Here is a 144,179-nt window from a genome sequence, read left to right as displayed (position 1 = left end):
ATACCTATAGTAACTTAGGTGTTTAATTATGATGACATACACTCACAATAACTTACATGTTTAGTCAGATGACATATACCTATAGTAACTTAGGTATTTAGTATGATGACATACACTCACAATAACTTACATATATTTAGTCAGATGACATAGTAACTTGGGAATTATTTGAGTATGTTGACATATATTCGCTATAACTTCCATATTTGGATGACATATACCTATAGTAACTTAGGTATTTATGATGACATACACTCACAATAACTTACATATTTGGTCAGATGACATATACCTATATAGCACTTAGGTTATTTAGTATGATGACATACCTAATAACATATTTATCAGATACATATACCTATAGTAACTTAGGTTATTTGGTATGATGACATACACTCACAATAACATATAGTCAGAGATGACTTACTATAGTAACTTAGGTATTTGGTATGATGGCATACATCACAATAACTTTATATTTAGTCAGATGACCATATTTATAGTAACTTAGGTATTTAGTATGATGACATACACTCACATAACTTACATATTAGGTCGGATGATATATATACCTATCGTAACAGATTATTGGTATGATGACATACACTCATAACTTACATACAGATGATATATACCTATCGTAACTTAGATATTTGGTATGATGACATACATCACAATAACTTACATATTTGGTAACATATACCTAGGTATTTAGTATGATGACATACATGGTCAGATGTGTATACCTATAATTAACACATATACTCGCTATAACTTACATATTTAGTCAGGATGACATATACCTATAGTAGCTTGGGTATTTTATGATGACATACCTCACTATAACACATATTTAGGTCAGATGGATGTTATTTAGTATGTTGACATATACTCACTATAACATATTTAGTCAGATGACATTACACACTCACAATAACACATGTTTAGTCGGATGACATACCTATAGTAACTTAGGTATTTAGTATGATGACATACACTCACAATAACTTACATATTTAGTCAGATGACATATACCTATAGTAACTTAGGTATTTAGTATGATGAATCGGATGACACCAGCAGGTATTTAATTATATGACATACACTCCAATAACACGTATTTAGTCAGATGACATATACCTATCGTAACTTAGGTATTTAGTATGATGACATACACTACCTGTAACTTACATATTTAGTCAGATGTTAACCATATAGGCTTAAGGTGTTTGGTATGATGACATACTCACAATAACACATATTTAGTCAGATGACATATACCTATAGTAACTTAGGTTTTGGTATGATGACACTCCAATAAACTTCCATATTTGGTCAGATACATACCTACTAGGTGTTTAGGTATGTTGACATGTTTGTATGAAACACATATTTAGTCGAACATACATAGCAGTAACTTAGGTATTTAGTTATGGTATGATGACATACACTGACCCATATCAATAACTTACATATTTAGTCAGATGACATATACCTATAGTAACTTAGGTATTTAGTATGATGACATAACCCAGGTTATTTGGTATGTTGACTCATGCAATAACTTACATATTTAGTCAGATGACATATACCATATATAGTAACTTAGGTATTTAGTATGATGACATACACTCACAATAACTTACATATTTAGTCAGATGACATATACCTATAAGTAACTTAGGTTATTTAGGTATGATGACATACACTCACATATTTGGTCAGAACTTATATTTAGGTCAGATGACACATATTTATAGTAACTTAGGTATTTAGTATGATGACATACACTCACAATAACTTACATATTTAGTCAGATGATATATACCTATCGTAACTTAGGTATTTAGTATTGATGACATACACTCACAATAACTTACATATTTAGTCAGATGACATATACCTATAGTAACTTAGGTATTTAGTATGATGACATACACTCACAATAACTTACATATTTAGTCAGATGACATATACCTATAGTAACTTAGGTATTTAGTATGTTGACATATATTCACATATAACGTATACATATTTAGTCAGATGACATATACCTATAGTAACTTAGGTATTTAGTATGATGACATACACTCACAATAACTTACATATTTAGTCAGATGACATATACCTATAGTAACTTAGGTATTTAGTATGATGACATATACTCACTATAACATATTTAGTCAGATGACATTAGTATGATGATTTAGTATGATACATACTCACAATAACTTACATATTTAGTCAGATGACATATACCTATAGTAACTTAGGTATTTAGTATGATGACATACACTCACTATAACTTACATATTTAGTCAGATGACATATACCTATAGTAACTTGGGTTATTTAGTATGATGACATACACTCACAATAACTTACATATTTGGTCAGATGACATATACCTATAGTAACTTAGGTATTTGGTATGATGACATACACTCACAATAACTTACATATTTAGTCAGATGACATATACCTATCGTAACAGGTATTTAGTATGATGACATACACTCACAATAACTTACATATTTGGTCAGATGACATATACCTATATGATATAACTTATCGTAGCAGGTATTTAGTATGATGACATACACTCACAATAACTTACATATTTAGTCAGATGACATATACCTATAGTAACTTAGGTATTTAGTATGATGACATATACTCACTATAACTTACATATTTAGTCAGATGACATATACCTATAGTAACTTAGGTATTTAGTATGATGACATACACTCACAATAACTTACATATTTAGTCAGATGACATATACCTATAGTAACTTAGGTATTTTAGTATGTTGACATACACTCACTACTTACATATTTAGTCACATATTTAGTAACTTGGGTGTTTGGTAGATGACATACACTCACAATAACTTACATATTTAGTCAGATGACATATACCTATAGTAACTTAGGTATTTAGTATGATGACATACACTCACAATAACTTACATATTTAGTCAGATGACATATACCTATAGTAACTTGGGTATTTAGTATGATGACATACACTCACAATAACTTACATATTTAGTCAGATGACATATACCTATAGTAACTTAGGTATTTAGTATGATGACATACACTCACAATAACTTACATATTTAGTCAGATGACATATACCTATAGTAACTTAGGTATTTAGTATGATGACATACACTCACAATAACTTACATATTTAGTCAGATGACATATACCTATAGTAACTTAGGTATTTAGTATGATGACATACACTCACAATAACTTACATATTTAGTCAGATGACATATACCTATAGTAACTTAGGTATTTAGTATGATGACATACACTCACAATAACTTACATATTTAGTCAGATGACATATACCTATAGTAACTTAGGTATTTAGTATGATGACATACACTCACAATAACTTACATATTTAGTCAGATGACATATACCTATAGTAACTTAGGTATTTAGTATGATGACATACACTCACAATAACTTACATATTTAGTCAGATGACATATACCTATAGTAACTTAGGTATTTAGTATGATGACATACACTCACAATAACTTACATATTTAGTCAGATGACATATACCTATAGTAACTTAGGTATTTAGTATGATGACATACACTCACAATAACTTACATATTTAGTCAGATGACATATATTTATAGTGACTTAGGTATTTAGTATGATGACATACACTCACAATAACATATTTAGTCAGATGATATATACCTATCGTAACTTAGGTATTTAGTATGATGACATACACTCACAATAACTTACATATTTAGTCAGATGATATATACCTATCGTAACTTAGGTATTTAGTATGATGACATACACTCACAATAACTTACATATTTGGTCAGATGACATATACCTATAGTAACTTAGGTATTTAGGTATGATGACATACACTCACAATAACTTACATATTTAGTCAGATGACATATACCTATAGTAACTTAGGTATTTAGGTATGATGACATACACTCACATAACTTACATATTTAGTCAGATGACATATACCTATAGTAACTTAGGTATTTAGTATGATGACATACACTCACAATAACTTACATATTTAGTCAGATGACATATACCTATAGTAACTTAGGTATTTAGTATGATGACATACACTCACAATAACTTACATATTTAGTCAGATGACATATACCTATAGTGGGACTTAGGTTATTTAGTATGATGACATACACTCACAATAACTTACATATTTAGTCAGATGACATATACCTATAGTAACTTAGGTATTTAGTATGATGACATACACTCACAATAACTAACATATTTAGTCAGATGATATATACCTATAGTAACTTAGGTATTTAGTATGATGACATACACTCACAATAACTTACATATTTAGTCAGATGACATATACCTATAGTAACTTAGGTATTTGAGTATGATGACATACACTCACAATAACTTCCATATTTGGTCAGATGACATATACCTATAGTAACTTAGGTATTTAGTATGTTGACATATATTCACTATAACTTACATATTTAGTCAGATGACATATACCTATAGTAACTTAGGTATTTAGTATGATGACATATACTCACAATAACTTACATATTTAGTCAGATGACATATACCTATAGTAACTTAGGTATTTGGTATGATGACATATACTCAGATATAACTTACATATTTGGTCAGATGACATATACCTATAGTAACTTAGATAGGTATTGGTATGATGACATATACTATAATACATATTTAGTCAGATGACATATACCTATAGTAACTTAGGTATTTAGTATGATGACATACACTCACAATAACTTACATATTTAGTCAGATGACATATACCTATAGTAACTTAGGTATTTAGTATGATGACATACACTCACAATAACTTACATATTTAGTCAGATGACATATACCTATAGTAACTTAGGTATTTAGTATGATGACATACACTCACAATAACTTATATTTAGTCAGATGACATATACCTATAGTAACTTAGGTATTTAGTATGTTGACATATACTCACAATAACTTACATATTAGTCAGATGACATATACCTATAGTAACTTAGGTATTTAGTATGATGACATACACTCACAATAACTTACATATTTAGTCAGATGACATATACCTACTCTAGTAACTTAGGTATTTAGTATGATGACTATATACTCACACATAACTTACATATTTAGTCAGATGACATATACCTATAGTAACTTAGGTATTTAGTATGATGACATACACTCACAATAACTTACATATTTAGTCAGATGACATATACCTATAGTAACTTAGTGAGGTATTTAGTATGATGACATACACTCACAATAACTTAGGTATTTAGTATGATGACATACATATTTAGTCAGATGACATATACCTATAGTAACTTAGGTATTTGGTTGATGATGACATACACTCACAATAACTTACATATTTAGTCAGATGACATATACCTATAGTAACTTAGGTATTTAGTATGATGACATACACTCACAATAACTTACATATTTAGTCAGATGACATATACCTATAGTAACTTAGGTATTTAGTATGATGACATACACTCACAATAACTTACATATTTAGTCAGATGACATATACCTATAGTAACTTAGGTATTTAGTATGATGACATACACTCACAATAACTTACATATTTAGTCAGATGACATATACCTATAGTAACTTAGGTATTTAGTATGATGACATACACTCACAATAACTTACATATTTAGTCAGATGACATATACCTATCGTAACTTAGGTATTTAGTATGATGACATACACTCACAATAACTTACATATTTGGTCAGATGACATATACCTATAGTAACTTAGGTATTTAGTATGATGACATACACTCACAATAACTTACATATTTGGTCAGATGACATATACCTATAGTTAATAGTGACATACTTATTTGGTTATTTAGTATGATGGCATATGACATACACTCACAATAACTTACATATTTAGTCAGATGACATATACCTATAGTAACTTAGGGTATTTAGTATGTTGACATATACTCACTTGCATAACTTACATATTTAGTCAGATGACATATACCTATAGTAACTTAGGTATTTAGTATGATGACATCACAATAACTTACATATTTAGTCGGATGACACCTATAGTAATATACACTATACTTACATATTTGGTATGATGACATACACTCACAATAACTTACATATTTGGTCAGATGACATATACCTATAGTAACTTAGGTATTTAGTATGATGACATACACTCAGATGATAACTTACATATTTAGTCAGATGACATATACCTATAGTAACTTAGGTATTTAGTATGATGACATACACTCACAATAACTTACATATTTAGTCAGATGACATATACCTATGTAACTTAGGTATTTAGTATGATGACATACACTCACAATAACTTACATATTTAGTCAGATGACATATACCTATAGTAACTTAGGTATTTGGTATGATGACATACACTCACTATAACTTACATATTTAGTCAGATGACATATACCTATAGTAACTTGGGTATTTAGTATGATGACATACACTCACAATAACTTACATATTTAGTCAGATGACATATACCTATAGTAACTTAGGTATTTAGTATGATGACATACACTCACAATAACTTACATATTTAGTCAGATGACATATACCTATAGTAACTTAGGTATTTAGTATGATGACATACACTCACAATAACTTACATATTTAGTCAGATGACATATACCTATAGTAACTTAGGTATTTAGTATGATGACATACACTCACAATAACTTACATATTTAGTCAGATGACATATACCTATAGTAACTTAGGTATTTAGTATGATGACATACACTCACAATAACTTACATATTTAGTCAGATGACATATACCTATAGTAACTTAGGTATTTAGTATGATGACATACACTCACAATAACATATTTACATATTTAGTCAGATGACATATACCTATAGTAACTTAGGTATTTAGGTATGATGACATACACTCACAATAACTTACATATTTAGTCAGATGACATATACCTATAGTAACTTAGGTATTTAGTATGATGACATACACTCACAATAACTTACATATTTAGTCAGATGACATACCTATAGTAACAGTATGACATATACACTATACTTATATTTAGTCAGATGATATTTATAGTAACTTAGGTATGATGACATACACTCACAATAACTTACATATTTAGTCAGATGACATATACCTATAGTAACTTAGGTATTTAGTATGATGACATACACTCACAATAACTTACATATTTAGTCAGATGACATATACCTATAGTAACTTAGGTATTTAGTATGATGACATACACTCACAATAACTTACATATTTAGTCAGATGACATATACCTATAGTAACTTAGGTATTTAGTATGATGACATACACTCACAATAACTTACATATTTAGTCAGATGACATATACCTATAGTAACTTAGGTATTTAGTATGATGACATACACTCACAATAACTTACATATTTAGTCAGATGACATATACCTATAGTAACTTAGGTATTTAGTATGATGACATACACTCACAATAACTTACATATTTAGTCAGATGACATATACCTATAGTAACTTAGGTATTTAGTATGATGACATACACTCACAATAACTTACATATTTAGTCAGATGACATATACCTATAGTAACTTAGGTATTTAGTATGATGACATACACTCACAATAACTTACATATTTAGTCAGATGACATATACCTATAGTAACTTAGGTATTTAGTATGATGACATACACTCACAATAACTTACATATTTAGTCAGATGACATATACCTATAGTAACTTAGGTATTTAGTATGATGACATACACTCACAATAACTTACATATTTAGTCAGATGACATATACCTATAGTAACTTAGGTATTTAGTATGATGACATACACTCACAATAACTTACATATTTAGTCAGATGACATATACCTATAGTAACTTAGGTATTTAGTATGTTGACATATACTCACATATATAACTTACATATTTAGTCAGATGACATATACCTATAGTAACTTAGGTATTTAGTATGATGACATACACTCACAATAACTTACATATTTAGTCAGATGACATATACCTATAGTAACTTAGGTATTTAGTATGATGACATACACTCACAATAACTTACATATTTAGTCAGATGACATATACCTATAGTAACTTAGGTATTTAGTATGATGACATACACTCACAATAACTTACATATTTAGTCAGATGACATATACCTATAGTAACTTAGGTATTTAGTATGATGACATACACTCACAATAACTTACATATTTAGTCAGATGACATATACCTATAGTAACTTAGGTATTTAGTATGATGACATACACTCACAATAACTTACATATTTAGTCAGATGACATATACCTATAGTAACTTAGGTATTTAGTATGATGACATACACTCACAATAACTTACATATTTAGTCAGATGACATATACCTATAGTAACTTAGGTATTTAGTATGATGACATACACTCACAATAACTTACATATTTAGTCAGATGACATATACCTATAGTAACTTAGGTATTTAGTATGATGACATACACTCACAATAACTTACATATTTGGTCAGATGACATATACCTATAGTAACTTAGGTATTTAGTATGATGACATACACTCACAATAACTTACATATTTAGTCAGATGACATATACCTATAGTAACTTAGGTATTTAGTATGATGACATACACTCACAATAACTTACATATTTAGTCAGATGACATATACCTATAGTAACTTAGGTATTTAGTATGATGACATACACTCACAATAACTTACATATTTAGTCAGATGACATATACCTATAGTAACTTAGGTATTTAGTATGATGACATACACTCAATAACTTACATATTTTAGTCAGAACATATACCTATATTTAGGTCAGATGACATACATATACCTATCAGATGTAACTTAGGTATTTAGTATGATGACATACACTCACAATAACTTACATATTTAGTCAGATGACATATACCTATAGTAACTTAGGTATTTAGTATGATGACATACACTCACAATAACTTACATATTTGGTCAGATGACATATACCTATAGTAACTTAGGTATTTAGTATGATGACATACACTCACTATAACTTACATATTTAGTCAGATGACATATACCTATAGTAACTTAGGTATTTAGTATGATGACATACACTCACAATAACTTACATATTTAGTCAGATGACATATACCTATAGTAACTTAGGTATTTAGTATGATGACATACACTCACAATAACTTACATATTTAGTCAGATGACATATACCTATAGTAACTTAGGTATTTAGTATGATGACATACACTCACAATAACTTACATATTTAGTCAGATGACATATACCTATAGTAACTTAGGTATTTAGTATGATGACATACACTCACAATAACTTACATATTTAGTCAGATGACATATACCTATAGTAACTTAGGTATTTAGTATGATGACATACACTCACAATAACTTACATATTTAGTCAGATGACATATACCTATAGTAACTTAGGTATTTAGTATGATGACATACACTCACAATAACTTACATATTTAGTCAGATGACATATACCTATAGTAACTTAGGTATTTAGTATGATGACATACACTCACAATAACTTACATATTTAGTCAGATGACATATACCTATAGTAACTTAGGTATTTAGTATGATGACATACACTCACAATAACTTACATATTTAGTCAGATGACATATACCTATAGTAACTTAGGTATTTAGTATGATGACATACACTCACAATAACTTACATATTTAGTCAGATGACATATACCTATAGTAACTTAGGTATTTAGTATGATGACATACACTCACAATAACTTACATATTTAGTCAGATGACATATACCTATAGTAACTTAGGTATTTAGTATGATGACATACACTCACTATAACTTACATATTTAGTCAGATGACATATACCTATAGTAACTTAGGTATTTAGTATGATGACATACACTCACAATAACTTACATATTTAGTCAGATGACATATACCTATAGTAACTTAGGTATTTAGTATGATGACATACACTCACAATAACTTACATATTTAGTCAGATGACATATACCTATAGTAACTTAGGTATTTAGTATGATGACATACACTCACAATAACTTACATATTTAGTCAGATGACATATACCTATAGTAACTTAGGTATTTAGTATGATGACATACACTCACAATAACTTACATATTTAGTCAGATGACATATACCTATAGTAACTTAGGTATTTAGTATGATGACATACACTCACAATAACTTACATATTTAGTCAGATGACATATACCTATAGTAACTTAGGTATTTAGTATGATGACATACACTCACAATAACTTACATATTTGGTCAGATGACATATACCTATAGTAACTTAGGTATTTAGTATGATGACATACACTCACAATAACTTACATATTTAGTCAGATGACATATACCTATAGTAACTTAGGTATTTAGTATGATGACATACACTCACAATAACTTACATATTTAGTCAGATGACATATACCTATAGTAACTTAGGTATTTAGTATGATGACATACACTCACAATAACTTACATATTTAGTCAGATGACATATACCTATAGTAACTTAGGTATTTAGTATGATGACATACACTCACAATAACTTACATATTTAGTCAGATGACATATACCTATAGTAACTTAGGTATTTAGTATGATGACATACACTCACAATAACTTACATATTTAGTCAGATGACATATACCTATAGTAACTTAGGTATTTAGTATGATGACATACACTCACAATAACTTACATATTTAGTCAGATGACATATACCTATAGTAACTTAGGTATTTAGTATGATGACATACACTCACAATAACTTACATATTTAGTCAGATGACATATACCTATAGTAACTTAGGTATTTAGTATGATGACATACACTCACAATAACTTACATATTTAGTCAGATGACATATACCTATAGTAACTTAGGTATTTAGTATGATGACATACACTCACAATAACTTACATATTTAGTCAGATGACATATACCTATAGTAACTTAGGTATTTAGTATGATGACATACACTCACAATAACTTACATATTTAGTCAGATGACATATACCTATAGTAACTTAGGTATTTAGTATGATGACATACACTCACAATAACTTACATATTTAGTCAGATGACATATACCTATAGTAACTTAGGTATTTAGTATGATGACATACACTCACAATAACTTACATATTTAGTCAGATGACATATACCTATAGTAACTTAGGTATTTAGTATGATGACATACACTCACAATAACTTACATATTTAGTCAGATGACATATACCTATAGTAACTTAGGTATTTAGTATGATGACATACACTCACAATAACTTACATATTTAGTCAGATGACATATACCTATAGTAACTTAGGTATTTAGTATGATGACATACACTCACAATAACTTACATATTTGGTCAGATGACATATACCTATAGTAACTTAGGTATTTAGTATGATGACATACACTCACAATAACTTACATATTTAGTCAGATGACATATACCTATAGTAACTTAGGTATTTAGTATGATGACATACACTCACAATAACTTACATATTTAGTCAGATGACATATACCTATAGTAACTTAGGTATTTAGTATGATGACATACACTCACAATAACTTACATATTTAGTCAGATGACATATACCTATAGTAACTTAGGTATTTAGTATGATGACATACACTCACAATAACTTACATATTTAGTCAGATGACATATACCTATAGTAACTTAGGTATTTAGTATGATGACATACACTCACAATAACTTACATATTTGGTCAGATGACATATACCTATAGTAACTTAGGTATTTAGTATGATGACATACACTCACAATAACTTACATATTTAGTCAGATGACATATACCTATAGTAACTTAGGTATTTAGTATGATGACATACACTCACTATAACTTACATATTTAGTCAGATGACCTATAGTAACTTAGGTATTTAGTATGATACACTCACAATAACTTACATATTTGGTCAGATGACATATACCTATAGTAACTTAGGTATTTAGTATGATGACATACACTCACAATAACTTACATATTTAGTCAGATGACATATACCTATAGTAACTTAGGTATTTAGTATGATGACATATACTCACTATAACTTACATATTTGGTCAGATGACATATACCTATAGTAACTTAGGTATTTAGTATGATGACATACACTCACAATAACTTACATATTTAGTCAGATGACATATACCTATAGTAACTTAGGTATTTAGTATGATGACATACACTCACAATAACTTACATATTTAGTCAGATGACATATACCTATAGTAACTTAGGTATTTAGTATGATGACATACACTCACAATAACTTACATATTTAGTCAGATGACATATACCTATAGTAACTTAGGTATTTAGTATGATGACATACACTCACAATAACTTACATATTTAGTCAGATGACATATACCTATAGTAACTTAGGTATTTAGTATGATGACATACACTCACAATAACTTACATATTTAGTCAGATGACATATACCTATAGTAACTTAGGTATTTAGTATGATGACATACACTCACAATAACTTACATATTTAGTCAGATGACATATACCTATAGTAACTTAGGTATTTAGTATGATGACATACACTCACAATAACTTACATATTTAGTCAGATGACATATACCTATAGTAACTTAGGTATTTAGTATGATGACATACACTCACAATAACTTACATATTTAGTCAGATGACATATACCTATAGTAACTTAGGTATTTAGTATGATGACATACACTCACAATAACTTACATATTTAGTCAGATGACATATACCTATAGTAACTTAGGTATTTGGTATGATGACATACACTCACAATAACTTACATATTTAGTCAGATGACATATACCTATAGTAACTTAGGTATTTGGTATGATGACATACACTCACAATAACTTACATATTTAGTCAGATGACATATACCTATAGTAACTTAGGTATTTAGTATGATGACATACACTCACAATAACTTACATATTTAGTCAGATGACATATACCTATAGTAACTTAGGTATTTAGTATGATGACATACACTCACAATAACTTACATATTTAGTCAGATGACATATACCTATAGTAACTTAGGTATTTAGTATGATGACATACACTCACAATAACTTACATATTTAGTCAGATGACATATACCTATAGTAACTTAGGTATTTAGTATGATGACATACACTCACAATAACTTACATATTTAGTCAGATGACATATACCTATAGTAACTTAGGTATTTAGTATGATGACATACACTCACAATAACTTACATATTTAGTCAGATGACATATACCTATAGTAACTTAGGTATTTAGTATGATGACATACACTCACAATAACTTACATATTTAGTCAGATGACATATACCTATAGTAACTTAGGTATTTAGTATGATGACATACACTCACAATAACTTACATATTTAGTCAGATGACATATACCTATAGTAACTTAGGTATTTAGTATGATGACATACACTCACAATAACTTACATATTTAGTCAGATGACATATACCTATAGTAACTTAGGTAGTATTTAGTATGTTGACATATACTCACTAATATTTAGTATGATACATATATTTAGTCAGATGACATACACTCACAATAACTTACATATTTAGTCAGATGACATATACCTATAGTAACTTAGGTATTTAGTATGATGACATACACTCACTATAACTTACATATTTAGTCAGATGACATATACCTATAGTAACTTGGGTATTTAGTATGATGACATACACTCACAATAACTTACATATTTAGTCAGATGACATATACCTATAGTAACTTAGGTATTTAGTATGATGACATACACTCACAATAACTTACATATTTAGTCAGATGACATATACCTATAGTAACTTAGGTATTTAGTATGATGACATACACTCACTATAACTTACATATTTAGTCAGATGACATATACCTATAGTAACTTAGGTATTTAGTATGATGACATACACTCACAATAACTTACATATTTAGTCAGATGACATATACCTATAGTAACTTAGGTATTTAGTATGATGACATACACTCACAATAACTTACATATTTAGTCAGATGACATATACCTATAGTAACTTAGGTATTTAGTATGATGACATACACTCACAATAACTTACATATTTAGTCAGATGACATATACCTATAGTAACTTAGGTATTTAGTATGATGACATACACTCACAATAACTTACATATTTAGTCAGATGACATATACCTATAGTAACTTAGGTATTTAGTATGATGACATACACTCACAATAACTTACATATTTAGTCAGATGACATATACCTATAGTAACTTAGGTATTTAGTATGATGACATACACTCACAATAACTTACATATTTAGTCAGATGACATATACCTATAGTAACTTAGGTATTTAGTATGATGACATACACTCACAATAACTTACATATTTAGTCAGATGATATATACCTATAGTAACTTAGGTATTTAGTATGATGACATACACTCACAATAACTTACATATTTAGTCAGATGATATATACCTATAGTAACTTAGGTATTTAGTATGATGACATACACTCACAATAACTTACATATTTAGTCAGATGACATATACCTATAGTAACTTAGGTATTTAGTATGATGACATACACTCACAATAACTTACATATTTAGTCAGATGACATATACCTATAGTAACTTAGGTATTTAGTATGATGACATATACTCACTATAACTTACATATTTAGTCAGATGACATATACCTATAGTAACTTAGGTATTTAGTATGATGACATACACTCACAATAACTTACATATTTAGTCAGATGACATATACCTATAGTAACTTAGGTATTTAGTATGATGACATACACTCACAATAACTTACATATTTAGTCAGATGACATATACCTATAGTAACTTAGGTATTTAGTATGATGACATACACTCACAATAACTTACATATTTAGTCAGATGACATATACCTATAGTAACTTAGGTATTTAGTATGATGACATACACTCACAATAACTTACATATTTAGTCAGATGACATATACCTATAGTAACTTAGGTATTTAGTATGATGACATACACTCACAATAACTTACATATTTAGTCAGATGACATATACCTATAGTAACTTAGGTATTTAGTATGATGACATACACTCACTATAACTTACATATTTAGTCAGATGACATATACCTATAGTAACTTAGGTATTTAGTATGTTGACATACACTCACTATAACTTACATATTTAGTCAGATGACATATACCTATAGTAACTTAGGTATTTAGTATGATGACATACACTCACAATAACTTACATATTTAGTCAGATGACATATACCTATAGTAACTTAGGTATTTAGTATGATGACATACACTCACAATAACTTACATATTTAGTCAGATGACATATACCTATAGTAACTTGGGTATTTAGTATGATGACATACACTCACAATAACTTACATATTTAGTCAGATGACATATACCTATAGTAACTTAGGTATTTAGTATGATGACATACACTCACAATAACTTACATATTTAGTCAGATGACATATACCTATAGTAACTTAGGTATTTAGTATGATGACATACACTCACAATAACTTACATATTTAGTCAGATGACATATATATATAGTAACTTAGGTATTTAGTATGATGACATACACTCACAATAACTTACATATTTAGTCAGATGACATATACCTATAGTAACTTAGGTATTTAGTATGATGACATACACTCACAATAACTTACATATTTAGTCAGATGACATATACCTATAGTAACTTAGGTATTTAGTATGATGACATACACTCACAATAACTTACATATTTAGTCAGATGACATATACCTATAGTAACTTAGGTATTTAGTATGATGACATATACTCACAATAACTTACATATTTAGTCAGATGACATATACCTATAGTAACTTAGGTATTTAGTATGATGACATACACTCACAATAACTTACATATTTAGTCAGATGACATATACCTATAGTAACTTAGGTATTTAGTATGATGACATACACTCACAATAACTTACATATTTAGTCAGATGACATATACCTATAGTAACTTAGGTATTTAGTATGATGACATACACTCACAATAACTTACATATTTAGTCAGATGACATATACCTATAGTAACTTAGGTATTTAGTATGATGACATACACTCACAATAACTTACATATTTAGTCAGATGATATATACCTATCGTAACTTAGGTATTTAGTATGATGACATACACTCACAATAACTTACATATTTAGTCAGATGACATATACCTATAGTAACTTAGGTATTTAGTATGATGACATACACTCACAATAACTTACATATTTAGTCAGATGACATATACCTATAGTAACTTAGGTATTTAGTATGTTGACATATATTCGCTATAACTTACATATTTAGTCAGATGACATATACCTATAGTAACTTAGGTATTTAGTATGATGACATACACTCACAATAACTTACATATTTAGTCAGATGACATATACCTATAGTAACTTAGGTATTTAGTATGATGACATACACTCACAATAACTTACATATTTAGTCAGATGACATATACCTATAGTAACTTAGGTATTTAGTATGATGACATACACTCACAATAACTTACATATTTAGTCAGATGACATATACCTATAGTAACTTAGGTATTTAGTATGATGACATACACTCACAATAACTTACATATTTAGTCAGATGACACATATTTATAGTGACTTAGGTATTTAGTATGATGACATACACTCACAATAACTTACATATTTAGTCAGATGACATATACCTATAGTAACTTAGGTATTTAGTATGATGACATACACTCACAATAACTTCCATATTTAGTCAGATGACATATACCTATAGTAACTTAGGTATTTAGTATGTTGACATATACTCGCTATAACTTACATATTTAGTCAGATGACATATACCTATAGTAACTTAGGTATTTAGTATGATGACATACACTCACAATAACTTACATATTTAGTCAGATGACATATACCTATAGTAACTTAGGTATTTAGTATGTTGACATATACTCACTATAACTTACATATTTAGTCAGATGACATATACCTATAGTAACTTAGGTATTTAGTATGATGACATACACTCACAATAACTTACATATTTAGTCAGATGACATATACCTATAGTAACTTAGGTATTTAGTATGATGACATACACTCACAATAACTTACATATTTAGTCAGATGACATATACCTATAGTAACTTAGGTATTTAGTATGATGACATATACTCGCTATAACTTACATATTTAGTCAGATGACACATATTTATAGTGACTTAGGTATTTAGTATGATGACATACACTCACAATAACTTACATATTTAGTCAGATGATATATACCTATCGTAACTTAGGTATTTAGTATGATGACATACACTCACAATAACTTACATATTTAGTCAGATGATATATACCTATAGTAACTTAGGTATTTAGTATGATGACATACACTCACAATAACTTACATATTTAGTCAGATGACATATACCTATAGTAACTTAGGTATTTAGTATGTTGACATATACTCACTATAACTTACATATTTAGTCAGATGACATATACCTATAGTAACTTAGGTATTTAGTATGATGACATACACTCACAATAACTTACATATTTAGTCAGATGACATATACCTATAGTAACTTAGGTATTTAGTATGATGACATACACTCACAATAACTTACATATTTAGTCAGATGACATATACCTATAGTAACTTAGGTATTTAGTATGATGACATACACTCACAATAACTTACATATTTAGTCAGATGACATATACCTATAGTAACTTAGGTATTTAGTATGATGACATACACTCACAATAACTTACATATTTAGTCAGATGACATATACCTATAGTAACTTAGGTATTTAGTATGATGACATACACTCACAATAACTTACATATTTAGTCAGATGACATATACCTATAGTAACTTAGGTATTTAGTATGATGACATACACTCACAATAACTTACATATTTAGTCAGATGACATATACCTATAGTAACTTGGGTATTTAGTATGATGACATACACTCACAATAACTTACATATTTAGTCAGATGACATATACCTATAGTAACTTAGGTATTTAGTATGATGACATACACTCACAATAACTTACATATTTAGTCAGATGACATATACCTATAGTAACTTAGGTATTTAGTATGATGACATACACTCACAATAACTTACATATTTAGTCAGATGACATATACCTATAGTAACTTAGGTATTTAGTATGATGACATACACTCACAATAACTTACATATTTAGTCAGATGACATATACCTATAGTAACTTAGGTATTTAGTATGATGACATACACTCACAATAACTTACATATTTAGTCAGATGGCATATACCTATAGTAACTTAGGTATTTAGTATGTTGACATATACTCGCTATAACTTACATATTTAGTCAGATGACACATATATATAGTGACTTAGGTATTTAGTATGATGACATACACTCACAATAACTTACATATTTAGTCAGATGACATATACCTATAGTAACTTAGGTATTTAGTATGATGACATACACTCACAATAACTTACATATTTAGTCAGATGACATATACCTATAGTAACTTAGGTATTTAGTATGATGACATACACTCACAATAACTTACATATTTGGTCAGATGACATATACCTATAGTAACTTAGGTATTTAGTATGATGACATACACTCACAATAACTTACATATTTAGTCAGATGACATATACCTATAGTAACTTAGGTATTTAGTATGATGACATACACTCACAATAACTTACATATTTAGTCAGATGACATATACCTATAGTAACTTAGGTATTTAGTATGATGACATACTCTCACAATAACTTACATATTTAGTCAGATGACATATACCTATAGTAACTTAGGTATTTAGTATGATGACATACACTCACAATAACTTACATATTTAGTCAGATGATATATACCTATCGTAACTTAGGTATTTAGTATGATGACATACACTCACAATAACTTACATATTTAGTCAGATGATATATACTTATCGTAACTTAGGTATTTAGTATGATGACATACACTCACAATAACTTACATATTTAGTCAGATGACATATACCTATAGTAACTTAGGTATTTAGTATGATGACATACACTCACAATAACTTACATATTTAGTCAGATGACATATACCTATAGTAACTTAGGTATTTAGTATGTTGACATATACTCACTATAACTTACATATTTAGTCAGATGACATATACCTATAGTAACTTAGGTATTTAGTATGATGACATACACTCACAATAACTTACATATTTAGTCAGATGACATATACCTATAGTAACTTAGGTATTTAGTATGATGACATACACTCACAATAACTTACATATTTAGTCAGATGACATATACCTATAGTAACTTAGGTATTTAGTATGATGACATACACTCACAATAACTTACATATTTAGTCAGATGACATATACCTATAGTAACTTAGGTATTTAGTATGATGACATACACTCACAATAACTTACATATTTAGTCAGATGACACATATTTATAGTGACTTAGGTATTTAGTATGATGACATACACTCACAATAACTTACATATTTAGTCAGATGACATATACCTATAGTAACTTAGGTATTTAGTATGATGACATACACTCACAATAACTTCCATATTTAGTCAGATGACATATACCTATAGTAACTTAGGTTTTAGTATGTTGACATATACTCACTATAACTTACATATTTAGTCAGATGACATATACCTATAGTAACTTAGGTATTTAGTATGATGACATACACTCACAATAACTTACATATTTAGTCAGATGACATATACCTATAGTAACTTAGGTATTTAGTATGTTGACATATACTCACTATAACTTACATATTTAGTCAGATGACATATACCTATAGTAACTTGGGTATTTAGTATGATGACATACACTCACAATAACTTACATATTTAGTCAGATGACATATACTTATAGTAACTTCGGTATTTAGTATGATGACATACACTCACAATAACTTACATATTTAGTCAGATGACATATACCTATAGTAACTTAGGTATTTAGTATGTTGACATATACTCGCTATAACTTACATATTTAGTCAGATGACACATATTTATAGTGACTTAGGTATTTAGTATGATGACATACACTCACAATAACTTACATATTTAGTCAGATGATATATACCTATCGTAACTTAGGTATTTAGTATGATGACATACACTCACAATAACTTACATATTTAGTCAGATGATATATACCTATCGTAACTTAGGTATTTAGTATGATGACATACACTCACAATAACTTACATATTTAGTCAGATGACATATACCTATATTAACTTAGGTATTTAGTATGTTGACATATACTCACTATAACTTACATATTTAGTCAGATGACATATACCTATAGTAACTTAGGTATTTAGTATGATGACATACACTCACAATAACTTACATATTTAGTCAGATGACATATACCTATAGTAACTTAGGTATTTAGTATGATGACATACACTCACAATAACTTACATATTTAGTCAGATGACATATACCTATAGTAACTTAGGTATTTAGTATGATGACATACACTCACAATAACTTACATATTTAGTCAGATGACATATACCTATAGTAACTTAGGTATTTAGTATGATGACATACACTCACAATAACTTACATATTTAGTCAGATGACATATACCTATAGTAACTTAGGTATTTAGTATGATGACATACACTCACAATAACTTACATATTTAGTCAGATGACATATACCTATAGTAACTTAGGTATTTAGTATGATGACATACACTCACAATAATTTACATATTTAGTCAGATGAGATATACCTATAGTAACTTGGGTATTTAGTATGTTGACATACACTCACAATAACTTACATATTTAGTCAGATGACATATACCTATAGTAACTTAGGTATTTAGTATGATGACATACACTCACAATAACTTATATATTTAGTCAGATGACATATACCTATAGTAACTTAGGTATTTAGTATGATGACATACACTCACAATAACTTACATATTTAGTCAGATGACATATACCTATAGTAACTTAGGTATTTAGTATGATGACATACTCTCACAATAACTTACATATTTAGTCAGATGAGATATACCTATAGTAACTTAGGTATTTAGTATGATGACATACACTCACAATAACTTACATATTTAGTCAGATGTTATATACCTATCGTAACTTAGGTATTTAGTATGATGACATACACTCACAATAACTTACATATTTAGTCAGATGATATATACTTATCGTAACTTAGGTATTTAGTATGATGACATACACTCACAATAACTTACATATTTAGTCAGATGACATATACCTATAGTAACTTAGGTATTTAGTATGATGACATACACTCACAATAACTTGCATATTTAGTCAGATGACATATACCTATAGTAACTTAGGTATTTAGTATGTTGACATATATTCGCTATAACTTACATATTTAGTCAGATGACATATACCTATAGTAACTTAGGTATTTAGTATGATGACATACACTCACAATAACTTACATATTTAGTCAGATGACATATACCTATAGTAACTTAGGTATTTGGTATGATGACATACACTCACAATAACTTACATATTTAGTCAGATGACATATACCTATAGTAACTTAGGTATTTAGTATGATGACATACACTCACAATAACTTACATATTTAGTCAGATGACATATACCTATGGTAACTTAGGTATTTAGTATGATGACATACACTCACAATAACTTACATATTTAGTCAGATGACACATATTTATAGTGACTTAGGTATTTAGTATGATGACATACACTCACAATAACTTACATATTTAGTCAGATGACATATACCTATAGTAACTTAGGTATTTAGTATGATGACATACACTCACAATAACTTCCATATTTAGTCAGATGACATATACCTATAGTAACTTAGGTGTTTAGTATGTTGACATATATTCGCTATAACTTACATATTTAGTCAGATGACATGTACCTATAGTAACTTAGGTATTTAGTATGATGGCATACACTCACAATAACTTACATATTTAGTCAGATGTCATATACCTATAGTAACTTAGGTATTTAGTATGTTGACATATACTCACTATAACTTACATATTTAGTCAGATGACATATACCTATAGTAACTTGGGTATTTAGTATGATGACATACACTCACAATAACTTACATATTTAGTCAGATGACATATACTTATAGTAACTTCGGTATTTAGTATGATGACATACACTCACAATAACTTACATATTTAGTCAGATGACATATACCTATAGTAACTTAGGTATTTAGTATGTTGACATATACTCGCTATAACTTACATATTTAGTCAGATGACACATATTTATAGTGACTTAGGTATTTAGTATGATGACATACACTCACAATAACTTACATATTTAGTCAGATGATATATACCTATCGTAACTTAGGTATTTAGTATGATGACATACACTCACTATAACTTACATATTTAGTCAGATGACATATACCTATAGTAACTTAGGTATTTAGTATGATGACATACACTCACAATAACTTACATATTTAGTCAGATGACATATACCTATAGTAACTTAGGTATTTAGTATGATGACATACACTCACAATAACTTACATATTTAGTCAGATGACATATACCTATAGTAACTTAGGTATTTAGTATGATGACATACACTCACAATAACTTACATATTTAGTCAGATGACATATACCTATAGTAACTTAGGTATTTAGTATGATGACATACACTCACAATAACTTACATATTTAGTCAGATGACATATACCTATAGTAACTTAGGTATTTAGTATGATGACATACACTCACAATAACTTACATATTTAGTCAGATGACATATACCTATAGTAACTTAGGTATTTAGTATGATGACATACACTCACAATAACTTACATATTTAGTCAGATGACACATATTTATAGTGACTTAGGTATTTAGTATGATGACATACACTCACAATAACTTACATATTTAGTCAGATGATATATACCTATCGTAACTTAGGATTTAGTATGATGACATACACTCACAATAACTTACATATTTAGTCAGATGACATATACCTATAGTAACTTAGGTATTTAGTATGTTGACATATACTCGCTATAACTTACATATTTAGTCAGATGACACATATTTATAGTGACTTAGGTATTTAGTATGATGACATACACTCACAATAACTTACATATTTAGTCAGATGATATATACCTATCGTAACTTAGGTATTTAGTATGATGACATACACTCACAATAACTTACATATTTAGTCAGATGACATATACCTATATTAACTTAGGTATTTAGTATGTTGACATATACTCACTATAACTTACATATTTAGTCAGATGACATATACATATACCTAAATACTTAGGTATTTAGTATGATGACATACACTCACAATAACTTACATATTTAGTCAGATGACATATACCTATAGTAACTTAGGTATTTAGTATGATGACATACACTCACAATAACTTACATATTTAGTCAGATGACATATACCTATAGTAACTTAGGTATTTAGTGTGATGACATACACTCACAATAACTTACATATTTAATCAGATGACATACACTCACAATAACTTACATATTTTGTCAGATGACATATACCTATAGTAACTTAGGTATTTAGTATGTTGACATATACCTATAGTAACTTAGGTATTTAGTATGTTGACATATACTCACTATAACTTACATATTTAGTCAGATGACATATACCTATAGTAACTTAGGTATTTAGTATGATGACATACACTCACAATAACTTACATATTTAGTCAGATGACATACACTCACAATAACTTACATATTTTGTCAGATGACATATACCTATAGTAACTTAGGTATTTAGTATGTTGACATATACTCACTATAACTTACATATTTAGTCAGATGACATATACCTATAGTAACTTGGGTATTTAGTATGATGACATACACTCACAATAACTTACATATTTAGTCAGATGACATATACTTATAGTAACTTAGGTATTTAGTAAGATGACATACACTCACAATAACTTACATATTTAGTCAGATGACATACACTCACAATATCTTACATATTTTGTCAGATGACATATACCTATAGTAACTTAGGTATTTAGTATGATGACATACACTCACAATAACTTACATATTTAGTCAGATGACATATACCTATAGTAACTTAGGTATTTAGTATGATGACATACACTCACAATAACTTACATATTTAGTCAGATGACATACACTCACAATAACTTACATATTTAGTCAGATGACATATACTTATAGTAACTTAGGTATTTAGTAAGATGACATACACTCACAATAACTTACATATTAAGTCAGATGACATATACCTATAATAACTGAGGTATTTAGTATGTTGACATACACTCACTATAACTTACATATTTAGCTAGATGACATATTCTTATAGTAACTTAGGTACTTAGTATGATGACATACACTCACAATAACTTATATATTTAAATATGTAAATTTTTAATAAATACTTAACTTATTGTGAGTATATGTCATACGACAAGATATCTATCTTATCGTGAGAGTATGTCATCTGACTACAAAGCAAATGTGTTGTGACTGTATGTCATATGACATATACTCACGATAAGTTAAATATTTCGTATATAGACATAAACTCACGATAAGTTAGATGGTTAGTTAGAAGTAGTATGGTAACAATAAGTTAAATACTTAGGCAGAAGATGTGCACTCATAATAAGTTAGATTACACTATGTAACAAAATTTTTACTTTTATTTTTCCTGTGTAGAAAGTGTTATTTTCTAATTGCTTATGCTTAAAGTAAATGGAAGAGACATATTTTTCTCTTCAAACTTTGCTTTTGTGACCTGGGTAATGAAATTTTCAAATTTACCCATTTTCCAAAATATTCCAGGTAGATTCAGTGCTGAGTAGCTGATAGAGAATTTTCTTGAACTTACAAGAATTTTCTAGAATGCTGTAGAACTTACGATAATTTTCAAGAACCTTTTAGAATTTTCTAGAACTTCCCATAGTAATATATATTTTTAGAGGCTCACCACTTCAGTTTAGTTCTAGCTGACTAAGTGAACACATAGACCTATCTGATTTGATCAGAGATGGCATCAAGAAGCTGCAAGCATTCTCCAGACGCATTTTGCTATGCATGTGGCCAGTTTATCAAGACAAGAGCGAAAAAGTACTCTGTGACAGCATCTGCTAAAATGTGTGAAGCGTACAAGGAATATTTCGGCATGCATTTTGGAGATCTAGACAAACTCTGGGCACCTCATTTTACCTGCGAGCAATGTAAAAAAACTGTAGAAGGTAAGATGGACAAATTTTGCTTGCTTGAATAGTAATATTTTGTATTATACAAACTTTAGACCTTTCAAAATTTAAATATCTTTTTTTTTCCCAATAGTATAGAAAAATATCACATATAAAATATTTTGCATGAACTTTTTACACATTAGTTATGGATGAAATAAATTTATTCTTCATAATAACAATTTTATTTTGCTCTTTTGCAGGATGGTACAGAGAGAAAAAGAGAGTCATGAAGTTCACTATTTCAAGAATTTGATGTGAACCCACTGACTACTCAAGCAATTGTTACTTCTGCATGGTGGACCCTTCCAAATGTTGAGCTGGCAAGAATGCATCTGCTATCATGTATCAGGGCCTTCCATCGTCCATCGCCTCAGTGCCACACTGCTCTGAGCTCCCTGTATCTACTCTGTCAGAGAGAAAGCAGCTATCCTCAGAAGAGAGCAGCAAATCAGAAGAGCAGGTGACGTTGAAGATCCAGATTACAATTTCAGAGATGCAGCTGATAAGAGAAACCCATACTACCCCAACCAAAGAGACTTCAGTGACTTGATCAGAGATCTTGGTCTAACAAAGTCGAATGTCGAGATCATATTTGGGGGCTGATACGTGAAAGTGATTTACATTGCAGTCGCAAATCTCGAAAAACTACTCACTTCTAAACATTGTTGTATAACTTTAGTAGAAATGCATGTAAATCTTGATTCATATGTTGTTTTATTTAGACCTTACGTAAATGCAAATGTGCAAATTTGCCCGTTTTTACACAGAAAATAGGTTAATTTCTAAACTTCATTATCCAGGTCACAAAAGCAAAGTTTGAAGGGAATAGTGGCCGTTTTCTGTACTTTTACAACATAAGCAATTAAGATATAACACATACTATCCAGGAACAAAATCTGTGTTACATAGTGTTATTAGAAAACATACGTGACTGTAGGATAGTTTTTAGTCATAAAACACACACTCACAAGAAGTTACATATTTAATCAGATAACATACATTCACGGTAAGTTAGATATTTAGTAAAAAAAACAGTGACTACACGTTATATATGTAGTCAAAAACTCGTCTGTGTGTTTTATAGAGCAAAACCACAGAGAGGTATCTACTGAGGGGAAGTGAACCTCTGATTTGAGCGTTGTAAATCCGTAGCCTCACCGTTCTACTAAGGAGGGACAGTCAGAAACTGCCCTTGTTTACAAGTTAGATATTTAGCCATAAAACCTACATTCACGACAAGTTACATATGTAGACAAATGACATAAAGTCATGAAAGGTAGATACAGTAAAACCTGTCTAAGCAGGAAACTGTATGGGGCGGTAACCTGTACAAGCCGGAAGTATCAACGTTTTGCAGCATTATTTTAAGATTTCTCTTATGGCGGAACCTGCGTAACGCGGACGGAAAACTATCTTTCACTTACCTCATCTATGAACAAGTAGGATTAGAACCTGAGTAAGGCGGAAAAATGATTTTGATTAAATATTAATTTCTTATTTTATTAATAATTTTCTTTAAATATTAATAAATTCTTGTTTAACTAGTAATTTGTTTAAACTTTCAAATGTTCATTTAGTCTCTCCACCTCCATGTACAACATCAGTTCTACAGCCACTAGATAACTGAATTATACAGTGTATAATATTAAAATACAGACAATTGATGTTTCAGAATATTACTGTAAACATGGACGACTGTGAGAGAACATCTGAAATGACCATGAAAATTGATGTTACAAGTAATTGCATTTTTAAGTCATGCAGTCAAATGGGTAAAATATGAATATGTAATAAAGTGCTTTCTAAACTGTGGATTTATTTTTGATAATGGTGGAGATTGTGGAGAAGTTGTTTGTTGTGACGATTCTAGTGAAATCCAAACTCTGATTGAGAAGATTGATGTAGATGATTCTGTGAACGTAGAAAGCTTTATGATTGTTGACAAGAATGTTTTAACAGAAACTGATTTAAAATATATAACAGAATCGCAAAATGGTAACAGTGTGAGAGATGCAGAACATGAATAAAATAGAAAAGATAGTGAGGAAATCGAAATTCCTACTTCATCACAAGTGTTAAGTTATAATAACCCTATCAAATTGTGTGCAAAAATGAAGGGTAAAAATGACCTTCATGAAAAGGCTGTATAATTGTTCTCTTTTAACCGCATGAGAAAACACATTAAAAAAACGAAACAGTTGAAATTAGACACTTTCTTTAAATAAATTTGATTAAGATTTTGTGTACTTATGTATATTTTTTGTTCTTATTCTAATAAATATAGCATAAACAATATAGCAACTTTATTCACAAACGTCTTACTTCTCTTGATTCAAGCAAGTATAACGTTCCACTCAAAAATGATATATAATTAAGGAAATGCATGTTCACTGTCTAAGTCGGAATGTACCCCGCTATTACAGCGATACGTCCATGGATTTACAACGCTAAACTCAGGGGTTCGATTCCCCTCGGTGGGCTCAGCATGTTATTGGCCCGGCATGGCCAAACGTGTTAAGGCGTTTGACTCGTAATCCGAGGGTCGCGGGTTCGAATCCCGGTCGCACCAAACATGCTCGCCCTCCCCTCCGTGGTGGCAATATAATTTGACGGTCAATCCCACTATTCGTTGGTAAAAGAGTAGCCCAAGAGATGGTGGTGGGTGGTGATGACTACCTGCCTTCTCTCTAGTCTTACACTGCTAAATTAGGGACGGCTAGCGCAGATAGCCCTTGAGTGCTTTGCGCGAAAATAAAACAAACAAACAATCTGAGTCGGAAATTTTACTCGGTCCTGTGCGATTCCGCCTTAGACAGGTTTTACTGTATTTACTTAGCAGACATACATTGATGGTAAGACAGATATTTAGTTATATGACATACACTGATAAGTTAAAAATGTAGTCAGATGACATACACTCACTAAAGGTAGGTATTTGGTTAGAAGATATACACTCACGAAATGTAGATATTTAATTAGAATACATAAGGTAACGATAAGTTAGATATTCAGTGAAAAGAGATACTCCCGCTATAAGTTAAATTTTTATTTAGTGAGATTACATGCACTCTCGATAAGTTACATATATAGTCAGAAGATAAACTTACGATAAGTTAGATATTTAATAAGAAGACGTACACTAAGTATAAGTTAGATCTTTAATCAGATAACATATATTCACAATAAGTTAGATATTTAATAAGAAGACATACCCTCACTATAAGCTAAATATTTATGAGAAGACGTGTTCACGATAAGGTAGATATTTAGTCAGATGATAAAAACTTATAATGTCTTAAATATTTATTCAGATGACATACACTCACGATAAGTTAGATATTTAGTCAGATGACATACATTCATCATAAGTTCGATATTTAGTAACAAAACAGACAGTGACTATAGGCTAGATATTTAGTCAGAAAACATGCATTGACTTTAAGTTAGAAATTTAGTCATAAAACCTACACTCACGACATGTTACATATTTAGACAAATGACAAACGTCATGAAAGACACACATTTACGGTAAGATAGATATTTAGTCATATAACATACACTCATAATACGTTGAAAATGTAATCAGATGACACACACTCACCAAAGGTAGGTATTTGGTTAAAAGACGTCCACGAAATGTAGATATTTAGTTAGAATACATACAGTAACGATAAATTAGATATTTAGTGAGTAGAGATACTCTCACTTTAAGCCAAATTTCTATTTAGTGAGATCACATACACTCTCCGTAAGTTAGATATTTAGTCAGATGACATACTTACGATAAGTTAGATATTTAGTCAAAGACAAACTTACCATTGGATAGATATATTGTCAGATGACATACATTCATAATAAGGGAGATATTTAGCTATAAGACATACCCTTACGAGAAGTTATATATTTCGGCAGAAGACATACAATAACGAGAAGATAGATATTTAGTCAGATCACATACACTCATGATAAGTTAAATATGTAGTCAAAAGACATAGACTTGCGATAAGTTAGGCATTTAATGATAAACATACACTCACGATAAGTTAAATATTTAGTTAGATGATGTATTCAGGATAAGTTAGACATTTACTCAGATGATTTAAACTCACAATATATTAGATATTTAGTCAGATGACATGCGCTTACGATAAGTTAAATGCTTAGTCAGAAGAGATACACTCACAATAAGTTACACAGTTAGTGACAAAAATACACTCACGATAGGTTAGATATTTAGTCAGATGACGTACACTAAATTTAAGTTAGATATTTAGTCAGATGACATAAACATTCAATAAGTTTCATATTTAGTCACATTATTTACATTCAAGATGAGTTAGATATTTTGTTGTAAGACTTACACTTACGAAAAATAGATATTTAGTTAGAAGTGAGAAAATACACATTCACTATAAGCTAGATATTTTGTCATAAACATATTCTCACAATAACTTACATATTTAGTTTGATGACATAAACTCACGACATGTACATTATTAGCTAGAAGACATATACATTTTTGAGTTATATGTTTATATAGAACACTTACACTCAGAAGAAGTTAGATATTTACTCAGAAAACATACATTCACAATAAGTTAGATATTTAAAAAGACGACATGCACTTACTACAAATTAGATTTTTCGTCAAAAAGACATATACTCAGGAGAAGTTAGATATTTAGTTAGAAGAAAAACTCACGTTAACTTAGGTATTTCGTCAAAAGACATACATTCACGATAAGGTAGACTTTTAGGCGGAAGACATATACTCACTATAAGTTAGACATTTAGTAAGGAGACATACACTCATGATAAAATACATATTTCGAGAAAACACATACTTTCATAATAAATTAGATACTTAGCCAAATGACAGACACTAATGTTAAGCTAGATATTTAGCCAATTGACGTATTTTACGATAAATAAAATATTTATTTAGATGATATAAACTCACAATATATATGAGATATCTAGTCAGATGACATACACTCACGATAAGTTAGATATTTATTCAGATTACGTACATTCACGATAAATTAGATATTTATTCATATGACGTACACTCATGATAAGTTTGATATTTATTCAGATGACGTACATTCATGGTAAGTTAGATATTTATTCATATGACGTACATTCATGATAAGTTAGATATTTATTCAGATGACGTACATTCATGATAAGTTAGATATTTATTCAGATGACGTACATTCATGATAAGTTAGATATTTATTCATATGACGTACATTCATGATAAGTTAGATATTTATTCATATGACGTACATTCATGATAAGTTAGATATTTATTCAGATGACGTACATTCATGATAAGTTAGATATTTAATCAGATGACGTACATTCATGATAAGTTAGATATTTATTCATATGACGTACATTCATGATAAGTTAGATATTTATTCATATGACGTACATTCATGATAAGTGAGATATTTAATCAGATGACGTACATTCATGATAAGTTAGATATTTATTCAGATGGTGTACATTCATGATAAGTTAGATATTTATTCAGATGACGTACATTCATGATAAGTTAGATATTTATTCAGATGACGCACATTCATGATAAGTTTAATATTTATTCAGATGACGTACATTCATGATAAGTTTAATATTTATTCAGATGACGTACATTCATGATAAATTAGATATTTTTTCAGATGACGTACATTCATGATAAATTAGATATTTACTCAGAAAACACACAGTGACTAGAAGTTGGATATGTAGTCATAAAACTTTCAGTGACAATAAGGTAGATATTGAGTCAGAAAACAGACGCTCCAGATAAGTTAGACATTTATTGATATAACATGCATTCACGATAAGTTAGGTATTTTGTCAGAAGACATACACTGACGCTAAGTTAGTCAGATGATATAAACTCACAAAATGTTGGATATTTAGTCCGATGACAAATACGATACGTTAAATATTTAGTCAGAAGACTCACTCATGATAAGGTAGATATTTAGTCAGATGACATACACTCATGTTAAGTTTGATATTGAGTCAGAAAAGATACACTCTCGATAACTTAGACATTCAGTGCAAAATATACACTCACGATAAGTTAGATAGGCAAAAGAACAGATACACTCACGATAAGTTTTATATTTCGTCATAAAACTTCTACTGACGATAAGTTATATATTTAATCATTAAACATACACTCACGATAAGTTAGGTATGTTCTTAGATGATATGTGGGTAGTCTGGTAGAGATCCAGATGAGTAATAAAATATATTTGGGTACATGCGTGCTTCCCACTAGGGTTTGGGAGTGCACAAAAGTACAGCTAACACAAAAGGGGAGAAAACGTTGTCATAAAATCATTTATTCTAGCCCTACCTAAAATAATATCTTGTGACGTGACTTTTGAAAATTTCCTCTTGTTTTAATTTCAATTAAGTCAGTTTCTGTGGTGTTTATTGTTTCAATACTTTTTGTTGCATTAACACTTTTTACATTATTACATCTATTATATCTACATTATTATATCTAGGTAGGTTACGTCCATATCGATCGCTACTGGTCTTTATAAAATCTTAATTTTTTATTATAGTCTATTGTGTAATGTGTGTTGTTTTCTGACGTCGATAGATTGACGTTAACTGTCAATACATACTTATGTAGTTGTACGCATAGAAGGAGCAATGTTTTAGGAATGTAAATGCAGTTTGGTATTTAATGAATAATATTTTATTGTAGAATGTAAAAATATACGTTTTACAAATCTGTGAACAACTCCATATTTACTAGGAAAGTTTATCTCTGATTTGACTTCTGGGAGTTCATTCTTTTTACATCATTATATGTGTTTTTACTTGCAGGAGATAAAGACAGGCGTCTCGTGTTTCTCTTGGAGAGTCTCCCTGCTGTTGTCCATCCTGTTATCCTGTTACGTCTCTGCCAACATCGAGTCTTGGGCAGCATTCTTTACTCCTCGTGGAGGAGAGCTTCTTCTCGGTCCAGTGTGGGCTCCAGAGAGAATCGAAGTCGGGCCAGTTCAGCAGGAACAGAGGAAGGGTTGCGCGCTAGACGGAAAGTCAACTTGACTATTGACTGTTCCTCGACTTCCCTTTCCCCTTCTAGACTGGACGTCGCAAGAAGGGAGTCAGTCCAAAGTAATCTGACTGGCCCCAGGCTACTGAAGAGAGAGCCGATTTGTATGATGCTGACAAATCACGGAGACACCGACAGAGATAATCCAATTCCGTCTCCAGCTCAACGTAAGCGTAGTTTTCACTTTTCAAGTCTGAAGAGAAAGAGGTCCAAGGTTCAAGCTCAGTCAGCGAGCTGTTCTGCTTCCCAGTCGGACACTCATGACACGAGCGAGGCCGATATTATGGCTTTTCAGCGGGAACTACAAAATCTTCCGAACTTTGATCTTGAGGTACGATTGATAAAAGGGTCCATTCTAACACTGACAACCTGCTAAAATGTGTATCTCGATTTCTCCAGTACTAGTAATTTACTTCAACACAAAAATAATATTTTGTTGTCTTCAGTTATTTATAATATATAATGATGAAAATTATTGAATCTTACCGTAGTTAAACAAATGCTTAAAACATGCAGTAGAATAAATCCAATAAAGCCCACAAATTATGAAGCTAGCTCTGTAAGGACACTGTCAGTTAAAAAATTCGTCATTTTGGTTTTAAGAAAACAACAACAGTACAAAACTATGTCACTTAATTTTAATAACATGATATATTAATCATATATGCGCAACAATGGGAATACCGATGAAACTATTCAAAACTAACTTTTTTCTTTGAATTAATCTTTAAAGAACTGAAAAATTAACGTCAAACATTTTGTGTCCATATTTTAAGCAGCTGTCTCCACCTACTTCCCGTGAAAAACTAACGTCTGAAGTTATCAGTCCGCGACCTAGGTCGTGCTCTGTACCACGTGTGACACTCCACCTCCCAAGTTATGATGCTCATGGCCCATTAATCCGAAGTGCAACAATGGAGGGCACGTACTCCTCAGGATATGATAACGTATCTGGTAATTTTCTAACTCTCAAACAATGTGAAACACAAAACCGTAACCATAGCTTATTTTTAGCAACAGATTGTAGCTCTCAGCCTCTCAATGAGTTTCAGAAGTAAACAGCTAACCATTATTTATATTGTTAACAGAGAACAACTTTGTAACTTTCATTCAATGTGAAAAGTAAAACTAGGATAGAGGTCAGTATTGTTTGAAGTACGTACTAGGTTAGATATCATTTTTGTTTGAAGTACGAACTAGGTCAAAGATCATTGTTGTTTGAAGTACGTACTAGGATAGATATCGTTGTTGTTTGAAATACGTAGTATATCAGAGATCATTATTGTTTGAGTACATACTAGATTAGACATCACTGTTGTTTTAAGTAGTATTAGGTTAGAGATCATTATTGTTTGAAGTACGTACTAGGTTAGATATCATTGTTGTTTAAAGTTGCACTAGATTAGATATAATTATTGTCTGAAGTACGTACTCGGTTAGATATCATTGTTGTTTAATGTAGTACTAGATTTGATACCATTATTGTCTGAAATACATACTCGGTTAGGTATCATTATTGTTTAAAGTAGTACTAGGTTATATATCGTTGTTGCTTGAAGTACGAACTAAATTAGATATTGTTGTTGTTTGAAATACGTATTAGGTAAGAGATCATTATTTTTTGAAGTACGTACTAGATTAAAGATCATTGTTGTTTGAAGAAATACTAGGTTAGATGTCGTTGTTGTTTGAAATACGTAGTACGTTAGAGATCATTCTTGTTTGGAGTACATACAAGATTAGATATCATTGTTGTTTGAAGTAGTACTAGTTTAGAGATCATTATTGTTTGAGGTACGTACCAGATTCGAGACAAGTGTTGTTTGAATTACGTACTAGGTTAGAGATAATTATTGTTTGAAGTACGTACCAGGTTCGAGATCAGTGTTGTTTAGGTATGTATTCGGTTAGATATAATTGAGGTTTAAAGTAGTACAAGATAAGATATCGATGTTATTTGTAGTACGTACTAGGTTAGACATTGTTGTTGTTTGAAATACGTACTAAGTTAGAGATCATTGTTGTTTGAATAATACCAGGTTAGATGTTATTGTTGTTTGAAGTAGTACTACGTTAGATATCATTGTTGTATAAAGTACGTACTAGGTTAGATATCATTTTTGTTTTAAGTAGTATTAGGTTAGAGATCATTGTTGTTTGAAGTACGTACTAGGTTAGAGATCATTCGTGTTTGAAGTACGTACTACGTTAGATATCATTGTTGTTTCAAGCAGTATTAGCTTAGATACCGTTGTTGTTTGAAATATGTAGTTGGTTTGAGATCATTATTGTTTGAAGTACGTACTCTGTTAGATATCATTGGTGTTTAAAGTTATACTAGACTAGATAACATTATTGTCTGAAGTACGTACTCGGTGAGATGTCATTGTTTTTTAATGTCGTACTAGACTAGATATTGTTGTTCTTTGAAGTACGTACTAGATTAGATAATGTTGTTGTCTGAAATACGAACTAGGTTGTAGATCATTATTGTTTGAACTGCGTACTAGGTTAGAGATCATTATTGTTTAAAGTGCGTACAAGGTTCGCGTCAGTGTTGTTTGAAGTGCGTACTGGGTTAGAAATTATTATTGTTTAAAGTTTGTACTAGGTTAGATATCATTATTGTTTGAATTACGTACTCAGTTAGATATCATTGATGATTAAAGTAGTGCCAGGTTAGATATCATAATTGTTTGAAGTACGAACTCGGATACATATCATTGTAGTTTAAAATAGTACTAGATTAGATATCGATGTTGTTTCTAGTACGTACTAGGTTAGACATTGTTGTTATTTGAAATACGTACAAGGTTAGAGATCATTATTGTTTAAAGTACGTACTAGGTTAGAGATCATGGTTGTTTGAAGTAGGTACTAGATTAGAGATCATTGTTGTTTGAGTAGTACTAGGTTAGATATCATTGTTGTTTTGAAGTACGTACTAGGTTAGAGATCATTATTGTTTGAAGTAGTACTCAGAATCATTGTTATATGCAAGAGTACTAGGTTAGAAATCGTTGTTGTTTGAAGTATGTACAGGGTTAGAGATCCTTACTGTTTGAGGTACGTACTAAGTTAGATATCATTTTTGTTTAAATTAGTACTAAGGTAGAGATGATTATTGTTTGAAGTACTACTCGGTTAGATATGATTGTTGTTTGAAGTAGTTTTAGGTTAGATATCATTGTTGTTTGAAGTACGTATTAGGTTAAATATTTTTGTTTTTTGAAATACGTAGTAAGTTAGAGATCATTATTGTTTGGAGTACATACTAGATTAGATATCATTGTTGTTCGAAGTAGTAGTAGGTTAGATATCGTTGTTGTTTGAAATAGGTAGTAGGTTAGAGATCATTATTGTTTGAAGTACGTACTAGGTTAAATATTTTTGTTTTTTGAAATACGTAGTAGGTTAGAGATCATTATTGTTTGGAGTACATCTTGGTTCGAGATCATTATTGTTTGAAGTACGTACCAGATTTGAGATCATTGTTGTTTGAGTAGTACTAGGTTAGATATCATTATTGTTTGAACTTCGTATTCATATATCATTGTTATTTGAAGTAGTACTAAGTTAGAAATCGTTGTTGTTTGAAGTATGTATAGGGATAGAAATCCTTATTCTTTGAAGTACGTACTAGGTTAGATATCATTGTTGTTTGAAGTAGTACTAGGATAGAGATGATTATTCTTTGAAGTACGTACTAGGTTAGAAATCATTATTGTTTTATGTACGTACTCCTTTAGATATATTTGTCGTTTAAAGCAGTACTAGGTTAGATATCATTGTTGTTCAAAGTACGTACTAAGTTTGATATTGTTGTTGTTTGATATACGTACTAGGTTATAGATCATTATTGTTTGAAGTACGTACTCAGATATCATTGTTATTTGAAGTAGTACTAAGTTATAAGTCGTTGTTGTTTGAAGTACGTACCAGATTCAATATAAGTGTGTTTTGAAGTACCTACTAAGCTAGAGATGATTATTGTTTGAAGTACTACTCGGTTAGATATCATTGTTGTTTAAAGTAGTTTTAGGTTAGATATCGTTGTTGCTTGAAGTACGTATTAGGTTAGACATTGTTGTTGTTTGAAATACGTTTTAGGATAGAGATGATTATTGTTTAAAGTACGTACTAGGTTAGATATCGTTTTTGCTTGAAATAGTAGTAGGTTAGAGATCATTATTGTTTGGAATACATACTTGGTTCGAGATCATTATTGTTTGAAGTACTTACTAGGTTAGAGATCACTATTGCCCTAAGTACGTACTCGGTTAGATATTGTTGTTGTTTGAAATACGTATTAGGTTAGAGATTATTGTTGTTTAAAGTTGTACTAGATTAGAGATCATTATTGTCTGAAGTACGTACTCGGTTAGATATCATTGTTGTTTAAAGAAGTACTAGATTAGATATCGTTGTTGTTTGAAGTACGTATTAGAGACGTTTTCGTGTAAATATCCGACTACAGTGATTTATCAGTTAGGTTTTAAGTTGATATTACAGGTACATGTGTCGAAGATTAATATTCCTTTATAAGTAACATTATTGAAAATTTATGTGCTAAAACATAGTTAGAGAACTAATTTTTGGTATTTTTCCAGGATCTGGTTCTCATGTGCAGTATGAGAACACCAGCTCCTCCGGAAGTATTCCTTTGACCCATTCTGCAGTTTTTCGCCTTTTACAAATGTGGGCTACACTCACAAAGCTAGACTTTTCTCATAATCCTGTGATGAGCAGAGAGCTACGAGATTTTTTAGCACGGTTATCGTATCTAGGAGAGTATTATAGGTGGTGGGCTGAAGAATTTCGTAAACTCGTTGATCTAAAGGTAAAACATACTGCTGGTTCTCAAAAATAATTTCTAGTGAATCTTTAAGGTAAACTTTGATTGGGTGACCATTTCACATTGTGCACGTGATGGGTTGAACATTCTACTTGAAGAAACAAGATTGGAAGAAGGTTAAAGGACTATTTTACAGCTTACTTTTTTGTTAAGTTCGATATGAGAAAAGTTTCATAACATATGTTTCATCTACTCTTGTAGATCTACGATACTAGTACAGATTATTATAGTATCATTTAACTTTTAGTTAGAAAATAATAAATATAGTAATTATTAGTGTTACTCCACCTTCATAATACAAATAAACTGTAATCTGTATTATCCAAGCCTTAAAGTACAGAAAAATTCATGAACATTTGCTTACAATTTCAGTACAGTTATTTAGTTCTGAAAATCGAGATACGTGCAACAATAAAGACAATTTCAGTACAATTATTTAGTTGTGAAAACCGAGATACGTGCAACAATAAAGACGATTTCAGTACAATAATTTAGTTGTGAAAACCGTGATAGGTGCAACAATAAAGACGGTTTCAGTACAATAATTTAGTTGTGGAAACCGTGATACGTGCAACAATAAAGACGATTTCAGTACAATAATTTAGTTGTGAAAACCGAGATACGTGCAAGAATAAAGACGATTTCAGTGCAATAATTTAGTTGTGAAAACCGTGATACGTGCAACAATAAAGACGATTTCAGTACAATAATTTAGTTGTGAAAACCGAGATACGTGCAAGAATAAAGACGATTTCAGTACAATAATTTAGTTCTGAAAAACGAGATACGTGCAACAATAAAGACGATTTCAGTATAATAATTTAGTTGTGAAAACCGAGATATGTGCAACAATAAAGACGATTTCAGTACAATAATTTAGTTCTGAAAAACGAGATACGTGCAACAATAAAGACGATTTCAGTATAATAATTTAGTTGCGAAAACCGAGATATGTGCAACAATAAAGACGATTTCAGTACAATAATTTAGTTGTGAAAACCGAGATACGTGCAACAATAAAGACGATTTCAGTACAATAATTTAGTTGTGAAAACCGAGATACGTGCAACAATAAAGACGATTTCAGTACAATAATTTAGTTGTGAAAACCCTGATACGTGCAAGAATAAAGACGATTTCAGTACAATAATTTAGTTCTGAAAAACGAGATACGTGCAACAATAAAGACGATTTCAGTATAATAATTTAGTTGTGAAAACCGAGATATGTGCAACAATAAAGACGATTTCAGTATAATAATTTAGTTGTGAAAACCGAGATATGTGCAACAATAAAGACGATTTCAGTACAATAATTTAGTTGTGAAAACCGAGATACGTGCAATAATAAAGACGATTTCAGTTCAATAATTTAGTTGTGAAAACCGAGATACGTGCAAGAATAAAGACGATTTCAGTACAATAATTTAGTTCTGAAAAACGAGATACGTGCAACAATAAAGACGATTTCAGTACAATAATTTAGTTGTGAAAACCGAGATACGTGCAAGAATAAAGACGATTTCAGTACAATAATTTAGTTGTAAAAACCCTGATACGTGCAACAATAAAGACGATTTCAGTATAATAATTTAGTTGTGAAAACCGAGATATGTGCAACAATAAAGACGATTTCAGTACAATAATTTAGTTGTGAAAACCGACATACGTGCAATAATAAAGACGATTTCAGTTCAATAATTTAGTTGTGAAAACCGAGATACGTGCAACAATAAAGACGATTTCAGTACAATAATTTAGTTCTGAAAAACGAGATACGTGCAACAATAAAGACGATTTCAGTACAATAATTTAGTTCTGAAAAACGAGATACGTGCAACAATAAAGACGATTTCAGTATAATAATTTAGTTGTGAAAACCGAGATATGTGCAACAATAAAGACGGTTTCAGTACAATAATTTAGTTGTGGAAACCGTGATAGGTGCAACAATAAAGACGGTTTCAGTACAATAATTTAGTTGTGGAAACCGTGATACGTGCAACAATAAAGACGATTTCAGTACAATAATTTAGTTGTGAAAACCGAGATACGAGCAATAATAAAGACAATTTCAGTACAATAATTTAGTTCTGAAAACCGAGATACGTGGAACAATAAAGACGATTTCAGTACAATAATTTAGTTGTGAAAACCGAGATACGTGCAACAATAAAGACGATTTCAGTGCAATAATTTAGTTGTGAAAACCGTGATACGTGCACCAATAAAGACGATTTCAGTACAATAATTTAGTTGTGAAAACCGAGATACGTGCAAGAATAAAGACGATTTCAGTACAATAATTTAGTTCTGAAAAACGAGATACGTGCAACAATAAAGACGATTTCAGTACAATAATTTAGTTGTGAAAACCGACATACGTGCAATAATAAAGACGATTTCAGTTCAATAATTTAGTTGTGAAAACCGAGATACGTGCAAGAATAAAGACGATTTCAGTACAATAATTTAGTTGTGAAAACCGTGATAGGTGCAACAATAAAGACGGTTTCAGTACAATAATTTAGTTGTGAAAACCGAGATACGTGCAACAATAAAGACGATTTCAGTACAATAATTTAGTTGTGAAAACCGAGATACGTGCAAGAATAAAGACGATTTCAGTACAATAATTTAGTTCTGAAAAACGAGATACGTGCAACAATAAAGACGATTTCAGTATAATAATTTAGTTGCGAAAACCGAGATATGTGCAACAATAAAGACGATTTCAGTACAATAATTTAGTTGTGAAAACCGAGATACATGCAATAATAAAGTCGATTTCAGTTCAATAATTTAGTTGTGAAAACCGAGATACGTGCAACAATAAAGACGATTTCAGTACAATAATTTAGTTGTGAAAACCGAGATACGTGCAACATTAAAGACGATTTCAGTACAATAATTTAGTTGTGAAAACCGAGATGCGTGCAAGAATAAAGACTATTTCAGTACAATAATTTAGTTCTGAAAAACGAGATACGTGCAACAATAAAGACGATTTCAGTACAATAATTTAGTTGTGAAAACCGAGATACGTGTAAGAATAAAGACGATTCCAGTACAATAATTTAGATTTGAAAACCCTGATACGTGCAAGAATAAAGACGATTTCAGTACAATAATTTAGTTCTGAAAAACGAGATACGTGCAACAATAAAGACGATTTCAGTACAATAATTTAGTTGTGAAAACCGAGATACGTGCAAGAATAAAGACGATTTCAGTACAATAATTTAGTTCTGAAAAACGAGATACGTGCAACAATAAAGACGATTTCAGTATAATAATTTAGTTGTGAAAACCGAGATATGTGCAACAATAAAGACGATTTCAGTACAATAATTTAGTTGTGAAAACCGACATACGTGCAATAATAAAGACGATTTCAGTTTAATAATTTAGTTGTGAAAACCGAGATACGTGCAACAATAAAGACGATTTCAGTACAATAATATAGTTGTGAAAACCGAGATACGTGCAAGAATAAAGACGATTTCAGTACAATAATTTAGTTGTGAAAACCGAGATACGTGCAATAATAAAGACGATTTCAGTTCAATAATTTAGTTGTGAAAACCGAGATACGTGTAAGAATAAAGACGATTCCAGTACAATAATTTAGATTTGAAAACCCTGATACGTGCAAGAATAAAGACGATTTCAGTACAATAATTTAGTTCTGAAAAACGAGATACGTGCAACAATAAAGACGATTTCAGTACAATAATTTAGTTCTGAAAAACGAGATACGTGCAACAATAAAGACGATTTCAGTATAATAATTTAGTTGTGAAAACCGAGATATGTGCAACAATAAAGACGATTTCAGTACAATAATTTAGTTGTGAAAACCGACATACGTGCAATAATAAAGACGATTTCAGTTTAATAATTTAGTTGTGAAAACCGAGATACGTGCAACAATAAAGACGATTTCAGTACAATAATATAGTTGTGAAAACCGAGATACGTGCAACAATAAAGACGATTTCAGTACAATAATTTAGTTGTGAAAACCGACATACGTGCAATAATAAAGACGATTTCAGTTTAATAATTTAGTTGTGAAAACCGAGATACGTGCAACAATAAAGACGATTTCAGTACAATAATATAGTTGTGAAAACCGAGATACGTGCAAGAATAAAGACGATTTCAGTACAATAATTTAGTTGTGAAAACCGAGATACGTGCAATAATAAAGACGATTTCAGTTCAATAATTTAGTTGTGAAAACCGAGATACGTGTAAGAATAAAGACGATTCCAGTACAATAATTTAGATTTGAAAACCCTGATACGTGCAAGAATAAAGACGATTTCAGTACAATAATTTAGTTCTGAAAAACGAGATACGTGCAACAATAAAGACGATTTCAGTACAATAATTTAGTTCTGAAAAACGAGATACGTGCAACAATAAAGACGATTTCAGTATAATAATTTAGTTGTGAAAACCGAGATATGTGCAACAATAAAGACGATTTCAGTACAATAATTTAGTTGTGAAAACCGACATACGTGCAATAATAAAGACGATTTCAGTTTAATAATTTAGTTGTGAAAACCGAGATACGTGCAACAATAAAGACGATTTCAGTACAATAATATAGTTGTGAAAACCGAGATACGTGCAAGAATAAAGACGATTTCAGTACAATAATTTAGTTGTGAAAACCGAGATACGTGCAATAATAAAGACGATTTCAGTTCAATAATTTAGTTGTGAAAACCGAGATACGAGCAATAATAAAGACAGTTTCAGTACAATTGTTTAATTCTGAAATCTGAGATACATGCAAATACAAATAAAGACATTTTCTTCGTTCTTCCAGTCATCTTGATAAACATTTGAAATTAGTGATTTGCGAGAAGCTATAAAATAAGTACTAGAGTTGTTCTTATAAACTTATAAAATGTTTTCTTTAAAAATATTTATATAAGGAAGACTGGGAGCTCCGTATAATAAAGCGAACTTAATACAGAGATTGGAGAACCTGTTAAGAAATATGCCCGCCAAGCTGAAGCCTCAATATTTGGAAGACTCATTACATTTTATAACATTGTTAAGAATATCCTACTTATATTATTTTGAAAATAACTACATGAAAAAAATATGAATAATGCAGTGTTGTATCTTCTGAAAATAAAACGTACATTCTGAAAACTCGGAGAAAAATTATGTTAACAATTATATCTGATGGTGACCTGTAATTTTACACTCCGTGTCAAAAATTACGAATATTAAAACTGAAACTTATTTTCAAAAATCAAAATTAGAAATGATTTTTATTAAAGATTATTAAAAACAATGCGGGTAATGAGATATTGGACATTGAAAGGTTTATCTTCTTATCTGGATTATATGTAGCAAAAATAACTTGCAGCCATTTGTTCATATTCTCATCCTTTTTGTATTAACAGTAATAAATTTAATATTTATTTAAAGTATTTTAAAAATCTAGTTTAAGAAAAAATATTTTCATTTATTTTATTTTTAAACTTCCAGAATATGATTGGTGAAGTGCAACGCGTTAATATCTTTGGAAATTAATTTCAACTCTTAATGAAAAAAAAAAAGAATGCTTGGAACGTTTGAAGGAACTTCAGTTTGATTGGTGTGACAATAACGACAGAATTACGTCATTTTAAACGTAGATTTTTAAAATTTATGTCCACTTTAATGTTCATAATTTTTTGACATAGGAGTCCTATTACCTGGTACCATATCTAATAATGACTTGTTTTTGTTTTTTGTTTTTACAATAAAACATGTGATTTCACTAAATAACAACAAACGAGAAATGTGGTAAACAGAAATAATTAATTCCAATCAAACTGTTCATATTATTTAAATGGTATATTAAATAACTGATAAATAACTAATTTAACTTAACACTGTCGCAGACTCGAGTTATGAAAGATTCTAATGAGTTTTAACCGTTTTGATTGAAATGATTTCGATTCTGTAGTGTAACGTAGTTCCATCTGAAGGATGTTGAAATGATGATATTATATATTCGTTACAGGATGGTGATGATGAAAATGAAGAGGAAGATGACACATCGGTTATCAATGTTGAGTACCACAAGGTACCTATATTTATTTTGTTTAATATGTAAAAATTAGAGTAGCAAAAACCAAGTGTAGCTGAAGAATTGTTTTTAAGGCTTAGCTCGTGCGTCTCTAAGCAGGTTATATAACTTTTTGAATTTTCCACGCGACATCACACATATATCCGAGCGCATTGTTACTTAATGTAATATTATGATATCATATTTGTACATTCACTGAGCGATAGGAGCGGTTAATATTTAAGAACTATCAGTCAAAGCAGGTAGAAACGCTCGTCGCCGCGAGCGGGATACCGTCAAGTAGCAACCGACTGCCTTTGCGAGCAAGACGGAAGAGAATGGTTTTGAACAACTGTACTTTTGTGAAGCCATATCTCGGCGTTCGATACCCGTGCTGAGCAGAGCACAGATAGTTCATCGTGTAGGTTTGTGCTTGACTACAAACAGAATAAAGTCTTTTTGTAAGAAAAGTAAATCAACTTACGTATAATATAATATTCAATCCTGAAAGTCTGTGAAGGGGACTTGTGTCTCTCACCGCGTAATTATCAAAAATACTATTACTTTTTCAAACATATAAAGGTTTATTTAAATTTTAGAATTTCTAAAAATTACTTCAGGGGTTTATTTCCCTGATTATTTTTTTAAAAGAAAAGTACACTATCATAATTTTTCAATAAACGTTTAGAGGTTTATTTAACTTTCAGGCTTACTTCATACGTCATAGTTCATAATATACAGAGTCTCATTTCAGTGAAGGAATTATCGGAGGGACCTATTTTGAAATTTATTACAGTAAAACCTGTCAAAGGCGGAAAACATATTTTTGATTAAATATTAATTTCTTGTTTAATTAATAATTTTTTTAAAATATTACTAAATTCTCGGACATTTTGTCACAGTAAGTATTGGTTAAATATGTTCTGTTCTGTTTTCTGCCGTCGTTATTTTTGCAGTTAAATTAGATTCATGACTTGTAGAAATATATTTGTCTTTTAAGTGCAAAATTCCACTTTTTAAATAATTCTGACGAAAAAACAAATTCCTATCTTCCCTTATTTTAAAATTTAGGGAAAATTTACTTAATATCCTCATTTTTAAAAAAAGCTACTAAATACCCTCATTTTTTTAAAGTTGTTTGTTGTGACGATTCTAGTGAAATCCAAACTCTGATTGAGAAGACTGATGCAGATGATTCTGTGAACGCGGAAGGTTTTGTGAACGTTGACAAGTATGTTTCAACAGAAACTGATAAATTTGATAACGATTTTGTATATTTATGTGTGTCTTGAATGTCTATTTTTGTTCTTATTCTAATAAATATAGCGTAAACAGTATAATAACTTTATTCACAAAGGTCTTACTTCCCTTGAGTCAGGTAAGTATAACGTTCCTCTCAAAAATTATGTATAATTAAGGAAATACATGTTCACTGTCTAAGCCAGAAAACCTGCTTAAGCTGGAATTTTTACTACATTCCGTGCAATTTCGCCTTAGACAGGTTTTACTGTAGTAATTTCTAACTAACAAAAACACAACATAAGATGCTTATTTTATTACTGAAACAAAACTGTAAGTTGTTTTTTTATCTCATGGAGAGCTCCAGAACAACATTAGGTAATTACGTTTTAGTAAAAACCTTTCAGTAAAACATTAGGGCTTTAATTTTGTTTATGTAAGGACATATCTGATACTGTACTCATTAGGTAATCAATCTGACTACCTGCATAATGTTTGTACGTATCTCATACTGTACTCATTAGGTAATCAATCTGACTACCTGCGTAATGTTTGTACGTATCTGATACTGTACTCACATGGTAATCAATCTGACTACCTGCGTAATGTTTGTACGTATCTGATACTGTACTCACTAGGTAATCAATTTGACTACCTGTATAATGTTTGTACGTATCTGATACTGTACTCACTTGGTAATCAATCTGACTACCTGAGTAATGTTTGTACGTATCTGATATTGTACTCACTAGGTAATCAACCTCACTACCTGCATAATGTTTGTACGTATCTGATACTGTACTCACTAGGTAATCAATTTGACTACCTGTATAATGTTTGTACGTATCTGATACTGTACTCACTTGGTAATCAATCTGACTACCTGAGTAATGTTTGTACGTATCTGATATTGTACTCACTAGGTAATCAACCTCACTACCTGCATAATGTTTGTACGTATCTGATACTGTACTCACTAGGTAATCAATCTGACTACCTTCATAATGTTTGTTTTTCTGTTCATTCAAACTATGTAAATCACACGTAAAAATGACAAATGTATTAATTTGATTTGTAAACATTTTATGATATATTTATATATTTGGCCACTAGATGGAAGCACAGTTCTATTAATGACTATATAATGGTGTTGTTAACCCTTAAACGGCGGCTATCATCGATTTAATCTGCTACCTACAACATTCTCACTGTTTAGGGGTTAAAAAGTACACGTTCTTAAGGACTTGACCTCACAATGAAGGTTTGTTTATTTTCAATTTTGCGTAAAGCTACTCAAGGACTATCTGCGCTAACTGTCTCTAATTTAACAGTGATAAACTAGAGGGAAGGCAACTACTCATCACCTCCCACTGCCAACTCTTGGGCTGATATTTTACTAATTTATAATAGTAGATTTACATTCACTTTATAACACCTCCACGGCTGAAAGGGCGAGCATGTTTGGTGTGACAGGGATTCTAACCCGCAACTCTCATATTGCAAGTCGAAAGTTCTAACAACCTGGCCATGCTGGGACCAACAGAGGAAGAGTGTAGGTTTTCTGCATTGGAAAAACCAACACTTTTATAGACACACTTTTGCATTCTGTTACTACAAGTCAATATCTGATTTGTGTAAACGTATGAAGAAAAAACAAAGCTAGAATTAAAAAAGGTGGGAGGTAAATGCCCCAGTAGTTCCCCAATTATTACACTGGCTAGTTTTATATACCTCTGTCAAAATCAAATAAATCACGTCGATATAATTGAAGGCTTTAGACACTGTCCTTAATCACATACATGTAATTACATCATTATAGCCACTATCAAAGTCTATATTTGAACATTGAAAACAGAACTAACGTTAGAGAAAAAAAAACAAAAAAAACAACATGTGTGTGTGTGTAGTATTATCCAAGAAAACCATTTTTAGCCGCGGCATAACGGCTCAGAGTTTTTCATTTACAAATTTTCAGTTCAGCTCCGTTATTTATTGACCCATTTGACATTTGTTTACAGTTTTGGACTAAGAAGGTCAAACCTTTCGATTGATGTGTTTGACCTTGCCCAAGGTCTCACAGATTAGCCTTACTCTAAAGTAATATCAACATGAGGGTAGGCTGGTGGATGTTCTGATGACTAATAAAACCAAATCCGGTATATGCGCGTCCCACGCTTGGTATTGCTGGCGTAGAAAAATATAACTAATTAAAAGTAAAAAAAGATCTAATAGATTACCCTAACCTTGCCTAAAAGAATTTCAAGAGCTGCAGCTATTGAGGATTTTTTTTTTGTTTTATATGTTTGTAAACAAAGCTGTTTATATTATTGTTCGTTGTGTATTAGCCAGATAAATATTAATAATAATTGTTTTGAGCTGTATATTATTTATATTACGTTTCGGTTATTTGGTACAAAATTTAAAACTGAAATTTCGTAAAAGAACAGATTTGTAGGGTTAAGAAATCAGATGTGTAGATCTTTTGATAGTCCAGTTCTCTAGAGTAGTTTTTGTTTTGTGTAAACACACGTAGATTTTTTGATAGTCCAGATCTCTAGAGTAGTTTCTATTGCTGTGTAAACACGTATAGATCATTTAATAGTCCAGAACTCTCGAGTAGCTTCTGTAGTCAAGTAAACACATGCGTAGACCTTTTGATAGTCCAGATCTCTAGAGTAGTTTCTGTTCTGTGTAAACACACGTAGATCTTTTGACAGTCTAGATCTCTAAAGTAGCTGTTGTTGCTGTGTAAACACGTGTACAGATATTTTGATAGTCCAGATCTCTAGAGTAGTTTCTGTTCTGTGTAAACACACGTCGATCTTTTGATAGTCTAGATCTCTAAAGTAGCTGTTGTTGCTGTGTAAACACATGTACAGATCTTTTGATAGTCTAGATCTCTAAAGTAGCTGTTGTTGCTGTGTAAACTCACGTAGATCTTTTGATAGTCCAGATCTCTAGAGTAGTTTCTGTTGCTAGGTAAACACTTTTACATTTTTCGATAGTCCAAATAACTAGAGTAACTTCTATTGCTGTGTAAACACATGTGTAAATCTTCTAACAGTCCTGATCGCTGGTATATTAGATAAAGACTCTATAGAACATGATCCAACCTTTCTAAGCCTGTTGAGCAACGAAATCTTTGGTTCGTCATTCAATACAAGAAAGAAATGTTTTCATATAAGTTCGCTTCCATTGGTAGAAGTGTTTTTGCTTCATAATTTCTGTTTCCTGAAATATGATCTACGTAACTATAGAAACAAACTGAGGAAAATATTTAATAGTCTAGAAAATTGTGTGGACTTAGATCTCTGCAGTTCGTCACGTTTTGTTTTAGTAAAAGTGAGATTTACTGTGACGTCATTTGTATCCAAAAGACGAAACACCAATATTGTCTGCTAACAATATTTGGAAGATTGCCAGAAAGTATATGTGTGTTCCTGTTGGCCGAATGAGTAATCATACACGTTAGTTCAGGAATTTATTCATTATTTGTAACTCGTCCCAGCACTTGTTACCAAGGTGCATGTTTGTTAAATGTATCGTGAAACTCAACTTTTTAATCAAAAATTAAAAAGAAAAATCTGAGTGTTAAAATATTATGGATGTGTAAATTTTGGGCTTAAAGGTATTAACTTCAGTCATCTAGCAGTTTTTATAAAAGTATTTTATGACTACGGTGACCGATTTGGTTTTGATTGCTCAAGAACCAATCATTCACTGGATGGAACGAAACCGGAGGCTAAAATGTAACAAAGAAGAAAAAAAAATCTATTAGAGCCGTAATATCTGTAGTTTTGATATAAAACACCCGTGCATTAATATCAAGATGGAAATGTACGGTATTCGTTGTTGTATTCACTAGGGGAAGGAAAATTATTATTAACAACATGTTGTGTCAGTACATTAAATTTTACTGGATTAAAGTTATACATTCGATAATTGAATAGCATATTTTGGCATGATTTTAGAACAAATTCTACTACGTTATACATGTGGAAATTGTAAGGTATTGTTTGCAGGGCGTTATAGGAGAAGATGAAGTTGTACATTTGGAAACTGAGTAGCATTTTGTAAGTTTACAAGATCATCTACTGGGTTATAGTAGGTTATTCATCAAGAGCATGTCAAGTAGTTTTGACTATGTATGGTGTCAATTGAAAACGTATGCTAGATTATACATTCAGTAATTGAAAGACATTGTTGGCGTTGTGCTGTGTAAGTAGAGGAAATTCTACGAGATTATATATTCGAAAATTGAGGAATATTACTGGCAGTATGTTGTGTTGCTACAATAATATCTACTGGGCTATACATTCCGTAATTGATAAGTATTGTTGGTAGTGTGTTGTGTCAGTGCAAGAAAGTCTGCTGATTTAAAGTTATGCATTCGGTAATTAAAGAGCATTTTTACAGGGTCATCAGTACAAGAATGTCTACTGTGTTATCTTTTCGGTAATTTTATGTACTGTTGGAAGTATACCCTAAGAATACAAGAAAGTCAATATGTTATACTACGTTATATATTCAGGATTTATAAGGTATTGTTGGAAGTGTATCCTATTGTTGAATGGGTGTTGTCACTGTATAAGAAAGTCTAGTGGGTTGTACATTTTGAAATTGAAGTGCATGGTGTTGTGTTAGTAAAGTAATACGTCTTGGTTATACAGTCGTGAGTTAGTGAACACCAACACTCAGTTATGTCTGGATTGATCAGTAGACAACACGCAAGAGTAAGTGTTTAGTTGTTTCTGGTAAGGAATGTTATCATAGCAACATAACATCACACATTTTATTTTTACCGTTTTGTTTATGTTAATGTTTTTGATAAATAATTTATTTATTCTCCTGTCTTTAACGTTTTTCTTCAAATAAAGATGTTTTATCGATTGACCAATTTTACTTGTATATTGTGGTTTTAACTTCATATAGTTTCTGGGTTATTGACACTTGCATTTTCTTACGTTGATGTTTTTATTGTTGTACTTGTTTGAATAAATGTTTTTAATTTATTGACACTACTAGGTTTTCTTACGTTGTTCTTTTTATTGTTGTACTTGTTCGAATACATGTTTTTAATTTATTGACACTACTAGGTTTTCTTACGTTGATGTTTTTATTGTTGTACTTGTTTGAATAAATGTTTTAAATTTATTGATATTACTAGGTTTTCTTACGTTGATGTTTTTATTGTTGTACTTTGAATAAATGTTTTTAATTTATTGACACAACTAGGTTTTTTTTTACGTTGTTCTTTTTATTGTTGTAACTGTTGGAATAAATGTTTTAAATTTATTGATATTACTAGGTTTTCTTACGTTGATGTTTTTATTGTTGTACTTGTTTGAATAAATGTTTTTTTAATTTATTGACACCACTAGGTTTCCATACATTGTTTATATTGTTAGGTAGCTGTACCCGCAGCAAACCTTGCGACAACTCTTTGTCGTTATTTCCAATGCTAAATAGTTTTTATCGATACATTTCTTGCTCCTTTGCCTGTTAAAGGCTTTATTATCATCACCAGAGTTCCTAAGCACTCGTTTGTCTGGCTGTGCTGTGGTTTGCTCTTTCATAATTGACATTTATTGGTTGATGGATGATCGCTGAAGAAATCCCCTTGCGTGCAGGTATATCACCCTCCTGAACCTTGGGAGACGTAGAACTAACAGCAGGCTATTCCTTAGGATTCATCGATCATGTTTTACAGACTGAAGTAAAATTTATGTCTAATATTAATGTCTCCTACGTATTGAACAACAAACGAGACGTAAAACTAGAATTAATTCTTTCAAACATTTCTTGTTTTGAAAAGAAAACAACAATAAATGATCTGCAGACAAGTCCGTCTTTCACTTGCTTCAACTGTCTAGAAAAGCGAGTAATTTGTTAAATATAACTTCTAATGTCAACATGTGCATCTTTCAGGAACACTGAATATATTTTGATAATAGTTTTACAACAAAAAACACCAAATTTAAATGACCAATAAATTTTCAAGTAAATGTTTCAAAAATTCTTTGTTTGTATTTTTAAAAACAACTATAGCAGTTTTATTCCATCTCTAAAGTGTCTCAGGTGCTTATTAACAAATAGTTATTATAAAACAAAAAACGCTCTGGCAACAATACAATACTATTTATTTTAGAATTTTGTACAAATTGACAGAATAGAGAGATGGTAATTAGTCAACAGTACCAACTTTTGTCTGATTCAGATAGCTAGTAAACAGTACCCACTTTTGTCTGATTCAGACAGCTAGTAAACAGTATCAACTTTTGTCTGATTCAGATACCTAGTCAACAGTACCAACTTTTGTCTGATTCAGATAGCTAGTAAACAGTACAAACTTTTGTCTGATTCAGATACCTAGTCAACAGTACCAGTTTTTGATTAATTCAGATAGTTAGTAAAAATTATCAACTGTTATCTTATTCAGATAACTCATAAACAATACCAACTTCAGTGTGATTCGGACAGCTAGTAAACAGTACCAACTTTTGTCAGATTTACATACCTAGTGAACAGTACCAACTTTTATCTGATTCCGATAGTTAGTCGAAAATACTAACTTTTGTCTGATTTGGATAGTTAGTAAACAGTACCAACTTTTGTCTGATTCAGATAAATAGTAAACAGTACCAACTCTTGTCTTATTCAGATAGCTAGTAAACAGTACCACCTTTTGTCTGATTCAGATATCTGGTCAACAGTATTAACTTTTGTCTGATTCAGATAACTAGTAAACAGTACTAACTCTTGTCTTATTCAGATAGCTAGTAAACAGTACCACCTTTTGTCTGATTCAGATACCTAGTAAACAGTACCAAGTTTTGTCTGATTCACATAGTTAGTAAACAGTAAACCAACTTTTGTCTGATTCAGATAACTAGTAAACAGTACCAACTCTTGTCTTATTCAGATAGCTAGTAAACAGTACCAACGTTTGTCTGATCCATCTAACGAGTAAACAGTACTAACTCTTGTCTTATTCAGATAGCTAGAAAACAGTACCACCTTTTGTCTGATTCAGATACCTAGTCAACAGTACCAACTTTTGTCTGATTCATATACCTAGTAAACGGTACCCACTTTTGTCTGATTCAGATACCTGGTCAACAGTACCAAGTTTTGTCTGATTCAGATACCTAGTAAACAGTACCAAGTTTTGTCTGATTCAGATAGCTGGTAAACAGTATCAACTCTTGTCTTATTCAGATAGCTAGTCAACAGTACCAACTCTTGTCTTATTCAGATAGCTAGTCAACAGTACCAACTCTTGTCTTATTCAGATAGCTAGTCAACAGTACCAACGTTTGTCTGATCCATCTAACTAGTAAACAGTACTAACTCTTGTCTTATTCAGATAGCTAGTAAACAGTACCACCACCTTTTGTCTGATTCAGATACCAAGTCAACAGTACCAACTTTTGTTTGATTCAGATAACTAGTAAACAGAACCAACTTTTGTCTTGAACATGTGAGAAAACATTTAATACAAATTAAAAATTGTCAAATATGACAGAAAATCAATTAAAAGCTTCAGGTAGAATTGACTAATTGACTAATGTTATTAAAAGTTTTTTCTTTTTTTAATAATGATTTCTGTTTCGACATAAGAAACATTTTAAACTTGAAGAAGAGAACCTCACATAAATATCGTTTTAAACTTGAAGAAGTAAACATTACATAAATATGGCTTTTGTCTTCGAGATGTGAACGCTACATTAAAATTACAGAAGAGGCATTTTAAGGTTGGAGAAGTCACGATCGAATAACACTTCGCCAGTTTATGTAAGTGTTAAAGACAAGTTATGGTGGAATTGTGACATGCCAGAATTATTGTATGTTATTTATGTTGAGACGCTGGATTCTGTTTTCTAACAGATACCACAGTGTTGTGATAACAATCCGGTATTTTCTTGGTCAATAACATAGTTTTCTCATTTCTTTTAAAACTTTGCTGTTCTTTAAAATTTTCTTGTGATATTTGTCTCTCGTACTTGAAACGATTTCTCTTTTTTATCTGATTGTTGTGCAAGAAAACTAAACTTTTTAAAACTCCTTTTTGTTTTCTTAAAACTGTAGTTTTTTTTACAGTTCTACTTTGTCTTAATAGCTTCATAATAATAGTTTGTGTTTTTCTCTGAATTATATGATCTCATAATTTGTTGTATTTCAATTAATTTATTTTGATGCTTTGACTTGCCCCAGAAATATAGGAGAACATCTTGTTATTGATTTTAATGGGGGTCTTATAATGGTACTTACTATACATGTTTCTAGTACTATGACTTTCTTTTCTCCGCAACTGGTTGGTATTTTGAGGCTAGGTGGTCTGACTCCACCGACAGACGCTAGAAATTCCTGAACTGTCAGTTATATTTCTCGTTTCGAAAACCTTGGTAATACCCTTGCTTCCAGCTCACGGTTTATATTCGTCCCTACCTCACGTTCATAGTGAATCGGTCCACTTCAGTTTCAGCCCGCTGAACGCTCCGACGTTACTATCTGAATACGGGACAACTGAGAAATAAGAAAAACGTGTAGGTACGGTGTTTCTAGTAAGGTACAGGCATACATTGATTTAGCTAAACAAACGTCTTGAAGTGTAAAAAAAAAAAAGTGTGATTTAAAGAATTTGTTTGATACTGAAGCTGGGCCGTACGACATCAGTTTATTTGGATGTTCTCTTTGTAAACAGAACCGGAAGACTGCATGGTGAGACACACGCATTGAAATAATGCTTTTTTTTCTCGCTAATGATAGTGATAAATATATTTCTTTATTACCTAGCCGAGATTAACCTTATCTTACCATTGGAGCTAGAAGCTCTATCGTATTGTTTCTTTGTATAGTTTTTGTATGAAAATACCGAATCTCGTATGATTGTGTATTTTGTAACTTGTTCGTTGTTACACTGATTATTTGTTTATCTGTCCGTGTTTAATAACGCATGGTTATGTATTTTGAAACTTGTCCGTTTGCTACACTGTTTACCAACTGATTACCTGTTTATGTGTCAGCGTTTAGTAACTTATGATTGTTTATTTTATAACTTGTTCGTTTGTTACACTGTTTATCTGAGAGTGTATACTCAATTATTTGTTTATCAGTCAGCATTTAATAACAATGTTGTTTATTTTGTAACTTGTTCGTTTGTTACACTGTTTATCTATTTACCAACTGATTATCTGTTTATCTGTCCGTGTTTAATAACGCATGGTTGTGTATTTTGAAACTTGTCCGTTTGCTACACTGTTTACCAACTGATTACCTGTTTATGTGTCAGCGTTTATTGTTTATTTTGTAACTTGTTCGTTTGTTACACTGTTTATCTATTTACCAACTGATTATCTGTTTATCTGAGAGTGTATAATCAATTATTTGTTTATCTGTTTGTTTGTTTTGAATTTTGCGCAAAGCTACTCGAGGGCTATCTGCGCTAGCCGTCTTTTATTTAGCAGCGTAAGACTAGAGGAAAGGCAGCTAGTCATCACTACCTACCGCCAACTCTTGGGCTACTCTTTTACCAACGAAGAGTGCGATTGACCGTCACATTATAACGCTCTCACGGCTGAAAAGGGCAAGCATGTTTGGTGCGACCGGGGTTCGAACCCGCGATCCTCAGATTACGCGTCGAACGCCTTAACCCACCTGGCCATGCCTAGCCTATCTTGTTTATCTGTCAACGTTTAATAAATTATTGTTGTGGATTTTGTAACTTGTTCGTTTGTTACATTGTTTATCTGTTTACCAACTGATTATCTGTTTATCTGTCAGCGTTTAATAACTTATTGTTGTGTATTTTGTAACTTGTTCGTTTCTTACTTTGTTTATCTGTTTATCTGTCAGCGTTTAATAACTTATGGTTGTGTACATGTGTATTTTGTAACTTGTTCGTTTGTTACACTGTATATCTGTTTATCTGTCAGTGTATAATCAATTATCTGTTTATTTGTCAGCGTTTAATAACTTGTGTATTTTGTAACTTGTTCGTTTCTTACTTTGTTTATCTGTTTATCTGTCAGCGTTTAATAACTTATGATTGTGTACATGTGTATTTTGTAACTTGTTCGTTTGTTACACTGTATATCTGTTTATCTGTCAGTGTATAATCAATTATCTGTTTATCTGTCAGCGTTTAATAACTTATGGTTGTGTATTTTTGTATTTTGTAACTTGTCTCTTTGTTACTAACTGTTTGTCAACCCAGCGCTTACAAATTTAAACACATAGTGTGTATCTTTCCTACTGTCTGTTTGTCAACCCATCAACATTTTATGTGTATTCATCCTGTTTCCAGTTTTATTTAAACAAATGGTAAAAAATTAAAGTCTGTTTTCCATATCGTGTATTGTATTATTCTCACGAAAAGTGGTTATTTTCACAACGAAAGAGGAGGGATTCACCTTATGTCCTGTCCTATAATAATATGAATTTCGTAACAAACTGTGCAGCTGTAAAACTTGGTTCATGCCCCAACATTAGGGCTTAGTCTGGAAACCGAATTTACAAGGATATTATATTGTTAGGATTGAATATTTTCAAATCCGTGTCTTTGTATAAAATTCTCAATTTTTCTCGTAGCCGTTGACAAGTATTTTTTAAAAATGTTAATATTCCTGTGAGATAAAATGTTATAACAAAGTCCACAACCTGTTCCTCAATTTGAGGGTAGACTTTCTGCTTAAATAAGTTAAAACATGTTTCTTCAGGTTGAAATAAGTCGTTTTTTTTAATGTGACAAAATATGAATTTAACTGATTGTGTTATTGACATGTGTATATATAACAGTCAGCGATGTGAACGCCCACTGTTCGGGAAACTGGCGGGTTAAAACGTACTTTCACTGGAATTAATATATTCCGTGGAAGGAAAGAAGTCTACTACGAGGTGCGTGTTTTGTTCTGACGTTAGCGATTTAGTGGAATCCATGTCATTAGAGATAGTTTGATTGATTGGCGCTAATAACTTTCAGGCCCGCTCGTCCTCAGTAAACGTTTGGAAGAGGAGTTTCTCTGGGTTTTCCGTTTTCAAAACAAAATGTGGGTGTCTTTTCTTTGGAATGCTTTAGTTCCTTGGAGAAACTACACCAAATTACCTGATGGGAGGGTTCGTGAAATAAAATTTTGTGTTTTTTATCACTGTGATTGGCCAACAAAGTATAGAAGAATATATGGTATATTACGTCATTAGAATAACCTGTACATCGTGGTATATTACATCAATAGAATAACCTGTACATCGTGGTATATTACATCAGTAAAATAACCTATACATCGTGGTATATTACATCTTTAGAATAACCTGTACATCGTGGTATATTACGTCATTAGAATAACCTGTACATCGTGGTATATTACATCAATAGAATAACCTGTACATCGTGGTATATTACATCAATAGAATAACCTGTACATCGTGGTATATTACATCAGTAAAATAACCTATACATCGTGGTATATTACATCTTTAGAATAACCTGTACATCGTGGTATATTACATCAATAGAATAACCTGTACATCGTGGTATATTACATCAGTAAAATAACTTATACATCGTGGTATATTACATCTTTAGAATAACCTGTACATCGTGGTATATTACGTCATTAGAATAATCTATGCATCGTGGTATATTATGTCATTAGAATAACCTATACATCGTGGTATATTACATCATTAGAATAACCTATACATTGTGGTATATTTCATCATTATACAGTAATAATGTTTGTAATAAGACACATTATACAGTAATAATGTTTGTAATAAGACACATTATACCGTAATGTTTATAGTAAGACAGTATACTGTAATGTTTGTAGTTAGATACACTATGTCGTAAAGTTTGTAGTTAGATAAACTATACTGTAATGGTTATAGTTAGAAACACTATACTGAAATGTTTGTAGAAACAACATGATACGGCAACATTTGTAGTCGAGCTATACCACCATATTTTTATATCATTCTATTTTATTTTACTATCTTATATAAAAAATACCAGATTTTAACATGAAAATCAACAGCAAGTTTGAACTCAGATCAACACTAATGCCGTGTAAGACATGAACTTCTTGAACCATGATCGACACTAATGCTGTGCAAGACATGAACTTCTTGAACCAAGGTCAGTACTAATCCCGTGTAAGACATGAATTTCTTGAAACCTGATCAACACTAATCCTGTGTAAGACATATTTACAGTAACCCACGTTGGTGTAGCTGCTAACTTTTACACTGCTAATAACGTTATAATTATAAGGACATCAAAAATAAAATTTAGAATATACACTGTAACTGAAAACACACAGAAACATATACACACCACCCAGGAACAAACAATATCGCTCTTATTACCCACACCACTAACACACAAAACACCCGTACAAACACATGGGCGACACGATCACAACCACGACATCAATAAACGTTTCTGTCAACAAAACAAATCTTGACACAACCAAATATCAAAACGAAAATAAAATCACAGAAAGTCATCCAATAGTTGAAACCGAAACAAAACTCCTTTTCAAAGCAGTTAAAAATACATTTTTAGATTTCATACAACAGTATAGGTCTTCAGAGCAACCAAAAATACATTCTTAAATTTTATACAACAGTACAGAAACTCCCAATACAGTATAGACGGTTTCAATAGATATAGCTAGCCAACACCCTATATTTGCCATTCAACACACCATACACGTTCTTCAACCCAAACACCACACAATCAACAAAACATCTAAAACCAATATAAAATAGAAGCCACCCGTTCAGAACTTTACTTATATAAATCGGTCGTAGGAAAAGATTCGTGGACATGACCCTGAAAAGGAAAGGGTGACTAGAGAATAAAGATTACAAGCTTCAATTGGAATAACAGTCAAGGAGGGAAGAAGCGGTCAATATATATTTGACCCCCCGATGATGACTGGACGACGACTTATTTTGGAAGTGGCATCCTCCTTTATTGGATTGTTCAAGTTTTGGACAAACACCTTCAAATTCTCTACGAAACTTAATCGAATGCTGTTCCAGTTCCTCACAAGAACGTGTAACAGACGGACAGCTACTTTGTATATCAGATGAAAAACTCACAAGTGAATATCGGGTGTCACGATTGGTCGAGACGAACCTACTTTAAAAAGCCAAGTTTTTGGTTGGTCGTTAATCTGAGAACTAGCCTGCTTACTAAGTTTATTATAAGAAAACATATTAGCAGTGACTTGTTCACATTAAGACACTTATTTAATATTCACTTCTGAGGTTTTTCATGATAATCAACAATTCGCATGATGTGAACAACTTTTTCAAGCTGACGTAATATTCAGTCCCTCAGCGATTGAAAAAATTATATAAAAGTAAAAGCCAAAAAATCGGGTTTCGATAGCTTTGGCAAGCATAGCACAGTTAGCCCATTTTGTAGCTTCGTGTTTAACAACAAAAAACAAATACACAAATGAAATATAATTCTAATTAATTATATTTATTATAAGACATTAGAATGAGGTCTATTAAATATTCAACCGTAATTTTCTTTTATAGTCCCTTAGGTGTTTACAAGAATTTAAAAAGGGTATAATAAACAGCAATCCAACCACAAACATTTGCCATATCCATTATCGTCGACGCGTTTCGCTCAATCCAGAGCTTGTTAGAGCGGCTGTGAATACAACAAACATGGCGCTCGTCGTAACACTAATCACGTAATCTGTTTGATACAACAAATGATGTTTCGGTGTTGACGTTGCTTTCAGACTTAGTATGGTTGAAATAATGTTATTACACAATTGTCTAGAGGACTGGACGAAAAGATGTAATATTTAAAATTATAATAGGCATAATACTAATGTCTTATGACATGCATAATTAACTCTTATCAGAACATATTTTATATATACATATCTTAGGTTATCTGTACAAATACTGATAAAATACGGGTGAATAATATTTAGGTGTTAACATGACGTAAAGCGGCCCGGCATGGGCAGGTGGGTTAAGGCATTCGACTCATAATCTGAGGATCGCGGGTTCGAATCCCCGTCACACCAAACATGCTCGCCCTTTCAGCCGTGGAGGCGTTATAATGTGACGCCATTATTCGTTGATAAAAGAGTAGCCCAAGAGTTAGCGGTGGGTGGCGATGACTAGCTGCCTTCCCTCTAGTCTTACACTGCTAAATTAGGGACGGCTAGCGCAGATAGCCCTCGAGTAGCTTTGCGCAAAATTCAAAACAAACAATCAGACGTAAAGCGTGTATATTTTATTGATTATGTAGTGAATATTATTCGTGACGTCATATTCATTCTTATATAAAACATTACTTTCTAGTATTCATCTGGGACGTAAAGGAAACATTTAATTTCAGTACTTTTACCAAGTTTGTTTATTCATGATTGTGTCATTTTATTTATTAAACCATTATTGAATTTCAGAATTTTCTGTCAATATTTTTAGTAGTATAACTAATAAATATTCCGCTATTTCACTGTCACTCATCTATATTGTCGATAAAAAAAATCATCGAACTTGTTATGCAATTCTTAGCAAAGTTCTATTAATCTAATTAGCTTTCGCGCGTGCTTTTCTTCTTTTTTGGCATGCGTTATCATTACGTAATAAAACTTAACATTGATTGGTAATTTTATATTTGACAAACCAGCTTAGAACCTGTTTCGCCCACGAGTCAAAAATGTTTTTTCTATAGTTCATTATTTTCTTTTTTGACTTCCGGTTTTAGGCTCTATAATATTTTACAATGATTCAACCAATGTCACGTGATTCTTTATATAATATTTCCAAGAAATAATGACTCTACGGAGGGGGTGGTGGATGAAGTAACAAAAATCTCTGTCCTCCAGAGGTCGCTGCATACTGTTAATCAAGGTCGTCAAAGTGAGAGGTTTAGTCATCTGTGATGTAACGTGGGTACTATGAATTTAGTGTTAGCTGGTTTTTATGGACACTTGTCTTGAAGTTTAACAACCAACCTAAATGTTCAGCTTCATAGCGTGAATATGGCCCGGCATGGCCTAGCGCGTAAGGCGTGCGACTCGTAATCCGAGGGTCGCGGGTTCGCGCCCGCGTCGCGCTAAACATGCTCGCCCTCCCAGCCGTGGGGGCGTATAATGTGACGGTCAATCCCACTATTCGTTGGTAAAAGAGTAGCCCAAGAGTTGGCGGTGGGTGGTGATGACTAGCTGCCTTCCCTCTAGTCTTACACTGCTAAATTAGGGACGGCTAGCACAGATAGCCCTCGAGTAGCTTTGTGCGAAATTTCCAAACAAACAAACAAACAATCATAGCGTGAAAACTTTGTTAAAGATACATCCATAGATTTAATTACGGTTGTAACGTGTGTATTTAGTGTTAAATGTATCCACGTATTTAAGATTCTAACGTGTGTATTTAGTATTAAATGCATTCACGTATGTAAGGTTCTAACGTGTGTATTTAGTGTTAAATGTATTCACGTATGTGAGATTCTAACGTGTGTATTTAGTGTTAAATGTATCCATGTATGTAAGGTTATAACGTGTGTATTTAGTGTTAAATATGTTCACGTATGTAAGGTTCTAACGTGTGTATTTAGTGTTAACTGCATTCACGTATATAAGGTTCTAACGTGTGTATTTATTCTTAAATGTATTCACTATGTAAGGTTCTAATGTGTGTATTTAGTGAGATGAGTATCATTCTCCAGTAGTTCAGCAGTATGTATGTGGACTTGTACCGCTAAAATCAGGGTTTCGGTACCCGTGGTGGGCAGAGCACAGATAGCCCACTGTGTAGTTTTGCCCTTAACAACAAACAAATAGACAGGAGTATCTATGTATGTAATGCTGTAATGTGTGCATTTAGTGTCATGAGTATTCACATATGCAAGGCTCTACATTTATATAGAACAAAGATCTCACTGGACACAGGGAAGAATACATAACATTGATGTACACCAATATCCGACCCAAGAACAACAAACCTATGCTGCTAACTAAAGAACATACAATGTTAGATATATTTATAACAGAAACATATATTCTTTGTAATTTCCAGTATTTAGGTTTTCTAACGTTGTTCAAAAAATATATATTGTTAATCGATTTGGCACCAAGTCAGAAGAAGACAAACCAATGTTATTTTGATATCTGTAGAATCTTCTATAAAACAAAACCACTTCATTATGCTTACAAATCGCTGCTCGTTAATCTACTGCTATGTTTCGATAACTCACCGAGAGTGGTCTAGTGGTTAACTTACCGGACTACGTACCTGAGGGCCCGAAGTTCCTGTCTCTTAGTAAACAATAAAATAAAAGATTACAGACTGCATCTTGAGGCCGTAGATGTACTTGTTATAAGTTTGGAGTTCAAATCTCGCTATAAGTAACCGAAGAGATGGCGTTAGATGCTGCCTGTCAGATACCTTCATCCTAGTCTGTTAGTTCAAGGAGAATTTCAATAGGTAACCTTCGAGTATTATAGACAAATGACTATCTGAAAACTTTATATGTAATTTGTTCCAGTTAAAAGTAACTGCTCGTTAATGGATTCAGTCTGGAAGTTCTACAACATAGATTTCACTAAACCTACTATTCTCGACGAAGAGGTAAACAACAACGTTATTAATTAAACTGACAGGTTCACGGACTTGGACTCCTCAGTTTCTATGGTTCTTCCATACAATTTTGTTTGTAAATTAAGACACACTAATTATCACAAATATGCAGCGTACTAGATCACCCTGGTACTGTCGTCTTCTTTATTTACTCTAAGGATGAAATATTTTGCACTTTTTCATCTTTGCCATCATGACGTCAACAGGATATCGGACTAATTTCATTATGACTACTAATACAACACGTCAGTCCTACTTCTTACTCTTACAAACGTTATGTTACCTGTCGGCCCTACCTTGCAGTTTACTAATGCAAGAAAGGCAAGTCATCGTTGACAGTCAACAAAATCAGGAGAGAGTGAAAATTTTCAGAAAACCAGTGTTAAAAGTAAGAAATTTACTAAAATCGGAATTATTAAAAACAAAAGTAGAACTGAGTTGTTCTGTATGCGTTCACTCTGAGCTTTTCACACCTGTACTCTCAGATTAGCGTGAGGAACCACAAGTTATACTATGCTATTTTCGTTCAGGAATTTAATACCATTTGACATTTAGCGAGTACTGTCTGTGGGTTTTGATATTATTCATTACTAGTCCAATAGTGTCTGTGTGTTTTATATTAGTGGTCACTAGTGTTGTAGGGTCTGTGTGTTTTTATATAAATGTATTTGTGAAGCCAGTTCATATGTGGTTGTTCATTACCACAGTAGTGTTATTGTGTTTTATGTGGTTGTTCATTACCGCATTAGTGTTATCGTGTTTTGATTTGATTGTTTTAAAACAGGATAATTCGTTTATCTTGAAAGCATATGCTCTTTCTGAAGTCAATGAGCCTGGTTCTGTATTAGTTCAAAAGTTAAATATCTTTAACTTATGACATAATTTTTAAACGTTTTTGGTTTGTATTCTGTGTGGGTTTGGTCCACTGAATCACAGATTACGTATAGTAAGTAAATCTACGCAAGTAATATCATCATGGTTTTCTGACATAAACAAGTAAGGTAGGGAAGGAGGATATCACTACCAAGAAGTTTAGGATTACGTTAGTGCATTTTGTGAAAGTTGAGTAGGGCACGTTGAATGGTCCTTTATGTATGTTTGTCTCTGTAGTTCTGAGTCAGGAATTCGCAGGTGCTTTAATCTGTTATTATTTCTTATTTAAGTCTTCAGCTCGAGATATTTTCACAACGTGACTTGTGTATCTGTTATTCTGGCCATCCAACACATACATTTATGGTTAGAGATAATTGGGCCAATACTGAAGATTTTAGTGGACATGATGACCTGAGGAGTAGGAAAGGCTTACGTTTATTTATTGGCTATTTATTTGATACCTGATAAAACAGACTATCTCTGCTTGTGCTCCATGGAAAGATTCACTCTACTTGTCCATAACTTTGCACTTTGTCAGTTAGCAATAAACATGTAGAAAAGTATTGGAAGCCAAAATACCTGTTTGTATTTCATAAACTTTATTCTCATTGGATCTGATTCTATCATTCACTCTCACCTTATTTACTGAGCATTTACAACATACCTATTCAATAGCGTAGTTCTAGACCTTTACAATGTAACTATTTACATATTTATGGCTATCCAGCTTTATCCTAGTAAATGACCGTTCAGTTTGTTTGAAGTATATTGCGGTGCCTACAATTCAGGGCTTCTGCGTCTCTTTAGCTTTAGGAAGGTTTCCAGTTTCCTTTCATCATTGAGTCAGTCATGGAACGACCAAGTATCGTATTTCACACTTTCCAGTTTGTAAGTGAATTTCACTCTCGCTGTTAGTCTATATTTATCTTGTTGTTAAAAAATAAGTAAAGGAATTAAAACGTAATTTTGTTCTGACTTGTAAAACAACAAATAAGGAAACTTTCTCAACAAATTAAAGCAATACTTTAATGCTTGTGTAAGTAATGTGATTTAATAGTTGGTTTTAATAAGTCACACAGTAATTTTAGATAATTGTTTGTTTGTTTGTTTTGAATTTCGCGCAAAGCTGCATGAGGGCTATCTGCGCTAGCCGTTCCACCAACCGCTAATTCTTGGGCTACTCTTTTACCAACAAATAGTGAGATTGACCGTCACATTATAACACCCCCACGGGTGAAAGGGCGAGCATGTGTTGTATACGGGGATTCGAACCCGCGACTTTCATATTAGGAGTCGAACGTCTTAGCCCACCTGGCCATGCCGGGCCTCAGTTGAGATAATTGGTAAGTATTTCAACTTACGACAAGGTTACTTGTTGCGATGTGAAAGCAGGGATAAGGACAATGTCTCATCTAGATATTTTCTATATGTAGTCTACCTTTTTATTTATTTAGTATTACTTTTTTGGAAGACATCTTGCAAGTTTGTTTATTTCAAAGTAAGAATATAATTAGGTAGGTAATATGATAATTAAAGTTTGCATTTTTTAAGATGAGAAATTACACAGTATTGCAAAAAATTCGGCATTTTGTTGCATAAAATTGGTGTTTAATTAGAAAGAAATGGTTTTATTTCAATAAAACAATTGTTAAACACATTTTTCAGACGACTACAAGAGACTAAAGTTTTTTAAAAAATGATTGGAAAATATAAAGACATGCTAAAAAACAAACAGTTTTGTCTAAACACAAAACAAAAATATGACGATTAAATTTCTGCAAAGAAAAGTTAGAACAATTATCTATAATTGATACATTGTTTAAAAAAAAATCTTTAATATTTATAAAAATTAGAGAAATTTTGGTGGTCGACGTAATTTGATTATGGCCCGGCATGGCCAGGTGGGTCAAGGCGTTCGACTCCCCGTCGAACTAAACATGTTCGCCCTTTCAGCTGTGGGGGCGTTATAATGTCACGATAAATCCCACTATTCGTTGGTAAAAGAGTAGCTCAAGAGTTGGCGGTGGGTGGTAATAACTAGCTGCCTTCCCTGTAGTCTTACACTGCTAAATTAGGAACAGATAGCCCTTGTGCAGCTTTGTGCGAAATTCAAAACAAACAAAAATATTATAATTATAATTTTTCACAAAGTATACATCTTATACTTTATCAAAGTAACACAAAAGTCTTGCAAAAATCTGTATTTATGAATAGACATGCAACATCAAAAGTTAGTTTGTTTTAAAGCGAGAGTCAGTGATCATGGAGGTGGGACGTTGTCTTGGATGCAGAGTGTGGTTGAAATAGTGTTATTATACACTCTGCTAAGTATGTAAAATCCTTAAAGACTAGATTAATAATGTAGTGTTTAAACATGTGATAGGACAGATATCAATATGTTATGAAGGTTGTTTAAACATGTGATAGGACAGATATCAATATGTTATGAAGGTTGTTTAAACATGTGATAGGACAGATATCGATATGTTATGAAGGTTGTTTAAACATGTGATAGGACAGATATCGATATGTTATGAAGGTTGTTTAAACATGTGATAGGACAGATATCAATATGTTATGAAGGTTGTTTAAACATGTGATAGGACAGATATCAATATGTTATGAAGGTTGTTTAAACATGTGATAGGACAGATATCGATATGTTATGAAGGTTGTTTAAACATGTGATAGGACAGATATCGATATGTTATGAAGGTTGTTTAAACATGTGATAGGACAGATATCCATATGTTATGAAGGTTGTTTAAACATGTCATAGGACAGATATCAATATGTTATGAAGGTTGTTTAAACATGTGATAGGACAGATATCAATATGTTATGAAGGTTGTTTAAACATGTGATAGGACAGATATCCATATGTTATGAAGGTTGTTTTAACATGCTTTAGGACAGATATCAATATGTTATGAAGGTTGTTTAAACATGTTTTAGGACAGATATCAATATGTTATGAAGGTTGTTTAAACATGTGATAGGACAGATATCAATATGTTATGAAGGTTGTTTAAACATGTGATAGGACAGATATCAATATGTTATGACGGTTGTTCAAATATGTGATAGGACAGATATTAATATGTTATGACGGTTGTTCAAATATGTGATAGGACAGATATCAATATGTTATGACGGTTGTTCAAATATGTGATAGGACAGATATTAATATGTTATGACGGTTGTTCAAATATGTGATAGGACAGATATTAATATGTTATGACGGTTGTTCAAATATGTGATAGGACAGATATTAATATGTTATGTTGGTTGTTTAAACATGTGATAGGACTGATATCAATATGTTGGTTGTTTAAACAAGTGATAGGACTGATATCAGTATGTTGGTTGTATAAATATGTGATGAGACTGATATCAGTATGTTTAAATAATACATAATTTAGTTAGCCACAAGTGCTTTTATTAATTGTTTCTTTACAGCCTATCCTAGGTTTTCTTCTTTATAAACACGGTGTTTTCATGTGACTTGTTTTTAGTTTTGCTTTTCCGCTTCCCTCTGTTAGCCTGTAGAATTTCTCAATAGACGTTTTCAAGTGACTTTCTGGAAGAAACCTGTCCAACTTTGAACTGGCTGCCACCTCCACGCGAAGTGCACTGTTTTTAGTAGTGTTTACTTAAGACAGTCGCCCTTTTCAGTAGTGTTGTAATCACATGGCTTATCTCAAGTTACTTGAATGCTGATCTACTTGCTGCTAGCTATCTCCAAAAATGCCATTACTTGGTTCTCTTTTTGGTTCTCTAGGTGTGACGAACAAATTAAACGAATATTTCTTGAACACTGATATTATAACACACAAATATCGTTAAAATCATATCTTACCATAGTAGTTATATCTGGATACAGACGTCTTGTTACAAAGTTTGACAGTTTCGTGTGTAATTTATTATCTATGCCACGAACATATTTTTATTCAACTACTTCACACTGTGCTATATGCCAGTTAGCAAGAAAAGTAAAATAAAAATTAATATCTGTATTTATCTTGCTACTGTTAATTTGTAATGTTACTTTCACGTAATGGTTTTGATAAAATAAATAAAGACAGCAAGTAGATTCAATATTCATCCTCCTTTAATGAATCATTAATTTTTCGAAAAAATACTTCATGAGAAATTCTGATTCTTTCTGTACAAAAGAATTAGAATGTTTACTTAAATCTTGCCAAATTTCGTGAAGATACATAAATCGTGTCTTGTCGTATACGATTTATAGACACAAAGGTATCAGGGCTTCACGATGCCTGTATCGTATCGCTGTTTCACTATACCTTTAGTTAACACATACGTAATTGGAGGGGCTTAACCAGCAAGTTTTATTTATCACATACAGAAATAAACTTGGTACAATGTATATATTTTTGGTCTCATCCATCGGACTAAAATAATAAATACAATTTTTTTTTCACATTGAGTATTAATTGTTTCATGTTTATTACCTGTTACAGTAATACTGAGATATTAAAATCAGTGTTAATATTACGGACTTATAGCACTAAAATCAGGGGTTCGATTTCCCTCTGTGGACAGAGCGCATATAGCCCATTGTGTGGCTTTGCGATAAAACAACTAGTGTAAAGTCAGTGAACTTGAATAAACCTGGGATACATTTAGGTCATTGATAGGCTATGTTCGATCTCTGAGACCGGACAATATAGGTGATCTGGCACAAGCAGAAGCCCCCTGATGGAGGTACACGAAGTTACTGTAACCCATGTAGAGGGAAAGTTGAAGATTATCAAGGATACGTTGATAATAACACTACTTAAGTTTTTACGTTCCTATATTACTGTCATTATCTTGGACTTCAATGAAATGTAGCGTTTGTCAATAAAGGTCTGAAACTGCCGTCCGAGGATTCGAGAGAAATGTTCTCGTATCATGTTAATTAAATAACCTTCATGTAGTAAGGAACCTACGAAGAGGCCACTAACAACTCTTAAGCCTAAAATCTATTATATAATTCATGGATCAAGAGAGAAACAGTGTTACATACAATTATCAAAATATTTGGTATAGAATATGTCTTAAGGAAGTCGTAGATATTTATCTTTATTGGAGACAAGTGTGGCATGGTCGTTTGTGTGTCGAGATGCGGGTCAAAGGATCATGGCTTTAAGACGTCATGCTGATCAATAGACCCTTCATATTTAACTGTTTAAGGCGTGTTATAAAAGTGAAAGTCAATCCCGTTATTCATAGTAAAGATTTAGGCAGCACCGTTATTTGTTTAATGGATGGCTATATCTGAACCCTTGGGATTTTGTCCGTTTGTTCACTGAGAAAAATGCTTTTCAGATTCCAAATTTTCGATTAATTTTGTAAGGAATTCGAACTGCGCTCTCTGCATTTGTAAATCACTAGTTCTTGCAACGCTTGGTATGAAGAAGAAACTTGTTTTTAGTATTATATAAAGAGAAAAAAGATTGATGGAATGGTTTATGAATATTAGGACTAATGAAGTGCTTTGTAAGTGTCCGCTGAATCTTTAGACTAATATTTAATACTAAGGAATGAAATATACTGTATTTAAAATGAGATAACAACAGAAACATTAAACTTCACACTAACGACAATTATCGTAGTAATACAAATTTTAAGCGCCTGAGTGTCTCGGCTATCGAAAAGTATGCTGTTGTAGTAACACCAAACGAAGAGAATGACGTTACAGACCGAAATATAAGTAGTAGTATAAACTAATAATTGCTATAATAATACTAATTGTTGAGACTAGATTATAAATTAGTATTGTAGATAGATAACAGGTTATTATTGAACTTAATTATCACAATAATTGTAATGTTTTTAAATATGTTGACTTTGATATAATTAACCAACTGGAAATGTATTTTTAAGAATATTTAGTATTTTAAGTTAAATATTTAATTATTTTTGCTAGGATAGGTTGAATTGGAGTTTTCAACCTGAATGACACCTATACGTGTTGGTGGACTTGGTTAAGTAGTTCAAGGGCGTAAGCACACTCCACCACAAGCGCTCTGCTCAAGTCTTTAAGTTGAATAATGGTTTTAACTGTCATTTTAATAACACAGTCATGGTAAAAACTGCCGAGCATGTTCAGCAAAGGTCCGGCATAGTCAGGTGCTTGAGGCACTCGACTCGTAATCTGAGGGTCGTGGGTTCGAATCTCCGTCACACCAAACATGCTCCCCCTTTCAACCGTGAGGACGTTATAATGTAATGGTCAATCCCACTATTCGTTGGTAAAAAGAGCAGCCCAAGAGTTGACGGTCTTCCCTCTAGTCTTACACTAAAAAAGTAGGGACAGCTAGCGCAGATAGTCCTTGTGTAGCTTTGCGGAAAATTCCAAATAAACCACAATGTTCAGAGGAACCTTGTCTCGAACTCTGGACCCTTGATACACAGCCTGATACGCTAACCACCGGGTGAAGAGAATTTGATGCTTTAATGCATTACAGTCCCGTTCTTTAAATATCTGTTACAATCGGATCTGTCTGAGAGACCGAGCTCTAAAACTACAGGGTTTAATTCCTGCCATAATTTCAAACGTGCTTGACTTCTGTTATGCGTTCTTGTTTAGTGCACCGAACAAAGCTAAGCCTTGAATGTAAGCAAATTATTCAATATATTTTAAAAACAGAGCTAACTCAATGTCTTCAGGCCTGTTAATGGTTATGATTGCAATATTGAGTTAGAGTTAAAATCTTTTGGCCTGGTGAGGACTGTGATCCACGAAGCTGGGTTAAGCAGAATTAACTAAATATCAACAGGTTACGAACTGTAGCTTATAGAGCCACCCATGCTTATTCAATTAAATCTTGATACGTTCCTTGTACCCTCTATTTTTAACAGGAACGTAATTAATATCAGAACTGAACTACCTAACAGATTTTGTCTCTGGTTTGCTTGTTTGTGTGAAATTCAGCTATACTATGGGCTAGCTGCGCTCTGCCCACCCCTGGTAGTGAAATTTGGTTTTAGCGTTATAATCCTCCCAGTGTCGCAATGGTATGTCCGTAGACTAACACTGCTCGAAATCGTGTTTCGATACTTCTAATTAGCAGAACACAGGTAGCTCATTGCTCAGCTTTGTGCTCAGTTTCACACAAGCAAACACTTCTAGCGTTATATGTCCGCAGACACACCACTGTGCAACTTGAGGTTTGTCTCAATGGACACAAACAGTACTAATTTTAAGATATCAAAAATAAGAGTAAAAGAAATGTTTGGTTTGAATTTTGCGCAAAACTACATAAGGGCTATCTGACGTACTTAGAGGAAAGCAGCTAGTCATCACTACCCACTGCCAACTCTTGGGCTACTCTTTTTATCAACGAATAGTGGGATTGACCATCATATTATAACGCCCCCATGGCATGTTTGGCGTGACGGAATTCGAACCTGCGACCTTCAGCTTACAAATTGAGCGCTATAATCACCTGATTATGCTGGGCCCCAAAGAAAAGTCATTATCCAACAACTAATGTTATATTATGACTGTATTTAGAGCTCTGAATTTATAATGCGCTGTTCATAATATTCTCCCTGAATTACATAACTAAGATTTTAAAATGACTTATTAACGCGAGTAATGTAACTGAAACACGTGGGGTGGTGGATATAGTTTGTTAGTAATTTTCGCACAGCTACACGAGGACTATCTGCACTAGCCATCCCTAATTTAGCAGTGAAAAATACTACAGGGAAGGCAGCTAGTCATCTCCACCCACAACCAACCCCAGGGTCACTCTTTTTCCAACGAATAACAGTATTGACCGTCAAATTATTACGCCCCAAAGGCTGAAAGGGCGAGCATGTTTCGTGGGGCAGGAATTCTAACCCGCAATTCTCAGATTGCGAGTCGAGGGTACTAACTACATGGCACCCTCAAATCGGGTTTTGATACCTGCATTGAGCAGAGCACTGAAGTTCCATTGTGTATCTTTGTGTTTAACAACAAACACAAACAAACAAATATTTGTTATGGTAACATTGGTTATATTCCGATAAACTGAGCGAAACGTTTTTCATTTTAACTCCGCATCAGTATTCCTGATATAAATGTGTATTTGGATAATTGTGTTTCGACTTAAAATATATAAAAAAACGTCTTTCAGGCCCGTGTTCACTCAATGCTTTCTTGGATAATTATGTTTCGACTTAAAATATACAAAAACTTCTTTTAGGCCCGTGTTCACTCAATGTTTTCTTGGTGGGAGTAACTGGTTCATTGAAAATATTGAATTACAGACTGAGTTCTGTAATCAGTATGTGATAGTTAGATGTAAAAACGCCAGTGTGTGCGTAGAAACAAAAGACGTTGCATTCTAACATAAAAAACAAACATTATACAAGAACCTTACATCTACGTTTGAATTTGTTTTTCAGCTTCAACAAGTGGTTCTAAATGGCGACTTGCCATGCTCAAAAGAAGAAGCAGCAGTATTGGCAGGAATCCAGCTTCGAATAGAAGAAACGTGGCCGTCTGAAGAGAGTGCAAAGATACTGAAACCACTGAATGAAGATGGTAAGGTATGTATTTCAACCGATTGGCCAATATTCTGGTTGTAGGTTTTACTGTGGTTCTAATACTTGTGTGTTAAGTAAAAGCCAGACCAATATTCTGCATTACTTATGTTCTTAATTAACTTTTGTTGTAGGTATGAACTGCTTTAACTTCTGGAGTAAGTGGTTGAAACATTATGTGATGAACTATAAAGAACTGTTATGCATGTAGCTCATTAGTTTACATATGTGACTTGTAATGTCTCATGACCTGAATATATTATTTTCTAGGTTCCTGTCTACTCCTGTCAAAGCCTACCCTTAAATTACGCGTATCAATGAAAGCCATCAATACTTCAGTCACGAGTCAAATATAAACAAATTAAAATTGACATTACAGTGTCGATTATTTTTTCACCATTATTTTCTATTTAATTAATTATAGAACGGGAGATAGGAATCAAATAATCGTCTTTTCATTTCTCATATACCTTTATTTGACTTTTTAAAGTTTCTTAGAAAACCTATAGATAGTAATTGTGACAATTAAAAGTAAGAACTGAATGACTAATTAAAGTTTTATTAAAGTGTAGACACGGTTGTATGTTGTTTGTTTATGTTTCATTATTATAATGTTGTGGAATGTAAATTGAGGAGTGGTCTGTTTCAACTTAACATTTGATTCAAGCGTAGAAGTTCACTGTACTGACATATCTTACTGCAGTGTTATTTGTCCCCTTCTTCAAGGTTGCATTACTCTGCTGGTACTAGTGTTCAGTTGCCATCATATATTACCTTACATCTTTACTCTTATGTTTAAAGAAACGTGTATACTACGACTTCCTATCATAGACTTATGTCTAGAAAGTTTTATGTATCAAATAATATTATTTGATTTAGCTCAAATAACAAGTGTACTTTGTATATCGTATATATATGGTAATCCAGGATGATTTGTTTTTTTTTGGAAAGAATTACATTTCGTGATGTATTTTGTAATATAGATTTTTTTTTGGAACGGATTACATTTCTTTCGTAGTGTATTTTGTAATTTAGGATTTTTGTGTGGAAATAATTCCACTTCTTGGTGTATTTTGTAATCTAGGATATTTTCTTTTTTTTTTTTTTTGGAAAGGATTACATTTCGTGGTGTATTTTGTAATCTAGGATGGTTTTCCGAAATCTCTAACCCAAATGTCTACAAGACGAATGTGTGCTGTAACAAGAATGGAGTCAGAGGATCAAGGAGACCAACATAATAACAGGGGACGACTTGTCTTTCACCCTCAAACTAGTCTTACTCTCCTTAAGATTCCCAAGAACAGCTCCATCTTGAGGCAACTTCTAAGTATAAATGGCAATAAAACAATGACTACGAGCGCCATCAACCTCCACGACTGTGTTCCTCCACTGTATTACTCCACAAAAAATATGGTAAAATCAATAAAGGTACGGATCAGTTTCTTTTGTATTTAGATATTGATGTATGTTCACTTTGCTGATGATTGTACGCCATTTCTTTTCAAGAATGGGTTAGTAGCAATAGATATTAGGCTTAATTCGCCTCATAGTTTCCACAGCTAATATTTTATCACAGATGGCTTTACGAAAAGGACCAGCATGGTCAAGTGGTTAGGGCGCTTGATTCGTAATCTGAGGTTTTCACCAAACATGCTCGCCCTTTCAACAGTGGGGGAATTATTATGTGACTGTCAATCCCACCATTCGTTGTTAAAAAAGTACCCCAAGAGTTGGCGATGGTTGGTGATGACTAGCTGCTTACCCTCTAGTCTTACAATGCTAAATTAGGGACACCTAGCGCAGATAGCCCTCGTGTAGCTTTGTGAACTTCAAATTAAGCCAAACCAGTGCTCCGAACCCTCAGATTGTCTGCTAGGCCACCAGGTTCATGATAAAGCAATAATGTTGTGTTGTTATTTTGTTCACTTTTGTTGTCTTACTCACAGGCGTGAGTCCTACCTGACTGGTCACACCAAATTCATAGGCCCCAAAACTAATTTTCATCCACGTGTTTGGTTTGGCCTGGTGGTAAGGGAGCTTGATTCGCAATTTAAGGTTCGCGGTCTAAAATTCCCATACCTCCAAACATGCCCTTTAAAGGTCAAGTCTCACTAATTGATTAGATTAGCCAAAGGCTGGTGGTGAGTGCAATTGACAAGCTGTATTTCCTTTAATATATTAATTCAAAATTAGGACGGTCAACACAGATAGCCTTTGCGTAGCTTTATAAGAATATCAGAAGCATGTTTTACCAATTGACAGTTACACATTTTAATTAGCACATCTTAGTTTCATATTCTAAAAAAAAAGAGTAAGTTTTGACCAGTAGATAAATATTCGGTGGAAGATATATATTTTTTTAATTTTCTCTTAACTTGTGCATCATTATGTCCAATATGTCACATCGCTAGAGACTTTTTTTTTAGCACAAACACAACACAATATTCGACCACAGGATAGGTGTTCAGACTTTTTATGTGTAATTTTCATAATAATTCTAACGTAGTTGACAACGTATACAGTTATGTTTAAATGAAATATAACATTTTAATTAAACTTTTCACATCGGTTGTACTGTGTAGTGAGTTGTATTTTCCCGTTCTCGGAGTTTTTCATATCGTAATTTACTAATTATTTAGGTTTTTTGCTAGTGACTTAGCTGTCAGTTACAGAATGTTAAATCAAAACGTCAACGTATGCATATTTCTGTTTACCAGGAACAGAAAAGACGACTATTTCATTCTCCTCTCTACGAAAGTGAATTACAGTTAAAGAAGCTGTACATTCAGACATGTAAGCGTTTACCATGTTATGGATGTCAGATGTTTCATGTGAAAGAACTACTGCGGGGGAAAACCAAGAAAAAGGTAATAAGTTGGCTAAACACATTCAGTTCCTTTAGTAATGCAGGACTAACTAGTCAAGCATTCATTCAGCTCACGTGTAAATAGACTGTACGGTTCCTTCTGTAATGTAGGACTAACTAGTCAAACATGCACTCAATTCACATTGTAAATAGCGTGTACAGTTCCTTCTGTAATGTAGGACTAACTAGTCAAACATGTACTCAGTTCACATTATAAATAGCGTGTACAGTTCCTCTTGTAACCTAGGAGTAGCTAGTCAAGTACGTACTCAGTTCACATAATAAGTAGAGTCTACAGCTCCTTCTGTAAGGTAGGAGTAACTACTCAAGTATGTACACAGTTCAAGTTATAAATAGTGTGTACAGTTCCTTCTGTAACCTAGGACTAACTAATTCAGCATGTACTCATTTCACCTTATAAAAAGTGTAGAGTTTCTTCTGGAACTTTATAGATAGAGTTTACGGTTCTTTCTGAAACGTAGGACTAACTAGTCAAGTATGTACTCAGTTCCCGTTATAAATAGTGTGTACAGTTCCTTCTGTAACCTAGGACTAACTAATTCAGCATGTACTCATTTCACCTTATAAAAAATGTAGTTTCTTCTGTAATGTGTATAAACATTATACTTACTGAGTAATCTTTGCAGTAACAATGAATTGTGATAATGTTTGTTTGTTTTTTATATTACATTCACTATGACAAACAGTAATATGAATTAATTAAGTTCATATTTTGATCTTATATCATATTAACAATAAAACAAACAAACTAGTCCATTATTATAATAATCACTGGCGCACATGGATTCTGGGTTCTAACCTGCTAAAATTGTGTAAAAGAACATAACTTGAGTGTATAAGACACTTGATTAACATGTTTTGAGTAAACTAAAACAGTGTCCTATCTTTCCACTTCCTAGGCTACTAGACTGTTGGGGATAGGATTCGAACGTATAGTGTTGCTTGACAGCAAAACACTTCTACCTGCCAAGTCTCAGCTGACATCGGAACTTCAGCAGTGGAGAACAGGGGGAGGGCGATCACATGACAGATTAGTGCTCGAATTCCGTGCAACCAAATGGTCATTTATCACTCCATCCCAGGGTTCCTTACGGTCAATTAGTGCCACACTGTGGGAGATCATGCAAGATATAGACTCGTACTTCTTGGACGAGACTCTAATCACAACTAGAGAAGAATTAGAATTGGGTAAGTTGTCTTATCTGACGTGTTACTATCTTAGACTAAGGTAAGTACTCTCAGATGATGTGTTACTATCTTAGACTTGGGTAAGTAGTCTTATATGATGTGTTACTATCTTAGATATGGGTAAGTAGTCTCATCTCATCTCATCTGATGTGTTCCTTGGTGTGGATTCCTGTACGTGATGAGGAGACCTCCCTGGGAAGGTTTTGTTCTTTCAGTTTACCTCTTCTTGGATCTAAACATTCACCCACGTGTTTGTCTTGTGTGGCGACCCATGAAGGGGAAGAGAGGATCCTGATGGTTGAAGGATCTAACCATTTTGGCCTTAATTTCATGTAGATGGGCGGCCTTGGGGTGACCTCTAGGGTTAATCGCCTGGTCTACTTGGGCAAGGGTCAAGCAAGTACCAGTGTTGAATATTCTCAACAGATATTGTGGACGTTGCATCTGATGTTGGTGTTTGGGTATAGTGCTCACGAAACCCTGGCGTTGCTGCAGTATCCTTGTTTGGCATTGTAGTGCTTACCCTTGTAGGGCTCCATGGTGGGTGGGGTTAATGGGTACTGAAATATTTTTTTTATTATGGATCCTCCAAATAAAAACTTAAATAAAATATTGGAAAACAGTCTATAGGTAAACGAACATGTCTTGAAGATTCTGAGCAGCAATCTACAACATCTGTAACACCTGTTGTACCTCATTTTTTTATCCTACATTATCTTTCAGACAAACATTTAGGGCAAATGTCTCCCTTCTTCATTCAAAAGGGACTAGAGGGACTTGCTGGGTCTCCAAAGTCAGTAAAGAACCTTTGATCTGGTAATATATTGTTGGAAACATCCACATCTCAACACAGTGAACTCCTTTTGCATTCAAAGGCAATTGGGGATATACCTATTGAGGTTACACCTCATGTTACTTTCAATTCATCACGATGTGTTATTGTTGAGAGGGGTTTGAAGAACATCCCAGAGCCGGAGATTCTCGCTGGTTTCTCCACCTAAGGAGTTTTTGCAGTGAGGCGTATCTCCACTCGCAAAGATGAAATTATGGTGCCGACCAATATCCTCATTCTGACATTTACATTACCATGTCCACCTGCCAACATCAAGGCAAGTTATCTTAACTGCGGGGTATGGTTGTACATTCCAAACTCTCTCCGATGTATCCAGTGTCAGCGGTTTGGTCACTCAAAGACGTCATGTCGTGGTTCCTTGACGTGTGCTTGTTGCAGTGGCAAGGACCATGATGCCTATGAGTGTAAAACGGACCCTCATTGTGTCAAATGCAATGACTCTCACCTGTCCTACTTTCATTCTTGCCCTAAATGGTTGGAAGAAAAAGAGGTGAAGCGTTTGAAGATGATTCAAAACGTTACTTATCCTGAGGCTCGCAAGTTGCTGTCTACCACTTCATCTTGGACGTAAGCTGCTGCACTTCGTTCCACCACTACAGTGTGAGTGGTAGAAAGAACAAACAGTGATGGTACAACCCAAAGAAATACGGATGGCTACGGCCTCCAAGGGTGTGTCAAGTGGCAAAGACAGGGTGGGTACATGCTGATCAACCAGCAGGCTACCTCTCCATGCACTCGTCCATCACACAGCCTGTCATTTCTGTACAAAAAAAAACTGTTGAAAGGTGACTGTATCAGCAGGTTTCAGAAATGTTTCCTGTAAGAAAAGACATACAGGATGGAAGGAAGCAATCAGTGCTTTGATGTCATCCAGATTAGAATGTAAACCACGATAGTTCCTTTATATCAAGGTGGCCATTTTTATTTATGTGTAGGCAAATTGAGTGGAGAGCCCTTCTGTTTTATGACCACATCTTTTTTTCTTTATTGTCTAGATAGTCTAGTTGTTTTGCGTTATAAAACACCAAACCAACCAACAAACCAATCATCTGATGTGTGTTACAGACTTAGATCTGTTAAAGTGGTCTCAAGTGATGTGTTACTATCTTATACTGGGGAACGTTATCTCACTTGATGTGTGTTACTATTTTTGACTTGAATAACTAGTTTCAAACGATATGTTACTATCTTTGACTTGGATAAGTCTCAAATGATATGTTATTATCTTAAAGTTAGGTAAGTAGTGTCATATAATGTATTACAATTTAGATTTGGGTAAGGAGTTTGAAATGATGTGTTTCTATCTTAGACTTGGATAAGTAGTTTGAAATGATGTGTTTCTATCTTAGACTTGGATAAGTAGTTTGAAATGATGTGTTTCTATCTTAGACTTGGATAAGTAGTCTCAAATGATATATTACTATTTTTAACCTTGATAGGTAGTCTCAAATGATATCTTATTATCTTGGACTTGGATAACTAGCCTCAAACGATATGTTACTATCTTATATCTAGCCTCAACGATGTGAGGCTATCCCTTAAGTAATGTCCAATTTTAGGTTCAGAAAAAGAGAAAGGATTCAAACGCTTTTAATGTCATTTAGTCAATAATATCTGTTCCATTTTTATTAATTACTTCCTGACAACGATTCACAAGTTTCTGAATGCCACTTCCATAAAATTCTTGGTGTTTAGAGGAAAAGAATGTAGAGAGGGTAGTTTTGACACCTTTACGTGTTCCAAGCTCTTTTCCATCACGATAATTCTGCAAGCTTCAGAATAGATGATAATCAGATGGGGCAAGGTCTGGAGAATAAGGAGAATGTGGAAGTTTTTCCCAGTCTAGTTCTTCAGTCTTTGCAGATGTGATTATTGCTGTATTGGGCTGTGCATTATCCTGGTGCAACACAACACCTTTATGATTGATCAAAGCAGGCCTCTTTTCTTTCAGTGCAACATTCAAGTGCTCTAACTGTTGACAATAGAGAAGTCTGATGTAATCGTTACATTGAGTGGCAGAAATTCAAAGTGGATCACATCAACAATATCCCACTAAATGCTTAACAAGACTTTCCTTGGGTGGAAGTCCATTTTGGGCTGTGCTTTAGCCAGTTTACCTGTACTGAGCCATTGTCTGTGACATTTAACATTTTTATAATATACTCTTCAAAAAAAGAAACGCAAAAGGCAAAATTTGAGACAAATTGTTAACAAGTTTATTCCGGGTAGTTCTGTATGACATGTGTGAAACTTTGCACATTCACTGCTGAACATCCAAAGTCTGCAAAGGCGAAGTCTACGCTCACTAGGTGAAGTTTAACGTCACTCAACGTCAATAACGAGTATGCCTCCTGGAGCATCAATAACTGCTTGGCATCTCCTGCCCATGGAAGCGATGAGATGACGAATCACATCCTGTGGAATGGCTGTCCACTCAGCCTGCAAAGCTGCTTCAAGCTGAGGTAGAGTCTGCAGTTGAGGTTGTCGCCGCCGCAGACGTCGGTCCAACTCGTCCCAAAGATGTTCGATGGGGTTTAAATCTGGTGATCTGGAGGGCCAGGGAAGAACGTTGATGTTGTGGTGTCTCGTCTCAAGAAGACAGTGGTGAGTCGGGCTGTGTGAGGACGGGCGTTGTCATGTTGAAAAACGTCATTGACGTTCACCATGATGGGTTGCACATGGGGCCTAAGAATCTCGCCGACGTATCATTGAGCCGTAAGATTCCCTCGAATGTGCAAAAGGTCTGTTCTGGCACTGTAGGCGATGGCAGCCCACATCATGACGCTGCCACCACCAAATCTGTCAACATCCTGCACACAGTTTGCTGCAAAACTTTCATCTCGGAGACGGTAAACACGGGTCCTTCCATCCTGCCTACGAAGCATAAAACGTGATTCATCGCTGAACCAAACATGCCTCCATCGTCGATGAGACCATACCCGATGTGCCCGAGTCCACTGCAGCCGTGCTTGACGATGTTGCTGGGTGAGGATGACGCCTCTGACTAGACGTAGAGGTCGGATTCCTGCATCTCGTAGACGGTTGCGTACGGTCTGATCGGAAATCCTACGCAGCCCTGGTATGGTTGAGGCAGTATACGTTGCAGTGGAGGTCCTATTTCGAAGGTGACCTAACCGGATATAGCGATCTTGTGCGGGTGTGGCCACACGAGGTCTGCCAGATCGTGGACGGTCACTAGTTGATCCATGTTGTTGGTGACGATTCCATAGCCTTGTGATGGTGCTTGGGTGGACATTCACAGCTTTGGCAACATCTGATCGAGATTCGTCTGCTTCCAAGCGACCAATGGCGTTGTTGCGTTGTGCTTCAGTCAGTCTTGGCGTAACTGTATTGCGTGTCGGTGGCTTAACACTGAGCTATGGAAACCGAGAACCCGTCACTTTTATAGGGATTTTGCACATGTTGCACTTGCAGAACATGCAGATCTCTCAAACAACTTTATTGGACACGAATGCGTTTTGGCGAAAAATCCGATGTTTTCCTCCGTTTTCAAAGTGCACAACTTTCATTGTCATTTTGGTCTGACAATCAGTGCCTTAACACGTGTAACATCACATACTCTGAGCTTGTAACGTTATTATATATATTTCTCTTTAAAATGAAAAAAATCCCTTTTGCGTTTCTTGTTTTGAAGAGTATATATCCATTTTTTCATCTCCAGTCGCCCGGCATGGCCAAGCGCGTTAAGGCGTGCGACTCGTAATCTGAGGGTCTCGGGTTAGCATCCGCATCGCGCCAAAGATGCTCGCCCTCCCAGCCGTGGGGGCGTTATAATGTGATGGTCAATCCCACTATTCGTTGGTAAAAGATTAGCCCAAGAGTTGGCGGTGGGTGGTGATGACTAGCTGCCTTCCCTCTAGTCTTACACTGCTAAATTAGGGACGGCTAGCACAGATAGCCCTCGAGTAGCTTTGTGCGAAATTCCAAAAACAAACAAACAAACATCTCCAGTCACTAATCTGTCCAAAAAAGATTACGTTCACGAGAGTGCAGGGAAGTGCAAATGTCCACTCTTGTTCTAAGGTTGGCTTCTGTCAATTTATGGGGACCTATTTTCCAAATTATGACACCTTTCCAAGCTGTTGCAGATGACGGTGAACTGTTGAATTAAGCTTATATGCTAGTTCTTCAAATGCTACAGCACAATCTTCATCAAGGGCAGCCAGGAGCAAGTCATCATTAAACTCAACAGGACGACCTGAACGTGGTCCATCACTTAAGCTGTAGTCACCTGATCTGAACTTCTGAAACCACCTTTGACATTTTCTTTCATCGAGAGACTCTGCATCATAAACACCTTGAATGTTTTGTGTAGTTTCTGCTGCACTATTGCCTTTTTTAAATCTTAAAGCATTATATGCCTGATGTACTTCTCAGACACATCCATCTTCATAAGGGTTTATTTGATTAATGACATGAAAAAGTGGAGTTGGGTTAGTTTCTTTTATTTGTCTGAACATTTCTATACGCGTCCTACTACGAATTTTAGTCTTTAAAGCCTTCTACAAAGACAGAAATGATGATGCACTTTCTGTATTAAATTTTCAGACATTACTTATTGGATGACCTGATACTTCAGTGACCAATCTCATCTGATGTGTGTTACTATGTTCCACTTGGATAAGTAGTCTCGAATGACATGTTAATATCTTAGGCTCAGCTACGTAGTCTTAAATGATGTGTTACTAAATTCGACTTGGAAAAGTAGTCTCAGATGATGTGTCACTATCTCTCTCTTGAGTAAGTAGTCTCAAATAATGTATTATTATTTGATACTGGAAAGTAGTCTTATCTAATGTGTGTTACTATCATAGACTTGAATGAGCAGTCTTAAATGATATGTTACAATCTTAAGCTTGGGTAAGTAGTCTCACCTGATGTTTGATTACTATCTTAGACTTGGGTAAGTAGTCTCGAATGATGTGTTGCTTTATTAGGCTAAGGTAAGTAAATGATGTATTATTGTATTATTATTATTATATGCAATGATCTATTACTATTTTACACTTTGGTAAGTAATCTCATCTGATGTGTTTCTATTTTATCCTTGTGGAAGTGGTTTCTGATGATGTGTTACTATTTCTGATTTGGATAAGTAGTCTTAAATGATGAGTTATTATCTTAGCTTGGGTAAGTTTTCTGAGATAATTTGTTGCTATTTTAGACTTGGGTAAGTAGTCTCCTCTGATGTTTTACTTGTTTCGACTTGGGAAAGTAGTATCAGATGATTTGTTACTATCTTACACTTCTCTAAGTTGTCACAGATGGTATGTTACTATCTTGGACTTGGGTAGCTACCCTCAAACGATGTGTTACTATCTTCGACTTGGATAAGTAGTCTCAAATGTTGTGTTACTATCTTAGACTTTGGTAAGTGGTTTCAAATGGCATGTTACTATCTTAGACCTTGGTAAATAGATTCATCTCATGTGTTGCTATATTAGACTAGGGTAAGTAGTCTCAGATGACGTGTTACTATCTTACACTTGAATAAGTTGTCTCAAATTATGCATTATTATTTTAGACTGGTAAGTTGTTTCTTCTGATGTGTGTTGCTATCTTTGACTTGGATAAATAGTCTCAAATGATATGTTATTATCTTAAACTTGGGTAAGTAATCTCATATGATAAGTTACTTCCTTAGACTTTGGTAACTGGTCTCAAATTATGTGTTGCTATTTTAGACCTTTGTAAATAGTGTCATGTAATATGTTGCTATATTAGACAAGGGTAAATAATCTCAGATTATGTGTTACTAGTGAGACTTTGGTAAGTAGTCTCAAATGATGTTTTACTATCTTACACTTGAGTAAGTAGTTTCAGATGATGATGTATTATTGTCTTAGACTTGGCTAAGTAATGTCAAATGATGTGTTAATATATTCATCTTGAGAAAGTAGTCCAAGATGATGTGTTACCATGTTACACTTGGGTTAGTATCCTTAAATTATGTATTATTATTTTAGACTGGTAAGAAGTGTCATCTGATGTGTGTTCCTATTTTTGAGTTGAATAACTAGTTTCAGATGACGTGTTATTATCTTAGATTTGGGTAAGTAGTCTCAGATGATGTGTTACTATCTTCAACTTGGATGAGTAGTTTCAAGTGATGTGTTGCTCTCTCAAACTGCTGAGTAGTCTTATATAATGTGTTACATCTTCAGACTTGGGTAAATAGTTTGAAATGATATGTTACTATCTTCAACTTGGATGAGTTGTCTCAAATGATGTGCTACTAACTTTAACATGAGAAAGTAATCTCAAATGATTTTTTACTACCATACATTTTGGTAAATAGTCTGAAATGATGCATTATTATTTTAGGTTTATGTAAGTAGTATCATATGATGTGTTACTATCTTTGACTTGTGTAAGTAGTCTCAAATGATGTGTTAATCTCTCAGAGTTTGGTAAGTAGTCTCGAACGAGGTGTTACTATATTAGACTTGGCTAAGTAGTTTCAAATGATGCATTACTATCTTAGACTTGGGTAACTAGCCACAAGTGATGTTACTATGGTACATTTGTTGAGTAGTTTTCATCTGATGTTTGTTACTATATTAGTTTTGTGTAAGTAGTTTCATCTGTTGTATGTTACTATCTTAGACTTGGATTAGTAGTCTCAAATGACCTGTCTTACTATCTTTGACTTGGGTAAATAGTCTCCAACTGAAGTGTTTGTTTTTTACATTTTGATAAGTAAAACCAGCAGATGTGTTGCTGTTTTAAACTTGAATGAATAGGCTTTGACTAATATGTTAGTTTTTTAGACTTGGGGAAGTAGTATCCAACAGATGTGTTAATGGTTTAGACTTTGAGAAGTAAACTCACTGATCTATTACTATTTTAGTCTTATGGGAATACTCTCCCATAAATGTGTTACTGCTTTGAAAATAGTCTCCAACTGATGTATTGCTGTTTAAGACCTGGGTGAATACACTCCAAGTGATATATTATTATTTTAGACTTGAGTGAATAATTTAAAACTTATATGCCACTATTGTAGACATGGGTGAATAACTTTCTTTTGATGTGTTACCATTTTAGAATTTGTGGAATAATCTCAAACTAATGTGTTACTGTGTCAGACATAGAGAAGTAAACTCAACTGATGTGCTACTACTTTAGACTTAAATAAACAGTCTTCAATTGAGTGTTACTATTTTAGACTTGAGTAAATAGTCCCCAACTGATATATTACTGTTTGAGATTCATGACGATTATCTGCAACTGATATGTCACTGTTTTAGGCTTTGGAAAATAATCTCCAACTGATGTATCACTTTGTTCCTAAGTGTTGACTAGTATGTTACAGTTTTTAAAAAAAATTCTCAGATATATGTGCTAAAATATAATTGTAAAGACAAGACAGTTTCTTGAGGCTAACATCAAAACACAGTGATTGCATTAGTTAATATACAGGGTAGACTTCTAATGCAAGAGAAACTTTGTATCTCAGAATGGCTGGTATGGATATTAACACTTTTATTTATATGAAGAGAACAACATTTCGACCTTCCTAAGTCATCTTTTTCGTAACCTGAAGATGACCTAGGAAGGTTGAAAAGTTGTTCTCTCCTTATCAATAAAAGTGTTAGTACCCAAACCAACCATTCTGAGACACATTTCTATTTTAAGTGGGTTTCTTCTCATCAAGAGAAACTTTACATATTATTGCAATCCTTCCTAAATTGTCTCTCCTAACACTGCTAATTAATAAGATTAAATAAGAAATGATGAACTAAATGCATGGTGTGGTGATGATAGTTTACCAATAAGTTACTAATTCCTCTTTCAGCTAATCGGAGAAGTTTAATGTTGCATCATGGTCCACAAAGTAGCACCGTTTATAAAGAGGAACTTGACAGACTTCAGAATTTGCTACATTTTCCTGAAGAAGTGGCATTACGGTTGACAGAGGTTGAATACAATCTCTTCTACCAAGTACGTCCAGTTCATTACATTAGACACGTTACTGTTGATCTTAGGCATCGTCCACCTTCATCATCTGTACAGGAATGCACAGTACAGACTCTCACAAAACGATATAATGAGGTGGGTTATCACAACAATTGTTTGTGAAGAAAATAGATCAGTGTTAGAAGTGTCAAAGTTAAAAGAGTCATTAATTTAATTGCTGATAATCATATTACCAAATCAACAAATATCAGATTTGAGTTAATGGATGTTAAAGTGTGGATGTTAAAGTAGGTAGTATTAGGATATCAAGAATGTGCAAATAGCATGTAAACAAGAGGAAAACCCTCAATAGCCTTGGCTCTTAAAACTCTTTTAGACAGGATTTGAGTAAATTGATATGAGACTATTTTCCTTTTAATTAGTATATTTTTGTGCACAAGCAATACCAAGCATAGGGCATATGTATACCCAATTTAATTGTATTACTTATCAGGATCCCTATTAATATACTCTCAAATTGAAATCCTTCAAGGGAAGATTACAGTGAATTGAACTACAAGGTCTTAGATGTGATTTGATAGATTATTTGAAAGGTTTTTGACCTCTGGAGTCCAAAACTTGAAATAGAACTCAAATTGGTAAAAAAATGACACAACTGTGAGGTAGAGGTTTTTACTTGAAAAAGTCAGAGTGACTCTTTGAGCTGATATGCCACAGCTAAACATGTAGCTTACTTAGTTCATGTTAAAAATACATGCACTTAACTAAAACAGTATTAAAATATTTTGTTTGTTTCAAGTTAAGTACAAAGCAGCACAATGGAGTATTCATACAATAATTCTTGGTATTTATCAGTATTATTCATACTTTAATTGATGGTGTTTATTGGTATTATTCATACTTTAACTGATGGTGTTTATTAGTATTATTCATCATTTAATTGATGGTGTTTATCAGTATTATTCATACTGTAATTGATAGTGTTTATAACTATTATTCTTACTGTAATAAATAGTGTTTATCAGTGTTATTCATTCTTTAATTGACAGTATTTACTGTTATTATATATACATTAATTGAGGTTGTTTATCTGTAATATTCATACTTTATCATTATTATGCTACAACAACAGTTTGTGTAATATAAATTGATGCTGTTTTTAAAAGGGATGTTACTAAACAATAACATGCATAACACTAACTAATGTTTTGTTTTAAAAGGAACACTTCTGGGCAACAAGTTCCATAACTTCTGTTGATTTCTTTAAGTGAATTACACCTAGACAAGAGTTTGTATGGCATTAAGTAATTAATATTTTCTAGACAATAATTTTCATAACATTAATTAATGTTCCTTCTAAAGGTTAGCTCCTGGGTGACACACATCATTGTTTCACAACCAACACATGAGGACAGAAAGGCTGTTTTATCTTGCATTTTTCGGGTAGCTGTGTGCTGTTGGAATTTTGGAAACTTTAATACAGCAGTGGAGATTTTGTCAGGTTTAAAGTAATTATTTCTAAAATATTTAATTTATAATACAAAATGTATTAACTTATAAATCATGTAGACTTTATAAGATAATCTTTTATGTTTGCTCTTTTTAGAGAACGTGTAAAGTTTAACAAAACAAACTTGAAATGAAGTTGAGTTTCATTCTTTTAAAACTTATAAGTATTTATTAAATAAAAAAAATTAAAAACACTCTAAAATGAACTTAGTTCCAAACTGTGTTTTGATCTGTTGAAACTGTTAAGTAATTGCTAAACAAAATGAAGTCATTTCTACCTTAGGCTTTCCTCTGGAAAAACTTGTTGTTAAGTTTCTGCTAGGACTATTGTATTTAGTTAAGTCTTTCATGAACTTAGTATAGCCTAATGTTACGAATCTTTGTGTTATCTTTTGCTGTTTTTGTTTTTACAATCATTGTATAAGTTACACCATTTAGTATGCTTGATTGTAACCTGTTAAAAGCCTATAGTATATATATGGTGTAATTATCTGGATGTATAGATCCTATTTGATATAATTCTTCTCTAAGTGTATAGATCTAGTATAGTGTAGTTCTTTCGTGTGACTGTTTATGTCTTATATGTTTTAATTACACAATATTATATATATGTATGTATCCAGAAAATGTTAAGTGTGCAAAAATTAAGTTAAACCAAAATCATTTAGAAAACAGCTGATAATTATCATTATGCTTACTGAATTGTTTTTTCAATTTTGAGAAAAGCAGCAGTATTTCTGAATTTGGTAAATTAAAAAGTATCTATTTTCATGACAGGTCTGATAAGTTAAAACCTTTTTGGTTATCACTCTCTGGAAAGGAAAGACTACCCTTTCTGGATTTCCTCAGCTCGGCCCTTCTAACACCTGGACCCACCAAGGAATACAAAGAAGCTATTGAACGAGCACTGGATATTCCACATTCCAAGGTGATACCTTTCTTTGGAACATTCTTGAGAGATCTGAAAACCATTTTAAATGGCATGCCGAGTTTGTTGGTTCTACCTAACAATGATACTCAGGAACCGGAGGTAAATTTATGTTAATCATATTTTTTTCATTGATTAGATATCAGTTTGAAGAGAATATGAACTTGTTACTGATACTCTTACAAAAGTTTTAGTGTATTAGGCAAGCTGTGCTACTGTTGCAAGTGTATTAAATATTGGGATATTTTTATGAATTACCCAAGCTGTGGCTACCTTTGGACGTGCATTTAGTATTGTTATATTTGTCATGAATTACACAAGCTGTGAATAAACATTGCATGTGTACTCAGCATTGTTATATTTGTGATGGATTACCCAAGCTGAGGGTGTCATTGCATATATATTAAGTACTGTTATATTTATGTTGAATACATAAAATGTGGCTACTGTAGCATGTTTATTAAGTATTGCTATACTTTAGAATTATGATTGATATTGAAGAAATAAGAATTAATGTTTGTAATATGAATATAAATGTATTATTTGTTTTAGTTAATGTTATCATTTCTTAGTTTCTTTTTCAATCCTTTTATTTTTTAATAGCTTTTGTATTTCAAGAGTAAAGTTAGTTGAGAAGATAAATTTATTGTTTCTTGATGTTACTATAAAACAAAAACATTTTGTTGATTTTTTTTTAGTTGGTGGCACAGTTCCAGGGTGAGGACCACTTTATGAGCCGTGTAGGTGTTGGTGGAATAATAAATATGAAAAAAATAGAGCAAGTTCGCCAAGTGTTAGATGACATTCGAGCTTTCCACCAGCATGCTGAACGCAGACACAAGGAATTACTGCCTACTTCAACATCAGAGCCTAGGTAATTAAAATACTATTAAAACCTGTAAACATTGTTTATTGGCTAATTTATATTTGTAATTAAAAAATAATAATTTGATAACTGTAATGCACAAATGAATAGGGTGTAATATGTTTTCCACCTGTTATTATTTAAAAGAAAACTTTAACTACCTATTTCTTATCCAGTATTTTGCCCTGATCATAAATAATTCATCCACAACATTCAGTCTTTTTGTTATGATAATTGAGTAAGCAAGTACAACTATCTAAATTATTTATGAAATAAAGACTTCTTCACCATGTGATTGAGCCAGTGACAAGTGTATAACAGAATCAGCAAGGTAAATTCAAAGCTAAAATATTTTCTAAACAAAATGTGGTTGCTTCAGATGATTATGTGTATTTTTGTGGTATCTTATTGTTATTCTGTCAGTTACACAGGGTGTCCGAAAAGTGTGTAATCATAACCACTTCCATGAATTTTACAGACTGTGTTCCACATGCTGTTCTGGTAATTTGAAACAAGTTTGATTAAGATGTTTCAGTGTTGGGTAATAATAGTTTAAAATAGGTAAACCCATTTAATTGTTTGGTAATAATAGTTAAAGACAAATTAACCTGCCTCAATGTTGAGTAATAATGTCTTAACTCTTAAAGAGTGGGAATTTTGTAGGTAGCCACACTGATTGATGATATCTGTTGTTTAAGGGTTAAGACAGACAGCATGCTTCAGTGTTGTGTAAAGAGGTATTAAAAGAGCTAGATTTGTTTCAGTGTTGTGTTATAACAGCTAAAGGTGGCTAGATCTATTTCAATGTTGGGTAATAATAACTAAGAGCAGTTAGACCTGCTTCCATATTGTGTAATAATAGCTAAAAGAAGCTAGACCCAGTTCAATATCAGGTAATTATAACTAAGAGTGGTTGGATCTGTTTCCATGTTGTGTAATAATAAATAAAAGCAGCTATACCTGTCTTGGTGTTGTGTAATAATAGCTAAAAGCAGCTATACCTTAATCAGTGTTTTGTGATGATAGTTTTAGGCAGCTAGACTTGTCTTGGTGTTGTATGATAATGTGTCACATAACAATATCCATGAGCAGAACTACTTTCTTGATCAGTTCTAGCTCTTGTCATTCATGCTAGGTGTGAATGATAACTACAATACATAGCGTTTTGTGTGAAAGACGGTTGCAATATGCATGCAGATACTTTTCTGGTTGATAGAGTAAACTTGAATTTCCTATGCTTCTCAGATGAAGAGTTTCTACATGAAATATATAAACTTCTTTGTGGTTTAACTTGAAATTGTTATATTTCTTGTTATAATAATTGTTATATATATAAACTTGTGTGAGCCATAACATAAAGCAATTCAAATCCCCTGTGGTGTAATGTGAACACTATCAACTCCAGTGAGGTGTAGAGTGATGCCATGGGAAATATATAAACTCACATGAGACATAACTTAAGATATGTAAACTCAAACCATTAATCTATTAGACTATATTACATAGTTTTTAGTGAAATGCATAGGCAGTATTAAACCATACAGTTTAAGAGGTGTAAGTTGAGTTTATTCCAAAACATACAATTTCACAATACAGAAATAGCACAGGCAGTGAATTATGGGATTGACAAAGAGGATAATCTGCCAGTTCAGTGAAGATCACCTATATGTTCTGGTTTTACAAGTCAGAAAGAACCATGTTAACTAATCTATGAATGTTATCACACCCAGTAGTTTCATTTGTCCCTGGTCAGCTACTTTTTTGCTCAGAGTTACACAATAAATTCAGAATTCAGTTGTCCCTGGTCACCTACTTGTGTCAGCCAGAGGTACATAATGAACTCTGAATTCAGTTCTCTCTGGTCAGCTACTGTTGTCAGCCAGAGTTACACAATAAATATGGATTTCTGTTGTTCCTGATCAGCTACTGTTTTCAGTCACAGTTACATAATGAATGCGGGATTAAGTTGTCAGTGGTTAGCTACTGTTGTCAGCCAGAGTTACACAATAAACTCAGGATTCAGTTGTCCCTGTTCAGCTACTTTGTATCAGCCAGAGATACACAATAAACTCAGGAATCAGTTGTCCCTGGTCAGCTACTGTTGTTAGTTACAATTACACAATAAACATGGAATTCTGTTGTTCCTGATCAGCTACTGTTGTCAGTCACATGTACACAATAAACCCACGATCTACAGATGTATACAGTGGAATATAATGCTTATCTGCCAATACAGTGTTTTATTAATAATATTAAAATTGTCTGTCATTATTGTTAGCAAAATGCTGTGTATGTCATTTTTTGAGACTTGGAAGTTGAATGTCATTATTAGCAAAATAGGGTGTTTGTCATATCACCATTGTCTTTGATGATAAGGAGTTTAAAGGTAATTTAACATATTGCTACTTATGTCAACCTTAGCTGAATACCATGTAATATTTCTTCCATTGTAGTAAGTGGTGTAACACATAATTTTGTGTATTCTGTTAACATTTTTTAACTTCACTAATTATTAGAATAATTTATATGCAAATATGCACTTATATTTGAGATGTTAAAGTTATGTTTAATAACAAATAACTTTGATCCTGAGAATGCACTATGTACACACTATTAAACAAGTGGTTTTGCACACCAACATAGTTTTGATAAAGAGTTCCTTTCACAATAATAACAATGCAATTCCTTCTTTGTAACAGACAGATGCTATTACTAACTGTCTGAAAAAATAATTCCTGTGTAATATTTGTATTTAGATGATTGGTTCACTTTATGTTCCAGTGAAGCTGAGGGAACACCTGGTGTTGAAGATGACAGTTTGTATGAACTTGATATTGATGTCTACCGTGCTATTCAACCTTTGAGCATTGATCATGGGATCAGTTTTCTTCCAATTCGGTCGTCAGACATAGATTTCCATGATCTTCAATGCATGCATCATGGTACTACTGTGGTTCATTGGGAGGAAGATGGGTCCAGGTCTTCCCTCTGTTTCCTCAAGCTGGAGAGGAGCAATGCTACCCTCACTTGGAGCAAGACTGGTTGGAGTGCTTTAAGGGGCAGCAACTATCAGGATTATTCCCTGACCACAAATATTGAGGAGTTGGTGTCTTCGGGTATGGTGATGAAATGTGAAAATAGTGATATTGTATTTAATGGCCTTGAAGAAGGATATCTGGAACTTCAGTACATCAAAGAGATACGCCTCGGAGAAGCTGCTGTCGACCTAGCAACAACAGTGTCACGACGACACGGTCTTGAGGAAATGGATGCTGACAGCTGTTGTATCAAATTCATCTTTGGGGCCTGTTTGTCCGATAACCACTCAGTCGAATTTATTGCTCCGCCTATGGTTGCCCAAATTTGGACACGTGGTTTGTCGCAGATTATGACCCTTCTTAGAAGGCAGCAACAAATGTGTGATCAGAGGATTCAGTGGGTGAAAGAAAAATACTTGCAGCTGTTCTTTAATGAACAGGCTTGCTTTGGTCCTACTCCTGCAGAGGCTATAAAGGTGATACATTTAATTACTAAAAAAGGAAGCTACGTTTATAATAATTTGTTACTGACAGAATGTCGCTGTTACAAACACAGAAGTACAAAAGTCTTGTAATTAAATTTGTATCTTTAAAGCACCTAGTAATTCAGGAAAACAAATTCAATTTACATCCATAAAATCAGGCAAATTTTCATCTCATGTTGAATAACACAAATTGCTGTTAATGCAAGTTTTATACAAACTGTATGCTTATGTGGTTGAATAGCTGGCTAGAAATATTGTTGTTAAATGTATTATGAGTTTTATACAAAAAATGTTGTTAAATCATTGATGAGCTGTCTAAAATTATGTTCTTACCTGTATTACACGTTTTCTAAAAATAGTATTTTTGAGTAATCTAAAAATAGTATTGTTGTGCAGTTGATTGCTATGTAAAAAGAATGTCATTACCTGACTTATGAATTTTCTAGAAACATTATTTTTACATGTTTTATGAGTCTCTTGTTATATTCTTGCTATATTAAAGATTACCTAAAAACAGTTTTTACCACTTTGAAGAACAATCTTCAAAGCAGTAGAAAATATAAAAGTGTATTAAAAAACACAATTAAATAAAAAATTATCTCAGAATAACAAAATTACATTAGGATCTTTATAAGATCAGTGTAATACACTGGTCTTTAAAATCAGTAAATTCGTATTAAAGTAATCCTATACTTTAATTCAAAGATAAGGCTCATGAGTTTCCTCTTCAGTTGGTATTTTGTATAATTCCATTCATAATGAGTTAAAGATCTTACAGAAATGAAAATCGAACTTCAATAATTATCAAACTTTGTCAACAGGTGTTTGGCGGAAGAAAGTGGACTCTTGAATCTTTAGGTGGAAGTAGTTCTTCCATGGATGTTTCGTTATCCACTTTTAAGAGAGCATCTAGTTTTGGAGTAAGCACTGGCAGAATGAGGAAGAAAAAGACTTCCACATCGTTATCTGCTCTACGTGTAAGTCGGATCAGGTCACTTTAGGAAGTATCCCAGTTCATACTTCTTGGAAAATCTAAAGAAGGTTTTATACTAAGAATCTAATTACGATTTGTTATTAATATTTATAGACAGTTCTATGTGAAGTATCTAAACAGTTTTGTATGTAGAATGTAATTAAAGTTTGTTTTTTTTCAGTATCTTAAGACAAATTTGAACAAACAATGTAGGTAGTATTGTATGTAGAATATAATTACAGCATGTTATCATTATGTAAAAAGATTCTATACTACAAATCTAGACAGTAATTTACATGAAATCTAATAACAGGTTTGTTTTCAGTATATAAGGGCAATTTTGAACTAAAAATGTAGATAGTATTGTACATAGAATATAATTTCTTGCATCTGTTCAAAATTACACATATACATACAGGGTGTTCAGAAAGTTACTGTGCACTTATATATTTATTAACAGACATGTTTCAATATAGGATACGGGAGGTAAATATAAATGGCAATTATAAACAATGTTGAAAGTGACCCCAGTTGGCATCAATACAGGCCTGGATCCTTCTTATTTTGTTTTTAAACACCGCTATCAGTTGCTGGCTTGAAATAGACTAAGTAAAATATGATTACAAATCTGCACAGTGACTTTCCAAACACCCTGTATATGTGATGCTGGTAGAAACTGTATATACTAACTCCATATTCCAACCAACAATTGTAGATATGCCTGCTCTGTAAATTCAAAATTAAACACTACAGTTAGTACACAGTAGGTCGTGTCCTGTTTGGAACTGTGCTGTAAGAAAAATGTGTTTTAAAATATTTCTGTTATTTAAGGATGGGAGTCCAAAATCCCAAACTAGTGATGACCCTGGGAGTTCAGAAGTGCCATTACGTGAGAAGAGTCCATTAACTAAGGAACGGCGTGCAGGAGTTAAGTCGAGTCCTCCACTCAGAAGTCAGAGTGACCAGACCACAGATTACAGGGTAAATATTACTCATCAGATCAGCAGACCACCATCTTCCGTTTCCTGTGACAATATCAACAGATTGGCATTCTGCACTCCAGTAATCAGTACTTCGGCTCTGACAACCAACTATAGGTAAGTTGATGTTTTAGTTTTAAGTTATGGTTTACTCTGGTACTCTCAAGATTGAACTATAGGTAAGTTGATGTTTTAGTTTTAAGTTAATCCCATAATAAGGTCTTGATCTTTGAGGGTATTTAGATGTTTTGATTTTAACTCTGTGTGCCTGAAGTGATGATGTGGTGGGAAAATTTTCAGTATTTTTACACTAAAAGTAGTAGTCCCAAACTGATGTTGTGGACATTTTAGGGGGTTTAATCTTTGTGGACATGATAAGTTGGTTGTTTCTCTTAAGAATGTAGACATTTCAAATAATAATTTGCATTATGATTTGATTTTTTAAAATTTCTTTAAAAAATAAATCTTAATGATGGGAGTTGTATTTTCAACAATTACTTGTTAAATTATTTTGAACTTTCAGTTGTTTCCTGAGAGGAATGTTTTGTATTTCCTTTTTATGAATTATTTAATTTTTGTTGATTTATGAAAAAAGATGTCTTTAAGAGTTCATTCCATCTTTAAGAAAATGTTATATATTTTATTTAGTTTTCTGACTAATAAAACATTAATGTTTTTAAAGTTTATTTCATTAAAGAAAAGTGTTACATTTTTATGAATTAATTTTTGACTGATAGAACATTGATGTCTTTAAGAGTTTTTGTTAAAGAAAATTGTTACATTCTTATGAATTCTCCTCAAATAGAGAAAAATATCAACATGGTGATGTAACCAGCAGCAGCGTTCATGGTGCCTTACAGTCAGTCACCCGACCCACGATTACACATTCTAGTCAGATGGACTTCTTGGAATTTACAGAACTCTTCCGATCTTTTCTAGTACGCATGCGTAAGGATTTGAAGAACTTATTCGAACAAGTTTCTGTGACAGTCAGAGCAGTTAATGAACCATCTGTTTCCAACCCAAAACAAATTCAAAATGGAATAAAAGTAGAACAAAATAAAATGCTGGGTATGTTAACTTTCAGTATAATTCATTAAGATGTAAAATGTTTTATTTTTATTTATTTCAACATCACACATATTTCTACTTTGTGTCTGCTACAGGGATGAAGCTCATAATTATAGCATTGTAAGTCCTAAAAGTTACATTTGAGCTACTGTTAAACTAACATGTGAATAGAGAAAAAACTGAAACGAAAATACATTAATGAATATTGCTTTCTAATGTTTGTGTTTAATACAAACTACTTAATATAACGTACCTGCTTTCAACATCACTGATTTAATGGTTTCTAGTTAAGTTTAGCTTACTTACCAAAGGGTACAGATACAAATATTACTTAAAATAAACACTTACTTGTTTTCAATACCCCTCATTTAATGGCTTCTGGTTGAGACTAACTTACTGACCAAGGGTATAGATACAAGTATTACTTGAAATAAACACCTGTTTTCAACACCACTCATTTAATGGCTTCTGGTTAAGTGTAGCCTACTGATCAAGGGTACAGATACAAATATTACTTAAAATATAAACTTACCTGCTTTCAACACCACTGATTTAATGGCTTCTAGTTGGTTAAGTTTAGATTATCAATCAAGGGTACAGATACAGGTACTGCCTAAAATACAAACTTGTGTGCTTTCATATTACTTTGTTAGTATCATATGTTCCAGTTTAGTCTACTGACTTTGGGATAGAGATACAATATTATGCAAAAGTGTAAGGACAAAGTAAAAAATTAGATTTTGGGTTTCTTTCAGAGAACAATGGAAGGTAAACAGTTGAAACATCAAAATTTTAATAATCTTCAAACTTAGTACAACAGAAAATCAGTGGAAGTTAATATTTTGTGTTTCCCTTTTACTTTAATAACTGCAGACAGTCTTTCATGCATCATTGCAACATATTTAATTATTTTTTTCCTTTGGAATTTTACTTCAAATGTATCTACTACACTCCCATAAAAGCTTATTTGGAATTAACTTTTGATTTGTCAATTTTTTGATCTATCATATCCCAGATCTCTCAACTGGGTTGAGATTGGGACTTTGTGGGGCACACTGCATAACTTAAATGACTTTAGCAGCTCCTTTTTAGCTAATTAATTTCTGTATAGGTTGGATGAGTGTTTTAGGTTATTATCTTTTTGTTAGTAGAATTCTTTACCAATAATATGTAAACACTGGGTATACCATGATGGATCAATATCTGATGATACTTTCAATGGTCAATTATTGCATCTATTTTGCAAACACCTCTTGTTGCCTCAGCAGAACCCCCCCCAAACCTCCACACTGCCTCCATTGTGTTTCATGATAGGTGTTATGCATTGAGGTGAGTATTTTCCTCCTTTCCTCTTATGGACGTACAACCTACACTTTGAACCAGATATTTCAAACTTAGACTTATCTATCCATAGCACGCTTTCCCAATCAACAACAGTCCAGTTTTTGTACTTTTTAGCAAATTTAAATCTCTTGACAGTATTGGAGATCAAAGTAAAGATTTATAACTGCTACACAACCAAATATTCCAATACCATAGAGCCTTCTTGATACTGAGAATTCTAAATAATGATAAGTATTGTCATTCTGGCTCATTCAGTTGTCAACAGGGATCAGTAATTACCACAGTGTTTAAATTTACATTCTCTAATGGCAAGGAAGAATTATCTCCATAAGAAGGAAAGAGTGACAAATTGTGCTCTTGTGTTAACAATTTTGCACAGTACTGTATTTCTCAAGTCTTGCCTAACACAGTAGGGAGCATGAAAAATATAGGTTTTGATTTTTTTGGAATCAAGAAATAATAAATTCAAACATAATGTTTCATAAAACTTTGTTTTTAATCAGTTATTGTTTTAATTTAAACAGATGTATTACCATGAAAAATTGTTAAGGGGTTATGTTCCCATCTGTCTTTTTTATCTACAGTTTGGCTTAATGTCTAAATAAACATACAATTATTTTTCAGTTCAAAAACTCTTAATTATAAAGCATTAAAAATATCATAATAATAGTACTTGTTTAAAAACACTGGAGAATTATAATGAAATCTATTAAGAATATTTGATTTATTATTAAAATTTTAAGTTTTCCCTGGTTGGCTTTAAAAGTTTATCATATTCCTCAGGTCTATTGTCCAGGAATACTCCCTTTGATTACCACTCTAATAATCAAAGGAAAAAAATCTGTGATGCTATAGCTGCTGCCAGTATTGTGACCAATTGCACTGGTGTGGATACTTCAAAAGTTATGGTTATGGGCATAGTTGAGTTTCAGAACTTCCTTGCGACCAATCAGGGGGAGAATCTATCGCACGAACAGGTGGCCGCCTTGATAAAGGTGTATATATTGTAATTTTCAAGGAGTTTATTTTGTTTTTCTTCTGGTCTTGTTTATACTTTACAGCTAATTATACTAATTATTTTAAAATACATAATAATATGAACATTTACTTTGTGTTTCATTTAGACCAGCAAGTACAATGTTTCTGTTTTTAAGTACCTTTCACAGGTTTTCTTAATTTTTGGGTTAACATGAATTTCTCATTTGATTAATAGCTTTTATTTCAGCCTATTGTGATATTCTGGTTTAACATAAAATTAAAGTGAAAAATTATGCTAAAATAACTACTGAAAAATGAAATTTGTATGTAATTCTCTCTTTTTTCCTTAAAAATTACACTTAATATTATCCTACTTTCATAAAATTTATCCTGAATGCTTTCTTGCTATTATAAAATTTACACCTAATGCTGTTTTATTTTCATGAAATGTACATTTAGTGTATTCTTATATCCATGAAACTTACACATAATGCTGTTTTACTTCCATTATAAAAAGTATTTTTATCTTTTCAGCGTCATGAGCCAGACCTTGTCATGCGAAAAAACTTGTGGCTGTCATTTGAAGGGTTTGCTAGATACTTGATGGATAAAGATAACTATGCCTTCGTTCCCGAAATGACACGTCCAAACATTGAGGTATGGAACAAAAACCTTTGTTTTAGAAACGACTAACTCACTTCAGAAAAATCAAGAAATTATATCATTCAAACCTGAAACATCAGTTTATGCATTTATTTCTGAAACAACATATCCAAATGTTAAGGTATGAAACAATAAACTTTTGTTTCTCAAAGAAACTAAATATACACAAAAGTAGTAATAGGGAATAGTAAAATAGTAAAGGAGAAGGAAAATTATATGTGTTTCAATGTATTCTAAAGATGGCTGGTATTGTGTTTTAGTTTTCATGTCAAAAGTAACAAAAAGGTTTTACACATCTAAAAAGTTATAGGTAGAATACACATGAATATGTAATGTATATTATGTGTGTGTGTTTAATCAATCTTGAAAAATTATAAAATATAACAATATGAGAGAGATGTGTCAGATGGATGTGCAGATCGAAATTCAACATAAATATTGATTAATAGGAAAACAATTCAATTTACAATTTATGAGTTCAACAACAAAGTAAAATTTTATGTTGCATACTTAAATAAATTGCAGTTTTTCTTTTCTTGTAATTGTTTCAAGTAAAAGTGTTACGATATAAAAGTGAGGTTAATTTGGGTAACTTTTAGCCCCCTATTTTAGAAGGAAACTATTAATTGCAATTCTAGCTGGGTATACATACCTAACATCATTCAGAAATTTAAATTTCCTTCTTCCACCCTTCTATCCTGCCAAATTGGCTTGGCCCCTGTGTTTGTAACATTCAATTTTTGTTACTTTTCTGTTTGATACATCTCTCGTTATATGTTGCTGTAGGTTGAAAACTTATTTTGTAAAAGTTAGTGAGTAAACATTTAAACTTGTATTTGATTCTTTCAAATTAAAGTTTTAATATCAAAAAGAGAAAAAAAAAAAGACATATCTCACTATAGTACATCAAATTGTAACTTATGTGGTCAACTGGTAATTTATAGTATGTTCATTTAGTTCCAGCAAGTTTTATAAGATATTCATGAATTTTTCATAAGATTTTCAAAAGATCTCCATGAGTTCTTTAGGAAATGTTCATAGGATATTCATAGGTTCCTTATTTTACCTTCAAGAAATTGTAAGATATTCAGGTAGGAGATCTTAATGTGATCATCAAGAGGTCTTATGATATCTTCATGAAATATTTATGAGATCCCCAGAAGATTTTTAGCCCCCCAGGAATTTTCCAGTAAATCTGAGTCAAATCATTGTATTACCACCACTTCAGACATTGAACATGGATAACTTTGATTTGCATTGTTGTTTAAAAATTCGCTCAGTGGCATAGTGATTTATCAATTGACTTTTACAACATTAGAAACTGGATTTTAATACCTGTGGTGGGCAGAGCACAGATAGACCATTGTGTAGTTTTGTGTTTAACTACAAACAAATCTTTCACACATTTATTTTGTAGTGAAATGGGCATCAAAGAAACTAGTAAACTGGATAAGCCCACTTTAACACAATTTAGTTTTAAATAATACAGTATTCCTTAACATGTTTGTGTCAGAATAGAACTATCAATGTGTCACAAAAAGAATCACTTTTTTTTGCCATTAAACAACAACAATAAAATATATTAGAAAAACAATTTAAACGTCAATTTTTTATGCATTATAAAGATAGTAATATTTTGCAAACTTCTCAAATATTTTACTTTTTTTCAGGACATGCAACACCCTTTGTCTCATTACTACCTCGCATCTTCTCACAACACCTATCTTACTGGTCATCAGCTGAAAGGAGAGTCATCTGTGGATCTGTACAGTCAGGTAAATCAGTAGTTTCCAGTGAAACTCATATCAAAATTAATACAGCTTATTGAAACAGTTATGTATTCAGATTTAATCATCTTTGTGCAACAGTATCCTATTCAAATTTACACAACATAACAAAATAGTGCTTATAATCTAATTTTCAAAAAGAACAAACAAGTGCTAACATTATAATTTGCAAAACTCAGCAAAACAGTGCTAATATTCTAACCTATGCAGCATAACAAAACAATGTTATTATTCTAAGGTACACAACAAAGCAAAACAGTGCTAATAGATATTACTTTACACAACATAAAAAGAGCCAATATTGTAATTTACACAATGTAGTGAAACAGTGCTTATATTGTAATTTACATAGCATAACAAAACAGTGCATATACTCTAATTCACACAAAATATCTAAACAGGGCTTATACTCTAACATACACAACATAGTAAAACAGTGACAATGTTCTAATTAACACATTGTTCCAAAACAATGACAATATTCTAATGTACACATCGTACCAAAACAGTGCTAATATTCTAATTTGCACAACATAGCAAAACAGTGCTAATATTTTAAATAAGACAGTTCTCTTATTATCATGTTAACATAACAAATGTTTCATCTACAGTTCTTAATTCCAAAGAAGGCAGCTGTTTCTTATGTAACAAGAGCAATGTTTTTGAAGGAAAATAGCCAGTAACATTTTTGTTCTGCTTAATACTAAAAGGGCAATTGGACATAAGCACACTGTGCTTTTTTAATAATGTGTTGCAGTTGAACTTCTGTTGATATCACTGATAGCACAGCTATGTTCCATATAATATCTTTTTAAATCCTCTATGCACATTACCTGCAATACAGTCATTATTATAACATCAGTTGCTAAGTTTAACTCATTTAGAGGGATTTAAACAAATGTCCAGACTTTTCTGTCACACATGAAGAAGTCTGATTCCCATGCAGTGTTCTTGATAATATTATTAAGTTTAGGACTAATAAAAGCTGCTAGAAATGCAAAGTTTTCTTTTTTTTTTCTTATTTGTCATGAATGGTAAACATTTTGTTGACCAGTCTTTCATGATGACTATTCAGAGGTCAACCCTTGTCTCCATTAACTCACCAGGGTTGTTACAAATGTGTGAAATTTTCATTAACTAGCTTAATGTTATAGTTCTCTTCATGACACACAAGTGATGAGAAAGAAAGTGTATAATCATTGTTGTTTTTTTGTATATGTTACTAATTACCTTACCTTTCAATACAGCTGTAGAAGTGTCTAGAAATTATAAGTGCTCACCAAACTGAGCACATTGATATTGAACTCGATATTATCGTGAATCTGGTTTAGGAACTGGTGAACGTGAATAAAGTTGTTCAAACTTTCGTTTTAAATTTCTTGAACATTGGTAATAAAATGAAGCCTTGGACAGGAGGCTGTTCTCCGTTGAATGTCCAGTTGTGTGGAGCTTTAGTCTAAAAGACGTACAAGAAAGCTGCAGCCAGTAGGCAGGAAGCTATTCTTCACTAGGTTGGTTGTGGGTTGCTTTAATCTCTATTACATACATAAAAATTACAACCAAGTTAAAGCCCACCTACTCCTTGCATCTGACAGTAAATTTGTTTTCAAATCTGGAAACATTTTTATTTAAAACAAAATCCAGGAGAATTCACGCATTAGGCAGGTAGATTCATTAATCATATACTGGTCCAAGAATGGAAAAAAAAACAGCGTTAATTTCCTCATGGAGTTGGGTGGATGAGTATAGAGGGCATACATCAATGAATAAAAGGATGCTGGAGCTCAATTTGTTAAGAAAATCAAAGGTGGTACTAAGATGGGATAGAATAAATTGCAATATGAGGTGTATTATTTTTTCTAGTCGGACATTTTCTCTGTAAGTGAATTAAAAGCTAAGGTAATAGGTCTAATAGGTTAGATTTGTGATCTTTAAATAGCCAATAAAACCTAGTCATGACCCTTTGGTGGGCCATAAAAGTCATTTGTGGTCATTGAGAAAGTCATAAAACTCAGTTGCATTTCTTTGATAGCATATAAAACTCAATTATTTTACTATGATGATATGTAAGACCACAGAACAAATTTTGATCTGAAGACTCTTTGACAACACCACTAAGGATGTTGGCACTTGTTCTTGATATTTGTGTAATTAGTTTTATATTTCAATTGTCATTTGTATCTGTGGTTGTATATCTCAGTTGATGTTTGTTTCATTAGATTTATTTCTTCCTTGAAGTTTAAATCATTAGTTTTAGGTCTAGTTTGACATTTGTATTATTAGATTTTTTTCCTTTCAAAGAGGTGTCTATTATGTTTTAAATAGTGTAATAACAAATGTAATAAAAGTTGCCATCCAATTTTGTTTAAAGTTGCAATTATCTGAGTGTTCTATGTATTTGTTAATGGCCAGAAACTGACAGTAGCTTATAAACCAACATATTAAACTGTTTGTATTAATAGCATATAACTGACACCAGCTTATAAAGTAGTATGTTAAACTGTTTATATTAATAACAGGGAACTGACACCAGCTGATAAAGTAGCAGTTTAAACTGCTTATATCTTTTTGTGTAGGTTCTTTTAACCAGATGCTGATGTGTTGAGTTGGATTGTTATAAAGCAGTATGTTAAACTGTTTATATTAATAACAGGGAACTGACACCAGCTTATGAAGCAGCAGGTTAAACTGTTTATATCAGTTTATATCTTTTTATTTAGGTTCTTTTAACTGGATGCCGATGTGTTGAGTTGGATTGTTGGGATGGAGACGATGGGATTCCAGTCATCTATCATGGTCATACTTTAACTACCAAAATACCATTCAAGGTACTTTTGTTTGAAGCATCTATTACATGAATAATTATTGTTAATGTTGCCAAATTGTATCAACAATCGTTAATGTAATATTAACAGTTGTTATGTTAAAATCACAATAAAAACATTTTAATATATATCATTGTTGATTTATTTATAACCTAGATATCAGTTATAACTTTTTATAATCTAAGTATTAGTCATATGCTGATAGCTGAAGTGCTAGTCATGAGTTGTTTAAACCGTTGATATCAGTCATAATATGTTTGAAACTTGGATATTAATCATGTCTTGTTTATAGTTTCTACAATTTATTTGAATTTGTGTTTGAGAAATTTTGTATTTGTGGTTTTATTTTAAAGTAAATGTGTAATAATTTGATAGAAGCCAAGTTATAAAATCTACCTGTTATAGTTGTAACTTTAATTCTGGTTAAGAAGTTAGCACACATGTGCAATGTTTTCATATGAGGCCTTTTGTTCTACTAAAGAAGAATAGTCAACTATTGAAAATTACTCAAGTTTGGGGTCTCCTTCAAAAATAGTTGTAACTTTAAGATAGTTTTGTGATGGAAAATTATTGAGATTTTAAGTGCTCCTTCCAGATGCTTTCAAATTTCAGGCATTGTGTATTTTAAAGTTAAGTGTATGTGTTAAAGCATTTTCTATCTCAGTGGCTAGGTTTGTATTTTCTCCAAAATATTTTGAAAACAAGTTTACAGTATTGGAAGTTTTCTAGAATGTACCAAAAGAGATTTATAAATATATAAGAAAAATTTATATCTAGTTAGTTATTTGCTAGAATATTTAATTGAGTGAAATATTAGACTTGTTAATCAAATATTTAATTTATATCTTAATGATTGGCCTAACTTTTGCAGTATTACTTTCTTTTAGAGCGTTGTAGAAGCTATCAGCAAAACTGCCTTTGTGACATCACCTTATCCCATAATTCTCTCCTTAGAAAATCACTGCTCCTTGCAACAACAAACAAAAATGGCACACATATTTTTGGTGAGAATATTTCTGTCCAGATATAAGATAGTAGAATTTTTTTGAGATTATTGTGCTCTATGTGCAATTTATACACCTGAAGTAATCAACAGCTTCATCACCATCTTTATTATAAATTATGTCTCATACTTAACTCTAACAATACATTATAAAACAATATTTTATTTCTCACTCTTAACCCTAACAATAAGTTACAAAAAATGTTTTATTTCTCATTCCTAATCCTAACAATATGTTATAAAATAATGTTTCATTTCTTATTCCTAACTCCATGATTGACCAGTCACATGAAGAATCTAATACTACATGATTTCTTAAGATTATACTGCATTACATTGTATGATTTCCTGAGATAGGGCAGTCATATGGAGAACGTAATGCCACATGACCTATTAAAATTATATGGTATTATATCATATTATTTCAAGCAATAAATAGGTCAATCATGTGGAGAACCTAATGTCACATGATTTATTTATATTATTATTATATATATGTATATATATGTCGTTTTCTTGTGAAGGTTTCTTCTCATTGTCACAAAGTATCTTGGAAACATGTAAAATTGTAGTTCAAGTGGACATTATCAACGACACTAATAATTATATATTTTAAATAATAAAGTCGCATTTTATTTAGTTAGTTGATTATTCCTTCTCATAGTTATTTTGGCCCAGAATGGCATGGCGATTAGGTCCATCGACTAATAATTTAAAGATTGCAGGCTCAAATCCTGTCCCCTAACATGCCCATCCTTTCAGCCAGAGTGGTTATAATGCGATGGTCAATTCCACCATTCATTGGTAAAGAGTAGCCTAAAAGTTGTGGTGGGTAATGTTTACTAGCTACCTTCCTTCTTCAATCACTTAAAAATTAGGGATGGCTAATGCAAATGGTCCGTGATTAGTTTTCCAAGAGATTCAATAACAAACAAAGTTGTTTTACAGATAATTAGCTTGTATTAATATAAGCCATCTTGTGTTATAAAGTTGTGTTATTGGCCTTTTTTTTAATGAAGAGTCGTAGTCCAACTTCCATATCGAACTGCTGCAGCTGTTGCCTTACAAATGTGTAACCATATAAGACTCTCATAGCATAGGAATATGAATGAAATTTACATTAATAATCAGTTTGAAGAACATTATTGTATTAAATTTGCATTATTTATATTTGGTTCAGAAGAAGAAAAGTATTTATGTAAACTGTTTTGCTTTTCTTGCAGTCTGTTTTTGGTGATAAGCTAGTAAACCGATTCTTGTTTGAAAGTGATTTCTGGGAAGAGCCACAACTTCCTTCACCAGAGCAGCTGCAGTATAAAGTTCTCATCAAAAACAAGAAACTCCGGGCTCCACTGACACCTGCCTTGACATTGAAGCACAGAGTATGTGATTTTAGATACATTTATGTTAACCCTAGAATTAGCCTGTGATCTGACATGGACTCTCTATAAACTGTTTATTTATCCAACAGCTAGTATGTCTGATACTGATCTGTTTATGCTCAATTTTATTTGTCCATGTATAAAGTGGTTTGCAAATTACTTGTTATATAGCTTCTGTTACAAACAGAATAATCTTGTATTTAAGTTTAGTTATCCAGTACACAATGGGTTGTGATTTACTTGTCAGACAGATCCTGTTGCCAAGAGTGATCTGTTTAAATTCAGACTTGACCTTTATTTAGCTATGTTCCCCTTGTTGAATGCCATATACATATTTTAAAGATATATATATGTATACCTATGTAAAAGCCAGTCTGGTGGTTGATACCACTCAAATTGCCTTGGTGGTTGGGTGCCCAATCCTTTAAGCACAAGTATTGCATTCAAATTCAGTACAGCTGAGATTTCTAAAATTCTTTTATCAAGAAATTGATGATATTTAGAGGAAGCTCATTCAATATTGGGAAGATTACAAATAGCACAATACTTTGAATTAATAATTGTTAATATTAGATTGAAAGAAATGGTATCTTAAAATGGCTGAGTGGCTGTGATACTGAACCTTATGTGGAAATCTCTTGTTCAAATGCCAATCGAGGTGAGATTTTGTGTTCTCATTTTTTAAAAATAAGTTGTAATACTTAGAGCAAGTTCTTTCAATACCATTATAGGTTAACATCGAAATCAAAAGATACCATGTTTATAGCGTCAAGCCATCTCAGCTGTTAATTTCAATGAATACTTTTAATACCATCTATGAAATAAATTCTTAACTAAACTTCTTAACAAAATCCAACAACAACCAAATTCAGTTCAGAAACAGGTGGCAAAAAAGAAAACATGGATGAATAGCACAATAAATTTAAGAAAATTTAGCAAAAATTATAATAACTAAAGCAGAAGGAAAACAACTGACACAGGCTGTATGAAACTCCTGAAGAAACACAGCAAAGAAGACAAATTGATGCTAAGATGTCTTTTTCCATGCATTCAACCAATACATAAACAATATTTGGTTTTCATAACAAAAACGAATACCTTCCCAAGTTGCTCAGGTGTGAGGTCTCACCCCTAAACTGTCATATCAAGAATACCTTTCCAAGTTGCTCTGGCTGTCAGGTCCCACCCATTAACTGTCGCATCAAGTGTACCTTTCCAAGTTGTTCAGGCTGTCAGGTTTCTTACCTGCTATGCAAAATATTGATACATTCCAAAATTGCTTGGGTTTCCAGATTTCATAACTGTCTCTTCACAGGCTACTTGTGTCATTGGCTTCCCTAACTGTTGTGTAGGTATACCTTCCAAAGTTGATCAGTTTATCAGATTCATTAAATTCCACATAAATTAGAGCTTTGTAATTAATTAATAATTGTAAAACATTGATACATTGTGTTTCCAGATTTCATAACTGTCTCTTCACAGGCTGCTTGTGTCATTGGCTTCCCTAACTGTTGTGTAGGTATACCTTCTAAAGTTGATCAGTTCATCAGATTAATTAACTTTCACATAAATTAGAGCTTTATAATTAATTTATAATTATGACAAAACAAACATTTGTTAGTAAATTATGCATTATATTCTTTAACACAGTAATTAAAACATTTTACTGACAAATCTAATATGCTTTCAGACACTTGGTAACTAATAATTAATAATTTATATGAAACAGTAACCATATCTAAATTGTATTATCTATTACTTTGTGTCATTATCTTTATTTGTTGTTTCACATTAGATTGGAAAAGCAGTGAAATAGTTGTTTATGATTTCATGAAGTTAAGAGGTGAAGTAATTTATAGTAGTTATGACTAATAACTTATTTTATGTTAGGATTCGTTCATGTAATATTTGACTCTAGTTTCATCCATTATTTTGTCCTAATATTCATACAAAAAGAACAAGACCATACCTGGCCGAACCAACAGTATAATTTCAACGGCAAGTACGAGCTCATTAAATGAAGATGATGATGATGAATATGAAGATGATGATGACGAGGATGATGTGCTGATGGGTAAATATGAAAGTTTTATTTTCTGTGTTAATTAGCTGGTATGCAGGCTTAGGTCTGGAAACATGTAACTAGAACAGACAAAACTAAAACTTAATTTTATGATTTAGGATTTATAAACTTACAGCTTCTTCAGTTAAGATGTACATAGTTACAACATAACATAGTTCACTTAAAATGTACTTTGTCGAAACATAATATTCTTAAGACGTACATAGTTACAACATAACATTTTTGACTTAAGGTGAACACAGTTACAACATTCAACGTTTTTGTTTCAATTGTTTATCTGATTAAGCTGTTAAATTTAGATTTTATAGTTTCTGAGGTTATTCTGTGACACACACTCAGTAATGTATTGTTCATATTTTAAACCTTACAACTGCTGATGGTTACTCTGTAACACACAGATAATGTATTATTTATTTTTTAAACTTTATAATTACTTACAGTTAGTTCATCACATAATACAGTAGTATTTATCCATTAAGATTTCAAATTGACTGATAGTTATTTTGTAGTTCATTACATAGTATGTTAGTGCTTAGTCATTTAGACATCAGGTTGACTGACAGTAATTTTGCTATATTACAGTTATTTTTTACAAGATGGTTTTGTACACAATGTATTCTTGCATTTATTTTATCACAGATAAAGACGTTATTCCAACACGAGCCTCACTGACTGAAAGTTTTACACCAATCTGTGAACAAGTGGACAAAAGAAGTTTAGTCAGTAAATCTGCCTCAATGACTGGCCGAACAGGATCCGTTTCAAGCCAAGAAGGATCTGGAAAGACTGTTAGTCCAGGAATTGTGTCATGTGGTGGAACACCTCGCCCTCGTAGCCAAAACGATGTGCAGGACTTTTGGCAGGCTGAGGATGATAATGTAAACAAAGCCAGAAAAGCCAGTAGCCAGATTGCCCCTGAACTTTCTGACCTGGTGATCTACTGTCAGGCTAATAAATTTCGAGGTCAATTATAAAAGACTATTGAAGATACTCTATATTTGTTCAATGTAAAACTAATGTAACACAACTTGTTATATCCTTATGAGGTCAGTAGCAGAAGTTATGAGACTGGCTATGTTACTGTCAAGCCTTAGTTGAAATGCAATCTATCAGACACAATCCAGAGGAGGTTAACAGACTGGCTGTGTTATAACAAACAGTCTTAGTTGAAATTGACTATGTCATAATATAATATGTTAAGTGCTCAGAGATGTGAAGTTCTCTACATCCAGTCTATAGAAGATGTTTGTCAGAATTTTCTTTAAAAAAGTTAACTGAATCTACATCTTCACAAAATGAAAGAGAAGCGTTATATGTTATCATTAATAACTGTCGTGAAAGAAGAACCTCATGATATGCTAACTGTTATCGCTACAGGCTTAGGTTAACATTCATTGGAAGTAATGGAACTGTTCATCTATTTTCTTTAAAAACTTCTAGTAGTCTGACAAACACTAGGGTAGCTCAGAGTAACATTAAGAGGAAATACACAGTGCTTCATAATGTTAAAGATATTTAGTAATACTGAAAACCTTTGCTTTATTACCGTTGAATGCTGTAATTAGGTTAAATGCATACTTTTCAATAACTGTAGGTTTCGCAGGAGCTGCTAGTCCAACAGGATCTGTCAAGATGCGAAAAATGACAAGTAAAAAGAATGTTCTGGTAACCAGTAGTGCTCCTGTTCCAAGCACACCACCACCACCACCCCAGACAGGTTTGTGAAAGTTCATATTTGAGCATTAATTTTAGGTAGTTTAAACTGCTCTATTTCTTTTGATAGCATTTGATTTTGTTCATGATAAATATCTGAAGTAAAATAATTAAACAATTAGATTACTCTTAAGGCTAGGCCAAACTGAAGATCCCAAGATCCATGGTTTATGACCTGTTGCTGAAAGAATAGGTAATCATCTTTTAGGCTCTAGAATCAAGAGTGTATTATAACCTATAACAGGGACACTCAAATACCATTATTTAAATAGAGTAGCTCAAGATTGAGTGGTGTGTGATATGGATGCACTGTCTTCTCTTTAGGCTGGGCCAAGTGTTCTGGATTGTGGATCCACCATTCTTCCCTCATTGCTACATAAAATAAAAAAATCATATTTTAGACTTATAAGCATGATGGTCAAATCCCATAATTTGATAAGAGAGCCCATGAATTTGTGGAGGGTGGTGTTGACTAATTGCCTTCCCTCTATCAAAATTAAAGTAGCTTTGAGCTAAATTAAACAAACAACAGCAGTCTCTCTCAGCTGTTGATGGAAAAACTGTGGACAGGTAATGCAGAAAGTCCTAATGTAGTTTTACACAAATATCCAAAACAAACCAAACCAATATTATTATTAATTGAAATTAAACAGTATTCCTATGTTTCTTTCTTGATGCTCAGTCTTATTAGTTGTCATTTCTTAGAAACCAAGAGTGACTCTTCAGCAAGAAGGCCAAACATTAGTGCTTCCTGTTACCAGGTGTCATCTTTAAATGAGAACACGGCCAAGCGACTTTGCAAGAGACATCCTTTGGCTTTGATAGCATATCCTTTCATTTTATTTCTAAGATTAATCATTGAAATACTCTTTCTACAAATTAGCATGAAGATTTGACAACCTTGCAAATTTTTTATGATACTTTCTTGGATTAGAAAGACTTTCTGATAACTATTGCAAGTCCAGACTTGTTTCTGATAAGTCCTACCCTAGTGATCAACTTTGTCTGCTTAGTAACACTAGTTCAGATATATGTCAGTATAATTTACATTGTACTGATGGTTCTAGTTTAATATATATTAGTAGAAATGATATTACATTGAGGTTTCCAGGTTTAATTTGTGTTAGTAAAACAGATGCTACAATGAAAATTTAATTTTAATGTATATTAGTAGAACTGATATTCTATCAAAGGTTTCTAACTTTAATGTGGGTTGGTATAAATGTTATTGTATCAAGCTTTTTAACATTAATGTTTATTAGTAGAACTAACACTCCACCATAGGTTCTAGCTTGAATGTATGTTAGTAGAACCCATATTACATCGAGATTACCAGCTTTAATGTGTGTTAATGGAAATGATGCTCTAACAAAGAATCTAACTATAATGTGTTTAAGTAGAACTGATATTATACCAAGGGTTCTAACTTTAATGCTTGTTAGTAGAACTGACACTCTGAAACTATACTGATACTTTTAACTTTAACATGTCTTATTAGAACTGACACTATAATGAGGTTTCTAACTTTAATGTGTGTTAGTACAGTTAATATTGTATCAAAATTTCTAACTTTAGTGTGTGTTGATAAACTAACATTATACCAATAAATCTAACTTAAATATGTGTTAGTAAAACTGATGTTTCTAACTTTAATGTTTGTTAGTGGGAATGTTAACATATTGAGCATTCTATATGTAATGCATGTTACTAGAACTGACACGATACCAGTGAATCTTGCCTTAATGTGTGTTAGTAGAACTGACTGAAACTATACCATGGGTTATACCATTAATGTTTTGTTAGAACTGATATTATATTGAAGGTTTTAACTTTAATGCATATTTATAGAACTGACACTATAATAGAGGCTTTAACTTTGATATGTATTAGTAGAACTGATATTATATTAGGGGTTTAAACTTTGATATGTGTTAGAAGAACTGACACAATACTAATGATTCTAACTTTAATTTGTGTTAGTAAAACTGACACTATGAGAGTGAATCTTGCTTTAATATGTGTTAGTAGAAGTGATATCACAATGAGGGTTCTAATTTTAATATGTGTTAGTAGAAGTGATATCACAATGAGGGTTCTAATTTTAATGTGTTTTAGTAGAACTGACATTATGCCAAGGGTTCTAGTAAGATCCATCAGGACTTTAACTGATTCTTAACTGTTGTTTCACTCATTGTGAAAATCAGCTTATGAGAACGTATCCTGCTGCTATGAGAATCGACTCTTCAAACTTTAATCCTGTTATATTCTGGGCCTTTGGACTACAAATGGTTGCACTTAATTATCAGACTGAAGGTAAGTTTCTCAAACTAAAAGTGGTTGCATTCAATTATCAGACTGAAGGAAAGTTTCCCAGAGTCGAAGTTGTTACACTCAATTATCAGAATTAAGGTACGTTTCTCAGACTACAAATGGATGAACTCAATTATCAGAATGAAGTTACGTTTTTTGGACTAGAATTGGTTGCACTTATTTATGAGACTGAGATAAGTTTCTCAGACTAAAAGTTGTTGCACTAAACTAAAGGGCACAGAAATTCAAATCATTGTTATGAATTATTTTCTTTTGTTTTATGAAATGAAAATTATTATGGTTTTATTAAAATTTCACACACAAGCTACTCTCATTTGTCAGGAATAACTCACAAAGGGATGATTTATTTTATGTGACAGATGTTTTGTAATACTCATCCTAGAACTTAAGTAAGCTTTTCATTGAAAAATGAAATAATTCCTAAAACATAAGTAATAATCCTAAGTCTTTTAACTTCAGTAAAATCAGCAAAACTTTTTACAAGACAGTTGTTGGCAACTTTTTCCAACACAGATTCAGCATTACATGTGAACACTGCCATGTTTGAACAAAATGGCCATTGTGGTTATGTACTGAAGCCCTCAGTCATGTGGGATCGTGGTCACATGATGTATGGAAGATTCAATCCTTGGGATAAAGAATTTGATGGACTTCACGTCATCAACCTCAACATCACAGTGAGTATTGTTTATGATACATCGTTCAATAACATTTGCCTTTAGGGTATTTAAAATACCAAAGTGATGTTTAGCTCTTAATAAAAACATCATTGATGTTGTCTGTCATATTGTGATGTATTTCAAGACAGTAGGCCTGTTCACAATGCTTCAATAAGTAGATTTCTTAACAAAGAGAAAACATTTTCTCCTTGCCAGATTATTTCAGGCCAGTACGTTTGCCCAAGCACTTACACAGGAAGTCCTCAAGTAGAAGTGGAAGTTATTGGGATTCCTGTGGATGCAAGCAGACAAAAAACAAAACTTGTGCAGAGAAATTCTCTCAACCCAATATGGAATGATATATTTCATTTTAAGGCAAGTGGTTCTGTAACCTCATTGTCATATAATGTCTTATAACAGGTGTATAAGGGGCCAGTTGTGTCACCTGGTTATCAGAGGTTTCAGATGGTTTTCATTTGTGTTATGGGATTAACAAATGTATCATGATTTTTTTTAAGTTTCCAGTTGTGTTACAAGATTAACATATGTATCAGATGGTTTTCTAGTTTCCAGTTGTACCCCACAGTTGATGATATGAAAAAAAAACAAAAATATAAAAGGGCAAGCCCTCTGAAGATTTAATGCAAAACTAAATAAGTTAGACAATAAAATAGTTGGTGGAAATGATAACGATGTTATTATTTGTTTCTTTGTTTTGTCTACTGTTTGTTAAACATTCTTTTTTAAAATGTCATTTTTCATAAATTGAGAGTAAAACGAATATTCATCCTACATATGGAAATTGTTGGTTATTAGGAATTTAATTATTTTATGAGCTGCCCTATAGGAATGATCATTGATAATTAAAATTAGGATTTGCTTGGGTTACTTGCAGGTTACCTTCAGTGAACTGGCTTTTTTAAGATTTTCTGTGATTGATGTAGGAACGAGTCACGTGACCTCTCAGAGGGTCATACCTCTCAAGTGCTTGAAACAAGGCAAGTGTTTATCATCTCAGTTGTAGTAATCTGTCTGGTTAAACATAATACCTTGGCTGTTGTTGTTGACATATTGTAATTTTTAATACTAATTTTTCTTTTTTACCATTCACAGTTACAAACACTAGACTGTTTTTTTAAGTCACTTAGATATAATTTCAGTGAAGACTTACTTTGTTTCATGTCTCAAGTGTTGTCTGACTTGAACAGAATATCCAGAGTTTGGTGGAAATAACTATCTCTATTAACAAGTAAGATCAAGGTCAGTAAGCAAGGAAAGAAAAACAGTTGAAATGCAATATACAGATTAAACCCAGAAAAGTTTTCCAGGCCTTTTAAAATTTTGCTCGAATAGTAAAACTTTATTAATGTAATTACAAAGTTAGTGTAAATATGATTTACAATTAATTAGTGAGGTTATCTTAAACGTTTTTTGTTCTATGAAGGATTCAGTATCACATCCAAAAATCTTCCACAAATAAAAGAATTATTCTACTTCTTTTCCAGTGATAAGTTCCAAAGTTCTTTTAATGTCAGTGTATGTGTGTTGATTAAATATCATTGATATTGTATATTATTATTTATATCTCTTGCTTGAAATATCAGATGCTACTGGTATTGAAGTCTGCTCTGTCTTGTGTTTAGGGTACCGACAAGTTCGACTGAGAAGCCCACAAAATCAGCCGTTATACCTTTCCACTCTCTTCATTCATTCAGTCTGGGAAGAAGAAGGACTAGAACTTCCAGGAGGTAAAGAAGAACAACCAGGAAGTGGAAAGAAAGTTAAGAACAAAGTTAAGGAAACGCTGAGTGCAGATAGCGGAAAGAATGATTTAAAAGAAGTATGTATCAGAGTCTGTGTGAGAATTTGTAAACACCAGCTAGCTTAGTAGGTTTAAATAGTCAAATTAAGTCTTAACCACAGGTGTTTGAGCTACTTAAAGTTTAATTCGTACTTGTCCTTATAACCCAACTGTTTCTATTTATAAAGATAGCCAGTAAGTAATATTTAAATGTATATTAATGAATCATCATATTTTACATTACAGCAACAGTATTAATGTAAATAATTTCAAATGGTTAACTTTTTAAGGTTACAAGTATTGGATCAGCACCTGTGAAGAGAAGGATGTTCTTTCTTATGGTTCATGGAGTTCAATCTGAGAAGTCCAGTACAATATTGAAGATCACTCAGGAGAGTACAACTCAGGAGGTTATTGGTCAGGTAATATTCTGTTTTCAACATTCATCTGTTAAATCAATGTCCTCATCAACTTGCTACAAAAAATGATAAGTAACGATTATTTCGTGGTTGTGTAACAACCAACCCAGTGCTGAAGTGATCATTTTGTGACTGCATAACATTTAACCCAGTACTTAACATTTTAATTTTATCACTATATCAAAAGTTTGTATCACTATTAGCATAAAGTTACACAACTTTCTATCTGTGCTATGCCTACCATGAGGCTTGAACCCATACATTTTAATTATACTGCTCTCAAATAAACTGCTAAGCCATTAGGAGCAACACAATAAGTAAGTCAATGACTACGTAATAATTCTCTTGTCATTACTTTAACAAAAGTAAATTACTAGTTAAGTGTGATGATTTTGTTGTTATTAATATCTTTAGAACAGGAGAATGTTGCTCATTAATCTTGTTATTGTGCTATCAAATGTTTCTCCTAAACTTATATGTTCATTCTTTTGTGTATATCCACATCTTCAGATTTCTGGTAACCAGAGCTAAACTGACACCATCAAATAAATAACATATGGTTGTGGTCATATTTACTAGTTTCATAAAAGAAATGTGGTCATCTTGTTGTTCTTTATCAAAAGTACTTGAGGTTCTTGGTTGTTAAATTCAGCAAAACGAACTCAATTTTAAAATTTTAGGATTTTTCTTATATTGAAAGTAGTGACACCATATTCACATTGTAAGATCGGACTTTCTGATATAAATTATTACTTAAATCTGGAGAGACTTTTTATTATAAATTATTGTTTAGATTTGATTGGACTTTCTAACATAAAGTATTCTTTAGATCAGATCAAACTTTTTAACATAAGGTATTGTTTAAGTTAGATCAGACTTTCTGACAAAGTATTGTTTAGATCAGATCATACTTTCCAAAAAAAGTATTGTTTGTTTCTAATCAGGTTTTTAATATAAAGTATTGTTTAAATAAAATTAGACTTTCTAACATATTGTATAGTTTAGATCTGATTAGACGTTTTAACATAAAGCATTGTTTAGTTCCAATCAGATTTTCTAACAAAGTATCGTTTAGATCAGGTCAGACTTTCTAACGAAAAGTATTGTTTATTTCCAATTAGATTTTTTTAATATAAAGTATTGTTTAAGTCAAATCAGGCTTTCTAGCATAATGTATTGTTTATATCAAATCAGACTTTCTAACGTAAAGTCTTGTTTAGATCATGTCAGACTTTGTGACATAAAGTATTGTTTAGATTAGACTTTTTAACATAAAGACTTGTTTAGATCCGAGCAGCCTCTCTAACCTAAACTGTTGCTTACATGTCTAGGCTCTTACAAAAGCCAATAAATCTCACGAATCGGTGAATGATTATGTTTTGATTGAGGAAGTTCAGAGAGGATGGGATAAAAGACACTCTGAAAAGTCTACATCGCAACGCTTTCTTGACCCAAACGAGCGCCCTCTAGAGGCCCAGGCTCACTGGCAGGGAGAAGGGCGATTCATTTTGAAGAAACTAAGTGATGTATGAAATTTTCTGTTTGGAATATTTAACTGAGTAAAAGAACGAAAAGCGTTATTTTGTAGTCTTGACACGTTTCACAGTTAAATAAAGTACTTTATAGAAGACAGTTATTGATGTGTGCGTAAAATATGAGATTTAGACAACGATGGCTGTTACTTAAGTGCCTTGTTTTGAAACTCAGACGAGTGTGATTGTTGATGAAACGATTTTGATATTTTAATGACGAGTTTCTTTTAGCTTGTCAGCTGTGAAGTGAAAGTTTTTAACAAAACGTTATTCGGTTTACTAAAATATCTTATAAAGTAGTTCATGAAGTTAGTTTGTTGTCAAGCGCAATGCTACACGGTAGACTATTTGTGTTTTGCCGACTACGAATATAGATAGAAAGCCGGTGTTTAGCGTTGTGAGGCTTCAGACTGTTCGCTTCGTTTCGGGATGGGATGTACGCCTGAAAATAAAAAATGTTGTCAGGTTGTAGGAATATTGTCCAAGTCGAAGATTTCAACTATGCGAAATTTAGTAAAACAAGGAAATCCGAAATGCTTTTAAATTAAGTAAAACAGGAGAAACCTTAAAATAAGTGAAATAAGGAAAATCGAAACCCTTTAAATTAAGTAAAACAAGGAAAGGATAAAGCAACAGTTGTTAACGAGTAATAAAGCAATTTTCAGCAAACTGTTTACAAGATTAATTTGTTGTAAATATCTATAATTAACCGCCATTTTTGTATCCGCATAAAACCGTTGTTATTTACAACAGCGAGGAAGTTTTCATTTTGTATTCCAGCGTATTTTAACCTACACATACTGAGGAAGTTTATTTTATATAATCGGTTCCTTAGAATAAGCACAGTTGGAAAATACAAACGACGAACAATTTTGTTGTAACAGGAATGAATTATTGTAGCACTTTTAAGTTTAAATCTCGGTGCTGCTTATGTCCCTGGTACATTTTAGGAACGTGGAAAGAAGTTTCCATTAATAACTGCACTTTTAATTGACAAACATTTTGGCCATTCTGTATGTAATTGCTGTTTTCGTCACATGTAATCTTTTTAAAGAGACTTTCGGTAGTTCAAACTAATCACTGCAGTTTTACCAGTGTGTCCTTATAAGGTTTTAAAAGTGATGCTCTATTTGCAGGACCCCAGTACCAGGGCCTGGGTGACGACAATACGAAGTTCATCTAAAAAAGAACAGGTAAACATTTCAATTTTACAGTGATGTTTTCTGTTAACGAATTAACAAAATGGAAATGTTAGATAAACAGTGAACTATCAGACTTTACTTGTGGCTGGCGTTTCGAGGCGTAATAATTTATCCAAAATGTAGTAGAAACTTGAACAAACTCTTCCTGTAAATAAAGACGAATGAAAGGTAAGGAAAGTTCATGGAACCTCGTATATAGTTCATTGTTTGTTAATCTATTGATAAAACACAAGTATGATGTTGTTATAAATAATTTCCTCTTTACAGAAAAGACGAGACACAGAACTTACTGATGAACTTCACGACTGGGGAGAAACAGAAGAAATGTTTCTGGTCTGTGTTTACAACGTGTCTCCAGAACAGCCCTACGCCATCTTGAAGGCTCCTATCACAAGTACTTCGCAGGATATCATTGCACAGGTGGGTGTCGCTAGTGTATAAAACACAGTATACAGCAAAACTACAAACCCAGTGTGAAAAAGGCGCCTAATTTTGTTACCGTTAAAACTACGGTAGTGCCTTCACCTCAACTGTGGCAAAAAAGCCTAGTGTTGATGGGTTTTTCTTTATCAGATAAAGCAACGGTCATTGAAGCGGAGTCATGATGATAAACACTCATACATATAAAATGAATGGGAAAGTTCTTGACAGGGTTGTGCTTTAGGATCAACAGTATTTCACGTCTAGGAAAGTAATGCCATTAATAACAGTGTTCATGATGGAAGCTGGCTATGGACACACAGGCCTGCCGTATATACTTCAAACTTGACATATAGACCTGTCGTCTTTAACACACACTTGACGACTAGACAAACACAAGTCGTACTTTTTATTTGATAGATTGTTTAGGCAGAGTATTCATGATGAAACTTTGTAGAATGGACGGCAACTGGCTGTTGTGGAGACACAAATGTAGAGGATGACATTTCGAAAGTCTTCCGCCTTTCGTCTTTAGGTCAGTCTCCACAACAGGCAATTGCCGTCCATTCTACAAAGTTTCAACAAGCCTCATTTTAATTTTACTTAAAACCATTTTTACTCATGTCTCCCTTTCTAGTGAAGCTAATTAAACTCATTAAATTATATGAAATGCAGAGTAACGTTTGGAAAGTAGCGTAGACACCTGACTTGTGTGTAATGCACATTAACTCATGATGTATTAAGTCGGGGAAAATGAATCATGTAATCTCTCATTCCACTAGCCGTCGATAGATGGCGAGCGTCACGTTAATAATATTCAATTTTTAGTAATATGTAAAAGCCGCCGCACGTTTTGTTTTACTATTAATAATAATCTATCTTCTTATTATAGTAACTACAGACAGATATTAATCTTACCAACTTAATTTTCATAATTAATGATATTAGTATAAAAATTTTCTGACCAGTCGTATCATTTTAATAATAATGAACAAATTATTTTATTTCCTGTCACTTTGTTCCCTATCCATTATATACACACATTTGTTTCTCAAGTGAAACTAAATTATATTTTGTCCAGGTTCTTGTCAAGGCTCGTCGAATGGAGGATCCGGCAAGTTTCGTCCTGGTAGAACAAGTCGAATATCCCCCGCTAGATGACAGCAGTCTCTCTGGTCCAGTCCGCCGTCAAGGAATGCAGAAGAACCTACGAGTTTTGAGTGATAACGAAAATGTCTACAAAGCGCAAGCTCGCTGGAAAGCCAAGGGTTGGTTTGAATTAAAGAAACGTGATGAGGTAAATTTTCATTGGTTCGTCCTCAGCACGTTTCATATTAGCTATTCTGTGCTTGCCATTTCCCATTTCCGAGTTGATAAACCCCGTTATACTGCAGCCAATTGTGTTCTTCAAGGAAACTGCTAATTTTGATAGGCATTAAGGAAAGACGTGGTGTCATTCTGGAAAATCTTTTGGCATTGAAGCTCTGAAGTAGTTTGATAAGTTCTTAAAAGTTAATATGAGAAATTAGTAAGTTTACAATTTTGGAGTAATGTCTTGGTTCCTTGCTGCATGTAGCTAAATTTGAAGATTTTCGCAAATAATCAATTTTTAAACTTTCGATTTGATCAGCTCTTTTAGATAGATCTACCAGAAAACCATCCAACTAAAACAAGATAGAAACAAAACACTTTTCTAATGAATCGAATAAAATATTGCGTTTGAGCCTTCTCAGTTTAAACGTGTTTTAATAAAGGGACATTTATGTATTAACAACGTAAGAATCTATTCAAACTTCGATATTTAACTTCAATACCAATAATTTTGATTAACCGTCTTCACAAAAAGCCATTATTAAACTGTGTGTGTGTGTGCCTGTTTACAGACATAAAATCTTATAAATTCAGTTCTTGGCTTAAAGGAAAAAGAAGTGGTAAAAAGTTAGATTATTCTTTTGTGAGGTCACCTGGTGATAGCTGTTGAAATGTGCTTATTTAATCAGTTTCAGTGTATTTCCGGTTGTTAGTACTAGTTTTGATAAATTTGACATCTTCTTTTATCAATCAACGACCTGGTACAAAACATTTGTCAACCATTTTACAATGTTCGGGAAAGAACCAGAACCAGTTCCACCGTATATTAATTGTAATTTTAATAATTCAACAGGCCTTGCACGTAAAGAAAAGAAATGTCGGGACGAAATCCGGAAGTTTGTCAAGACTTGGGAGACTACGGAGTTCATCCAGAACCAAAGGTAGACATTCCGACATAATATTAAGAAGTGTTAAGTGTGACATTTTAGTTCTATTACTAACCGATCTTGGGTCTTTATGTTAATGCACAAAAGTAGCGATTTTTGTCATCTGGAATGACTTTTTTACCAGATTATATAGTGATAAGTCCATTTTTATTTTTATATGTAAAAAACCTGTTGCTATTCACTTAAAGGTATGTACTGTTGATAAAAAGAACTTTTTTTAATTAAGTTGATTTGGATGAGGTAAATGTTTACTTTCATTAAATAAAGTCAATTTAAACTTTCTTTTGTTGTTTTTAATCAAGAAAATTTTATTATTTTAATTAATTTCCTACAAACAAATTAAATATTTGTAAGAAACTAATAAATATATATTAAACTACCAAAGATGTGTTGGATAGAGTAACATATAATATAGAACCTATCTTAGATGCAATGCATAGAATAACATATAACCATCTTTAGATGTGTTGGATGGAGTAAAACATAACCATCTTTAAATGTGTTGATTGAGTAACATATAACTATCTGCAGATGTGTTGGATAAAATATCATACAACATATAACCTTCCTTAGATATGATGGTTGGACTTAACTATAACCGTAATTAGATTTGTTGGATAGTGTAACATATAATTATTTTTAGATATATTGGATGGAGTAAAATATAACCACTTTTAGATGTGTTGATTGAGTAACGTATAACATCTTTAGAAGTGTTGGATAGAATTAATTGTAACCTTCTTTAGATATGGTCTGTAGAGTATCTTATAACCTTCATCAATTTCTTTCGGATAGAGTAATCTTTAACCTGCTTGATTTTTGTTATTGGTAGATTCTGAGAAGTCGTCACCACGACACCTACCTTTATCATCAGAACGTCATATCAAAAGTATGAACGATTCTGGAACTTCCAAAGAAGACGTTGACTATAAACCACCGAAACGGGTAGTCCATAGTGAAGGTGAAACGATCTCTGACGATGACGAATGCAAGGATGGCATTTCTTCTATATCCAAATTCAAGAGGATCTCATTTAGAAAACTCAAAGCGTGGAGGTGAGGAGATGCGGCCCAGATCTTAAGATCTCTGATATTACTGGTTTTAACTGGTTCTTCTGGTCAACAGCAAACTGGGAAGAATTCCTTGTCCCATGTGTTTGACAATCTTTTGTTATATCTAGTCACCCTCACTCACAGTAGTTGATCACTGTTTTATTCCAGTATGTCCACACCATCGTGCCCAGTTCAGTTGCCAGAAAGTCTTTAGCTGATGCCCTTTTTCAGCTTGACTCTCTATAACTGTACAGTTTGTATTGGTAAGTTCATGTTGGTTGAACTGTCTTCATTCTACACTTTGTACTTCCTACTAGTCACTATTGGAGAGAGCCATTGTCATTGTCCACACCACTAGTGGTTTGCACCAGGTCTATGCACGTATATGTGGCCTTCACTTCGGGAATTATTTAGTTATTTACTTTATTAATAGGCACTCTCTATTTCATTATTTAATATACTCGCATAATCATTTACGCCGCGTGTTTTTTCCTAGTTATTTTCGGTATCGAATCAGGTTTCACTGGTTATTCAAAACCCTCATCTGTTATCACCTTCCTTTTTATCATACGCTAAGGTCGATGATGTGACCAACTGCACCGTTTCGTGCTTCCTGACCAGATATGTTAATTGTTAAGATGTTTATATTTGTTACTGAAGTAGGATTCTGTGTATATATGTCACGACTATGAACTGTGTTTTTTATAGTGTGTTAGCAGGTAATGACGGGGAATAAATGTAGATACTCTTTTTAATTTCACGTCATGCATTACTTATAACCAGGTCTTCTCATGTCGTACCTAGTCTATAGCTACGGTTAGAGTAGTCTATAAGAGGTGTAACAGTGATCTTTATTACTTGATAATTATTCGTGATTCTATTTCCACAGCTAACACTAGAACAAACAGCTCGCTAAAACTATTCCTGAAATTGAAATATTTTGTTGTCTCCAGCACGGCACGAAATGTAGAAGCGATGAAATGTGCTAAACCTCCAGGAATATATGTTTAATAATCTACCAATACTCTGTACTATTCTCCAGGAATATATGTTTAATAATCTACCAATACTCTGTACTATTCTCTGACGCGAGAAGGAAACACATCGGGTCTTATAAAGTATCCCCCTACCTTTTTGTAGATATGTCTTTCGTCTTGCTGTATATGAATGGTTGGTTTATTGCGATTACAAAATGGAGAAAGCAGGAAGTACGCTGTTAATGTATTGTTGATAATATATGAAAAATAGTTTTTCTTGTTGAGCTAAAATATATGGCCGGTATTGTTTCTATAAACTGTAAATTTTTACGGCAGTTTGTTTACTTTCACGTATGACAACTCGCTTATGTTAACAACCTCAACCGTGTGCGTTATCTTGGTTTTTCTGTATTATTTTCATGTTGAAATGTTAAAACAACGTGTTTTGATTGTAAATTATCATATTTGTCACATTAATGTAATATATATGAGACATTGTAGTTTTCTCTTTCTATAACAGAAAAAGGTTTTTAAAATGACAAACAGTTATATGGAAACGTCATTCTCGCAGAGAACGTTCTCATGGTTGTGGTCCCTTTGGCAGATTTGTGTTACTTTATTAACAGGTTTTAGAACAGATGTTTTCTTTCTTCCGTAAAACTTTTACCACCAAATATTTAGCTAAATAATTTCAGTACTTTGGGTAAACCAAGTGTAAGAATCACTTTTCAATTTGTGTTAATAATGAGAAAAAAGAAAAATTAAAAACGAACGGAAATTATCGTACGTTAAAAGATTTCAAACTTTTGGGAAAATATAAAATTTAAATGGAAATACAAGAGTAAGAAAGTACAGAATAAAATACCAACTACCAAACACAAACAAAACTTTCTGTCAATTACAAAGTAACAAACTGGGACCGTTCTAGAAGTAACGAATTCAGGTTTTCTAATTAAAGAGCTTTCTACGCTCGTGTTTAAGGATTTAAATCTAATGGTTAAATAACGTTCTACGTCTTCGGTTAATAGTTGAATGATTTGGAATGTTCTAGTTGAACAACTACTGCAAATAAAACTAATTGAGACCTAGTCATTGTTTTTTTTTTTTTGCTTTTCTAAGTAGCTGTTTCAGTCTATTTTATGGACTAAAACTATGTGCATACTTACAGATTCGATGTATGTGCATTTGGGAAAATATACGTACTAATTAGAGTTGAAACATTCATTTTTGGAAATGTGTGTCTGTAAACGTAATGGTTTTCTCTTAACCACAGGCCTGATTCTCTTTCTTATTTCTGTTTTTTATCATTGTGAATTGTGTGAAAATATAGTTACCAAAGAAAGTATTATATTACTTCTACAATTATTCATGTTCTTTCGTGATTGCATCTTCTATTTCTAGTCAGCGTTCTTTGTACAGCAAAAGCAAAACTCTTGTCGGTGAAACATGGTGAAATAGTATGTGAAAACCTGCATATCTTGAAATAAAATCGTAGATTTTAAAGTAACGACATCTACCGTGTGCTTATTAAACTTACAGATAAAGTAGGGTTAAGCTTAAGTTGAGCGTGTGTCAATGGTTAACGTGCAACCTGTGGTTCTGATGGATTTGTTTTTGGAATTTTCTGCAAAGCTACACAAGGACTATCTGCGGTAGCCGTCCCTAATTTAGCAGTCTAAGATTAGAGGGAAGGTAGCTAGTCATCACCATCCACCGCGAACTCTTGGGCTACTCTTTTACCAACGGACAGTTGGACTAACTGTCACATTTGTGACGCCCCCACGACTGAAAGGGCGAGCATATTTGGTGTGACGGGGATTTGAAGCCCTGACCCTCAGATAACGAGTTGAACGCCCTAACCATCTGGCCATGCCGGGCCGTATCTGAGGAGTCAGAATGCGTCCTGACTTTAACTTCATTATATAATTTGCTGTAGAGAGTCCTTCGTCGTAGTAACATTATTCATGTACTAGCTATGTGTCTCAGAAGTGATACTAAACGTTGGTATGAAAATAGTCTGTATTGAGTATAAGTACTCTCAGACTGAAGTTTCATCTCATAACTATAACTTTTCTCCTGCTGTCATATTGAAAGCGTTTCTTATATTCAACAGATGTACAACTGTACATTTAGAGCCGTATCATCAAATGATACATTTTGGATACTTTAGAACAAAATGTTTTAAGGCCCAAAATGGCAATCCATCGTGAAGGTCTCAGAAAGTAGTACCAATATTAAACTAAACAAGACAATATCCTATAGTCAGTTTCGGAAAAAATAACATGGTTTCATGTAAGGACAGGATATTCAGCGAACTCCCATTTTATATGTGCTTTTTGTAATCCTTGAAAAATAAATACCTTGACAGATACAACTGGAAACTATAGCTTGTACTAAAAACCAGGTTAAATTATATAAAAAACAACAACAGTTACCTGACGTGTTTATAGATCAAATAAAACTCTTAAACGTTAATATTTACTAATGAGCCTTTCGATAATCGTGAAAGTTTACCCGAAGAAATAAAATTAACCTGGAAAGGAGTTCAAAGGTTACGATCCCAGAAAAACCTATTAACATATATATATAGTTTGATAGTTATTAGCTATGGTTTAAATCGCACTTTTAACGATATTTATAATACCTTTTAAATACTTGTATAACAGGACGAAGGTTTGAATGGTAAAGTGAAATAAAGTACTTTATTGGCTTTTCTAGTAGAAAAACCTCAGTTTTCTTTATCGAGCATGTGTATTTATATAACTTTAAATCTGAAAAAGTTGCCTAAACTACAAAGAAACCAACCACATCAAAAACAACAAAGGAAAAACAATGGATTTTGCATAAAGGTTTAAGATTTTAATATGTCAAAACGTTGACACTTCTTTATATTTTGTTTGAATGAGTCTATATCAAAATCCAATGTTTCATCAAAACACCAAGAGGTAGTTTCGTAGGAACTGTATGCTAATAAAACTGTTCATTTCTAGAAGTAGTATCCTAGCCACATCCCATATGGAAATACGATATTTCTCCCAAAATTAAAAGTAAACTTATTATTTGATGTAAATTTTAAAAACAAATTCGGTTTTTATGTAAGAAATATTGACTCTTATTGCGTTATTTATTTGTAATTATAAAAATTAATCCATCAAGACTTTTAAAGGGTTAAACCTTTCTGTTTTACATGCATTTAAAAAAATCCCTTCTACCATTAAAGTAAAGTATTATTCAACATCGTGAATCTTCCCAATGTTCTGAAAGTCGCTTGGATCTTTGTGTGCAATAACGAACAACAACAACAACAACAAACTATAAATATTTTACACCATGAAAATAAAAGATTGAGCCGTAGTGTTTCTGTTAAAATTCAAGCCAGTTTTACCATTATTTCCCATATGTAATATTTGTAGATTATGCAAAAAGAAAAATCATTTCTTTACATTTTTACTGCCTATTGAGAAATCAAGAAAAACACCAACAAACACTTGATAAACCAGGTGACAGATTGTGGTTTCATTGATGTAAAACACCAACAAACACTTGATAAACCAGGTGACAGATTGTGGTTTCATTGATGTAAAACACCAACAAACACTTGATAAACCAGGTGACAGATTGTGGTTTCATTGATGTAAAACACCAACAAACACTTGATAAACCAGGTGACAAATTGTGGTTTCATTGATATAAAACACCAACAAACACTTGATAAACCAGGTGACAGATTGTGGTTTCAATGATATAAAACACCAACAAATACCTGATAAACCAGGTGACAGATTGTGGTTTCATTGATATAAAACACCAACAAACACTTGATAAACCAGGTGACAGATTGTGGTTTCATTGATATAAAACACCAACAAACACTTGATAAACCAGGTGACAGATTGTGGTTTCATTGATATAAAACACCAACAAACACTTGATAAACCAGGTGATAGATTGTGGTTTCAATGATATAAAACACCAACAAATACCTGATAAACCAGGTGACAGATTGTGGTTTCATTTATATAAAACGCCTGATAAACCAGGTGACAGATTGTAGTTTCATTGATATTTGAAATATTTCCGATATCTAGTACTACGTGAAAATTCAATGTTTCTCCAAATCTTCCATATTTTTAACAGGAATTTTAAAGTAGCGTATTTTCTTCGAAGATATTAACTCTGTATGGCGTTTAGACACATTTGGTATTTCAAAATCAACCTAAAGATTTTTAGCTTCCTGGTCTTGTTCAAAATTAAATACATTAGTATATCGTATATTTAAAGAAATATTTTGTTGGTTAGAACGTAGAAAGCTTTAACTTTTCAAAACTTCTAAGCGTTGGACTTTCAAGTACGGAGTAACATACGATCATGTATAAATCCTATCTTTCTTCAGACGGAACAGATACGGACTTAAATAATTAAGAAATCTTCTCTATCCTGATTAAAACCTTGGAGATAAAGAAATTCTCCATGTTTAAATATTTACTGGTTTGCTACACGTATTATTTTATTTACATCGCTATAAAAAATTCAGGTAATTCAAAATTCCACAGAGATAAGTGATAATTTCTTCAGCCAAGAAAAATAACTTCCGGTGGCACTTTAGGAAATTGATTGTATCGTGAACAACCCAAAGGAATGTGCAATTTAATTATTATAATAGCTGTTATTCTCTCATCTCATGATTAAATTACTTTGATTAGTGGTTTGCTTTGAATTACGCGCAAAGCTACACGAGGGCTATCTGCGCTAACCGTCCCTAATTTAGCAGTGTAAGATTAGAGGGAAGGCAGATAGTCATCACCACCCACCGCCAATTGGGCTATCCTTTTACCAACGAATAGTGGGATTGACCGTAAAATTATAACGCTCCCACAGCTGATAGGGCGAGCTTGTTTGATGTGACGGGGATTTGAACCCGCGACCCTCGGATTACGAGTTGAGCGCCTTAACCCACATGGCCATGTCGGGCCCTCTGCTTTCTATTAATCTCGTGTTTTATTAAAAGGTGTTCTGCATAAATATGTTCACTACCTTGCAATTTCAAAGTATTTTGCCATTATTATGCTTATAATTTATTGTAATTTTTTTTTCGAAATTTAAGGGTCTTTATTTGAAATATTTCATGTTTTTTAATGAGAAACTTGAACTCCATAACTGCTCATTTTGCACTAGTGGAATCGTGTACTATCAAGATGAATTAAAATAAAAGTCACGTTTGTTGAAACAACTAATATTTTGGATGGACGAAGCAAAATTAAGCATTATTAAGCCTTCTAAGGATTAGGCTTGATGTTTGTTACAAAATGAATTCAATTTCTTCCGTTATATACAGTTACGACAGAAAGTGTTCGTAACTCTGCGTCGTGAGTAGTTTTTCCTCATAACTTAAAACGTATCACGATTAGGATAATGAAAGTACAGTGTATTATAAATGTTACACTAACACACATCTACATAAATTTCTATGTAAATTGAACGACAAATAAACTGTTTATAAACAAATAACCAAACATAGGAGGGGCAGAAAGTGTTCGTGGGTCTACTTTAATGGTCAGTTGTATAGCCTTTCAGGTGAATTACTTGGCGCAACCTCTCCTCATAGCCCTCCATGATCGTTTGACAGTACTCGACTGGTATTTTCTTCCATTCTTCTTCACAGAAAGCTTCTAACTCTTGCAAGTTTTTCGGATGACGCTGATGAACCCTGGTCTTCAACTCATGCCAAATGTTTTCAATTGGGTTGAGATCGGGTGACTGTGATGGCCACTCCAGAATGCTTATATGGTTCCTCTGAAACCAGGATTGCACATATTTCGATGTGTGCTTAGGATCATTGTCATGCTGGAAGATCCAACAACGCCCAAGCCGCAAGTTTTGAGCATCATTCTTGATACAAGTGCCTAATATATCAACGTACTCTTCTTTTTTCATGATTCCGTTGACGCGGTGAAGGCTGCGTACACCAGAAAAGCTGAAGAAACCCCATAGCATGATCGAGCCACCTTCTTGTTTAACTGTACGCACGATGTTCTTTGGAAGATTTCGTTCCCCCTTCTTACAGAAAATATTGCGAACATCATTGTGGCCGAAAAGCTCGATTTTAGTCTCGTCTGACCAAAGAATACTCTTCCAATAGGTAAAGGGTTTATCTACATGCTTTCTTGCATACCTCAATTGTGCTTTTAAATGAAGAGGCTTTAAATATGGAGCTCTACGAGGACGGCATGCTTTGAACCCAGAAGAGCGTAAACTGTTCGTAACTGTAGAGATGCTTACTTCAAGCACAATTTTCCTTACCAGTTTCTGTATGTCATTACGTGTTAAACGAGGGTTCCTACTAACTTCTTTGAGAATCTTCCTCTTGGTTCTCTCTAGAATTTTGGTGGAGTGTCCGGAACGAGGGAGGTTAGCAGTTGATTCTGTAAGCTTAAATTTGGCAATTATGCTTTGAACAGTAGATTTCGGCTCATTAAGTTTGTAGCAAAACAGGAAAGAGACACACGAGACTTGTATTTTACAATAATTCGGTTTTTTAAATCACTGGACAGTTGTTTCCTGTTCTCCATGATGACCAGATAATGACGGAGACGGCGCTAAATTGCCGGAAGCACATTTTTTGCTGGCTAAATTCTAATAATTATAAACCTAGTGTCTAGTTCTGGAATGATATAATGTAGTTTATTCGCCAAACTAAACAAACGTTTTACGGAAATATCAATTTTTTCACACGTTCTGAACTGTACGAACACTTTCTGCTCCTCCTATTTTTGGTTATATGTTTATAAACAGATTATTTGTCGTTTAATTTACATAAACATTTATGTAGATGTGTGTTAGTATAATATTTATAATATACCTTACGTCTATTAGCCTAATCCTGATGCTTTTTCAGTTATGAGCAAAAAACCACTCGGGACGCAGGGGTACGAAAACTTTCTGTCATAACTGTAACTTGATACTTGATGCCTAATTACCGATAATAAAATCATCGATATTTTGGTAAAATGAAAGACTTAGACACTGGAAGTTTAGTAAAATGATACACGACGTAATTGTTTTATTTTACTACAAGTATTATATTCGTCATAGTTTATAAATATCAAAAGTTTCTTCAAATATAAAAAGTGTAATCTTAATGTTTAACACAAAATGACAAGATTTATATTCGATTCTGACATGACTAAAAAATGAATTTTATTGACATATCAATATTTTTTCCATTAAGATGTATTTTATAAGGATGATTATAACAAAAAATATTTTAGATTTGCAGACAGTTATTTCAGTATTCATCTATCTCATCAAAACATCAAGGCCTGGCATGGCCAAGCGCGTAAGGCGTGCGACTCGTAATCCGCGGGTTCGCGCCCGCGTCGCGCCAAACATGCTCGCCCTCCCAGCCATGGGGGCGTTATAATGTGACGGTCAATCCCACTATTCGTTGGTAAAAGAGTAGCCCAAGAGTTGGCGGTGGGTGGTGATGACTGGCTGCCTTCCCTCTAGTCTTACACTGCTAAATTAGGGACGGCTAGCACAGATACCCCTCGAGTAGCTTTGTGCGAAATTCCAAAAAAAAAAAATCAAACTACAGTTTGTTTTCTTCTGCAAAAAAACTAGTAGTTGGTGCAATAAATCATTTATCTTTCTGAATTTTAGAAAGCCGAAATTTTCCCTAGTTTAGTGTAGAAAACCGTTTAAGTAAACATTTCAGTCCTAAGAGTTTCATATCTTTAATTACCGTTTTTGTCATTAGAAATATTTTCCGTGTTTTCAGCCGCGGCATAACGGCTCATAAAGTGGCTCTGAGTTTTTCAAGCACAAATTCATGGCTAATAACTCCGTCATTTCTTTACCGATTTGGAATTTAATTACAGTTTTGGGCTTAGGAGGTCAAACCCTTTGGATTGATGCATTTGATATTAATTTGCTCTTTCTTGTCTTAAAAGAATTTCAGTGTCAGAGTAGGCTACTAGAGATCCTAACGTGTAATAAAATGGAATCGGGTATAAGGGCGCTCTGCGTGTGGTACTATTTGTGCGCGAGTAAAAGTATAGTACTAAAAGTAATATAATAATAAACAACATTAACGTGACCATAGTACTAAAGGTAATATGATAATAAACAACACTAACGTGACCATAGTACTAAAAGGAATATAATAATAAACAACCCTTATATCAATATAGTACTAAAAGTAACACAAGATAAAACAACACTAACGCCAGTATAGTTGTAAAAAATCAAATCTCTGCCAATTGTGTTAATACTCTCACCGAGTTTAACCTGTATCGGGAAGTTCCGCACCCCAAGGGTTATCCTGAAAACGTTAGTTTATTGTAGTGTGTACGAGACAGTCACTGTTCCCTGTGTCTATGATTAATACTTAAGTAATACTTTTAAGAGTCCGGATGAAGTCACGTAACAATTACTAGTTTATATATGTTCACAGCTAATGCATGTATTTTACTAATAAAGTCTCATTCTAATTTTGGATGCCGTCTGTCCTTGACGTTTATCTATAATGAAGCAAACATTTGTTATTATTACATGTTTTATTTAGATCACATATTTTGTTGTTTACATTCCGCGAACTTAAAGCTGCATTTTGAGTGATTTGTTGTAGGGTCTTTAGTAAAACTTGTTCCAAATACAAGAAGGTTTCTTATTTGAATAATCATGGCCAAGCGATTAAGGCACTAGACTTGTAATCCAAGGGTTGCGGGTTCGAATCCCCGTCGCACCAAACATACTCGCCCTTTCAGCCGTGGAGGCCTTATAATGTTACGGTCAATCCCACTATTCGTTGGTAAAAGAGTAGCTCAAGAGTTGACTGTAGGTGATGATGACTAGCTGCCTTCCCTTTTGTATTACACTGCAAAATTAGGGACGGCTAGCGCAGATAGCCCTCGTGTAGCTTTGCGCGAAATTCAAAACAAACCAGACCTTCGAATAATAATACATTCTTTAGTTCAGTAACAATGGTTGTGCAAATGCGTTACACTTATCTTTCTTTTTTTTCTAGAATCTTCCAACCACTCTTAATGGTTTATTCATGAAGTAAAAATAAAACATAAATAAGTAGCTTAGGGTGCTAAAGACTGTTCAACTTGTCGTTAGGGTAGGATTTTTTTATATTCTCCGATCTGAATTATCGACTACATAAGAAACTGATCCTACTTGAGATCGAAGGTGGATGTTTATCACTGGTTTAAATAGAACTGGTGCAAACTACTTCAATCACCATACACAAGGACTTCACTAGTAGTTCTCAACCAACCTTAGAACAGTGTAAAATACCCCGGTAGCTGCCATAAACCAACCTTAGAACAATCTATAATACCCTGGTAGCTGCCCTGAATCAACCTTTGAACAATACTTAATACCCTGGTAGCCATCCTGAATCAACCTTTGAACAATACTTAATACCCTGATAGCCGTCCTGAATCAACCTTTGAGCAATACTTAATACCATGATAGCCGTCCTGAATCAACCTTTGAACAATACTTAATACCCTGGTAGCCGTCCTGAATCAACCTTTGAACAATACTTAATACCCTGGTAGCCGTCCTGAATCAACCTTTGAACAATACTTAATACCCTGGTAGCCGTTCTGAATCAACCTTTGAACAGTGTAAATACCTGAGTAGCTGCCATGGACCAACTTTGAAATATTGTAACGTTGTTAATTTTTAACCAATCATAAAGAAGTGGTATTTAAGGCTATCTATCGATCCATATACTCAGCTTCTTGAAATTCTCTATTAAATACACTTAGATACGAACGTTTGTTGAACATATTGATCAGAAATCTTTCAGATGAAAATTAAATCAGAGTAGTAACTAGTTGGAATTTTCATTAAGTTTTATACTAGAAATTCGGGCAAGAGTCTGTGTACTGAAAAGACATATCGTTTAAGTTTTTAATAAACCATGGTTGAAGTTCTATTAGCATGAGTTTTATATAACATCTTTACACGCAGACGTATTTCCCTTATCACAGTAAAACCTGTCTAAGACGGAATCGCACGGGACCGAGTAAATTATCAGACTTAGACGATGAATATGCATTCGCTTGATTATATATAATTTTTGAGAGGAACGTTATACTTGCTTGACGCAAGGGAAGTGAGACGTTTGTGAATAAAGTTATTATACTGTTTATGCTATATTTATTAGAATAAAAACAAAAATAGACATTCAAAATACACATAAGTACACAAAATCTTAAATTTATTTATTCAAAGAAAGTGTCTAATTTCAACTGTTTCGCTTCTTTAATGGGCAGTTAAAAGAGAACGCCAATTCTACAGCCTTTTCATGAAGTTCATTTTCCCCCTTCATTTTTGCACACAATTTGATAACATTATTATAACTTAACACTCGTGATGAAGTAGGAATTTCTATTTCCTCACTGTTTTTATCCATTTTGTTTATCTTCTGAATCTCTCACACTGTTATCATCTTGCGATTCTATCATATATTCTAAATTAATTTTATCAGTTTCTGTTAAAACATTCTTGTCAACGTTCACAAAACTTTCCACGTTTACAGAATCATCTGCATCAATCTTCTCAATCAGAGTTTGGATTTCACTAGAATCATCACAACAAACCACTTCTCCACAAACTCCGCCATTATCAAGAATAAATCCAGTTTTGAAAGCACTTTATTACGCATTCATCTTTTATGCATTTCTTCCTTAAATTTTTGAAACAGCACATATTTTCTGTTTTACCAGTTACTCGTGGTTTCGCTAGTTTTCAATCAGCAAAAAAACGCTCTTTTTGGCTAATTAGCGCACTGATTAATTAGCGCTAATGATGCAACTGTTAAAAGTACAGTTTTATTTAAATCAGCTAATGAATTTCGTTTACTGAGCAGTATCTTGGAGTCATCCCACTTTTTAAGTTTATGTTTACAATGACTATTTCGGTAAGGAAAAAGTATGATAATTGAACAACATTCCTTTTATTCTTAAATTCTGAAGCAGCGCCCTCTTCTCTTATCTCGTTGGAAAGCGCTAAAGGTGAATTTTCAACAAATTTAATAATTGCCTTAGAAACTGTACTTTGGTTGGGTATAATTCCTGTGTGGTTGCCATATTTTTAAACACTTTAGTTTTTGAGTAAAAATGAAACAAAATATGCGGATCCTCGAACTCAAGTTCATCTTGGTCGTTCGGCTATTTCCGTGACGTTTTACAACTGTGACGTAATAGTTGCCAAACACGCTTCGTTGCGCGCAGACCATTGCGTTCCTTTAAGGGCTGGTGTTTTATGTAAATCTATCGGTGCTTTTTTTCGGACGAATATTTTTACCAACGAATAGTGGGATTGAACGTCACATTATAACGCTTACCTAGCGATATGTTTGATGCTATAGGGATTCGAACCCGAGACTCTCGGATTAGGAGTCGAGTACCTTAACCACCTGGTTATGTCGGACCTAGAGATCTTGTGAGTGTAATATTCATAACAAAGACATACACAACTGCCTGAGTCTAAAGCTCATAACTTTGCAAATCCCTCAACAGATTAAATGTTTGTGGTATTCTTGTAATTTTGTGGTAGAAAAAGATTATTCCACTAAGAAAGAATCAAATTGAGCAACTTTAAGTGTTGTAAGTGACGTATAAGATGTGTTAAAATACAAATTCTGAGAAAGATAATTATTTTGTTTGCTGAATGCAGAAACATTTTGTAGGTTTAATTACACACAAACAAATAGATAACCTTTAACATTCTGAAATGGAAGGCTGTAGTTTATATTTTGATTTTGCTTGTTTTTGGAATTTCGCGCGAAGCTACACGAGGGCTACTGCGCTAGTCATCCTTGATTTTGGAGCATAAGACTAGAGGGAAAGCAGCTAGTCATTACCACCCACCACTAACTCTTGGGCTACTCTTTTTATCAACGAATAGTGCGATTGACAGTAACTTTATAAAGACCTCACGGCTGAAAGGGCAAGCATGTTTAGTGTGACGGGGATTCTAACTCGCGATCTTCAAATTACAAGTCGAGCGACCTAATCACCTGGCCATGATGGGCCTTTATATTGTGATATTTTAAACGACAATTTATGAACTCCGTGTCCTTCAAATGAATTTGTAGAAATAATTTTACTTGTTGCTATTTCTGCTACACGAAACATTTTCGAACCCCCGTCACCGAACTTGCATGTCATTTCAGTGGCCGTCAATACCACTATTGATTGACCACTATTGATTGAAGCAATTCTAGCATCAACCATAGTAATATCCGCATTTTCCAAGTGGAACTTTAGTTAGACTCGCTATTCTAATGCCAACTAAGAAACTGCTTGTGTTCTGAAGAAGTGCTTTACCAGAAATATTCATGAAGAAACCATGAGTTGGTATAAACTTGGATTCATTTCAGGTTATTTAGTATGCCTGATCTTATTCAAACTCCGCAGTTCACCACCAGTCCTGAAGCTAAGGTTATCTGTTTCATACTTTACCCCTTCAAGAAAAAAACATAAAGAGAAAAGAAAACTCTAACTGGTGTTCGTAACAAACGTCGAAAAGATGGCAAAATCGAACAGCAAGGTTGGAAGCAGTTAAACCTGTTATATCCGTCAAGATTGGCTAATGGGAACAATGTTAAACATTTCTACGGGAATAGAATTAAAGAGCAATCGATAGAAAGGAAAGGAATAGAATAATGGAAACTAGCTGACGGACAACACTTAATTAATCTATTTTTGAGTATTAGCACAAACATCTTGATCATTTTGGAATGTAATAAAATCGGTTGATATAAAATCGCTTTACGTGCAACGAGGACAACATTACATATAAACTAAAGCAGATAGTATCAGTTATATTGTTAATCAGTAACACACGTGACAGCAATTAAAACAAACTTCTTGAACTTCAAGGGTAATCATCTCGAACTCTCATCTTTATCCAGAAATAATTATATGGCAACAGATGAGCCAAGCTTGCCAATAATCCAGCATTAAACAGTACAAGATAGATAATAAAGCTGAGAGAAGGTAATTATAAACAGTACAGAACATCCTGTGGGTAAGTATAAACAGTGCAGATCAACTTGTAGGTAAGTATAAACAAAGTACAGAACATTCTGTGGGTAAGTATAAACAAAGTACAGAACATCCTGTGAGTAAGTATAAACAAATTACAGAACATCCTGTGGGTAGGTATAAACAAAGTACAGAACATCCTGTGGGTAGGTATAAACAAAGTACAGAACATCCTGTGGGTAAGTATGAAGAAAGTAGGAATATCCTGTGGGTAAGTCTAAACAGTACAGAACACCCAGTGGGTAAGTATAAACAATACAGAACATCCTATGGGTAAGTATAAACAAAGTACAGAATATCCTGTGGGTAAGAATAAACAGTATAGAACATCCTGTGAGTAAGTATAAACAGTACAGAACATCCTGTGGGTAAGTATAACCAGTACAGAATATCCTGTGGGTAAGTATAAACAGTACAGAACATCCTGTGGGTAACTATAAACAAGGAATGCTTGCTATATTGCAGTAATATTTATCTTCATAATTCAAAAATGTTACTGGCCCGGAGAGTCTTGTTCTCTAGTCTGCTCGAAGCATTTTACGACAAAAAGGCACATCGCGCCATAAAACCGTAGATACGTTATAAGAGTGACAGTAAAAACTCAATATTCAGACAGATTAGTCTAAGAGTAGGCGCAAATAGACCCCGTGGATCTACGCGGTAAATTCTGAAATAAACAAACAAGTAGGAAGATTAGGCTTAAACATTAACATTTGAACATTCACCCCCAAAGTGCCTGATATTTAATTCATGGACTATTTTCTGATTCTGTAAAGGAAAATTAAAATAACGTGCCATCTTACGGTTAAAGGACACACAGTTTTAATAGTATCAGATATATTGCACATGGAACATTTAAGAAGAATACCAGTAGCAATTGCTGCACAGGGTATTAAATGTTAGAACGAGTATTTATTAATTCATTAACTTATAATTATTAAACTACCGTATTATCATTACGGCCAAACACTCATTACAGAGAGCGAAGAAACCATTATTGTAAAGCCGTGGTATCTGATGACGAACACTAAGATTTCGGTGAGTCCTTAGCTTTTAGTGTACATGTATAAATGTTAGAAGTAAGACCTTGTAGTTGATAATAATTAAAATACAACAATATGTGGCTTAAACTAGACAACTAAAAGTTATTAATGGAAAAACTCAAGTTATTCGGGTAAAATGATCGCGTTTATTTCAAAAATATAGCAAGAATCTTTCTATTGGAGTTATTGTAATATCTCGATATTTTATCAGCACGTAATAGAATATATTTAAGTTGTGAAATTAAGTTTACATGGAGAGTTTAATGAGTAAAAGATGTACATTGTTGATAAATTGAAACATTGTTTAAAATTCCAAATATATTGTTGATATATATATACACACGTACTGTTTATTCTCGATATAATTATAGCTTATTACTCTCACCTGCTCATCTCGAGAGTTACAAAATCCTCACATGCTGTGAGACAGTCAAAATGATAAAAATTATTTTAAAAAGAAGGTTTGATTTATTTTGAATTTCGCGCAAAGCTATACGAGGGCTATCTGCGCTAGCTGCCCTTAATTTAGCAGTGTAAGACTAGAGGGAAGGCAGCTAGTCATCACCACCCACTGCTAACTCTTGGGCTACTATTTTATCAACGAATAAAGTGGGACTCATGAAGAATTTTGTAAAAGGAATGAACAAAAGTGACAATGATTTCAGATATCTGTCTGACAAGATTTCAAAAACCAGTGAAGTAAAATGCGAGGAGGTATCTTTGTTGGATCACAGATTCTGGAAGTGCTGATGGAAGACAACTTTGAAACAGTACTTAATTAGAATATTGATTATATTGATTATTGATTGCATGCTCTAGAACTACAGGAAAGTGTGGTCTAAGATGTAACTAATGCAAGTCTTACATTCACACTTAGACTTCCTTTCGAGTGATTTAGGTGCAGTGAGTGATGAGCATGTCGAACGTTTTCACAGACGATATCAGGGATGATAGAATTCTGCGAAGACGGGAGATTACTGTTGGTTTGTAGAGCGTGAAACTGAGAACATTGATAAAAGCTACAACAAGTCAAGTAGGTATTTTGGGACAAAAATAAAAATGTAAACCATGATGAAAGGTTTGAATGAATTTTCGATATGTAATAACATATTGTACTTAGTACATTTTAACCTGATGGTATTATTAAATATTGTTTTGAAACATTCTTAAATACAATTTTCAATGAATAAATATAGTTATTAAATAAGAATAAGATATTTTCACGATATGTAAGAATATTTCGAATAGATGTATCATAGCTCGAAAACTAGAGGTAATCAGCAATTTCCAATGTGATTTTTAAAATAAGCATCGTTCAGTTACTTAGAAACAGATGCACTTTTTGTAGTAGTAGAGAAAAAATATTTTTGTTGCTCAGTGTTATATATTACATGAAGGGAAAACTCTTCTTTAAAGGATCTAACGACTCAAAGTTACTCAACCTTAAGAAAATTCGGTATATAAACAGTCAATTAAATAAATGGTGTAAAGATACAACCACATTTTAAATAACGGAAACTAGACATAAAAAAAACAATAAATTATAAAGTACGAAATTCGGACAGAGAAGACAATCGTCGCTAGAAACAAAGATACACTTGGCAATGTGCTTTGTCCACCGCTAGGAATCGAACCCAGTGTATTAACATTGTAAGTCTATAAGCTTATTAGATGCTGTACCCTTGGAGAACAACTGGACAGAGTTAAATACGTAATGTTACATATTTCACTACTGTATGAAGCAACGTATAATACTGGAATATAATATAATGAAAAGATGTTAAATCAACAACAAACTCAAATACAAAGGCTTAGGTAATTTAGATGCAGGAATAATTCATTATCTCAATTATTGTGATCGGGCTTTACGAGGACTTCTGAAGTCTTTTCAAGTGGTTCTTATTCTATTTCCTTGTATATAGTATTTGAATAATCCTTAAACTTTCACAATTCTCCACATATAGGTAGTAACAATAGGCTTTTGAACATAAAAGTCAAATGAATGCACAATGCCAACAACTTGTAGGGCTGCTATTTCACTATCTGACATTCTCTCCAGCCAGCAGCTATACTTTCTTGAGTCTTCTTTCGTCCGGAGTGTTCTAGATGTCTCTACTTCTCGCATCCATCGTAGAACACAAAGAAACCTCTAGGGGGCGTAGAAATTTACAATAATATCCGCAGTTGGTACTACACAAGAAAACTTAAAGTTTCTCTGTTAAAGTTGCGTTGTATTTCATATGATTAGTCATTGAGGAGCAACCAATGGTCTGGACATGATTTCACAATGTAAACATAACAGGGAATCTTCAGTAGCCACGGTTTGTAATTAGATTTCAAATCGGTCAAAAGATGGAGGTATGAGTTAAACTATTGTACTTGAAAAAAAACAAAAGAAAAATAAGTCATAGCCTTGCTGTGAGCCGCTATACCTCACCTTATCAAGAAACAATCCACTTTAGAGATGTCACGATCTGGTAGGAACTCACTAAGTAAAATTAAGAAACAAACCAATAATCTTGTAATGTTAAAATAAATCACGAAACACACGGCTTGATCTAGATATATTATAGCTAACTTCGAAATTTAGGACTGGAAAATCACAACACACTACCAGGTGTGTTATACTATTAATTACGAAAAACACGTAAAGCTATATCAACACGAGCTAACATATAAATAAACCTGTTTAATCTTGTTACTCCTTCATTAGCTAACATACATAAAACTGTTTGATATTGGTACTTCAACACCAGCTAACATACATAAAACAGTTTGATATTGGCACTTCAACACCAGCTAACATATAAATAAACCTGTTTAATCTTGTTACTCCTTCATTAGCTAACATACATAAAACTGTTTGATATTGGTACTTCAACACCAGCTAACATACATAAAACAGTTTGATATTGGCACTTCAACACCAGCTAACATGCATAAAACTGTTTGATATTAGCACTTGAACACCAGCTAACATACATAAAACTGTTTGATATTGGGACTTCAACACCAGCTAACATACATAAAACTGTTTGATATTGGCACTTCAATACCAGCTAACATACATAAAACTGTTTGATATTGTTACTCAACACCAGCTAACATACATAAAACTGTTTGATATTGTTACTCAACACCAGCTAACATACATAAAACTGTTTGATATTGATACTCAACACCAGCTAACATACATAAAACTGTTTGATCATAGTGCTTCAACACCAGCTAACATGCATAAAACTATTTGATATTGATACTCAACACCAGCTAACATACATAAAACTGTTTGATATTGTTACTCAACACCAGCTAACATACATAAGACTGTTTGATCATAGTGCTTCAACACCAGCTAACATACATAAAACTATTTGATATTGTTACTCAACACCAGCTAACATACATAAAACTGTTTGATATTGATACTCAACACCAGTTAACATGCATAAATCTGTGTGATCATAGTGCTTCAACACCAGCTAACATACATAAAACTATTTGATATTGGTACTTAACACCAGCTAACATATATAACACTGTTTGATATTGATACTCAACACCAGCTAACATACATAAAACTGTTTGATATTGTTACTCAACACCAGTTAATATGCATAAAACTGTTTGATTTTAGTGCTTCAACACCAGCTAACATACACAAAAGTGTTTGAGCTTAGTACTTCAACACCAGCTAACATACATAAAACTGTTTGATATTGGTACTTAACACCAGCTAACATACATAAAACTGTTTGATATTGGTACTTCAACACAAGCTCACATACATAAAACTGTTTGATATTGGCACTTCAACACCAGCTAACATACATAAAACTGTTTGATATTGGTACTTCAACACCAGCTAACATACATAAAACTCTTTGATATTGGCACTTCAACACAAGCTTACATACATAAAACTGTTTGCTATTGTTACTCAACACCAGTTAACATACATAAATCTGTTTGATATTGATACTCAACACCAGCTAACATACATAAAACTGTTTGTTCATAGTGCTTCAACACCAGCTAACATACATAAAACTATTTGATATTGTTACTCAACACCAGTTAACATACATAAAACTGTTTGATATTGATACTCAACACCAGCTAACATACATAAAACTGTTTGATCATAGTGCTTCAACACCAGCTAACATACATAAAACTATTTGATATTGATACTCAACACCAGCTAACATACATAAAACTGTTTGATATTGGTACTTAACACCAGCTAGCATACATAAAACTGTTTGATCTCAGTACTTCAACACCAGCTAGCATACATAAAACTGTTTGATCTTAGTGCTTCAACACGAGCTAACGCAACCAAACCTGTTTGATCTTGAAATTCCAGCACGAGTTTGATCTTGTTGTTATAACAGAGGCTTACATCCATTAACCTGTGTAGTAAAACAGGCTTGTGTAATCAATAACACACAGTGTGTCCTGTAGGTTGTAACTCCATCAACCTGCTTAATACAACAGACTTATGTAATTGCTTCTGTCAATAACACCCTGCATGTTATCTGTGTGTACTGATGTAGAGATTGTGAGCCTGTAGATGAAAATAAAATCAACGGATATAAAAAGACTGAAAATATATAGTTTATTATGCAAGACAAATATTTTATGTCTCAACATAAATATCCTAAAGATATTTGTATGTTTTTTTGTTTCGGATACTCGATAACACTATATGCTACACGCACTAACATCCTTAATCAAGAACTGGTGGATTCGAATTAAAATAACCAGTGAACAACACTCACCGCTAACTATTGAACTGCTTTTTCCTTTCCGAACAGTAGAACAATGTAACCACATCCTCATCACCTTTACAATATACTCTAAAGCGATTAAGTTAATTATTAATATTCGAGGTAACAGGACGCAAATGCTTAACCTCCGACTCCTCAGCCCGGGACACCAACTAATGGGTGTCTTACGAAAATTTAAACAACAATCAGTATGATTTGTTTCATCTAATTAAATGGTATACAATTGTTACCCAATTGTTATTTCCATCTTTATTTATTCTAGTTAAATTTGATTAGTTTTCGCTGTTAGAGCTTAGCAACAATTGCTACTGTCTTTGTTCCTTATGTTCCTGAATGACTTTATTAATATTTAACCTTTAACCATACAAATAAAATTAGTAAAAATTGATAGTTTATTCGATTTTCTAGCGATTAATTTCTCATACAATAAAAATAAAACTGTTGAACTTCAATATTAAACTGACAAAAGACAATATATTTATAGCCCATTACCTCAGAATGGCTGGTATGGGTATTAACATTTTTATTGATAATGTGAGAACAGCGTTTCGACCTTCTTAGGTCATCTTCAGGTTAAGAAAGAGAGAGTGTTTGAATGTGACCGTTAACGGACACATGTCTTAGGGACGAGAGTATAAACAGGTACCGGATTGTAGGGGGCGTTGGAGGTGGATGTTAGATTATTAATTAGTATAAGTATAAAGGTGTTCCTTTATTTTGGTTTAACTTTGGTTTTAGTTGTTGAATAAGCAGGGCTTCATTGATTTTGCGTTTCTTTATATTTGTTTCCTGACTTAATATCTGGATGTTTTCAATGGTTATTTTGTGTTTATTTAATTTGCAGTGTTCAAAAACGCGTGAAGGTGCGTTTTTGTGTTCTTTGTATTTAGGTTCCATTTTTCTGCTCGTTTCTTCAATATAGAAGTTGTGGCAGTTGTTGCATTGTATTTTATAAATTATTTTTGTGTTGTGTTTGTCAGTGTAGTTTCTACATGGTATGGACTTTAGTTTTGTACCTAGTTTTTGAATAAATTTAGTGTTTACTGGAATGTTGTATTTTGTCATAAGTTTTTCCAAATGTTGGTTATTTTTCGCTGATATCGGGAACATGTGGTATGTGCAGCAGTATAAGGTTTTGTAGTTTGTTGTATTTTGGGATTTATTATCGTTTGTTTGTTGTTGGTCTAGGTGTGTCTGTATAATTGTTTCCACAATTTTGGGAGAAAATTTGTTGATGTTGATGAAGTGTTGTTTTATTTTGTTGATTTCATTGTTAATTTTATCAGGTGAACATAGTTTTGTGGTTGTGTTTATTTGGTTTCTTAATATGTCGAGTTTTTGTTTTGTTTCATGTGCTGAGTCCCAGCGAATGAATAATCCAATATGGGTGATTTTTTTGTGGACTTTATTTTGAATTGTGGATCAGTTCTAGTGATCTTGAGGTTAAGAAATGCTATCTGGTTAGTTCTTTCCTGTTCACAAGTGAACTTAATATTGAGGTGTATCGAGTGTGTGTTCTGTAGATGTGAATCCAGCAATTGTACCATCAACAAACCTGTACCAGTATAGTGGTGGGTGTAAGACTGAATTGTTCGCTTGAGATTTAATGTGTCAAAAAAATGTTGGCTAGAACTGGTGACACGGGATTCCCCATACTTAGGTCATTTATTTGTAGGTAGTTTTGGTTATTGAACATAAAGTTAGTTTTGGTGGTAGTGAATTCTACAAGGGTTGCTAATGGGTTGCTAAGGATGTGTATTAATGGGTTTGGGTCTTGGATATAAAGTTCTAAAGCTATCTTGCAGGCTTCAGTTGTTGGGACTTCTGTGAAGAGGGAGATTAGATCAAAACTGGCTATTAAGGCTTTATGATTTAGTTGATTAAGAATAGATTTAAAGTTAAAAGTCTTTGAAAAAGGAGCCGGTTGATGTTACATATTTAGAAAGTGTCCAATCTGTGTATTTACCAAGGTTGTAGTTAAATGACTCGTAGGTTGACATTATGGGTCGTAGTGCACAATCAGGTTTGTGAGGTTTGGGGGTGCCGTATATTTGTGGTGTGCGTGAGTCGGTCTTTCGTAGGTAAGAATAAATGTGTTCTGAGATTGAGTTGGGTTTTTCATTTGTAGTAGTATTTTGTTTAAATGGTTTTCATGTGTTTTTGTTGGATTTGTGTTTAGTAGTTTATATTTGTTTGTATTTGACAAGATGTCGTTCATATTTTGAATGTATTCATTTGTGTTCATTATAACTATAGAATTGCCTTTATCTGCTTTTAGAATTTTGATGTTGTTGTCTTGTTTTAAGTTGTTTATAGAATTAATATCTTTTTGTGTGAGGTTGTTTTTTAAATTTCTTTTCTGTGAAATTATGTTGATAGTTTTGTGTGAAAATTCTTTAAGAAAGATTTTTAAGATACTGTTTTGAAGTGTTTTAGGGAAATAGATGTTTTCAGTTCTACCTTGAAAGATAGGTTGTTGGTTGTCGGTGGTTTTGTTGTAGAAGTTATTTTCTTCTTGGTGGTTATTTTTAGTTGTTTTGTTGTCGTTTTCAGTTTGTCTAAAGTGAATCACCAGTCTTCTAGCTAGGTCTTCCAGGTAGGCTTTCGTTTCGAAGGATGGAATATTTCTAGGCGTTGCTGTGAAGTTGAGTCCTTTGTTGAGTAGATGTATTTCTTCAATTTTCGGTCGGATCTGTTAATTACGAGGTTTGTTGATGGTTCGTCGTGTTGGCGTCTTTTCTGTTGTTGACACCTTAGTTTATCTAGTTTCTTGTTGTTGACACCTTAGTTTATCTTGTTTCTTGTTGTTGACACCTTAGTTTATCTAGTTTCTTGTTGTTGACACCTTAGTTTATCTAGTTTCTTGTTGTGGTGGACCTTCTTTTTCTTGTCGTTTTTACTGTTGAGTTGATTGATGTTGTGTTGTATGAGTCCATAAATGTCTGGTTGAATGCAGCAGGCCAGTTGATGGTCTAGATTAATTTTTGTTTTTGTAGGTCATTTAGTTTTTTATATTTTGAGCTTAACATGGCTTTTAGTAGTTTTTTCTGTAAATTGTGGATAACGTTTGTACATTAGGTAAAATTCCTCGATAGTTTTATCTTCACAAAATTAGGGATTAGTTTGTCCTTTCTGCACTATTGGACGAAACAAATGACATTTCTTCTATTAATTATTTTTTATTTAAGTTTCTTAGTTTCGTTAGGAGTGCACAAGCGTGAACGGTTAACAATGGCGTAGTGTAGGTAAGTTCAAGCATAACGAAGTTTAAACAGATAACACAGTACACAAAGAAACACAAAAGACTTACACTTCTCGTATAATCGCCTTGGTGAAGTAATTCTTGATGACGAGAAACCTACTTGAAATAAAAATGTATCTCAGAACGGCTGGTATGGGTATTAACACTTATTAATAAGGAGAGAACAAAGTTTCGACCTTCCTAGGTCATCTTCAGGTTAAGAAAGAGAGAGTTAGAATGTGACCGTTAACGGACACATGTCTTAGGGACGAGAGTATAAACGGGCATCGGTATAATCCAGGCGCATGATTACATCTTACTCAAGTACTGGACTTACCTGAAACCCCATGTCACCAACGATTACTCGGTCAGTGCAGCATTGCCCAATGGATCACCATTTCGTGTCAACTTCCCTAACTGCCATTAAAACAGCTTCGTCTGACAGACATAATATACTTTCAACAATCTCTTGTGGCAGGCTATGATGGATATGTCCTGAAGCTGGGATTGAACTATTATAATTGATGAATGCGAGTCTTGTAGGTACCACCCTATTTAGTTTGGGGTTGTCAGACTGCACAACAACTTACAGTAACCTGTATCTTCTGTGCACAGAGATTAAACCTCTGGGAGAGAGCCCAGTTGTTCATTATGGGCACACCAGACTCAGACACTTCTCTTTTCCAACGCACAGTCACAGTGAAAAAGAAGTCAGAGATCTTTAAAGCGAATCTTTCTTACAAAAGAGTTCATAAAAGCACAAGAAAACAACGATGTAAAACCAAGGTCACATCAACAAATGTTATCCTTCTTCCACACTTGTAGTATTCAAGTGAAATAATTTTCCTTAAAACAAGCAGTCATGTTATCCTTCTTCCACACTTGTTGTATTCAAGTGAAATAATTTTCCTTAAAACAAGCAGTCATGTTATTATCCTTCTTCCACACTTGTAGTATTCAAGTGAAATAATTTTCCTTAAAACAAGCAGTCATGTTATCCTTCTTCCACACTTGTTGTATTCAAGTGAAATAATTTTCCTTAAAACAAGCAGTCATGTTATCCTTCTTCCACACTTGTAGTATTCACTCTTGTGAAATAATTTTCCTTAAAACAAGCAGTCATGTTATCCTTCTTCCACACTTGTAGTATTCAAGTGAAATAATTTTCCTTAAAACAAGCAGTCATGTTATCCTTCTTCCACACTTGTTGTATTCAAGTGAAATAATTTTCCTTAAAACAAGCAGTCATGTTATCCTTCTTCCACACTTGTAGTATTCAAGTGAAATAATTTTCCTTAAAACAAGCAGTCATGTTATCCTTCTTCCACACTTGTAGTATTCAAGTGAAATAATTTTCCTTAAAACAAGCAGTCATGTTATCCTTCTTCCACACTTGTAGTATTCAAGTGAAATAATTTTCCTTAAAACAAGTAGTCATGTTATCCTTCTTCCACACTTGTAGTATTCAAGTGAAATAATTTTCCTTAAAACAAGTAGTCATGTTATCCTTCTTCCACACTTGTAGTATTCAAGTGAAATAATTTTCCTTAAAACAAGCAGTCATGTTATCCTTCTTCCACACTTGTAGTATTCAAGTGAAATAATTTTCCTTAAAACAAGCAGTCATGTTATCCTTCTTCCACACTTGTAGTATTCAAGTGAAATAATTTTCCTTAAAACAAGCAGTCATGTTATCCTTCTTCCACACTTGTAGTATTCAAGTGAAATAATTTTCCTTAAAACAAGCAGTCATGTTATCCTTCTTCCACACTTGTTGTATTCAAGTGAAATAATTTTCCTTAAAACAAGCAGTCATGTTATCCTTCTTCCACACTTGTAGTATTCAAGTG

At 32.7% G+C, this 144,179-nt stretch overlaps 1 protein-coding gene across 1 annotated transcript; it reads left to right on the top strand.

Annotated features, from left to right (window-relative positions):
- Nucleotides 1-30,825: 30,825 nt before the first annotated feature.
- On the top strand, nucleotides 30,826-122,921 carry LOC143257657 (1-phosphatidylinositol 4,5-bisphosphate phosphodiesterase epsilon-1-like). Its single transcript, XM_076516700.1, has 39 exons — nucleotides 30,826-30,841; nucleotides 32,592-33,154; nucleotides 33,600-33,777; nucleotides 37,434-37,663; nucleotides 43,715-43,777; nucleotides 70,901-71,044; nucleotides 72,185-72,466; nucleotides 73,756-73,905; nucleotides 74,825-75,113; nucleotides 83,786-84,042; nucleotides 85,270-85,415; nucleotides 86,194-86,446; nucleotides 87,043-87,218; nucleotides 89,991-90,723; nucleotides 91,554-91,709; nucleotides 92,537-92,802; nucleotides 93,491-93,756; nucleotides 95,884-96,095; nucleotides 96,613-96,735; nucleotides 98,412-98,516; nucleotides 101,249-101,356; nucleotides 102,241-102,357; nucleotides 103,580-103,738; nucleotides 105,695-105,812; nucleotides 106,461-106,784; nucleotides 107,416-107,538; nucleotides 108,240-108,360; nucleotides 109,723-109,847; nucleotides 110,379-110,542; nucleotides 110,741-110,899; nucleotides 111,420-111,522; nucleotides 112,168-112,364; nucleotides 112,616-112,747; nucleotides 114,076-114,270; nucleotides 115,413-115,469; nucleotides 115,746-115,898; nucleotides 116,980-117,195; nucleotides 118,063-118,150; nucleotides 118,989-122,921. The coding sequence occupies exons 1-39, from the start codon at nucleotides 30,826-30,828 to the stop codon at nucleotides 119,213-119,215; spliced, it is 7,494 nt and encodes a 2,497-aa protein (XP_076372815.1). The 3' UTR covers nucleotides 119,216-122,921.
- Nucleotides 122,922-144,179: the final 21,258 nt, after the last annotated feature.

The sequence above is a fragment of the Tachypleus tridentatus genome, chromosome 7, assembly GCF_004210375.1.
Source record: "Tachypleus tridentatus isolate NWPU-2018 chromosome 7, ASM421037v1, whole genome shotgun sequence".
NCBI classification, from domain to species: domain Eukaryota; kingdom Metazoa; phylum Arthropoda; class Merostomata; order Xiphosura; family Limulidae; genus Tachypleus; species Tachypleus tridentatus.
This window is presented reverse-complemented; position numbering and strand designations above follow the sequence as displayed.

Coding starts and splice junctions, on each gene's coding strand:
- LOC143257657 (XM_076516700.1), top strand. Junction 72,467..73,755: donor ATATGGTAAAATCAATAAAG/GTACGGATCAGT, acceptor TCTGTTTACCAG/GAACAGAAAAGACGACTATT. Junction 75,114..83,785: donor TAGAGAAGAATTAGAATTGG/GTAAGTTGTCTT, acceptor TTCCTCTTTCAG/CTAATCGGAGAAGTTTAATG.